Source organism: Tyto alba, unplaced genomic scaffold (assembly GCF_018691265.1).
Source record: "Tyto alba isolate M040663 unplaced genomic scaffold, T.alba_DEE_v4.0 Super-Scaffold_38, whole genome shotgun sequence".
Taxonomy (NCBI): Eukaryota; Metazoa; Chordata; class Aves; order Strigiformes; family Tytonidae; genus Tyto; species Tyto alba.
The window spans coordinates 15656707-15790784 of record NW_024881313.1 but is presented as its reverse complement, the minus strand read 5'-3'; the positions used below and the strand labels follow the sequence as shown (position 1 = coordinate 15790784).

General features: G+C 36.9%; 2 protein-coding genes across 3 annotated transcripts; one reads left to right on the top strand and one right to left on the bottom strand.

Annotated features, from left to right (window-relative positions):
• Positions 1-15370: 15370 nt before the first annotated feature.
• On the bottom strand, positions 15371-36418 carry HEPACAM2 (HEPACAM family member 2). The gene is given in 10 exon segments (XM_032991713.1): positions 15371-15487; positions 17380-17453; positions 18744-18781; positions 18907-18931; positions 19016-19141; positions 22398-22694; positions 28924-29208; positions 30337-30687; positions 36339-36367; positions 36369-36418. Coding segments are annotated over 10 exon segments (1392 nt in total).
• A 2589-nt stretch (positions 36419-39007) lies between these two features.
• VPS50 (VPS50 subunit of EARP/GARPII complex) lies at positions 39008-133262 on the top strand. Of its 2 annotated transcripts, none has more exons than XM_032991661.2 (28): positions 39008-39314; positions 41571-41639; positions 50006-50128; positions 50738-50809; positions 54839-54892; positions 58572-58642; positions 59051-59168; positions 59256-59291; positions 61822-61904; positions 66898-66940; positions 70001-70099; positions 73209-73349; positions 78002-78137; positions 84525-84622; positions 85350-85444; positions 86149-86247; positions 90765-90855; positions 92345-92521; positions 99465-99583; positions 101081-101187; positions 107393-107514; positions 111285-111365; positions 123581-123726; positions 124816-124912; positions 125060-125218; positions 127738-127859; positions 130878-131067; positions 132506-133262. In XM_032991661.2, exons 1-28 carry the CDS (start codon positions 39282-39284, stop codon positions 132623-132625), a joined length of 2901 nt encoding a protein of 966 aa, XP_032847552.1. In that variant the 5' UTR covers positions 39008-39281; the 3' UTR covers positions 132626-133262. The 2 variants fall into 2 exon arrangements, with proteins under 2 accessions (XP_032847552.1, XP_032847554.1); XM_032991663.2 differs by having other exon boundaries at positions 39011-39314; positions 123578-123726.
• Positions 133263-134078: the final 816 nt, after the last annotated feature.

Below are 134078 nucleotides of genomic sequence, written 5' to 3'. Positions count from 1 at the left end.
AGCAGGCATCTGAGGAAGATAATGATGACCATTAAAACACATTTATTTAGAAGGGTGGCAGCAAGAGTGCTTGCACTAGCAGTTGTGTGTGCAATCCTACAGATGAAGAGGTTGAAAATCCTTGTATTGGGTGTAAGGACCCACAGTGGAGCAGTTCATGAAGGACTGTAGCCTGTGGGAAGGAATTAAGCTGGAACAGGGGAAAAGTGTGAGGAGGAAGGAGCAGCAGAGAGGAAGACCTATGGGCTGAACAAACTGTTATGAACTGACCACAGCCTCTCAATCCCCATCGCCCTGCACTGCTTGGGGTGGTGGAGGGATGAGGTGGAAGGGTTGGGAAAGAAGGAGTGAAGTTGAGCCTGGGAAAATGGAGTAGGGTGGGGGGAAAGTTGTTTTAGTTTTTTTCGTTGTTTCTCACAGTCCAACTCTATTCTAATTGGCAATGAATTAAATTATTTTTTTTTCCCCAAACAGGTCTGGTTTGCCCATAATGGTAACTGGTAAGAAATCTCTCTGTCTTTTTCTTGACCCAGGAGCTTTAGCATCTTATTTTCTCCCCTATCCTACTAAGGAGGGGGAGCGAGATGGTGGCTGGGTGGCATCTGGCTGCCAACCAAGGTCAACCTACCACAGCCTGTCAGAGTGATATCTGTTCTGAGAGCAGCTGGCCGAGGTCACCAGGGAACTGCAATTTTCAGAAGGCAAACAGCATCTCCAGCCACCACAAAACCAGCTGTAGAAAGGCCAGCATCTCTTCCAGGTGTTGATGCTGTCATACTACTATTGCTTTCTATCCTTATATATTTCCCCGTGTACTTTAACTATGAGTATTTCTTAAGTGCTGGCATACACTCATCTGCTATTGCACAAATTCTTACAGGACAAATTATATTGCTACCCACTGGATCCTTAAATGCTGCACTATTCAGGAATGCATCCTTAGCAGATAGAATGGTATGGCTATATAGAATTATGGTATGGTAATGGTATATAGAATTATATACGTTAAAAACTCCCATATATTGTCATGTCAAGGCCAAGGGATACAAACTAATGTTTGATGTGATGCAATAAGAACGTCACCTTTCCAGGCTATAGTGCAGGTCTGACATTATTCTAAGCACTGTGGCATGAAAAATTATAAGAAAAAACAGTACTGTCTTTGACTCAGCACATGAGAACACAAAGTGCCATGAAGTGCAGCACCTGCTTTAGATGCTGCTGGCCCTGAGCCCTGTGGATGTGAACCCCTGCTGAACCCTTTTGCTTGAGGGAGAGTGACAGCTTTCTCTGGCAGGTGCCTTTGTTCATAGAGGCATAGCCTGTTTCCCTGGAGATCATGGAATTTTTCTCCCAATAGCTGTGTGTGCTTGTTGACGCAGTTGGTTGCTTCTCATCTGTAAAGACCAAGCAATGTCCACATTGGGCTGTTGCCCCAGAGGGGCTTTTGAGTTTCCCCAGCTTCATCCCAGTTTGTAGGATCACAGCTCTTGTTTGGTGTTCCAGGTTGCCTACCCCACATTTGGGGCTGCTGGCTGGGAGGCTGTGCAGACCGTATATCCTCATATTAACCAGATCATTGTTTGTACACCTGGCTAGCTGTGTTTTCTCATCCATCATTACCACTAGTCAGCCTTAATTCTACCAGTCCTGTGAGACAGACATCTTTAGCTGCTTTAGTTTCTGTGTTTTGACTAAGTTTTTCATCCATTGTTTTCACAAGGTTTTGGCTTGGGGTTTTCTTTGGTGTTAGCTATTTCCATTAACCATGTCTACTGTTTTGGTGTGGTATGTCTTGCCTATTTGGCAATCAGCAGCATCCCTTTTCTACAAGTTTTTTCCCATCAGATGCCATCTGCAGACATTTAAGCATGCAGTGTGTTGATGTGTTTCTCCAGTGTAAAATCAACTCTTCTAGAATGACTTCATTATTTATTAATATAAAAATTCTTATTGTACATCAGGTCTTTCATTAGTCTCACTATTTAGCAACACTGTATCAAGAATGCTATCTCATTTCTCAGTGACTAGTGTGGAAACTCACCACTGAAATCCTGTCCCCTGCTGCAACTCATAGGATTTGTTCTTTAATGTATATTAGTAATTCCTGTAATGATACCATCCCTTCTGCATTTTATTTGCCTGTTGAAATTAGAGATCGCTGTTCATATGAAGTGTGATCTGTAGATCAGACTGCCAACAGTTCTTAAGTTTGCAGTTGTAAGAGTTTCCAGAGTTATTTTGATTTCTGCTATTTCCTCTAATTTCTTTATATTTGTCAAATCATTACATGTGCAATACTATTCTACCATTTTAACCTTTATTTTTTGACATCTATATTCCATGATTATTATCTCACTGTATTTCAGTTGCCTTAATAATTCCTCCTATCACATTGTGCACCAACACTTGAAATATTCCAGCCAGCTCCTTGAGCTCTTCTCATTGATGAAAAAAACATTTGCATGATCTTTTATAAAACTTGTTTCTTCCTTTTTTTAAAAAAAAAAAAAAATCAGCTCCTTTCTTTACTCTGTTTCTTAAGTTACTACTCACCCATTTCTTACATTATTTCTCCTTGCTGTCCTACTGATACCTAACGATATTTATCTGTTCCAGCATCCGCTCTATTTTTCAGGTGTGGAGGTCTCACAGAGGCTTCCAGAGCTTTTTCTTTTCAAAGGCAAATAACTTCTGTGTCTACTCTGGCAATAGCCTCTCAAGTTTTCTTTAGAAAGATTTACTAGTCACATAGGCCTGTATTTTCCTGATGCTGATGTGAGTGTCTGGCCATCTCTATCATAATTTCCTCTTTTTGCCTATTATCTTCTCTTCATTTCTTTCTCAAAACTTCCTGCATGTCATTCTCCTTCCTTCTAGGGTTGTGCTTCCTGAGGCTTCTCTTGAAAGAATGGAAAAAAATTGACAAATGCGAATCAGAAACACCCACAAATACATATGTAGCTATGACTGCATTGTATTCTTCATGTTTGTCTGCCTGCTGCCACTGGCCTACAGGAAGATACATTCCCTGGCATTCATCCAAATTCTCAGTTGCTGAATAGGGAAAGTTGAGAGAAATGGCAGTGTTCCTTTTCTATGGGGACAAGTCTTGCAAGCACTGTAATGTTAGTGGCAACCAGTCCAGAGACCGCAGGACCTGATAGTCTTTCAGGAGCAGTAGGCAGCTCGGCATAGATCATTTCCATGTAGTTCTTGGTTTATCAGCCAGCAGAACTGATGTTCAGATTAGGACTCACACCAGCCTTGCTCAGTTGTGCACTCTGATGTGCTTACAGCCTGAGGGAATCTCCACAGGCATAAGCCTGTATCTACATAATCGTAGGGCTCATGTAAAGAGCAGGTGTATGCCTTTGATTATTGCAGACCAGTTATCTGTTGAGCCACTCTGGGTGTTAGTTTCATTTTCTTAAATTGCTGGTTGTTTCCTGATTGCATGGCATGGTACTGTGTTTCCCTGAGCTGTGTTGTATGTGCTGATGTGACAACCATCCCCTTCCTGCACCAGTGTTGAACAGAAGGCACTTAACCTGACATTCCCCAGCAGCTTGTGATCTCAGTGGGGTTTGAAGCAGTATCATCCTTCCCCCAGTTCTGGCCTCTTCTCTTCTGCTGTATGATTGTGTGGTGAGCTGATCCAAGGAACTGAAGCACCCTGTTGTATATCAGCTTAGTCTATGGACAGATCAGATTTGGTCAGTTTTCTGGGAGGTTGCTTGAGCTCCTTACTAGTGCAGGCCAGACCATACCAGTGGAAGAAGTGGAAGGTGCTGTAAAATCACATACTTCTAGGGACATGTGCATTTGCAGGTTACCAAAATCTGCACAAATGAAAGCTGAAATTGTTATGCATATTCTTTTATGTTCTGAAATGTCAGTCAGAGTATGGGAAGGTTCTAACAGATACATAATTGTGAAATGGCTTTGGTTGCTCCTAATTTGCCTTGTTCTTTGCTGTTATCTTTCATAAGGTGACTGCCAGCTTAAAAGGCTTGGGCATTGTGATCTGAAACAGTGCTGTTACCTGGTTAGCTGCCTCTCTAGGAAATACACAGCTCCTTTCCCACCCTCACAATTTCTGTATTTGTTTATGCCATTTGTTATAAAATTATATATCACAACCTTTATTCATATTCCTTGAGGTGGAGCTCCTAAGTAAATGATATTCTTGACTGATAAATTTAGAGCAAAGACATTTTTTGAGTATTCTTTTTTTTCTGGTTTCCTAAATAGACATCGTTGCCAACTGGCACTCTGTATGCCCTTCCTATGCTGGCAGACAGAGATGGGTGCTGAAGGTCACCAGTATTTCTGTGAAGATATATGCTTCTATGACCGCAGGTTGTGCAAAACCCCCAGAATTAGCTAGTTTGAGTGCTGGTAGCAGCACAGACAGGTAGAAAGGGCCCTTGAGGGCCTGGACCCCAAAATATGTTATTCAGGTACGCTGAGCTGTGTGGCCAGCACTGAACACCCATGTCCGAGGCACCTGGGGAGTCAGAGAATTGGAGGAACTTGGGCTAACAGGTGTCTCGAGTGAATGATCCTGCAGACCTCTCAGAGGATCCAAGCTATTAGATCGTGAATAGAATAGAATAGAATAGAATAGAATAGAATAGAATAGAATAGAATAGAATAGAATAGAATAGAATAGAATAGAATAGAAGTAGAATAGAAATTTCAGTTGGAAGGGACCTACAGTGATCATCTAAGCCAGCTGCCTGACCAGTTCAGGGCTGACCAGAAGCTAAAGCATGATACTAAGGGCATCGTCCAACTGCCTCTTAAACACTGACAGGCTTGGGACATTGACCACCTCTCTAGAAAGCCTGTTCCAGTGTTTGATCATCCTCTTGGTAAAGAAATACAACGTAATGACCAGTCTAAACATCCCCTGCTGCAACTTTGAACCATTCCCATGCGTCCTATCACTGGATACCAGGGAGAGGAGATCAGCACCACTCCTCAGGAAGCTGTAGAGAGCAATGAGGTCACCCCCCAGCCTCCTTTTCTTCAAACCAGACAACCCCAGAATCCTTAGCTGCTACTCATAGAACATGCCTTCCAGCCCTTTCACCAGCTTTGTTACCCTCCTATATATATTAAGTAGGTCTTTCCTTTTCCTTGTCTTATTAGAGAAAAAGTGATCACAGCCCCTTTTGTTAGAAGAACTTTTTCTACATAGTAGAAGAATTATTTCATCTTTCTTGGTACCTTTTCCCACCAAGATGAAACAACTTTTCTAAGGCATTTTCTAAACTTTTTTTTTTCTCATTTATGTTGCTTCTCAAAGGCTTTCTTCATTTGGCTGTATCATTCAGACACATTTGAAAGGAATTTCAAATGGAATCCAGTTTTCTAACTGTCCTAGCCTGCTGTTTAGAATAGTGGTCTGGAATATTTGAAAGTAATTGGAATGTTCTGTACTTTTAAATTCAACTTATGAATGGGACTAAGCATGACAGGCTTAAAGGACTTGGAAAGTGCTCAAAAGCCAGGTTTGAATTGAATATGATTTAATTAATATAAAAAATCAGCAAGATTAAGTTAAAGAGGAAAATGTAGTTCTATGGAAAACACATAAATGACATCCAACATGGCTGGTTTTCTCCTAGGTAAGCTTTTGTTTTGACTTAGCAAAACAACCTTATTCATTTACTATTAAGATGGAAAAAAGTTATATAGAAGCTACATTTTAGAACTACAGGAAATATAAAAGATGTACCTTGATGAAAATCTCAGTGTCGACATTAGACAGTACTTTTCTAAATAAGAACATGAGTTCATTTTTGGCTGGGGTATGCTATTGTGTAGAGGTTCTCTCGTTTGGAAGCCCTGCCTTAATATTTCTACATTAAATTGTATCTGAATTATGAGATCCACTGTGACCAGCAGCTTTGTACTTTGCCCTGGAACTCAGAACATAGCCTGAAGAGATACATACATATTATCTTTTTAGGTGGAGCAGGATTTCTAACATGCTGGTATTTGCATTGTATGTTTAACTGAACTGTGATGCAAATTTATACTTGAACGGACTCCTTAGATGTCTAATCTTTTATTTGCCTTCTACGTTCTTTGCCTATTGTTTATTTACCACAGATTCTAATCAAGAAATGACCCTTTGCATTTTCTTCATTATTTTAACTTTCACTTTCCATCTCAAGGCTGCATCAGTTTTGTTGCTTATAATGTGATCCCTTTATATCTGTCTGTGAAGTGCTTGGAAACTTCTGCTGCAGTTCTGTTGTTCTTATGGCATCCACAGAAGGATAGCAACGGAGCAGAGCTTCTACTCTGTAGGAGCTGGGCTCATTTCATGCACTTGGGAGTCCTTATGAAGAATTATTTGTTGAGCAAACATTTCTGTATAGACCGACATGTACTGTTAAATTGTCAGCCACTGATAAAGATTGGATCCTGCACTTTCATATATTTAAGAGATGCTTATGAAAAACATTCTGCAGTTTTTCATCTATGAGTAGAGAATATACTCAAAAATACAGCATGATGTACTGTTCAAGGGAATTCTAATATAATGGCATAAAAAAGAATAATCTTTGGTTGGCTTCAAAAATATTCTCAACACAGACATTTAGCTACCTAGAAAGTATCTGTTCTAAATCAGGAAGCCTCTTATATGAGGCAGGATTGAGGAATCAGTCCCCCTTCAAATGTACAAGTCATCTGGAACCTGCTCAATTTGCATATCTATCAGAAAAAGTTAGTGCTTGCTAGTATTAGCTCCTTTCCCTTTCTCCTCTCTGTCCCAAGCATAGTTACCCAGAACATCCTGCCATCTCCTGTGGGAAGCCATTGCCCTCTAGCTCCCAGAAAGATGTATGATACAGATGCATTGACAGCAGTGTGGTAACAGATTTTCAAAGGAATTATGCTAACACTGAAGAAAGTCCATAGAAAATATGTGAATATATTTTATCTGAGTAAGACAAAAAGAAACAAAAAAGAATTAAGCTACTTAAAAAAAAATGGTTTTTAACCTGAGTTTATAAAACAATGAGCTCTTTTCAAGGTTCAGCTTTCTACAGGTAAAGCATGAAGGTACATGCACAGTGCTGGGCTATTTTGCCATCATATCTAGTTTAGCTGGCCACACATGTTTCAAGGGGGTGGTTAATGGAAGCATACATTCTCTTGACATTAGCTTGAACTCATTGTGTTATAACTGCTAGTTTAATTTCTGCTAAGAGCTACCTACTAATCATCACCCTTTCTGTGCTCACATAATCACAGTGTGGCTGCAGATCATCTAGTCCAACTCCTGCTCAAATCAGGGTGTTAGGAAAATCTATTTCCCTAACTATTATACCAATTAATCTTTATAGTATAAAATTGTATTAACTTTCTTTAAAAAATATGTATAGTTTACATTGTATACCAAATAGCCATGCTTAAGCAAGCAAACTAAAGGACCCCAACTCATCATAAAGAGGAGGACAGCCTAGCTCCCGAGATAAGGACTTTGCTTCTCGGAATCTTAAAAGCTGTCCATGAAGGATAAAAGGTGCCCCTGGACAACCAAGATAACTCCAGCATCCTAGACCCTCTAACATGTCTTTGAAACCCTCCCATTTTCTGTCATCATAGATAAGCAACTATAGCAAGACCAACTCCAGGGCTGTCCGATCAATAGACAAGCAGGTGGATGATGACACCATAGAAATACAGCTTCTTTGCAAAGTTTTACTATGATTAATAAACAATAGTGTGTGTTTGTTAAGTAGCAATTCATCAAATTGTGTTGCACCTGAGCACTTTAAATGCTTGTAAAACTACAATCAGGGTGCCCTGATTTGAATGGGACATCTCATGCACATGAATTAAAGAATCCCTCTTGTAATTCTGTGCTTTGCATCCTCACCTCTTTCCTTATTCAGCATGGGCCAGTTGTGGATTTTCATAACAAGGGCTGGCTACAGCAGGTTGCCTGGGACTGCATCCAGTTGGGTTTACAGTATCTCCAGGTATGGAGACTCCACAGCCTATTTGGGCATCCAGTACCAATGTGTGACCAACCTGACAGTAAAAAAGATTTTACTTTTTTTCTTATATTCATACAGAATTTATTGTGTTTCTGTTCGTGCCTATCGTCTCTTGTCCTGTTGCTGGGCACCATTGAAAAGACCCTGGCACTGTCTTCTTTGCACCCCTCTTTCAGGTATGTATAAACATTGATAAGGTCCTCATGAGTCTTCTCTTCTTCAGACTGAACAGTCCCAGCTCTCTCAGCTCACCACTGTATGTCAGATGATCCTTCATCATTGTTGTGGGCATTTGCTGGATTCATTCCAGTGTGTCCATGTCTTGTACTGGGGAGCCCAGCACCAGACCCAACATTCCAGATATGTTTCACCAGTGCTGAGTAGAGGGGAATGGTCGCCTCCCTCAACCTGCTGGCAATGCTTCTCCTAATGCTGCCCAGAATACCATGGGCCTTCTTGATCTTGCTGTAGTCTTAATAGGATTATGGAATGTTAGTCTGTTGCTCTGTAAGAAGGCTTAATGTCTCAAAGCCATAACTAAGATGGAACATTCTCATATAAGCAGTGGTGAAAGCCCAAAGTGACATTCTTCAGTATTCTTTCATAAGAAATTTAAGTTATATAGTGCCTTTAAGTTATATAGTAAGAAAAGACCAAGCACAACACACCACCTTGTGATTCAGTACAAGTGTGTGGAGTTGCTCTGACTGCTGTTGCTGTTCCTACACGCTGCTTCCAGTTATGGTTTATTTTCCCTAACTTTGATCTCAAGTCCATAGCCTCACTTCATCAAAGAGCCATTCTTCACGCTCAGTGGTAGACAAATGAAAGGGCAAAAGCCTCCACCAAAAGGAATGAAAAGAAAATGTGACAGGACTTTTTCTAATATTTTCCCCCCATTTGAAGTCTTGAACACACTACATTCTCGTTATCCCCATCTCACATTTGAACAGCCTGATGTATATACACATGATCTAGTTTAATGGATAAACTCTCAGTTTTGGTAAGATTTGGAATAGATCTTACATCAACAAATACAAGGTCATCAGTTTCTTTTGAATGTGGTAATACCAATGAGAAAAGGGCAAGAATCCAATATGGAAAGGTTTCCTTTTTTAACCATTAAAATTCTTTGACATTTCAGAGCTGTTTTTTCCTCATAGTTTATTATTTTTATACCTCCACCAAAAGGATTTCTCCACCAAAAGAAGCTAAATGCACTGTGCAAATTTTGGAAGAATAGTAAAGAATAAGCACAGTTTGAATAGGAATTTAAACCACTAGTATGTTTTTGTTTAACAGACAGTAATACACAAGATGCAGTGAAATAAAAATAAATGAGAACAGTATAATATAAGCAGAAGGCAACTTGCATGTGTTTGCTCTCTGTCCCTTGCAATACTTATTGCTATCTGCAGAGCTGGTTCTGCAACCATAGATAGAAGAATTATTTAAGCCAAAAAATAAGCTTTTCTTCTTTCTATATCAAAATAAGTTTCCATACCAGTTGAGTTTTTGTCAGTAAATTTTGGTTGCAACTAGGGAGTAGGAATGTGGCTGCCACAACCTGCATACACTTTCACATTGTTACAGAGAGGTTGTGGCTAGATGCAGAGAGGGAGCCCCAGGGCAGCAGTGGGGCTAGGGGTGCAGTGGGTCTGGGGGTGCAGCAGGTTTGAGGGTGCAGCGGTGCTGAGGTGCTCGTCCTGTGCCACTGCGTGATGAGGGAAGGGAGAGGCCTTCAGGGGACATTTTACTTGACCTTCCTCAGAGCAACAGGAAAATTTTTGTTCCTTATTTATAAACCTAATGATATATGTCATTTCCAGTGAAAATGCATATCTGTTCATGTACCCACAGAACTATTCAACATTATCTGCTGCATCAACAAAATTATTTTATTAAAATATTGCACAGGTATTTTGCAGAAGTTCAAAAGACTGTTAGGGAGGGCTTGTCTTAGATTGCTGAAGGCAACTCACATCATTGATAGATGGCTTAATTTGAGATGTCTTGCTGAACTATTATCAAGACATGAGCACAGATTCTGAAACTAAATGTTTCAGGAGCCTTATAGTGCACTTAGGCACGAGCCAAATGTGCCTACAGTGAGCTTAATGAAGAATGGAACTGATATTGAACTAATTTATTTTTGTTTGTCACAAAAGTACTCAGAACAATGTATGCTACTCGCAGTTTTAAACATAGAGGTTGTAGAGGTGGAGAAACAGTTATTTCTGTAAATCCATCTGCATTTTTTGCCCTGTGACCCTGCAGTGACATCAAATGTGGCAAGATGTAAGGGTGTCGAGCACTTCAGAAGTCTGTATGCTCATAAAATTCAGTCCAGCAAGAATAGGGGGAGAAAAGAGGGCAAAAATCAGAGTTCGCACATCCCAAAGAGCTGTCCTAATTTCAAACACACAAATGAAGTCAGCTTTGAGTGCACCATGGAGGAATTTGTGGGGATGCCCCTGAACTCCTCAATCCTTCAGAACAACTTCAGTAATTCAGAGTTCTGCCCAAATTTTTATACTTACAGCCTCTGCCTGACACCTTCATATCAGAGGGTTATTTCTTAGGGAGAAAATCTGGTGACTACTTTATCTTTGAGATCAGCTCAGTACTTCTCGCAAATCTGGGCAGCACCAGCTGCCTATGTGAAGTACCAAGTATTCTTTTCCTCACACACAGCAGTGAAGTTGTCATTTTCCCTTTTTTTCAGCCTCATGAGATCAGAATATTAACTGAAAACCATATTATTTTTCCTCATTTTTGAAAGAAATAGGTGGGAAGAATATTTAGTAAACATGGATTAGGGAGGTGTTTTAAATAAACATAAATTATTTTTCATAATACAGGTTGCTTTAAATAATCCCATAGAGCCTGCTTTAAAGGGTGGACACACTGTATACTTTCTCATTACTGACCCTAATGGTTTTCCATAAAATTAGCTGTTACTGAAGTATCCTTCTTTTCTGTGGATTATTCTAATTGAATTAATAATTCCTTTTTTCCCAGGCTGCAGCTAACTGACACCATTTAACAGCTGACCCAATGGAAAAAATAGTGAATTTTCCTGCAGGATTCAGACACCTGAAGCTAACAGAAGCTTCTGGAAGAGGATTCCTCTATTTGTGAAAGAACTTCTAGCACACTGTTTGTTTAAATAGAGTAAGATTGGTTTCATTTGCACTGGAGAATTATAATTCTAATGTATAAATAGCCTGAACATTCTGCATCTTGCAGAAATTACTCGAATATTACTTCTTCTTCTAGTCAATGAGAAACAGGCTGTTCAGCAGCAAAGAGAAAAACAGTTCAAATGCAAAGGAAACAGAATGTAATGAGAACACATTCTTTTGAATAATGTACATATGTACATTTTTAAACTGTAACTGCTTGACAGATCAGTTTCTTTATTGTAAATTAAAATATGATGTTACATTAAATTAGTTAAAAGAATTACTTTATTTTAAACCCCAAATGTATTTTGCAATCTGACATATTGCATTTATTACTTTTCATGCCAATATGGAGACCTTCTCTTGTAAAAGTCAACCCCAGTGAAAAACTCCCATACACATTTTTTTTCCTATTTTTTAAATAAAACAAGCGTAGGAGGCGTCTTGGACCTGATTGCTCCCTGTGCCTCCCACCCATTATTGTAATAAAAGATACAGGTTTTATAGTGCAATTTTTAAGCTGTCCCTTTGTCTTCTGTATTCACAAATAAGGAAAAAAAAAAAAAGTTAGGAATGAAAACACCCCATATTTTTCATGAAACTCTTGATGAAAAAGAAACTATTTTTTTTTTTTTTTTTTAAATGGGCTATTTGGAGCACCCAAAGGAAGGGGATTGTCAGTCCGAAGAGAAATTGCTATTTCAAGAGAAGCTGGCATAAGCCTTTGCCATTCTTGGAGTTGTTGGAATTTCCTTTCAGTAAAGAAAAAGGAGTCACTTCTGTGTTTTCAGATGCTTTGATTTCCTATTCCCATATCTTCATATACATCTAGGAAAGAACATATATATATATATATATATATATATAAAACAGTTGTCCGCAATGCTGCCTTTCTTTTCTTTAAAAAAAACCTGTTGCAAACATATAAACAAACCAGCAAATCTAAACACAAAAGTAAAACAGTTCTTCAGCCTGAATGACAGATCTGGGGGCATATTTGTAACACACAGATACGGGACTGAATTTTGAGTATGTGTAAAATCTCTGGTTTTGAAAAGGTAAGACATGTCTGAGCCATAAATAATATAATGACTAATATAGCAACCCGCATTGCTGATTTTTCAGTACAGATATTTCATGTTGCTTACACATTATCAACAATAATGTACTGGAGCACCTGCTATGGAGTAGCAGTAACAGTAGGCTGAGTCAGCGTAGTCCACAGTACAAACCCTGTGCAGAAATGCCTGGCAAGGGTTTGCATCCTCATTGTTCTTCAGCAGTTGGCAGAGCACAGATCTGTGAAATGGTTTAAGTCTGATCTGAGAGAAACAGTGTGTATGAGAGGAGAAGAGAGGAAGATGATGTAAATTTATTTTCACTTGAAGTGAAAATGAAACCCAAGTTACAAACAGTTTCTGCTTGCAGAAGAGTTGTGAGCTGTCAGTGCTTATGTATAAAAGCTGGCTATACGTCTTCCTCATTAGCTTTTGCAGCCATTTTCAGATTTCTTTCATATGTGGAAGCACGTGTTATCCAGTTTGTCACAGGATTTATATTTAGTTTTAAAAATGTGCAAGTGTCATTAAAAAAAACACCAACATGACTTAAAAGACTGTTTAGTGAAATAGTTGAGTATGTGATAGTCACGGAACACCCTGTGACTGTGAAGCCCAGAGATGGAGCAGAACAGTTTCCTCAAAAACTGATTTCATGTTTTCCCTTTGATTCATTGGAGGAGCAGGGGAGGCAAATCTGCAAAAGCCTGTTGCGAGCAGTGACTAATATCACCATGTGAATGTAGAAGTGCAAAGCCAGCTATCAACTCAGCTCATTTTTTGACTGCAATTAGGTTATGTGTCTGTCAGTCCAAACCCAAGGGAGTTTAAGAGTTTAATTATTTTCTAGCAGTATTCTTACCTTTTAAGAGCTAGGGCACATCTAAAATTTTGTAATTATTTAGAGCGCCAGAGACATATGCGCATGTGTGGTTGAATGGATAAAAAGGCTGATAAAAGCATAAGGAAAAGTGGAAGGAAAAAGCTATTCCCAGAATGTTAGGCATCAGCTAGTCCGCAAATTTGCTGGTACTGTCACTGGGATTTCTAACAGCGAGAAAACAGCCAACACTGTAGAAGTTAGATTCAAAGAGAGGATTTGAAATATTCTCAGACAGTGTAAATCTGAGAATGAAACAGTGGTTTTGACTTATTTTTCTTTGCACTTTAATTCTAATTTATGAATTTTTATTAATTTTAATTTTATAAATGTATGAAATCACAGTAGTTACAGTCAGAACGAATAGGAATAAGAGCAAAATGATCACTTTACCAACAAACTTGTTTGAATCCCATAATATCTGTTCTTTTGTTTTGTATAAACAGAAATTTCTGCCATAAGCAGAGTTCAGGCAAGTTCTGTATCATTCTTCCCAAGAACATTGTTGATGTACAGATGGCTGCATACCAAGTCTGTGGGATCCATCCAGAAGCAATAATTTCTTAGCACTACAGGAGTTTGGAATTACTTTCCCAGCTCTGTTCCTTGTTCTGTAGTGTTCTGTTTTTTCCTCATACTGAATTCTGAAGCATCCTGCTGCAAGTACCAGTATTGACTTAGTATTTATTTACCACTCAGAGTGGTCCTCCATGGCAGGTCAGAAATTTAAAAATTCAGGAAAGTTATCTTTCTAATCCGAGTAGTTTACCTATCATCATGTTTATCAGATTTTGTTTTATTAGTGAAAATGTTGTTCCTACTGTTTCTTTTTAAAAATCTTGATATATGAAAAGAGCAGCAAAATGGGTTTATGCAAATGAGTCCTTTACAACTACAGAATATGTTTGCAAAGTTTGAGTTGAAATCTGAGCTGTCACAAATTTCAAGTTACCTTTACTTTGAATTTATTCCTTTCTTAAGGTGGTCATGTATCACTGAGAAAGTTGAGAAGGAAGACATGTAGAAGGAAGAATAAGAAAAGATGTGCTTTATGAATGCTATTTTTTACATCTGGTTTAAAAAATCATCTTAAAATTCAAAGTCAGTAACTCCAAGCAGAATAAAAATGTCATTAGTAATTCATTACTGCTTTCTCACTGATCAGTTTGCTTTTACAAGCATGGCTGCATGTAGGTATACATAATTTGGATACACAGTTGAAGATATAACCTGCACAAAATTTTTAATAGTGTAAGTACTGAATGATAATGCAGTCACATAAACATTGTGATTGCTCAGCCAATGTGTTAGTATATTGGTAAGAGTGCATATTTTCCTTTTCAACCATAAAAGAAACAAAACACATAATAAAAACATGGAAAATATGATATAATAGGCTTGTTACCAAATAAAGTCTTGTGTGCTGTTCTTAATTTGTAAGAAAGACTGACGATATTCAGAACAGATTTATGGCAGCTATACCACAATTACAGAAACTTTACAGTGTATTCACTCTTCTTATGCCAAGAAGTGCTACGAAGTAGGTGATTTGAACAAAACCAGGACTACCAGACACTAACTGCATAAGCACAACATACTGCAGTCTTTCTTTCTGGTATTTAACTCAGCAAAAGTCTTTCTGTGGAGTTCCCAGCAAGGGTACTGGAGAACAAGAATTCTTTTGCTCTAAATCATTAGTTAAGATACAAATTAAGACATTGCTTATTCAGGTAACTAAGCATTGTCCATTACTATTTCAATGACCATTTTAAGAACCACTGGTTATTGATCAGCTGACCATTTTCAACACTGCAAAAAACCCCCACCCTAACTACTTGACACATGGCTGACAGATCTGGAAGCTACGCTGCTGATTAAACTGCTTTGATTGAAGATTTAACCCGCTCAGTGGGAAGTGTTGATGGCTCAGTGCCATAAAACTATAGCCACCCTCTTAAAACATTTGTGAATTTTCATTTGAAATTGTGTTTGAAGATATTAGCTTTCATTTTTCACACTTAGACAAAACTGTCATGATGAAACAACAGACGGAAGTCTTGAGGAAAAGTGAGGGATTGGATAGGAAACAGTGGAGGAACTGATACAGCTTCTACCTGTTTTCCTTCCTCACTCCTCTCACTGGAATGAAACATCAGCTACCAAAATGCAAGTTGTTCTGGATGCAGCCTTTGAGCTACCACATGAGTGCACACAAGCTTTAACTTACTGTTGATGATCTTGTTGTGGCTGTTCAGGAATATGCTGAATAACTTCATAAACCGTACTAAGCCTATCCTGGCCTGGGATGTAGTCAGAGGCAGGAACAGGTTGACTTGAAACCTAAAAGTAGCAGAGTATTCCTACTGTAAGTACAAATGGGAAAAGATTAAATGGAGATTAAACTGATAATGTAACTTCTAATTTTTTTAACTTTTCCCTATTAATGGTTTGTGTGTGGATTTAACAGCTCATTTCTATGAGTTTACATATAATTTTGAGTAAGTATTCATCACATTTGTAGTAAGGAAAGCAATAGTTTAAAATTCAATCAGGATCTTAGAAGATTTAGGATGCAGTTGTTGCATTTAATATAGTAAATATTTTATATTAGTGTACCACAGGTCAAGGAAGAAACATTTAACAAAGAGAAGCAGGAAAATAGATAGTAAAAAAAAGAGAAAATATTCAGGGAAAGGGTTCAGCATAAAACTCCTACCAGCACATCAAAGAGAGGGAACTGTAAGGAATTTCCATAAATGAAGTAATAATGAAATTGTTCAGTATAAGTTTACAAATCTGCTCCTATGTCAACAAAACACCTAGTCTCCCCATCCATAAAGAATTCTCACTCTTTCTGCCTACACCAACCTCCAGTTCTTCATTATCTCCACTTTCTTATTTTTCTCCTTTTCTGCTAAGTAAAATGAATCAGTGGACTAAATGCTGGCTTTATCTTCAGTGCCATAAATCTGAGTATCTGAACATAATCCACTGGAGTTTCTTCTGTTTCTTGAAATGATACTGAGAATTGGAATAGATTTCATTGCTTGTACATCCATTCCTCATGCTCTTGTCCTCAACACCTCTCTCTCCCTCTCCTGACCTACTAAGGCCCTGATTCTGTAAGAATGTAACTTTGTGATATGATCAGCCTAAAGGATATCATAGTATGCCTAAGGCTGTGATGATTTAGGGCCTGATCACGGTACTTAATAAACCTCTTATGGTCACAGACTTTCACAGATACTGTTTGGTATCTCTGTATCTTTGTTTTCTAAAAGCCTTTTATCTCTGCTGCTGTAGAAGTCTGTCCTCTCCACTAACCTTTATGATAGCACTCTAGCCCTAGAAATGTCTATTTTAATCATCTAACCCCAGCAGAGAAAAGGGTTTATTAATCTAAGACTATTTTTTGCTAATACATCATGTATTACAAGAAATAATCTAAGAGCTTTCCCTTACCTGACAATACTGATGGTCTCCAAAAGTACAAGGTTGCATTGCCAGTAATTTTCCCTAGCAAAGGGAAAATGCTTTTTCTTCTTCCTCCCAGTTTCAGTCTATTGTCCCTAAATTTTGTGTCCCTATTTCTTATTTTTTCTTTGTCCTTTTACACCACATCATAATGATCTCCAACTTCTATACAGTAATGTCAGCAAAGCCACAACGCAGAGAAGTAGCATATGTAGTAGGATTTTTTCTGCTAGCAAAATTCCCATGTGTAATTCCTCCCCTGCCATACATGAAGCTAATAAAACAATACTTGTGAAATATAGCTGAGATTTAGTTTGCATATTTTTACAATGAAAACTTTAAATGCCCCCCTGAGCCTTTTCTGCACTACCAAAGTTGTATGTTGCATGAGCAGCAATATTAGGGCCAAGGGAGAAAATGGAATCACAATAGTTAATTTGCTTGTGTGACACAAGTGGTTCAATGCTACCCATCTACCCAACACTACTAATGTTCTTTTAATATAGGGTAGTTGAGCTGAGATTGTTGTCTTTAGAGCTTGCTTAGTTCCTTACTGCACGACGTTGATACAAGTACTGAACTAATAACACAGTAGAGAAAGAATAAGTACTGGGTAAACAATAGCCATGAATATGGTGTCATACAGATGTCTGTAAAAAACAAGCGAAGCAAACTGACAGAAGGATAGTAGTACAGCTATTTAGTACACCTTAAGAAACATAAAATAAGCCATCAGTTTATGACGTAAAATCACATACCCTAGAACCACCAGCAAGATCAGGAACAGCGACAAATTCATATATCCCAAAATCATCCACAGCACTTTCATGACCTAAAGTTAGAAAAAACAAACATAAAAAAAGGTATCGAGATGTAATATGAACCTGGAAAAGAATGACTGGCAAAGTAATTTGGCATAATTTTTAAAACAACTGAATATTGGTTGTTTGATCGGCTTTATACTACTTTCCTGTCAAGCTCCACAGCTGGTGTGCACAGCGCTTGGCTATCTCCAACACCTTGGACCAAATGAGGAGCCTCTTGATAAACTCAGTTTTGGTAGAGCCATTGGAACTCTCTTTGCTGGAAGGCTAAATGGATCAATTTACTTTAATTTCCCATATAGAAAGGAGGCCCAGTCCGTAAGCTCAGCACATCTACACTGCAGTGAGGCAGTACCACCTGAATCTTTTATAATGATGAGAATAAAAAAAGGAAACAGCATACTAATAGGTGACATGTTATTAAACCAGTTAACAGATTGTATCTGGGACTTCAGATACAACTTGTAGTTAGGGTGGGAGTCTCTTTCTCTACCCTCCCACTGTTCAGGAGATCTCAGACTCTTGGTTGTCTTGGGCAACACTGTGTGGCAAATGCTGCAGCACTAGAGATGGTGCTAAGATTCTCTCCTCTAATACCAGTTGCTGGGGTGAAGGATCCTCTGTGCTAAAGTGCATTTCTTACCTTCCTAAGATGCATATACTTCTCTATCCTCTCATATGTAGCAGTTTATGGCCTGCTCTGATGCTTTGATAGAAAGTGATGGGAACAAAAGTGCTACCCTTCCAAAGGATGGCTGGTCTCCTGCCTCTCCTGTCTGGGATGATGTGGGAAGAATTGTGGATTTTAAAGAGGTAGTGACAAAAACACACTGGGTCCCGATGACACAGAGGAAGGTAGTACAGAGTGTGGTAGAGGCTAAAATATATATACTGTAATGTCATATCAACATCTCACAATTTTGGTACTGATTGCTGCCATGAACATTTAGAAGTGTGATTCTCCCATGGCATATCACCTCTCATTGCTATTCCATAATAACACTAATTTATTTTGTATTGATGAGAACAGCAGAATACAGATGATTCTAACCCAGATTAACAGCTAGTATTCAAGCCAACGGGTACATACTGCTGTGAACTCTAGGCATGAGCTAAACCCACGTTGACCTGTTGTCATTTTGGTTTTATTTTAAGTGAGGTAACAAAGAGGTAAGTGTGTAACCCAAGTTAAAAACACACTTCCCTTCCTGCCCTTCTTTCTGTTTGTATGGGGAGATGGTAGCCTTTTGCAGGAATGGATTTTGACCTTATGCTCACGTTTCTTTCATTAGCATTACCTGAAAATGCCTGTGCCTTTCTGTAGTCAGCCTCTGGCCTAGAAAACATAAACATGTTTTTTTCAGTTTGATGTTGTAAGTCAAGGAAAGAAAATTAATATAATACAAAGCAATTCTCTTGATGGGAAGGACTTCAAGATCTAAAAATTATTTATTCTTGTACCTGCTCTGCAGCTTCTGTTGTATCACTGAAAAGAAGAAAAAAAGAAAAATCATTCTTTTTGCTCTGATGATCCAAAAGAAAAGCTGGAGCATGCTTAACTTTTACATACCTTTATGTGGATGATATCTTTTCCATATGAATAAAAAGGCCATAGCAAGGATCAAAAATAATGAAATTCCTGTTATTACTGCAAGAGATGACAAAGATTTTCCTTTCTGGGCCAGCTTTTCGAATCCTGTGACAAAGAAGATGAGCACTGCATTTAGTCTTTGTTCTGTACAATGTGATACAATGACACTGAAAAATGCATCTTTTGAAATTCCTCTGAAGCTACTAAATCTGCATAGAGATACAAAATACATACAAAATTTGGGTTCTTGTGAATTGGTCATATTTATTTTCTCCCACTAATCTCCTGAGCTGGAAAAGCAATGATACGCATATCAGAAATGATTCCAGAACAGATTGGTACCTAGAGATAAATGAAGGCCAGTAAAGGTAATCCATGAATTACAGTGTTCACAAAAAGTAGATGAATGTTCTAGTCTTAGGCATAGAGACACTGAACTACCAAGAAATGATGTGACAATTAGGTGACCAGTTTGTGCTAGATGAGAGGGAAATCCTCTTAACTGTAGGAGCTGTAGAGTAGGAAGGGATAACTGAACTATTGTATTTTTTCTAAAGATCACTGACAGTCTTGTTGTTTATCAAGTCCCAACAGAAGCCAATAAATTATGTTTGTTTGTATTAATGTCTAAATATATCCAAAATATTTCTTTCTTTTGCTCAGATCTTTCGCTATGCATTAGCAGCAGTTTTCCAGCAGGATTTACCGATATAACACAAACCCAGTATGTATATAATTACATCCACAAAAGCATGTGGAAAATATTTGTATAGAATTTGCCAAGATAGGAATGTGAAAGTTAGGAAATGACAGACATAGTTGATTGTGCACCCTTAATTTCCTCTTTTTGCTCTGATTCTTGCAGAATTCATGTAATTAAAGGCCATGTCACAATTCATACAGGTAAAATAATGCTACATATTTGTCAATGCAATTTATTTGTCAATGCAATTTATTTGTCAATGCAATTTATTAATACAATTCAAATGTGTATTATTTAGCTGGATGTGTTTGCAATACTTCGATGAACTCCTGTGCAGAGAGCTAGCATTGCTTACATCTACTTACACCCCTGTGTAATTTATTGGCATTGTGCTGGCTGTGTGTGCAGCAGTTACCACAAAGATTAAATGTGTGGATTTCAAATCAGATGCATCCTGGAGATATAGGAAAATAAATCACTGCAATTTTACCAAATTTCTTTCATACTCCTTTGGTGTTCTGCTTTCCTCAGAAAATACTCCAGTGCTGGAGAACCAGCTGAGTCCTTAAAAATTTTATTTGAAATCAATTCTTTCAAATTTAGACTTAGTAAATCTTAGCTCCACAGGCATATCAGTGCAGAAAACAAAGTTGGGCTCTTTGTGGGTATTTAACACACTCACGCTGACTCAACTTGAGAACTGAGAGATGACCTGTATACATAATGAGATACCTCTTATTTTAAACTCTAACTAGTCTTGGCTAAAACTGGGTAACACCTTAGTGCAGTGATGGATATAATTGTAACTTATTCATATAACTGTTTTATTGATGATGTTTAGCATTAATTAGGCAGCTGTTCACTGCACAATATAGGTGAGTTTCAGTCCTTTAAGTGGGGAAGTTGTGTAAGGTCTTCTGAAACATCCCGTGTTCCTGTCACTGCTGAAAATGGGGTTTCTAGTGTTTTGAAAGGGACAGTCCAGGCTCTGTATCTAGAATTGTGGGGACAGGGAGAAGGGATATGAAATAAAATTCATAGTCTTTGCTTAGTATATTTAATCAGTTGCAATCAGAATTTAGCCTGAGCACAATCCTTGAGGTTTAGCCTCCTGTGTGAATTCATAATTCTTCGATTCAATCAGTGCTGCATTGCAAAGTGTAGGCTTGACATCTGGATTTAGTACTATCTGAATAAATAATCATCAAGAACATGGCTATGGGGGGAGGAAACTGATATTTTAAAATTTTTAAATACACAGGATAAAATGTTTTAAAAAGATTTATTCAGGCAAAATGTTTGTAATTAGGAAATATATGAGTTTAAGTGAAATTAAACATGAATCTGTGGAGTTTTCCCTTCTTTTCAGCCTCTGAAATGAAATCTTAGATGACTTTCTTAACACTTATTGATGAATATTCACATATATATCATGGCTTAGATGAACTTCCTGGAGAAATGTCATGTTTATTTCTGCTGACATGTAGCTCTGGTTGCATTTTCTTTCTCCACTAACCACAATGTTTAAAGTGCAGTATTCTCATTGTAAAATTACAACTCATCTTCCTTCCAGCATACTGAAAGCCATGGATTTGTGGTGAATCAGTAAGTCAGTCTGAATGTTGGATATATGCTCTCCTTGTTTACCTGACTAACAAATGGCTGAGGTCTTTGTTCTGCACAGTGAAATTACTTTGTTAAATTTTCTAAAAGGCAATCTATTCTATCTTGTTGAACATTAATAGCATACATTCCTTATCTGAAAATACTTGTATTGATCTGTATTAATAAGAGATATCAGACTTCCTCAATATCTTGTTCTTCTCTGTATGCTTCTGGAGATTTTCTGAAAATCTGCTTTGTTGCTGTTTAATGCAATCTGATACAGGAACTGAGGTTATAATATATGAGAAATAAAGGAGTGCTTTCAGCAGAACCTAGCAATCAATATATAGATTCATAAATATGACAGTGAAATAATTTTTACAAACAGGTTGTAATAAAACCATTCATCATCACAGCTTGCATTATTATCATACACTAAACTAAGGTTCTTACAATACCTAACCACACTGGAACATTATTAAAGACCTTCACTGCTGTGAGTCTGTGCCTGGTTATTTCAGGCAGTGATGTATGCATGAAACTATCCCATGTACTTGTCACTTGGTGGCCCCAGGGCTCATAGCTCCTGAAAGCCGTGGGACAGTGAGACTTGGACAAAATCTGCTGTTGGGAGGAAAGGCCCATCTTGGCATTCAGCATATTTCCGCATCATTCTCTGCATTCATCTTTATAATTTTTGAAGGTAAAACATAATAAGAAACAGAGTAAGAGACATAATTCTGCCATGTTACTTTGTCATGATGACATCTGCCTACCGAGGAAGTTCCTCTACTCAATTGATAAAGTTTCAAAAAATGAAATATGTTTTAGCGTCAAACTTCCATAAAATTTCAGAATCTTCGTGGGTCTTATCCCAAGCTGTGTCACACTGGAAGTAAAACTCAGATCCCACTGAATGGCCAAAATCCCCTTTCCTACATTGTTAGCAAGACCTCACTTCTGATACATATTCTGTCTCTAAGAATTATTTCCTTTTTCTGGGATTGACAATATGCTCAGACATTAATTACAGCAATGAATTAATGTTCTTACCTACAGAAGTAATGACGACTGTGAAGTGAGTTTCATCTCGTTTCCCAGTCACATTGTTGAAAGCACAGCACATGTAATCTATTGTCTTCTGGGCCACTTTATCAGAGACAACTTCCAGATGGGGTCCATATTTGATTACATGAGTGGTATTGTCAGCCCTTTGAATCCACAAATAAGTATTTGGTGGATTTGAATCTGCTGAGCAGTCGAACAGTATAACTTCCCCTATGTCAACTGTAAACACTGCCCCTATATTCAGACCTTTATCTGATTTAACTCTAAGTCCATAAGGTCCATCTGCATTGGAAAAAAAAAAAGAAAACACAGTGGAAAAGTTAAAATCAAAGTATATAACGAAACTTTAAATAGAAGCATATCTTAAAACTTAGAATTTTTATGTTGGACTAGCCTTTAGAACGGCTGGCATTGGATTCAATCATTTCAATTAAAAGGCTTTCAGTTCAATAACTTGACCTGTACTAGGTTTATCTCAGACTACACCTACTTAATACTGATCTAATCACTGTTTAGGGAAAACACACAGGTCTACACGTTGTTCAGTAAAATAAAAAGCATGAAATCTGAAAACAGTGGGAAAAGATGTGAAGTAAAGCAGCAGGTCTCCTTCAGGGGCATATTTGACCCTTTCTACTTAAATGCCAAACTTATTAGCATAAGTAGTTTCTACACACATTTAAAAGTGGACAAATTAGCCTTGAAATATATAAACATTCATTGTAATACTTTGCAGCAGAATACTTATTTGGGGAACTATCCTGCAGATATAATACAGTGGGGCATGCGTTCAATAACTTCAGAAAAAGTTTTCCGTGAATGACTGCTAAAATAAACTTTAACCTTCCCCCCACTTTATTAGGCTTCTACGATTTCAACATCTATGTTTCTTTCAAGACTAAGCCCTTGTGCTGATAGAAAGATGTGTTTATGAATATAATTAGAATAAGCATATATTGTCCAATAATCATGTGTTCATTACTCAGAAAATTGAGCAGCTAAGTATTTTTAGGGTAATTGTCATAGGAAAATGGGAAGGGAAACAATATATTTAAATATGATAACACTATTTCCCATGTTATTTTTAATAGATAATTTCAGATCATGGGTTCTTATATCTTTAGATGGTAAATCTATTTTTACAGGGATCTAAATATAGAAATTAATGTAGAAAATATAATCAAAATGTGCCTTTTAAAATTACTTTTTCCAGTCAAAAGAACTGATCATTTTAACATTCCTAAATCCCTAAGGGCTTACATTCATAATCAAAAATGCACAGACCTAATATTGACAGAAGCCAAAAAAAGAAAATATGCAGAACATCTTTTTGGCAGGGTCCCTGAAGTTCACTAAAGGTGCTGACAAGTGCCTCACACAGAATGGCATAGCAAAAAGACAGTCAGTATTATGCCCATTGTAGACAGTGTAATCAAGTAATATTTCTACCTTCCCATTGTTATCTGGGAGCATTAAGATAATGTAGCTGGGTTTGAATGTGAAATTCCCTGCTACATGAAGTGGCACACAGTCATGTTTCAGACTTTTTCTCATCAGGAAATTCAGGCTGATGTTAGACCTTCCTCTAACATGCACACTTCTATTTACTGTCTGTCTTTTTTTATGAGACTGATTTGTTCTTCCAGAATATATAGGAAAACAGCATGCAACACAAACCAGGCCGTTTTGTGTGTGTCTGGGTTTTTTACTCTATTTGTGAAGGCTTAGACAAGAGAATGTAGACTGTCACAACATGACCTCAGTTTAGTCCACTTTTAACCAAATGCCCATATTTCATAATGTAAACTTGTCAAGCTTTTTATTTTCTCTACTTATTTCTTAGCAGTAAGCTTTTTGCAGTTTCATTTGAAGGAAGGCCCAACATCATGCATAGTATTTACTTGGGAAATGCAATACAGACTCACTTCAGTGCTGCTCCTACATACATTACAGGGGCCACTATGAAGAATCAAGGCATTTTTTAAACTCTAGATGCTGGGCTGCTTCTTCACAGGCTTTGCAGTTCCCAAGTCATTTGCTTTACTGATTCCAAGAGCCAGCTGAGCCTGTAATGAGCAGTTCTGGGAACTGCAGACCTATCACCACTAATTTGGTTTGGCTGACCTTACTCAGGCTGCATGTTTCTGTGGATGAGGAGCCCCCCTAGAATTCCACTCTCTCACAGGGCCTCGCCTGTTATAGGTATTTACTTCCCTTTTTTCATATGGGAAAGGAGAGGGATGTATTGAACTTTGACTTTTTTGTAAATGAAAGAAACACCCCTCACACACTATTTATGGGCAGGAACACACTTTTTTACATTTTAGAGCAAATCAGTGGTTCTTCCTATCCAATTCTTCTTTCTTAGAAGAATTAGCTTTTATTTTCAGTGATAATATAACCTTTGATATATATAAACAGAGATTAATGGTAAGAAGAGATGACTGGTCTCTCTGCTCCCTCACTAGAGTGGGAGATTTGCCACAGTCTGCAGAAGAATCAGAAATGAGTTCTGCTTTTTTATCCATATCATAAGAGTGCAGCATAGATGGATAACGCCAACAATGTAACTACATTTTTGTATGAAAGCTGCAAATTGAACTTTTTATTGAATTATAAAAACACTGATGCACACTGGCTGGGGAATTATGTTTGAAAAAAACAAAGAAAGGTTTTCTTAATAGTCAGATCTTGGCTGGGTCTGAAAAGTGGCATTCCTTGATGAAGTCAACACAAACATTGGGTAACCCTTCTGCTTTACCTCGGTCAGTCTTGCCTTTCCTGGGCATTGCATACAACATTTAGATCTCTAAACATTAGGTAGCTGAGGGCTATACACAGCTTCAAGGATGGTTCTGAAAAGCAGGTAATTAACCATTTCCTCTCTAGGACTAAATATATTCTAGCTTTGGGAAGGCCGAAGGAAGGAAATCCCACTTAGTCTGTTAAATTCAACTCTGCCAGTAGAGTATAACAGTTTCTGCTCTAGCCTCCATTACAGAAGCTTCTTCTAGTCTTGAAATAATTTGTTTCTGGGTCACGTTACTGCAATAGCCATGTTCTAGGGTGTATTATCATCATATCTAATGGAGAAGCACAATAATATTAATGAGAAATGAAGAACAAAACACAGTTTTGATTCTCAGTAAAAAAACACAGTGACAGCCTTCATGGATTGCTCAGCTCTACTTGTCCTTTCCAGTATCATTCTCAACAGAAATCTGCCTCTTGTCTCAGTAAATCCAGTTAACTAAATGACTTGTAAAATAATAAATCATCTGTTCTGAGTAACAACTTACTGCTCTGTGGGAATATTTCCAATTGCTCCTATCACCATGAGACTGTTACAGTTTCCAAGCAGATGGCAGGTATTTACTGTGAGCGACCTTTTTTTTATCACCACCAGTAACTCCCCTGCAGCAATGACATATGGCACATAGAGATCCCAGGTCCTGTTCTGGATTGTTATTGACAACTGGGACCTGGGAGACAAACTACCTCTGCAGGCAGAGGTTAGACCAAATTATATGACTTTCTAGAGCTCAGGAAGTCAGACCCCAACTCCCATCACTAACTTGGGTATGGAGAGTAGCGTAAGTATTGCAGTCTCTCAGCATTGCATTGCTTTCTCTTAATATTTTTTTTTTCAAATTTTAAATTAGGCACAAAGCAAACCCTCAGTTCTGATGAAATAAAAAGTACATTCTGAAAATCCAAATACAACAATATTTCCACATGTGGAGAAAAACTGAATCTCAGAGTTTTTGATATATACAGATCTTTTGAGCTGTATATCACAATCACGCAAGCAGCAAAAGGTTCCAGAAATGTGGACACCGAACGAACTTTGCGATTTTAAAGTTCTGCTAAACAATGGGTCAAAAATAGGTTTTCAGTTTAGAACTTTGAAAGATTTTTCAGATTTCCTGGAAAATACATGCAGTTGAATGAGGGAGAAGGGAGAAAGCAGTACCAGAGCTGAGACCAAAGGGCACACACCTTCTCAGTGCAAGTGTCCCAGACACCTGTCAGCGTGATAAGTGCTCTGGAGCCAACTGTGTGTGTAGCAGGTCATAAATGCAGATGCTGAATGGACTGTGCCACAAATGAAAAAGAGCAGTCAGAGAGGTAGCAAGAGTGGCAGATATTTTTCTAGCCTGACCTGATTTTATTGCCTTGTAAGAAGGCTGTCAGGCTGTGCTGGATACAGTATCCCTAAGTGTAGGTATTCTTTGAAGAGAGAGGTTTATTAGGCCCATTCATAGCTCATTACAGTGAGAAAAGCAGTAGAAGCAGTGTATTCATGCACACACAGCTCTCATTCTTAGCACTTTAAGCACTTAAGTGAGCTGAGATTGTGACTGTACAAAAGCAGGCATTTAAAATGTGCTACTTCGAGGAAAGAATATGATGATTTTTTTTTTTTAATTACAAAACCGATAAATTAAAACTTCATCAGTGCTGGTTACTTCCTTGTAGAGCATTTTATTATGACTCCTCTGTCAAATGTGATGGAAGGTCAAGTCACATCTGCCCTGTTTAGAAATCTTTGCAGCAGCTCCTTCATCTTCATGTCTGCATTGCTGTCAGTTTTAGGCAAGACTAGTTAGATTTTAAAATAAGAGGTATCTCATTATGTATACAGGTCATCTCTCAGTTCTCAAGTTGAGTCAGCGTGAGTGTGTTCAATACCCACAAAGAGCACATCTTTGTTTTCTGCATCGATATGCCTGTGGAGCTAAGATTTACTGAGTCTAAATTTGAAATAATTCATTTCAAAGAACATTTTTAAGGCTGCACCTGAGGGATCAGCTCTCATCTAACAAAGTTGTTCTTAGTCCTTACTAATTTAGGCAGTCTTTTTCTCCTCTCCTGGTGCAGTATAGAGACACCCCCCCCCCCCCCCCCCCCCACTTTAGATTCAAGACACCCCCTCATCCATTTCTTCCAAGTTATAGTTAAAAATAAGTAGCGGAATGGTTAATCAGAGATGAAAGGAGGTGGAAAATATGACATTGTAAGAGGTGTAGTTGCTGAGTATGTTAGTAGTGTAATCATAACAAGCCTAGGTCATGGGCTGTCTACCAGCTGCCAGCTGCCAGAGCTTGGCAAAAGCAGGAGCGAGCACCAGCCCTTGGCTGGACAGGAATCCAGTTCCAGTCCCTGCACTGTGCCATCCACACTATGCCTGGGGGTAAACTGGTTATATCTGAACAGGACTGGTGGAAAAGTAGATCCTGACCTGTCTGATTTCAGCTCTCCTCTGAAAAGGGCAGTTTGATCCCTGAGGGCATGAGGATCAGAGCCTGGCAAGGTCACATAGGTAGCACGTGTTACTTGCAAATCTTGGAGGCACTGGGAGTTGAAATTACGGGAAGGATAACGAAGAAAATGAGAGTGCCCTTTCTAAGATTTAAAGTATAATAGTTGAATGTTGGTTAAACCAATCTATTGTTTCCTCCAACTCATTTCATTCATGAACTCAACTAACTCATAGTTTCTCTCTGTTATTGTTTCCAGTCAAAATACATCTAGCTTATGGTCTATGCTTATGCCAACATTGGTCTTTACACAACTCTTCTTGCTCCTTCATGTTTCCCACTTGAAGTGGAAAGCAAATGCTCCTTTCAGCTCTGATTTTGCTAAATCAGACTGGGGTCTCTTCTCCGTTCCTTTCTGTTTTGTTTCTTTCCAGTTCGAGATCATTGCTCTGGGATGTGAAGGAACTGCACGCAGTATTCTACATGTGGTCTCATCTTCTGTGTGCCGCTAGTATTCCCCTTATTTCCTTGTTGAAAATACTTTGCCAACACAGCCTAGAATTACATGTCTTTCTCATGACTAAATCACACTTCCAGTTCACAGACATCTTGTGATAGCTCAATCAGCCAGGCTCGCTGCCTCAGCTGTTTCCCAACCAATCTCTATCTTATCAGCAGAAGTTCTTGGGTTTTATTTTCTAAAAGTGCATGCCCATTTATCTTTACTAGCAAATTTCATACCAGTTCTATTACTCTGTTAAAGTCATTCAGTCCTCCCAGTTTAATGTCGCAGGTGAACTTAATTGAGATATTCCCTATTTTTATGCTGTCATTAATGAAAGTATTAAACAGGACCAGACTTGAAGTGATAATGGGGAAACCCACTAATATTTCTGTATTTAACTTTTTGATACTGTTTGCTCTTTCCATTTTTAACAATATTTTCATGTATACCCACCTGTTTATTTTTTTCTCTTCAGTCACATCTCCTACAGATCTGAAGATGTCTGTACTGTGGAATTCTTGAAGTTCCTATTTGAATTCTGTTGTTCAGACTTACCGTCACAATTATATGACACTGAGTAATTTTCTATTATACTGTTGTAATTTAGAGCTGGTACAAATAAGCCAATTTTGAATGCAAGCTCATGTATAATGTCAACTGTTTTCTGTTTGTTTCCATAGTTAGAGGCACTCTTTCCAGCCAGATCATTTATACAAAAGTAATTATGAATATTTCATATACTCACAATATATGGTTGGTGCAATTATCTCACTTTCCATTGCACTGACAGGGTTAGATACCAGACAGCTGTAATTCCCAATGTCTTCTTTTACAACAGGAACAATTAGAAGTGTAGCATTGTTTGATGAAAAGGTATAATTAGGGCTGTCATGAAGAGGCTTCCCATTTTTCATCCACTGGTAAACTACCCTTGTACCTTTACCCACAGTACATTTTAACGTAATATTCCCTACGTACTCCACTACCCCTGAAGATGGTTCAGTATATACAATTGGCTTTGTGACAGGAACTGTAAAATAAAGAGATACAAAGAGTTGTAAAACTGACAAGCCAGTATATTACTACAGTCTTCATTGTCAAGATGGAACAAATAGCAGTCTTCATCCTCTCTGAAAAATACTTGGATTTCAAATGTTATATATTAAATGAGATTAAAGGTTGAAAAAGAAGGCCATATTCTCAGCTGGTGACTGTAAGAATTGTTCTAGTACTTAAATAAAACTACACTGTTTATATTACTGGTAATAGGAGAAGGCTGCAGTGAGGTATACCATGGCCTCCAGCTCCTGCCTCGTAAGCAGATCTCTGCGGCCACAGAAATGAAAAGAGTGCGAAGCATGACACTGCCCACAGTGCTACTTCCTCAGTATGGCTGCCTGCAGCTTTGCTGACACTGGGCACTGCTAAAATACACTGCTGATCCAGTCATGAGGATGGCTGCAAACTGGGATAGGTATGGGAGTTAAGTGGCAGCTATAACTTTCTCATGTCAAGATGTCATTCACTTCATTATTCCAAACCCAACAGTTACAGGGCTCCCCCCACATATGCCATAAATTACAGTAGACTCTTGTAATTCTTTTAGATAATATTTTCTATTTACTTTCTTTTTTTTTTTTTTTTTTTTATTTATTTTTTCTATCTCCACTACAAGGAGCAGAGTACAAAGAGGGAACTTCAGTATTTTAGGACTTCAGATTTGGGCTTCTTTTACAGACACAGGGTCACTGGCAAAAGTCAATGACTCTTCTTTGATAGTTACAGAAGGTAAAGTTGTTCAGGGAAAAAGACTATTTGGAAGTTAATCCATCCTCATGATTGATAGCACAGCAGAGCCTTATGAAATCTTATTTTTTAGAAGTTTTTCTAATTTCATATTAATTATCGGTTCCTATACCTCTTCAGTTTTTTACTTGTGATCCAGAAACATTAGTCAATATATTAATTTTGTTTAAATATTATATATTTTAGAATTCATTCCAGCAGCAGTAGAAAACAACATAATTTAATTGTTAGTTTTTATTCACGTATGGTTGCATTAAATTATACACTATTGTAACTGGATACTACGAACCAGTACTTCAAAACTATTGCAATTTCATTTTCAAAATGAAGATACTATATTTTACTAACTTACCATCAACAGCTACTTGAATCTTTTGACTGGCAGCTATTGTCCCATTTCCACGGACATTGACTTTTACAATATAATTGCCTTCGTCACTGATATGCAATGGATTGATCATCAAAGATGCATTTGGTGGTATAAGGGTAAACTTGTGCTGGTATTCCAAGTCTGGAACTACTGTTTGATTTACAGAGCCAAGCAAGTATTTTGGATTACTATGAGGCCTCTCAAAAAGCCAAATTATCTGGATTTCAGAAGCTGTAGTATTGAAATTGTAGCCAACAGTAAGATGGAGTGGTTGCCCCGCAATACCATGGATGGTATGAGATGGTACTGTCAACTTTAAGGCAGAACAAATACCTGCATAAATATGAAAGAACAAACAAATAAACAAACCCAAACCACAAATGGAAACTCTGGAAAATTAAAATGATAAATTCTCACAGAGAAAAAAAGACTCAAGATTAAAGCTTTCACTTTTTTGTATGGCTATAACTCAGATTTCAAGTAAGAAAGGGGCTCATTTACCTCGGTGAAGTGGGATCTAGCTACAGAGCTCCAGATTTAAAATATATGAAAATCCAAAGGAAGGATATTTGCAATTTCTGGGCAGAGGATCTTTTATTGTTGAAAGTTTGACAAAAATAAGAAAACTTGCATTTACCTTAATGTTTAAAATATTTTAAATATTCCAAACTTCTGGGTTTTATACTGTCTAACAGTCCTGGATTGTAAACTCAATTTTTAAGATTTTTTTCTGGGTTAGCCTAGCTAGGGAGAAATTTTTTAGTGTTACTTTGCTAGTTATACTGATAAATTGACTGAAAATTTAATAAGCAGCAATCTCATGAATATGTCTGATCAAAATCATATATAGTTATTATTGCTGACTGCTCTGTACACATAAGACTAAATTCAAGAAACATTACTAAGCTTGCAAAAGTCAAGTATTCCAATTTTAGGAAAGAGCAGAATTAAGGTTTTCTGTTGATATGCAGAAAAGCAAAATTTTCAGCCACTGTTCTCCAAGAATCCTGCCTCCACTAGCATGCAAAAAGGCCACTCCTCAGTTAATCATTGGCTTTCCCGTATATTACTTTTGAATAATTTTTCATTGTGTTGGCCTGAGACAGATTTATAGAACATTATTAAAACTTTACTCTTTGGACCAGGTGATCAATTTCCACACGAACTTTTCCACAGCACTCACAAGTACAGCAATGGTGGAAAGTGTTGACATTAATGAATTGATTTCACAACAGCTTTATAATTGATATGACTTTACAGATGAGGAATTTAAGTCCAGAGAAAATTAACACCAGAAATACCCACTCATTTTGGATGATCAATTTGAAATGCTAAGGACTGGATTTTTCAAAATACATATAAACAGATTTTAGTATGTTCAAGATGCAACTCCTGTTGACTTCAGTTGCAGATTTGATTGCTCAGCTTTGAATGCTCAATATTGCTGAAAATCCACTGCAGGTGCTAAATCATATTCCTGGGAAAAAAGCGACCTCCTATTAGTGAGAACATGTTAAAACTGTGATTTAAGTAATCCATCTACCGCTGCATAAGAGCACACTGGAAACAGAGAGAGAGAATGCACTGCAATATGCAATGCTTTCACCATGCGCCATCTATTCTTTTCCTGATACCGAACATCTTTGGTTGGACCAGATGATCCTTGAGGTCCCCTCCAATCTGGTATTCTATGATTCTATGAGTCTTGACATGCTTCCCAATACCTGTGCCACAAAAGTAACTGTCCAGCTGAAGTACATATACCCTCTACCTGGAAAAGGGAGGCAGAGGAAAATATGTGTGAAAAATATGTGACTGTGCTAGTAGAGATTAATATAATACAGAAATAACTTCGTTACTTAAATTTCCTACCTTCATAGCATTTGTCTTTATGACAAAAAGAAATTGCTAAAGGTTCACTTCTAATTTCCTAGGTTATACTGTAGGAAAAGATAAAGATACCAATTCAGTAGCATAATATGATATCTGTATATATCTTTTGGGTTGGAATCTCAAATTTCACTGCACAGGTGTTTGCCATGAGCTAATCTCTACAAAAACTGTCACTGGGGATCAGGGCAGGGACACAAAGAGGGTGAGGGTAACAGATGCAGCATGGCAATATGTAATGCCAAGTAGTTAATGTTAAAGGTACTCTGGAAGGGTGTGAAAAGTAGCAGAGCAGAGATGGTGTGGGAGGGGACTGGCTTGTGGGTAGCCAGAAAGGTTGTCCATGCCACTGAAGGCGCCACAAAACTATCTGTGAGATACTAACTGTATTTCAGGAAAAAAAACCCTATTCCTAAGAAATCTCTGGTCATATTCTGTCCATTCAGGAACCAGTGAGTTTTATAGTCAATACGAAGCCAACTACAAAGTCTACCCAAAAAAATGTGATTTTATGGCTGGCTTCACTTTTCATAAAGCTGAGCAATACTACACTCAACTAGAGAAGACAGCTCACAGTGTTTCTGAGGGTATGGCAGGGAAACCAAAGGAAGATGTGGCAGAACACTTGGGGTGATGTGTATAAAGACAGTGAAATCCTTTGACAGAAATACTGGCAAACCCACCTTCTCAGGGGCTAAAGGGGAAGGGGGCAGAGGACTTCAGGTTGCATGGACACTGATGTGGGGAGGAGGGTCGGGGGGGTCAGCTGAGATGGGATGAAAATGCAACAAAAAAGGAGGAACTGTGTAGCAAACTTATGGAGAGGCTTAAGTGGAGGATACACAGGACAGAGATGTTTACATGCTTAACATTTTCTAGGTCAAAAACCTGAAGTGGCTGAAGCACATCAAATTGAAGTCTCCTCTATTCCTTTTTAATATTTGTGGCCTGTTGTTCTTGCACTGTTTTTAATGCTGCACAATTATTAGGGACTTGCTAGACTGGTTAATGGGAGATATTTGTTGGTTGTTGTAACATTTCTCAGAGGTGAATTCCCTCCTTGCAAGCCTTACAATAAAAATAAAATTTAAACTGTTGTTGTCCATTTGAAAAAGAGAATAATCCCTCAATAAAATACTTCATAAAAAATTTAATGTTGGAAATAATATTTCATATAATCCACTGAATACATTTAAATTTTTAAATCTCCTTGAATTAAGAAAAAAAAATCTGTCAAATACTGGGAGATCTGTAAATGATCAATTAAAAGGCCTGCCCATATCCTTCCTCATTCTTTAGGCCTGACATTGCTCAATTTTTGAGTTTACTTAGTTGTCAATAAGCAATGCTGTAGGACAAGAAGGCAGTAACAGCTGCAGTGTAATCATAAAATATGTATAACAAATAATACTTCTCACAGATCTGTTTGTGCAGAAAATTAGCAAAACTCAAGCAGGTCTAGTGAGCACCAGGATTACTGGGACCACCAGTGTAGAAGGTACCACTATAATACAGTAAGATAAAGATAATTGTGTCAGGAAAACTTAATTTCTTCTCAGTTAAAAAATGTGGGAATAGAAACTGTAAATTAGCTTTGTTCCACTTGATTCACAGGGGAAAGCAGCTCCATGTAATGGCTTGGAAAGACATTTTGATCTGCACTTAGGGAAATTCTTTTAGCAAAGTCGAGAGGTGGTAAGGGCAGAAACCCTGTTTTCCCCTGGAGCCTGTTCAGGAGTGACTTTGGGCGACTGCACTTTCTGCTGCTCCCTCTGACTCTGCTGGGGTGATTTTGTGGGATGCCACCAGCAAGCAGGAGCACCTCCATGGCTGGCAGGATGAAGGGCAAAGCAGGCTGTGGCTTGGAGAAGTTATTAGATAATGGTGCTCGGCCAAAGGCAAGGGTTATATAGGAGCAATGCTGGGAGATTTCTGGCTGTAACAGAGAGCAAATCTTTTGTTGTCTGGAATATTCTTCACTGAAAGGGTTATCTTCTTCACCAAAAGGGTTATTTTTTCACCAAAACATTATCAAGCACTGGAACAGGCTGCTTGGGGAAGTGGTTGAGTCACCATCTCTGAAGGTATTTAAAAGAGGGTAGATGTGGCACTGCGGGGCATAGTTTAGTGGTGGACTTGGCAGTGTTAGGTTTATGGTTGGACTTGATGATCTTAAGGGCCTTTTCCAACCTAAATGGTTCTATGATTCTGTTGCATTAGACTAATTTTGATTTTTTAAATTAAAACTGAAGACTGTTATGACCAATCCTTGAATTAATGTTAATAGTGAAATTAAGCCATTGCGCCAAACTCTTACTTCATTCTCATCAGGCACAAATTCCATATAATTAAAGTCTATCTCTATAGATTTCTAAATATAATACACATTTTTCCAAGACAATGGTGTTCCAAAACCTAGGTTTTGTATAATGACCATAAGGGTTGTAACAAAATGACCTCCATTTGGAGCTCAGTGATCTGTGCTTTGCTTCCATCTCACTTTGCTATTACCAGTATTAGCAAGCACAACAGAGTCGCTGTTGACATAAAACAAGGGCTGAAGCTTTAGTTTAAATAAAAAACTATGACATAACTTCTGAGTTTATGGCATAAACCGAAACTTGCTTAGCAAGGTTTTACCATTCTCTAAATTTAATAAGCACATCTCCTTGTCCAAGTGAGTTTGGATTCTCAACTGCTTTTCACCAGTGTTCATTTAGCTCTTCAGATCTCCAAAACCCCCCAAATTAGTGTAAACCGTCACTAGATCAGTGATAATAGCTTTTTCACTTTTTGCAAATGTGTTCAAAACCTCAGATATAATGGACTTGGGAATCTGCAATTTCTATACCCCCATTTATATCAGGAGAGACTCAGGCATACTCTTCCCCAGTTTGGGATTTTTGCCCAAGAACAAGTTCCACTGAACTTTGCTACTGGACTTAATTTTAGCTTCTGAGGTCCGTATCTTTGGTGGGTTTTATGTCATGCCCCCAATGCGCCCGATTCTTGTAATGACATAAAGTACAAGCTGCACATTTCCCATACTAAGAAACATGTATATCTGAGTAAGGGTATATGATGAGACTTCCTGGTGAACAAATGTGCACTCTAAAGCACTCTGCTTTACCAGTATCTCTTGTAGGATTTTAATAAAAAATGTCCAATAAAGTTGTAATGTAGATAAAGTGCATATTCACTGTGTTTTTTATCTAGCAGGGCTTTAATTTTTAAAGAAGAAATCCAGTAATCTTCATAAAAAACTTCAATTGGTATGAAGCCAATACACTTGACAAAGTATTTCGCTCAAAATCAAGGAAACTAGGTGACTGTATATGAAGCTCACAAAGATAAAAGTAAAATTGTCCTTATACATGAATGGAGAACGTACTATTATACATTCCTTCTGCTGATATTTGCAAAGCCAATTAAATACAGAAAAAGTGAACTACAAGAGATTGTAGAAATATCAGTTTATCTAACATTTGATCACAGGATATTCCTGTCAAAGTGCATAGAACATCTATTTATTATCAAGTGCGTGGGTAACAAATGTATACTTATGAAAACTGCACCCACAAACCCAACAAATTTACCAATAATGGGAAGACATTTTTCAGTTGACTGAAAGCTTGATTTACTTTTAATACCAAGTATTTTTAAATATTACATATAAATTTTCCCTATTAACTTTAAGGTATCATAATGAACTGAACAAAAATGCATCAGCAGTGTCTCAACATAATGCATTTTTAAAGAGATGCATAGCAGCTTCTGGTTCAGAACCTGTCCAGCCTTATTTGCTAAAAAGAATGCATAATATATATATTAATTAATAAAATGTGACAATATATATGTAATCAACACTCGTGTTTTATATACAGATTATGTATAGCACTAATTTTTGTCTGTTGATAAAAGTTTTATAACTCCACTCATAAAACAATTTTGACACTATCTGATTAAAAGCTTTTTAGCTACTTATTGAAATAAAACCATCTGACAATACATCAGAAATATTTTTAAATTTAGGAGTATAAAACCAACCCACATTTCCACAGTGACAATCAAATATAATTCGTACTGTTTCTTACCTACAAGCAGAACATATATTTTGCACTGTAAGTCCCAAAAGAAGTTGGCTAAAGGGCTCCATGAAAGCATCTTGTGCCATGCAAATCCCACCTTCTTTTCAGTGCTAAGCCAGGGCTTGGACCTGCAGCTGCTCGTTTATTTGCTAGGGAAATCAGCAATGAGTTAACAGGCCCTATCCTGTCCCCTGCCGTATGTGATTTGAATATGTGTATACAAAGAACAAAGGGAGTGGAGCACCTGTTAGATGAGCACCCATCTTCACTGCCTCTGACTTTATGATAACCCTTCCCCAGCAGTCACAGCAAATATGACACAGAAGGTAATAAATCAGGCGCAGAATACAAAGTATATTGAATTAATACAAATAAATGAATGTACTCTGTGTACAGGTTATAGAGGTATTAGCATCCTTTAGTTACAGTTTCATTAAAAATACTGTGCTGCTAGATGGTTCTCCTTATTTCAAAGTATTGTTCAGAGGATTTTTCTCTTTCAGATCTTTTTCAGTGACAGCTTCTCCTTTTCTGTTATGAAAAGTATTAAACAGCTATCAAAAAGCCTTGCTTAATGTTTTTTCTAGTAATTTCTAGATTGTAACACTTCTGTGTTTTCTTCCTTAACATAAGTGCAACTCGGCAATGATTTTGTTCCCTTTCCCTAAACACGTAATGTTAAAGTGTCTATCAGGCATCTCCTAACAAAGAATCCTGTAGCTAGAGTGGACAGCTTATTACAGTTGTTGAGTTAGCTGCTGATTACTGTTTATTCTGCATTAACTTACATTGGTTTAAATTAATATTAATGTACTATTTGGATTTTCTCCAAGGCTGTCACTCACTGTACAAATCTAATTGGCAGCAAACCATGCAACCTTCCACAGCTGCATGTGCAGTAACAGTTTGCAACTGCAAATATTTGCATTGACAGGGGTGGTTTATTCACAGAAAAACACACTAAGTTTTTGCTGTAGAGCACTTAGGCATACTATTATGGATTAACAAATATTAAACTAGACTGTATCCTGCAGGAAGGACTGACTGGTAGCAAGGAGTTGCCTCCCCCTCACTGCAAGGGTCCTGAAAGGTTCTAAGACCCCACCAGAAGGGCTGAACAGTTAGTTTTTATTTAAGTTATAGGGAGGTAAAAACCCTGTACAATCAAATATAAGAAACAGGGTTACTTCAGGTTAACAAAGATGTAAGTACAGTGGTTCTACCAGAAATGATGTTACCACCTGACATAAACCAGGAGATGAAAAGTCTATTTTGAGTATTTCCAAAGGCTTCCCAGTTCCACTCTGCTGCCCCTCCTGAATGCTGCTGTTTATAACCTGCTGAATCCACTTAACTGTAGGCTATATATATATATCAAGTTGCAACCTTTTGTAAAATCTGAATTAAAAATTATTATCTACTTGGTTTCAATATGTTATTAAATATTGGTCACAGGTTCCCATTAATTTCTAACAGAAATGATGGGAGCTTTCACACTGGGACAAAGCCTGTGTTGGCATTTCAAATGCCCGATGTGTGCAAATAAAATAAAAAGAATAGATTAGCATAGTTATATTCTTCAAGTAAGTGCATCCTCTTATTTCCAGCATTTGGATATGCTCCTGATATCATTAATATGCTGCAAGTTTTTACACTCAGTAAGTTACACAAATGAAGTGGATGCTAGAGATGTGCATTTTTTTCTATAGAACTCTAGCTTGTGCTGGTTGCTAAAGGGCATTTAAACTTAATGCAAATCAAACCTCGTTCATTTTTAATAAAAGCACCTGCATTAAAGCAACTTTAGTCACAGCACTAACATTCTGAACACTTCTGAGTATTTCTGCAAATTGTAGTGATTAATGAGAAGTAACTTTGTTATGTGATAAACTTGTTAGAGGTTTTCCACAAAAATAATTACAGACGATATTCGCAATGGTAGCTGTAAGTAATGAATTCTTGCTAAAGAATGCAGGGAAGAGTCCACTGGTCCTGACATTCATTGCCACTGTGCTGGTTCAAACAGAGCAGCACGCCTGCTTTTACCTGACATACCCTGCAACAATTTACCAGCCAGAGGAGGGGCTAAATAATAATGGGATTAGGAAAAGCATGCTGAGCTGACCCATGTGCAGACTTCAGTAACTTCAAAAAGACAGTCTTTTCTGCAGGTATTACTATGCCACAGTGGATGTGTTGGTAGCTTTATTATTCAATGTTATCTCCAGTTCAGCAAATTACAGGATAGGCGCATCATCCGTGAACAGGTCCAACATTCTTGTGTGTAACACCCAAAATAACCCCAGGCAAACAGCAAACGGTTATTATCTAAGCTTATTTTCGATCTAGTCTGTCTGTTTATCTCATCTTCAAATGCTCAATAAACATCCCCTGACCCCAGAGAAACCCTCGGCCTCATGGGCCACCAGTGACAGTCGAGGCGTTCGTGGATATAAACATGACGAAGACGGCAAAGCAGAGCACCGGGTTTGGCGACTTGCGTTTACAAACAGCAGTTTGCCCTTACAAACTGCTTTCAAACGGCAGGCTGCCGAACTGCGAGCTCCTTCCACGGCGCCGAAAGGGCTGCCTTGGCCGCCCCGGGCCTTCCCGCCTCCCTCAGCCACCGCGGCGGCTGGATCCGCGCCGCCCGGCAACGGCCGCGCCCCGCTCCCGCTCCCGGCCACCCCGGCCCGGCCCGCGCCCCGTAGAGCGGAGCCGCCTCCAGGCCGGGCGGCACCGCCGGGGCGGGAGGAGCCGCCGCAGCCCGCCGCCCTCCCAGCCGCGCTGACGGGGGTTGTAGTTGGGCGCCACCGCCCGCGGACTACCGGTCCCAGGGAGCAGCGGGCGGGCCCTGTCAGGTGGCGTCCAACATGGCTCCCGCGTCCCCGCCGGGGCCCGCGGCCGTGCGGGGCTGCTGAGCGCTTTTGGGGCGGCGGCGACACCATCATGCAGAAGATCAAGTCGCTGATGACCCGTCAGGTGAGCGGCTCGGGTCCGGGGGTGCCGTGCCGGGACCCAGGACCAGGAGGGTGCCGGGTCCGGCCATCCTGACGGGCCTGCGGGGCGCGGGCATCACTCCCGGCCCTGCTCCTGGAGAGAGGGAAGTCGTGGTGTGTCTTAGCTCCTGGTACGCATACATCCAGTTTGGGTTTTTTTTTTTTTTTTTTTTTTTTTGTTTGTTTAAATCAAGAAATGGAAGCGTGCACAGGTGCCAGCACTTAGCTTGTGCGGTAACAGACAAATCGCTGTTAAAGATGACACAGCTGGTTTGTGTCAGTTTCTTTTTTTTCACGTATAGTTTCGGAGTGATGGGCCGTGGCACTGTAACATGGCTTTGTCTGGTAGCAAACGCTTTTGATGAAAAGGGAGGCAAGGCAGTGGAGGTGCCGGGGAAATACATATATATACAGATGGGCACATATTGAATGTGTGCTGGAGTCCTTAATGTGTTCCTGTTAGCCTGTTTCTTTGTATCAGTTGTTTCTAGGATTATGTTGATCTAGTCTATATTTGAGCCAGTATTTCTAAGGTCATAAGCCTTTTTAAAGGAGGGTATTAGAAGACCATTCAAGTCATTCATATATATGAAATACCTCTAGAATGAAGCCTGTTTGCCTGTGTGTCTACATTTGAGAACTTTAAAGATCACTGGAGTCACCCACCACATCAGATATTCTAGTTAGTTATGGAAATTGATGTGAAATTGAACTTTTTTTTTTTTTTTTTTTTCCTAAACTACATCCTCAGAGTTGTGATGCTTATGTGGGAGACAGGGCTTAGAAATGGACACCAGCATAGAAGTTGAATTTTCAAAATAAATGTTCTGCTCCCCTTCAGCATAGGGGTAGACAATCAGTTTGACTAAGAGGATTTGTCTGCCAGTGTGAAAATGTTGTGGTCTGAAAATGATTCCATTTATGCAATTCTCAGCTTTTGGGAAGGATTAAGTTCCATTTAGCATTTGATAAGTGACACTTTTTACTGCTTCTGAGGGTAAGTACTGCAGATTTTTGAGAGGATGTGTGGAAGATTTCATGTGAAGTATGAGAAGCTGCAGCAGTTGCTTTGTTTGTTTGTTACCTTGAATTTTCAGTGCATAGAGGTGAGTCATCTTTGGTGGTGGTAACTGGAAAGGGGAGGATGTTTTGAAATGTTGCACAAGGAAATCTGAGACTCAAAGCCAAAATTAAGAGGTTTTGCATCTCAGGAAGATGAAACAATTGCAAAATGTAGTAGTTACCATGGAAGTGATGAACTTGTAAAACACATTATCAATATCAAAGGATAAATACAAACTGTTCTCATCATAAACTCACATAGTAATTGCATAGGCCCTGTTGTTTCAGGAAAGTGTAGGTACCCACAGCCTGAAAGGGGCTTGGAAACAGTACTGTTAGCATTGATCACAAGAGTAGGAGGGAAGTCTGCCTGAAACTCTTGGCTCACGTTGACACCCTGAAGTCTTGAGGGAAACGAGTCAGAACTGCATCTGAAACTTGAACGTTTAGATTTACCTCTGCCTCGGGAGCTGACAGAAAACGTGCTAAGCAGCATGTTCTGTGGCATTGCTTATATTCACATATTGAATGTGCTGGACATTCATCAAACACTCAGCTGGTTAACTGATACTTCCTGTACAAAGCTTCAGTCAGCAGACTGGAGCTATATGTGTTTTAAAGAGTAATAATTATATAAAACAGCTAATGTGGCTTATGCATCTTTTTCAGTTTAGTTATACATAAGGAAAACCAGTCCTAATTGTGTTACATGCTAAACAGACAAATATGCCATCAAGCAAAAATAGTATCATTTTGCTACAGGGTAAGTAGTGCTTAACTTGAATTCGGTTATTGGATTCTGTCAAACGATTTAGTTGATGGAACAAAATATGTTATGTTTTTGCATACATAGGCATTTTTAAACTTAAAATAACATATGGAAGTTGAGAGGAGAATATAAGTGAACTTAATGAAGGGAATGTTAGTGCACTGTACTGAAAAGATACATATTGCAGCACGAAGTTGGAAATGCCTACATGTTTGAGGAGCATAACTTGTACACCAGTTGTCTTGCTTAAGTGTTTATAGAATAAAGTCTCAGCCTTCCAGCCTCACATCAGTGTAATTTATTTAAGAACTTGTAAGTATATATTCAACACCAGGTAAGACTTGTGCAGTTTGATTGCAAGACACATAAAGTAATCAGTCTTAACTGACTATTAAAATTCTTTTAAAGGGTCTAAGAAGTCCTCAAGAGAGTGCTCATGACCTCAGTCCTATTGAAAGCTTTCGGATTCCTAGTAAGGTATGATACACAGTCCCTCCACTTCCTTAATTTTTAGTTTTTCATTTTATAGTTAGATTACACTTATTTGTTGTTTGTTTGTGGGTTTTTTGTTTGTTTTTTTGTTTTTAAGATCAGGTTTGCTCTTGTTCTTTGACAGCTTTATTTCATGCTGAGAATCTTTCAAAATATTTTTATGAAAGAATTAAGAGCTGTGAAGGAAAACAGCTCACTAACTCAGAATGAAGTTTCTTTCTTAGAACTTTTGAGTTGTCACTGGATGCTAATATTCTGATATTGATATTATCTAGGTTTCCTGCTGGAACAAAATAAATAAAGAAGGAAGAAGAAAAGTGCCTTTTTTTTTTTTTTTTTTTTTTTTTGCAACTTTGGAAAGTAGATGGTATATGGGCAGCCTGTATAGTCTTAATATTTAGTGTCTTCATGGTTTTTGTGCCATAAATATATTTTGTATTTTCATGGTTTTAATCATCTTCATATATAATGAACTTAATGTTCTACTTTATTATTACAAAGCTATAACATTTAAAGTTTTTTGTCTTTTTTGTGGTCTCGGTACTTAAATTATGCCAGCTTACTCTTTTCTCAGAAATCATGATGAAAAATCTGGGTGCGAGGGAGCGATTGTCACAATATTTGACTGTTCCTTATAACCTGTTGATCTGAGTGGATGATTTGCAAGACTTACTGTGGATGCTGTTTATTATTTTCCCCTAATTTGGACTTCACCTTTAACCAATGAGATATTTAAGTTACTGACTTGAATTTGGATGCCTTATTTTACAATAGTTTAGAAAGAACAAAACAAAAACCCCTTGCGTTTCTTTGTCTCTATATAAGTACTATATAATATGTTTCTTGTGCTGAGACAGACCAGAAGATCAGTGTTACTGCATGTTTAAAAAATCAAGTAATCTCTGAATTGGTACATAATACTCTGTTAAACAGTGGTCAATACACTGATTTAAAAGAGCAAAAGTATTCAGTTGCAGTGATGTTGAAAGAACAGTCTCATCTCCACAGCTTAGATTTCAAAATTGCAGATTCCTGCCACCCACTGAGCATCCAGTTTCAAACTGTCTTTTTTGCCAAGTTGACTCTCCAGGTAAAAGTAGATGTAGGGTATCTTGTCTGGGTTTCCATTCTATAATAGTTTGATGTTATGTGTCTGGTAAGCTTGCACCTTGTATCAATAACAATGGGAAATCAAATACCTCTCAATAATTTGTATTTTTTCCTTATACATTTATGTCAAACATTTATAACATGAGAACATCTGCAACTGTTCTGCAAACAGAATGTCATTGGAGTTATAAATTCTGTGCCTGAAAAGCCAAGCTTGCATCAACATTAGAACTTTTCACCTTTTTTTTTTTTTAATTTATAATATTACAGTATTATTCTCTCCTGTGCCACAGAATAAAGCTATATTTTTCAGCCTTTTAGTATGTTTGTTTCCTTTCAAAATGTTTTAGGTATTTCTCAGAATAACTACTGTATTCAGAATGTACATTGTATATTCAGAATATGCATTCAGAATATAGATTCTGAGTTGCTTACGTTAATTTTACCTTCTCAACAAGCTGTGTTGAGTGAAACTCTTATAAATTTGCCTGGTTACCTGATTATCTGGACAATGCTCTTAGTCCTATGATGGAATTTTAGGTAGCCCTGCGAGGAGCAGAGAGTTGGGCTCTATGATCCTTATATGGGTTCCTTCCAACTTGAGATAATCTATCATTCTAAGAGAATGTTGAATAAAACTACTGTGTTTTGATCAGTTTAACTCCTGGCTATGATCCCAAGCCATTTGTCATGGTAACTTTACTTCCAATCATTTCTTTTAGGGGAAGGATTTATATAGTCATGCCTCCTTAGCTTTGCTAAAACCTTTATTGTAGGATTTTACTTTTCAAATGATGAGACATTGGATGAGGCACAGTAATATGTCTTCTGTCACGGTTTCTTGAAAACAGGGATTTTGAGGGGTGGGGAGGGGGAGATGCTGTCTGTGTTTGTGGTATAAGTAACCGTCAAGGAGATTAGGTTTCAGTACTCCACAGAAGTTGAAAGTCATTGAGCTTTTGGATATTGGTGTTTGTTTTGAATGGAAGCTATATTCGATGCCATGGCAACATGCTGATGTCACAAATCACAATTGCATTGTAATTTCAGGATCAGGCAGCTTCGCTGGATATAAGATAACGCCTCTCATTAATTATCTTATTATAATTAGACAAGTTTGATAAAGAGAATTCACTTTTGAATGCAAAAGTGAAGACTAAAGAAAAGGTGCAGGTTTTTAAAAGCGGAGAGTAAAAGCCTAACTTCATACTGTTGCAGGCTGCTATTGGAACTCATATATTGTTCTCTGCTGCTATGTTTTAATAACTACTTTTGTTTATATCTTGAATAAATAAAGTGTCAAGCTCACCAGCCAGATACTGTTTTGATGATAGAATGGTTATGATGCTGCACTTTCATCATCACACTTCTAAATTCAAAGTGGTATCTCCAGATTGATTTAGTGCAAGTATTACTGAAAGTTTCAAAAGCTGATTTAAAGTCAGAGAGGTATACAGGATGAAAGGCTGCAAAACCAGCATGAATTACTGAAAAGAGCGCAGCCATTGCTAGATAATGCTAGCTCCAGGGACGAAACCATGTTTTTGAAATGGGGGACTCACACTAGTGTAGAGGTTAAATAGGAAATACGGAGCACAGGAAGAATAATATGTTGACATTGCATTCCCTGAGGGGGAAACCAGCAAAATTCTTTTGGGTCTTGATACCTGAAAGTTGTGGATTTGCTGACTGGTGGCTTGCTGGCAAGCATGTTAAAGTGACGACTGTGTTCCTCCATTTATTTGTTTTTTTTTTTTTTTTTTTTTTATTTTAAAAACAATTAATTGGTACGTGGATTGGTACCTCTGAGGGTATACACTCACATCAACCAGTACTCCAATAAATTCTGCAGCTATTTTGAAAAATTTCAATTAGCTTCCATCATATGAAGGCAAATCAGCAAACTTTCCTTGTGTTTTAATGCAGACTCATACCGCCAACTTGGTCACACAGAGAAATAAGTGTATAATAGTTTTAAGTCTGTGATATAGTCTGTAGATAAGGCAAATCTGAACTGCAAGGCCAGATTTCCAGAAGAGAAAGCTGTCTGCAGAGAGATTTAATTTTTTTTTTTGAATGAGATAACTTACTTCATCTGTGTGCCCTGATCATCCTGGGGAACTGTAATTCTTTTTGAACCATTCTGTTATTGTCAGCTTTGTTGTTTCCCAAGCTGATAACAGTTTTGTTCAGTAGATTCTGTCAGAAAAGGGTGAGATAGGTATTTTGTACACTTGAATTCAAGTGTGGGGGTAAATAATGAGTTATCTTTGAATTAGGTTATGTTTATCTTGATGATAATCAGCTCATACACTATATACAAGTATTAATTGACTCTGTGGCTTATGTTGGTAAACAACACTGAAAGTTTATTTTTTTAATGCTTTTCCTATAGATACAGAAGTGTGGCTTTCTTGATCTGTGTAGGTTTCTATTTCCCCGGCAGCAGCTGAGAGCTTTTCAGGAGTGCATTCAGTGGTGGTGTGACTAATATCTGTTCTATGGATCAGGCTTTGTTGATCTCTCCACCAGGAGAATTGTTTTCACAGCATAGTGTTTGTTTTGGGAGAGTGAGCACTTGTTAAAGAGTACTCTGTATACATACCGAAGAAGGAAAGATCAAAAGAAGGTTCTGTGCATTTCATGTGAAAGATAAGGGAATACCACAAACTTCCCTGTGGGGCTGCCTTCCCTAGCTGTGGATTAGCTGGGGGATTGGTGGGGGAAGAAAAAAATAATAGTTTTGAGGTGAGTTTATAGATATAGTTATACATATATTAGGAGACATATAATATATAAATATCTCTTTTTATATAGATAAAAGATTGTGTGTGTATATATATAAAAAATATTTTTATACTTTTTTTCTTATTTCATGGTGGTAGGATGCTACAGTGTATCTGCTGATTAAATCTGTTGAGCAGGGCCAGTATCCTGGTTTTTAGGATTAGCTTTTAACATAGGTGTTATCCACATTCAGAATGGAGGGATCTAAACTGACAGTGTGTTCACTGGTGTGTTTTTGGCTTATGACAAAGAGAGGGAGGCAGTGTCCAAACGAGTACAGTTTAGACCTGGCCCCGGGCACTCTCTGTGTAGAGGTGCATAGGTTATTGCTGACCTTCAGCTTCTAATTAGATTAGAAATGTTCTAGATTTTTTTTTTTTTTTTTCTCTGAGTAGTATCAGTTAACTTTTTTTCAGTGTCTTTCATTTCCAAGTCTTTTGACTGATAGTGACTGGAATGCAGAAGGTGTTTGCTTCAACTCTCTACCAGTAATGCTTCATTCAACAGAGCAATATTGGTTTTGGTGTTATAGGCAGTGTAGAATACAAGGAGAGTGGGAGTGTGATGCACTGGGAAATAGCTGGGCAAGTCATCTAAAACTTGCTGAACTGCATTTCAGATGAGTTTGCAATGAAATGACTCTTCTGAAATATATTTCAAGGAGGTGCCGCAGGTTCTTAGACCTGTAAAATTCTATTTCCATAGAACAGGATGACAAAATAATGTGAGAAGTGTATGGACACCAACAGTGTGCGTTATTTAGCAATGGCTTCTTCAAGAATGCAAAGCTGTCAGATAGATAGGGTTTGTTTTGGTGGGTTTTTGTTTATTTGTTTTGTTTTGTTTGTTTTTTCTTCATTTTCTTTCCCCAGAAACTGATCCATTTAGGTGGCATTGTGAGACAGACCTGCTGCTTAGGGTTGCACTAATCGTAACCTGAAAGGCAGCCTATTTGGCAGGATAAATTGTCTTTCCATGAAAGTACTGGCAAAAAAAAATTTGCACATATGGCACCACAAGTGATGCAAGTTTTATGTACGAGGTGAAGTTTCTTGCTGAAAACTTGGGAAAAATGAATTGCCCCTGAAACAACATCTTAGATGGGTATGTTGGCCCACTACTGCTTGGACAGTTCCTACTGTTGAATGTGTGTATTAACCTGGGCAGGGGGATTGAAATTAATACTGTGGAGTCCAGTTTGCCAACATGCTTCTCTTCCTAATCTCCTGTGTATCTAACTGATTCAGTTTAGCAATGGTGAAGTTCTCTGCGTGATTATCATCATATGATACCCTCCGTCCCAATTTTTTAAGTTTTTCTATTCAGAATAGCACTTGGAATTGCTGAATTTTCAGAGAATTTACATAACATTTACTGTCAATTGTGTTTTAATGTTGATTTTTTTTTTTTTTAAAGGCAGATATTTAAGTGGCAATAGTTAGAAAAATTTTGAGGTGGGAGAGGGCCTTGAGGGATTTAATAGAGGTTCTCTCTCTACCTCTGCAAAGTGTGTGAGTACTCCAAGTGCTAAACCTGGCTTTCCTTGAGGGCCCTGAAACCGTGTGCTTCATATGTATATAGTAAAACGTTTTTGTATCATTAATTGAAGGGATGATGAAAATTGAATATCAGCAAATAAACATTAGCCAAGGATGTTTGCTTCCTTCAGTGATGAGTGAATAGATTGGCCTGGAGCATGTTAGTTATTTGAAACTAGTGGAGCATGATGGACTGGAAGCTGCAGTTTATTGTGGCATAAAGTCTGGTGGCAGACAGTGTAATTTATATGGGAGCTTAAGTTTATCCTGGAGAGTTGTTCCCACAAGCCTGCTTTTCTAGAAAGAATGAACAAGATAAAGAAAAACCCTGTCCATTTAAGAAATATTTTCCTAGGTAGTGTTTTGGCATGAAAGACTGAGATGATTCATCTTTCTGAGACAGGGTAATATGGTTTCTTAGTAATTTTCCTAGCCATATCAACATCAGCTTTATTTTTGTTCTGAAAACTGTGGTCTTCTACAAAGACAAAAAGGTCATTGATTAGATTTCATCAAAATGCTAATATTAAAAACAACCCTCCCAATTTATTATCACTTGGCTCTAAATCCAGAATATGTATCCATGATGATTTTCTTAAATCATCTTCAGGGGATGTCAATCACACTGACCTATGGCATTGACATTATATCACCAATATGACAAGATATCAGTAGTCTAGAAATTAAAATGATCCTGAAGAATTCTTCTTGGCTTTATTTTTTTTTAATTTTTTCTTTTAACAAACAACCGTGCAGGAACTTGTAGCCAAACATGAGATGATAAATTAGATGATTACTTTTGCAATAGTTCAGTGGACAAATTAAGATGACCCTGTTGCCCGTCTTGGTTAATTTTTAATTTTAGTTTCATATAGCTAAAACTCAATGTACTGTAAGATATTAAGCTAATTTATAGAGAGATGTATGATATAAAGCTGCCATTCGTTAGGGAGTCCAGAGGGAAATAATTTTTTGTTTGTTTTAAAGAACAGGAATGCATATGGTTAGGTAATAGATTCATTACTTCATAAATTAAATTATTGCGAGAGCGGTATGCTATTGAATCTGTATGTGTACATCCTCTGCCAATCCATGAACCCTCATGTGATGGAAACGTCAAAACCATAGATTAAAAAGCTGCAAAAGAGCAAGGTGCTGTTGTCACCTGTGTCGTCCCAGAAGTGTGCTCGCCCGGAGCAGGCCCGTGCTCAAAACCCATTTTCAAGAGTTTGTGTAACGAATAAAGTCGTTTTGCTTTGTTATTGTTATTTATTGTTGTTACATTGTTATTTGTGGGTATTACGTCCTTGTTTCTCTCAGGCCTGTGGCGCCCTCCCTCCCACAGCCTCCCGCCGGGCGCTGGCGGGGCGGGCCGGTGGGTTGCTGCGTTGAACCCCTCGGTGCGAGGCCGGCTTCCCCCTCGCCGGGAACCGCCGGTGGCAGTGACCCGTGGTGCCGTTTTCAGGCGGTCCCTCTGCGGCGGTCCGAGGCGCACGGGGCCCCTCGGGGGAGGAGGACGGTGGCTCCTCGGTGGCTCTGCCCGGGCTCACACAGCTCGGCTCGGAGCCGCCTCCCAGCTGCGGCTGCGCCCGCGCTCCAGCGGGTGGCGCCCGAGCACCGCGGGTTCGGGGCCCGGGTTCGGGGCCCGGGTTCGGGGCCCGGGTTCGGGGCCGGCTGGGCTGGGGTTCGGGGCCAGCCCGCGCCCCTCCTCCCTCCCCCTTTTCCCTGTGGAGGCTCCTGCTGACGTTCATCCAAACTGTTCACCCGTCACCCCTCGGCTACCTAATTGAGTAGAGAAACAGCACTTTGCTCTGTATTTAAAATGTCTCTTTGCCTCATAACGTGCACACGTGGACCTTATTTCAACTGATGTACAAAGTAAGCAAGTTAGTGGTTGTTTAGCCAATTAATCTAAAATCTGATCCCTCTAGACAGTGAAATAAGCCCCCTGAGCTCTGGGCAATTAAAATACCAGCACCTTGTCTCACTGTAACAACTCAACATTGTTGGGAGGCTTGGGATCTTTATGGGACGCTTCAGTCCACTGGATTGGGTTAAATTCCAATACTGAGCATTATATCTTGATTTTTGGTGAAAGAATATCCTGGCACCACTTGTTTTTGAGTCTCTGAGAAAGGATTTTCATTCCTTTGGTGGGAACAGTCTCTGGGAGAGAGCTAGTTTTAGATGAAATATTCAGTATACGAGGGGAAGAGGAGGCTCATGCTCAGTCATGGAAGGCTGTGACAGCAAGGAGGGGGTGCTCACCTCTTGAATATTAGCTTTCAGAGAGGTGACAGCGCACCTCTGCTTAATTCATCCTGCTAGTAGGAGAAAAATCTGAAATCTCTTAATTTTGTGCAAAGGCGGCAGGTCTGTTCTGGTTTTATCCGTAAAAAATAAGTGTTTAATGGCATGACTTTTATTACAGTGACTTGTGAAGGCTGAACTGAAAAGTTATATGTTTGTAGTGACACTGCCTACCTTACGTTTACAAAGGTGGTTCTGGTTAGAAAAATACAGGTTTTGTTTGTTACTTTTTTGTGTGTTTTTTTTTTTTTTTTTTTTTTTCCTTCTGGAGAAATAGCCTGCCAATTTATTTTTAGTCTATTATGAGACTTAATAAACTTAAGGAGGAAAAAACTGTGGACTCAACATGCATTTGTGCCATAAATGTACTGATGAAAAGTGTTTAAGTTATCTGCAACGCTGAAGTCTACACTATGTTCTTTGAAAAGATTTAAATATCTTGCTCTGTAATGGAAAGAACAAGTTGCAGTATACTGGTCTTTCTGTTCTTTGCCATTGCTTCTTGTACTAATGTTGTAAATGGCTTTTGAAAAATACTTATTCTGGTAAAACGTTGTTCTTAGGATGTGATATTATATCATGGAAATCCTTTTTTGTTTTGCGAAGGAGGAGCTCAGAGAACTGCGTGAAGAACCAACTGATCCTCAAGCTCAGCAAGAAATAATTAATAGCATTGAAGAAGTTTATTTTTCCAATGATTCCTTTGATATTGTGAAGTATGAGTTAGAGGTAAGCTGTTGTCTTAAAAGAAAAGACAATAATATAACAAAAAAATGAGGGTCAAAAGTATGCTTGTTTCAATGATCTATTTTTTGTTTTGTTTCTTACATCTTGCATTAACACTGTACCCTCCTGCCTCATCTTGCCGTTGTTTGGAGCTTCTAGCATATAGTATTGGTATGGAATCTCTTTTAACATGGTAGAATTAGTATCAGTTGTGCTAACAGGCACTTCATAATTTAAACTATAGTGAAAAAGCCAAAGTAGTTGGAGGGGAGAAAAAATTCTGTTCTATATTATGGGTATTTTTTTAGCAAGCTTACCGAGACATAATGATTTCAGTGATTAGGGGGGATGTGTGTATATGTATATGGCATAAAGTAAGGTAACTTTGACATAATTACGATATTATGTGATGTAATTATGATAATGCATTGCTTATCTTAACACTGTTGTATTTCAGTATCCATAATTTGCAATAACGGATTAATTCTGCAAATTAGATTGCAGAAGCAATAAAAATATTACTTTAATGGAATGGATTGGTTAGTTAATACTACCTGTGTATTTAACATCCTTTTAATTTCTCACTGAATTTGATTTATTGTTTACATGCAGAGGCTTCCTCCAGTACTTAGTCTTCAAGAACTGGAAGAGTACAGAGAAAAATTAAAACAACAGCAAGCTGCTGTAAGTAAAGTTGTTTCCTCTGTACCCTCAGGCAATTTGTTGTATTGTCTATAAGTCTGTCCAGAAGTGTAACTGAAAAAGTTTTGATTTCTTAAACACATTAGATATTAAGCATTTTTTCTTTTAATATTGTATTGTATGCTTTTATAGTGGAAAATTGTATCAGTAAATCATATAATCATATGAAATCATGGAATGAAATCTCAGTGATAAGTATTGTAGCAAGGAGGAAATGTGTTTTTTCTTTAGAAACTTGATTTCCTGAATACTTAGCTTTTCCTATGTATGCAAGAAAAGTAAGCTGTTCAACACAGCTCTGAATAGTGCGGCTGTATCTCTTTTTTTGAGGGATTTCTGGTAATGTAAAACATAAAATGTTTTAAAAATTCTTTCTTTAGATATGCTATTTTCTCTTATTTTTAATTTGACAATTTGTTAATCAGCCACAGGGGGTTTTAGTGATTACTGTTACAAAGTTATTACAAAGTGAAACAAATTAAATATAACTATGAATTATAACTTTAATTTATGGGGGGAAGTTGGAGTTGCAGCTTCTGAAAGGTACTTGTTTTGGCTTTATTTTTTTTAAATATTCATAGGTTAATTACTGATTCATTGTTCTTTTAAAGATGAATAATATGGTATGGGAAATGAATGTATTAACTGTGACATTTGGAGAGTATCTGCAAGTAAAATAATATTAATAATTCTAATTCATGTCTTTAAATGAATGAAACGTCCAGAAGGAGAATACTGGATCATTAACAATACATGGAGAACCAGTTCCTTCTGCCTAAAACTTCTTTTCCCAGAATAAACTTATGAAATTCTGTAAAGTATTAGTGAGAAGTTGAGCAAATGAATATTCCATGTTTCTCACCAAGAAGTAGAAGGAAAGAAGTTGAAAGTGGGTGGTGGTTTTTGTGTTTGTGCTGTTTTTGGGGTTTTAAAGTTTAAGAGGACTTCTGGCGGTGACCTGGTTTTGCAAGGAAATACACTCAAGGCTGAGACACAACTTCACTGAGATATGCTGGTTAATCCTAATACCTGTTACCAATGTCTTGGCCATTCTACCTGCATGATGGGAACCAGCTGCACCTAGAGCAGAAGTTTCAGTGCACGGCTGCTGCTGAAGCATGTGAACTGGAAAGCACATGCAGCTAATGAATAATAGGGGTGAGAAATAAACACAAGGTTTCCAGTAAATATGGCCCAGATGTGTCTGTCTTTTCTAAACCAAACAAAAACTCTTAAAGCCAAAACCTTTGACAAGAAACATGTGTCCAATTCTTTCCCCACCATCCCCCCCCAGTCAGGATTGGGCGTTTCTTGTGCCTTCCTTAATCTAGTGTAAATGTCATTCTGCTATAGGATGAAATTTCCTGGGTTTATTTTCCTCCTTGGGCACGTACCAAGTTGCTAAAATTTCTTGTATGCTGTATACCATGTCCTTGTGTCATATTTCCAGCTAGGGTGTGAGAGACTGCTGCATGTTTTCTTCTCTTGTCTCAATTATTGTCCATTTATCTTGTGATATGTCATTTAGACTACTGTCTGTGTTAAAGGATGTTAGTGCCTGTCATGGGAGACAGTACTGCAGAATGTAGTACGTTGTTAGTTCAGTTCTAAAAATTTTTTAATGCCGATTGTGAATAGATTATTAGATAGAGGGCTCAAGAAATCTGTTGACAAATTACCCAATACCTCTGCTTTTGAAAAAGAGTAAATACTGCCTTTGTGATTTCAGTGTGTATCTATAACAGCTGTAGGAATTTACAATAGTGGTTTAGAGATAATTCAAACTTCTAAATTTCTGTACCACAAAGCACTCAAATGAGTGTTTATGATAGGTAATAGAGCTCTGATCTTCCACTTCTCACTGATTGTTATCATCTGCTTTCGCACAGCTGGTCTTGGCCATGCTTTTATTTTTGGGGTCACCATAGACTGTATTTTCTGTGGTTTTGCCATTACAGTTTTCTATTCCATTGGATGGATTCCAACTCACTCAAGACTTCTTTGATATGTGTATCATGACAGCTTTAATTTCTCTAATGATCTTGGTACAGACAATTTGAATTAGGCTTTTTAGCTGTGCATCTGTTTGGTTTCATTTTAATTAGTAGACTGATATCCTCAGCTATATCTTTTTTTCTTCAGGAGATGAAATATTTTTTGCTGGTGTGATTAGGAAGAGAAATTTGTTTTGGAAAAAATTGCTTGGTCCCCTCAAAGAACATAGTTGTTTGTATGCATTGATAATTTCAGTCACATTCATTGCTAGCAGTTACAATTCTGGACTCCAAAAGTCAGGAATCAGTACAATTGTGTGGAAGATGCCAAAAGGGGTGGGACAACTTGTAAATGAATGAGAGTAGCCCGGGATAATACTGCTCATCCAAAAGAAAGAAAAAATCATAGCTTGTAAGCTGATAAAGGTAGTATCACAAAGTTCAGGGGGAAAAAAAAAAAAAAGGCTGTGGCAGATGCTTGACAGTGTTGAGGTTGTTATTAGTCAAGGGTAACTGAGAAGTTGAAAAACAGAGAAAAAACAGTGTAAAAAATGAAAATGAAACACATCTTTTATTCATGTGTACTGCTTGATGAATCCCTTTAATGGTGAAGAATCAAACTGTTAGATTTTTACTAGGGCAGTGCATGACTAGCGGGTATATCTCTGTCCTAGACTTTTTACAGGTACAGGGCTAGTGGGAAGAACAGATTGGAAAAGGGAGGTGAAAATTTCACAGTATATAGACTGTGCAGTGAAAAAACTTCTTTAGAGCCCCAAGGTCATGTAGACTTGTGTAGCGTTTGGCCTGATAATATCCTTTCCTGCCCCCACCCTGCTCTGGAGTGGTTCTTTTGCTGTCCAGCAGAAGAAAGCTTTGTTATTTATAAAACAGCTAAGAGGTTTTAAAATAGTTTTGTGATTATGGCCATTTTTTAATATGGAAGGAGAAAAGCATAGCTAGATATATGCCCCTTGTCCATATTGACAGCTGATGATATTGGAGTACTTTGAAGACTGTTTTGTATGCAGGTGCTTTTCCATGAGGATAGGAACTGACCTGGTGGAGCCACTGTAAGTTTGTTACAGGATTGCTGATTGAAGATCCCAACTTTGTGCTGTGTTTGACTAAGTGGTCAAATATATAAAAACCTCCTCATCTGTCTTTCCCAGTAGTGTGTTGTGGCCTGGCTGACTCTCATAGCCAGTTTTATTTTATTTTAATTTCTGGGAGTATTGTTTTCCCAAGAAGAATATCGAGCAATACCAATAATTTCTTTGTCATCATTGAAACTGTTTCTTCTTAAATATCTGTAGTCCCTGCTGAAAAATAAACCAAAACACACTATTCTCAAGCTTGTGTTTATATGACTATATGACTGCTAATGTTGCTTTTTTTTTTTTTTTTAACCTCATGTGTTTGCACACAAGAGACTAATCAGGGTAGCAATGCCCATTTTTAAATTCAGTACAGACAGCAGCTCTCAGTGGCATTCCACTTACTGTTCATTCAGAATAATGGAGAACATTTTAAAATATGCATGTTCTGCTTGCTACAGAAAGAGTATAATGTGCACAGGTTGAATATTCATTTTGAAGTGGATTTTATTTAATACAGTATCAGTCTGAGAGGTGGGTGTCCATATGGCTTAGATCTCCATAGTAGATGGTTAACTTAAATTTGTACTCTAGCAGTAGCATATGCAGAATGTAAACACTTGCAGTGTCGTATAGTATTTCTGTTTTCTATTTTAGCCTATTCCTTAACAAGCAGAGAGGCAAGGGATTAATTTAAAAATCCCTAGATGGAACTTTAAACATTTTTCTTATATTGCTTCTAAGGAAAGCTGATTGTAATTTTTAGGATTTTTTACCTTGTTGTGGCATATTTATTAATAAATTTGAAAACTACAGAACTAAATGACAGAGAATCACAACCTTGTGGTAGAACTTTAATATAGGGATGGCCTACTTAATTGAGATTGCTGTGTATCACATGTAATGTTCTTCTTTCTAAGGTGTCTAAGAAAGTTGCAGACTTGATTCTTGAAAAACAGCCTGCATATGTTCAGGTAGGACAACTAACAGTCACTTTATGAGTAAACCTCTCCATTTTGTACTGTTATAATGGTGCAGTTGTTTTATTGGGGATTAAATCTAGTAATTTGTTAGTGGAGATGCTGGAACTAGCATGTCTGTGTATGGAACTAGCTGTCTGTGTATGCTAAACCTGTATCTGCAGAGTGAAAAGATTCAAGTGAGTTTTGAGCTGGAGTACGTTAGGGTGATAAAGGCTTCAGCATATGACCATTTTAAGAAGGCTTTCTGAAAACATGAATTCACAAGCTTGACGAATACCTGTCATGGATTTGAACAGAAGCTTCTTTAGTGCCTGTGTTTAGGAATGGTTTCAGATCTTTTCCTGTAAGAGAAAACAGCAGGGACCTTTCTTAAGAGCACTTAACCAGAAACCTGCCACTAATCTGAGGCAGTCGTGAGAAGATGGAGTTAGAAGTAGAGCCTGAACATGTCAGGGATCTCTGAAAGCAAAACAAAGCAATACTGCTTTAGCTGCTTGCTGTAGAATATTGGCACAGCTCCTCTCCTTACTCCGAAAACATAATTGCAACAGCTGTCATAATGATTCTCTAAAGAGAAGGTGGTTCTTTTCTACCCATTTAATTTTAATGATGCCCCTATACATTTGGTCAGCTCTGCCTGATTTTATCTGCTCTTTCCAGGAAGTGACTGAGAATTCTGCAAAGTAAAAACTTGGGATTGTTATCAAAGTAGTCTGAGAATTACCCTGTGGTGGATAATTCTGTGTGCGTATATCACAGTCTTCATAAGGTAGCATAGAGGGGGGCAGAAAGGGCAATTGTATGGTATCAAATCCTTCTGGTATGGTTTTGCTAAAGTGCATGTTTGGAATTGATGTTGTTGAGCGAGTGCTGCTTTTTCTGAATCCAGCAGCTTCACTTTGAAAAACCCCTCTCAAGGCATAATAGTACTGTGGAGAATGCACAGCAAAATGCAAACAGCACAATGTTAATATTCTTATCACAGTAATGTATTAGTAAGGTGCACATGTTTTATACCAGGAAGTTCTTTCAGACGTTTCAAAAGGACAGTTAAAAATCCATTGTGCCACTAAGAATCTTATAAAAACATTTCTCAAATGCATGTTTGCCTGGTTAAGTCAGTAATCCTTCAATGTTAGTTATGGGCACAGTCTTGCACAGAGTTATTCTTGTCAGTAGACTTACTTATCAGAGGTTTACTGATGACACCAAGCTGTGTGGTGCTGTTGACACACTGGAGGGCAGGGATGCCATCCAGAGGGACCTGGACAGGCTGGAGAGGTGGGCCTGTGTGAACCTCCTGAAGTTCAACAAGGGCAAGTGCAAGGTCTTGCACATGGGTTGAGGCAATCCCAAGCACAAATACAGGCTGGACAATGAGTGCATTGAGAGCAGCCCTGCAGAGAAGGACTTGGGGGTATTAGTGGATGGAAAACTGACTGTGAGCCAGCAATGTGTGCTTGCAGCCCGGAAAGCCAACTGTGTCCTGGGCTACATCAAGAGAAGTGTGGCCAGCAGGTCAAGAGAGGTGATTTTCCCCCTCTACTTGGGTCTCATGAGACCCCACCTGGAGTACTGTGTCCAGCTCTGGGGACTTCAGCATACCAAGGACATGGACCTGCTTGAGCAGGTCCAGAGGAGGGCCATGAAGATAATCAGGGGGCTGGAGCACCTCTCAGTTATGAGGACAGGCTGAGAGAGTTGGGGTTGTTCAGCCTGGAGAAGGGAAGGCTCTGGGGAGACCTTCTAGCGGCCTTCCAGTACTGAAAGGGGGCTACAGGAAAGAGGAGGAGGGACTCTTTATGAGGGAGTGTAGGGATAGGTCGAGGGGTAACAGTTTTAAACTGAAAGAGGGTAGATTTAGATTAGATGTAAGGAAGAAGTTCTTCACTGTGATGGTGATGAGGGACTGCAACAGGTTGCCCAGAGCAGCTGTGGCTGCCCCCTCCTGGGAAGTGTTCAAGGCCAGGTTGGTTGGGGCTTTGAGCAACCTGGTCTAGTGGAAGGTGTCCCTGCCTGTAGCAGGGGGGTTGGAACTAGATGATCTTTAAGGTCCCTTCCAGTCCAAAGCATTCTATAATTCTATGATTTCTCGTGGGCGTCCCAGGTCTTACTTTCCCACTGACTGATGAAATTAACCTGCTGATGTGCTGTGCATACTTTGTAATGGCAGCTCCAATTCAATGTCCGATTATAGTAACAGATCATTAAAAGAAACAAAAACGCTGTTGACTCTCTGTCTCCTGGACATGTTTCCACTGTGCAGAGTAAAGTGTGGGGAAGTCATGGTTTGCACCCCATTCCGAGTATGAAGTACCTGTCAACAGGCACTACTATGGACTGAGAGTGGCATGGCGCAGACACAAGGCAAGGGATTTATAGTTTTCCCTCTCCTTAGAAGGAAAGGCATGCTTTAGGAACAACCAATAGGTGGAAGATTGGTTTTGAGATGAGAAAAGAAGTATTCAGCCCTAAATGCTGGATGGAATACTCCTCCTCCGGGGTCCATTAGGATGCACTCTCTCCCTGTGCCTCTCTATCCAGTCACATTTAAAGGAGAGATTTTACAGAATCCTTGCAAGAGGCAAGACTGGAATGGAATTGCTCCTTGATGTATGTGTTTCCTCATGAAAAAGGGAACAATGGCCTTTTGAATAGCTCTGACATTTGCAGAGTACTTTTTTAGTGAGAAGTAGGTACTGAGGAAAGTAATCTTAATTTGGTTTCTCAAGATATTACGCATATTGGCAACTAAGCTGTCAGTAACATTGGTAATATAAAGGAGGAACTGTATTTGGTGAAAGATGCAGATCAGTGATTTGTCAGAATTACTTGTATCCTTGTAGACTGACTAGGAGCTGATCTTAAACTGAACTAAACTTTAAAGTTGTTTCTCATATCTTTAGAATTAGATTAGTTTTCAAACAGAAAGTCTCTCTTCTCCCCATGGATAGCACTCGATATGTTTTGAAATGATGAGCAGTATTTAAAAAAAAAAAAAGTTTTTTTTTTATTTAGCATGGGGAGATGGTTCACTTTTCTACAGTGCTGTTCCTACCAAAAGAAATCCTAATAGGTATATAAAAATTTTATTTTTTTAAAGTTGTTGAGATTATGCTAGGTACTTCACAAAGTCAAAATCAAGCTAAATTCAGGTCACCTTTGCTGAAGAGTGTTCAGCTGAAATTCAACAGGATACAATTAAAGTTAATTTTGAAGTGACATCTATTAAATTGGTAGAACACAAGTGCTTCTAAAGAAGAAAATGCTGTGTGAAACATGATTTTTTTGGTTTTGCTGCTCTCTGGCATATTAATGCAAATTAAACCCTGTGCTTCTGTCCCTGAAGCTTTGATCGTTCTGCTGTGGTGCATTAATGGTATAGAGATTCTTAGGCTAAATGTAGAGTATATAAAAGTAGAGGGTCCCACGGCAATGAAAGTAGATTTCAAGTATCTTTCTTCAAAAGAGAATTCTATTTTAAAAGATAGTTTATATTAGTGTTACATTCCAGTGCTTAGCATATATAAAATGATGAAACAAAAAATATATAAAGTAACTCTACAAAGTCATTATAACATCTCAAGAGAAACCTACTAATCACTAGTCTTCACTGGTGTGTAGCACAACTTTAACTTGTGTATTTATTTAACCTGTTGTCTCTCTATAGGAACTTGAACGTGTTACATCATTGCAGACTGGCCTTCAGCTAGCAGCTGTTATCTGCACGAATGGAAGAAGGTATCTTGCTTAAATAATGGCAGAGATTGAAAGGGGGATAAAATATTTAAGAAGAAATCTCTAATCCTGGGAAGTTTGCTTGCTGATGATTTTTTCTCTGTGGAATGGAATTAGCAATAGTAGTTAAAGATACTGAATCAAATACCAGCTGCCTTCCCTCTTTCAGTTGGGAGTTCCCTTTAAAACAGGCACCTTTGGTGGTACACCACTGATCCACAGGCAAGTTCTGCAGAAGAGAAAACTTAACTTCCTGGTAGTCTGTTGGTATCATTGCGGTTTCTGGGTTTCCCTAGCAACGCTGACAGTCTTATTTTCTAGCATATATTTTGATGGACATGTTAAAATTTGTTTGAAATCATTTTTATTTTATGTGTCATTGAAGATGATGTTCATTTTTAACTTTTGCAGACACCTGAATATAGCAAAGGAAGGCTTCACGCAAACTAGTTTGAGTCTCCTTGCAAATCAAAGGAAACGACAATTGCTTATTGGACTGCTAAAATCTCTGAGAACAATAAAAACATTGGTAAGTACAGTTGTTTTTGTTCAGTGGAGAAATATTCTTCATTTCTGTGTAGTTATTGATCTGTTTGTTTGTTTGTTTTATTTTTAGCAAAGAACTGATGTGCGTTTGAGTGAGATGTTGGAGGTAAGTCCCTGCCAGACTATTATAATTTGAAGCCATTCTAAGTCTACTTTTATCAGTCATCTTTCTTCCTTCATTCCTTCCTCTTTCAAACAGGCTATGTGTGTGTGCATGTGGTGAAATTATACTTTTATTCTGTTTTTATATGTTGTGAGAAATAATTCATATCAAATTAGATAGCCCCTGTGCCAGGGAGGTAGTATTTTCTGTCAATGTCCCAATCCTGTCTTTAGATCTGGGTATTAAGGCTTGAGTTAGTTCAGTAAGAGTGCTGTGGAGTTCTCACTCCCTTCCCTACCTTCAACTTACACTGTTTTTCTGGCCTTAGCTTGATGTTTGGAAGAAAAAAGAAGGTGAGATTTAGCTGATTGCTGATATGCTGGGTCTGGATAAATTACTTCTACTGGTATATTACTGTACTAATTTATATATGGGCTCCCTATTTAGTATTTTGTTTGTCAGTGTAGTAGCTTCTCCTTATTCATTGGGTTGGATTTTTAATTGTCAGTTGTAGAAAACATTGCAGCGTGCAGGCGATGACACTGAAAATTCTACTGATACAGTATATATACTGCCTAAAAACGCAGCAGATATTGCACAGAGCAAAAATAAGATCTTGTCTTAAGGTGATTAATTGTATGAAAGACAGCTTCAGGATTTTATGGACAACTGTATTTTAATCATGTAGAGTAACAATTTTGGCTTGTAAGTTTGCCAGTTATTTACGGCTAATACTGGTTGGAATGTCATTATGATACTCCCTAGTTACTGCATTTGGAAATTGAGTTTTAATAATTGTAACTTTTAAGCTTCTTTGAGATTAATACCATCTTGAATAATACACTTTGTCTCAGCACACTTTCTTATTCTTTACCAAGCAAGAACGTATTAATTTACAGTCTGCATAAATCTTGTCTTCTGCTTAGTAAGCTCTGTATGATGATTAGCGTTTCATTTCTGTGCTGTATTTTGTTGCACAGGAAATCAGTTCTTTACTGTCTACTGGTAGGAGTTGTCTTGAGACAGGGATGTGATTGTTGCATTCACACACAGACCCTAATGTCTAATTACTGTAATTTGCCAGTGATTTTTAAACATTAAGGGCTGGAACTGCCCTTTCTGGCTAAGTGCACTTTTAGAGCTGTGCTCAGTGTCTGCTTCCAATAAGGTATCCCAGATATTGGCCAATTTATTGTCTTTACTCCAAGGAGAAGTTAGTAGCTTGGAGTATGTGTGAGAGCTCTTAGTAGCCACTTGGAGGAACATTTAGATAGGGTTCCCAATTAAAAAAAGACCAGACACAAAGCTATAATAACTTACAGGGGTGAGCTGCATCTGGAATATATTAATATTATATGTTATGCAAGCAGGCTTTCTGATTTGAGCTCCGTTAGGCTTAATGGAGGAAGTACCAGTTTTCCAATGGAGAAAGAGGCAATGAGTTGTAAGTGCAGCATCATTTTAGACCAATGTACCGTTCTGTTTTCATTTAATGGATAAAGTATGTGAGGTTTTTTGTGTTTTTAGCTAAACTTGATCTGCATTAGAATGCTGCTGTTAAAACCAATTTCATTTCAGAAACTCCTTTATGATAATAGCCAAATATAAATTGCCCTTGCATTTTACTCTTCAATCAATGACTTTGAAATTCCAGTAACAGCTTTGCATTTGTGTTCTCTGAAGCATGTAATGTAACAGATGTAATTAGAACAAAAAGGGGAAGCTCTTAGCTATTAAAGAGGGTTTTCCTTCCTCCAAGAACCTTTCTGGCCTCATATCTAATAGAATACAAAAGCAGTAGTTACACCCAAGGCGCTGCCCATGTTCTGTTTGCAAGATCCTGGGGTTTTACTTTTTTGCGTGTATGTTTTTGTTTTGGTTTTGTCCTGGTATCTTATTGTACTTCCTGATTGATCTGTCTACCTATTGGATTATATTCTTATAAATTAGGACAATTTTCATAATTTTTTTTCTAAAGTATGCTCTTTCTGTCCTGGGGCCTTGTGTGAGCCAGTTGTCTTGAAATTAATTTCTAATTAGCTACAGAATGTCTCAGATTAAATAGTGGTTATTTGAGCATAATGTTAGAGTATCTCCCTTGTCTTTTTTTAGGTTTTGTAAACTTTGTCAACAGCCTGCCAGTACCTGAACTTACCTCTTTTCTTGATCATGAATAGATTATATTGTAATAACAAAGGTTTGAAAGTTAACTGGGAAGATGTTAGTTGTTTTGTATTAAAAACTTTCTGATATGATTTGTATGAATGCATAAGGAAACAAAACAGCAAGTAATTTGCATACGGTAATGTAATACATGGTGTTTTCAGATGTTGCTAGCATGTCTGTTTCTAATTCTAAACTGATTGCACATTAAGTTCGGTGATAGACCCTCACTCATTTTCTTTAACTTTACTTTATAGTCATAAGAGGCAAAATATTTTGTTCATAACGTTTATGCATAAGCATGCAAGCAAAAATGGGTGTTGCACTGTTTCAAAAGCCAAATTAGCTTTCTATTGTCTTTTATCCAAAGGAAGAGGACTATCCAGGAGCTATTCAGCTGTGCTTAGAATGCCAAAAAGCTGCAAGCACTTTCAAACACTACAGTTGTATAAGGTAAGGTGATATTACGCAGATTTCAGGTTCTGTGTGATTTTAGTTGGAAAAAGTATAAATCAGTGATCATTAATTCTCATTCTCTAAAGAAGCTTTGATTGAAATTCCGGCTTAGAAAAGTAAAATCAAGGGATTTATAAAAGCATAAGTATCCTCTGTAGTTTCCCCCCTCCCTACTAACCAGTTGTCACAATCATAGCATTATATAATCTGTGTTTGGGCTATGTCATAGTTTTGTAACTGTTGTAGTATATTGACAGGTAAAGTTTCAACTGAGACTGTTATAACTGCTGCAACCTGCAGCCTAGAGATACCTGAACTAATTTTTTAATAAGCAAGTTTATATTCTGGAATTAATTTACCTACAGCAAGATGGCTTGTGGAGGATTACTTACCCTGAGTCTTGGCAATGAAATTAGCAAGTGCAGAGCTTCATGCTGTCATGGAGAAATTGCTTTCAGAACCGGAACCAGTTCAAATATCTGCAGTTCCTAGCTTTAGAAAACCTTCATGTTTCCATTGCTGTTTAGAAAGAAGAAAAAAAAAAGGAAAAAATATTGGAAATATTGGATAAATATTAAGTTCAAAGTCATACTAGGTATGACAATAAAGGAGTAAAATGAAGTGAATTTTCATGTTTCGTTCATGAAGAAGTTCCATTAGATTTTCTTTTTGTGTTATTTTTATTTAGTTATTTTAGATCTGTGGGTAAAATTGCTTGATCTCTTGTTAGAATGCTTTCTGATTTAGAAGGGCCAGAAATCTATGAAACACATGCTTTGCCTCCCGTTGTTCTCTAAACGTATGCTTTGTTGCAACTTCAGAGTAATACTTGATTTCAGTTTAGGATCTGCTTTTTGAGGTAGAGTTGTTTCAGGATCTGAAGATGCACCAAAAAAGTGTATAAAAGTAGAAACTGTATCTGGAAATAAGTCCCTCTTTATTCTGAAGTCATATTACAAAGCTTTTTTTCCTTTCTTTTTAGTTCCATAAAACTTGTGTGTGGATATAAATTGACTGTGCAGCCAACATTTGCCTACATATATTAAAATTTTGAATCCCTTCCTTATACAGTAGTGAATGAAAACTATTCTTTATTCATTTGAATGAGGAAAAATGGCTGATCTCCTTCAGTCCTTGACAATTTAGTTGTTGAGAAGCAAGATGACTCCTGAACAACTTTTGCTTTGCTTGGCTCTATCTTACATAGAGAGATGAGTCTTGCAGTCTTCCATACCTGTTCAGTAAGCTCTCCTTAGTATTTATTGCTCTTTCAGGTGCTATCTAGCTCCAAACATTAATCTAATTTATTCTGCATATCTCCTGCATTTTTTTCTTTTGGAGAAATTAGCAACATTTATTCAACTTGAAAAGGCAGCTTGATTTCTCAGAATCCTACGGTGCTCCTCTGGAAAACCTTGCTCTTCCGACATTTAGGTTAAATTGCACAGTTTCCTTGATTTCTGTTTTATGTAAATGATGTGAAAGTTTCTGTTTAATGCTGAATCACTTCAAGCTTTTATTGCAGCTTCAGAGTTTATCTCCACTACACTATGTGTGGTATAACAAAATTTGGATCTTAAACTATCAGTTCACGTTTTTGCCATTTGGAATATTTATCTGCCAAAGTCATACTATTTTAAATTTGATATCATACAAACAAGATATGTGACAAATAGCTGTGAGGGTTTACTTTGTTGTTGCACTTAAAAGGATATCCTTGATTCCAAGAAAACAGTTTCTTGAAAGAAAGCATGATGCCAGAAAAAATCAGCACTGCTTCTTTATTCTGAGAGAGTTTTTGAGCTTGTTTTTGTTTTCATTGTGAGAGCAGAAGGACATTAGCTGCATTTGCATTTAGCTTCAGATCTCGGCCAGGGTGCATATGTTTCAGTCGCTGTGTACTGTTTTACTTGCAGAAGTCTGAGAGAATATATAGTGTATGGAATAATGTCTCACTAGCAGGGATCCATCTAAATGAATAAATAGATCTTTTGCATTTCTATTTAGGACTGCAGTAAAAAACAGCTAGTCAAGAAAACAGACACATGCTAGCATTTATAACATGCTTATATGAGGCATCACCTCTGTATTTTCACAGTATCCCTTTGATTGTCTGCTGTCCGCATGACAAGAATCAGTGCCTTCCTTTGTACAGTCATTCTTCACATTTTTCTTGCTAGATGACAGTAGGAATTTGGTATAGCCTTTAAACAGCAGGGGTTTTAAACTGTTCTATAAAGCATATAGATTTTTTATTTTGGTGTACACATAATCTGAGGAGGCAAGCACTTCAGTTTCCCTGATAAGACTTCTTTGTTTTTAAGAGTGGCTGCTCATCCTCCTCCAAAATAATAGGCTGGATGTCTATTTTTATTTTCCATTGTCGTCGTCCTAGGGAATGCTTGCATAATGTGATTAACTTTTGTTTAAAAATATAAATCAAAGTCTTTTGCCTTCTTCTTGATGATCAATTCTGATGTGAGTAGACTGCCTTGAAAAATCTGTAGGAAAATGTAGTGTCAGATAATGGGATGACTCTGTCTGTTGCATCTGAGTCAAAATGTTACTTCTGTTGTATTGCATTAATATGTCTTCTAAAAATACGCTGATTTAGATTTCTATGGATAGGGATGCAAATAGAAGACTTCTAATACGTTTGTTATGAATGAAATGAGTATCGACTGTGGTAAATGGGCTTTCTTAATAAGCATGTAGCTATTATGTCCAAGCACTACTTTTATAGTTCTGACTTAGAAAATACATACAGACTTAGCTGGACACTGCATTTCTACATTTTCACTTCAGTACTTAATCACAGTTACTTTTCTTATGAAATTTTGTGATTGCACCTTCTTTTCCTGAATTAGTCAGCATAAACGTGGCTGTGTTCTTGCAAACACTTGTGTGTATGCATGTACTTAAAATTGGTGCTTAAGCCCTTGCCTGAATGGGAAGACAGCACTGTCACAGGAGTTGCACTAAATGGTAGGGGTAAGAAACATGTAACAGTTTTGCCTTGGTTGTGTTTCATATGGAACAAGATCATTTTAATTCATCCCCGTCCTCTTTTCCCAAAAGAAAAGAAACATGCACTGTTCCAGAATGGCCCTGATCTTGAGGCATTTGCTGGGAATTGTGACATGAAGCCTCAGGTCCCTGAGCTGCCCAAGCCTCTTATGTCACCAGGTTATTGCAAGCTGAGGCTTGCCTGGCATTAAGAATAGTGGAAGCAAGGAACTAATTTTCATGAGTATCTATGCAGGTATACAGATGAAATTAGTCAAATGTGATCACTTGCAGTAATCAAGAAATAGTTTCTGGAGCCCAGGAAGTTTTTCAGCCCTACATTGCAATAGTTGAGCAAGTTCTTCATGTATGTGAGCATGTAAGTTGCCTGGTTGAGGTGAAAAATCCCTGTGTACTTTTAATTTATTAAGAAAAGGTAAAGAAATGCTAGATTAGCAGCAGCATGTTCATGGCATTTGTTGGAAAGGAATCATAGTCTCATGTTTAAGTTGTACCTGCTACCATTAGGGACTCTGTGAATTTTCATAGGACTTAGAACAGTTAATTTGTTCAGTCTGTGCAGAGACTACCTGTGCATTGCATCATTTTTTGCTAACGTCAGCAGCTTTTCTATTTTAAACCAGTTAATTTCAACATGTATAAACATATAGTTGGTTTACACAGAGGGTGATGGTCTACGCTGTACCTAGTTCTAAAGAGGGAAAGGAGTCATACTGTGCACAGAGCAAGGTTCTTACTCTTGTTCTAACATCTTATTGCTAGCTTAAAAGAACTGGAGTAACAGAAATGTTCATAAACTCTGACAGTAGATGCAGTAACATGCAATTGTTATGGAGGCTTTTCTGTTTAAAGGCTTGTTGCTTGTGGAGGAACAACAAAGGAATATTGGCTACTCGATTTAGTGTTTAATGCCAGCTGTTTCTGATGCAGTTTTTTTCTGTTTAAACCTTTCTTTGAAGGGTGTTGTATCCAGGTTAACTAATAGAATCAAAAGAGAAGGGGCGATGGGCGTATCATCTAAGTGGAGAGAACTCAGTGGCGAACCTAGTATCTATCTTTTGATAGTTAACATATGCCCCTTAGGAGAAGATTCAGAGCATAGAAGTTGACTAAAATCAGATATGGTGATTATCCCATGAAAACTTTGTGCTTTCCATGCTTGAAGATAATGTCCTGCCTACTTCTGGGTTGCTTTGACCCTTCCAAACAGAAGCATAGTAGTCGTATTTTGTGTTTTATTTTTCTGGCAGGTGTTCTGAAATTTTTAAAGCTGATTGTTGGAAAGTAGCAGTTGTGCCTTTCTTTGTCCTAAATAGTTTCTCTTATGGTATCTATTTTTGTTAATCTTTCTATACGAAATACAGCTCAGAGAAGTGAAATGGTGGTCTTAAAAAGATTTCCTGAGAGTTGTGTAAGCTTAAGTTCTCTTTTTTTTTTTTTTTTTTTTTTTTTTTTTTTTTTGTGTAGTGTTTCTATAAGGGTTTCCAGAGCAAGAAATAGAAGTTACTATACCCTAGTTTGTAAAGACTTGACAGCCCTGACCTTTCTGGGTACATTCTGCTGTAGACCACAGTGCCAAATCAAAGCATTTAGAGAACGAATTTCTTGGGAGTTAGGAATGTCTTTGATTGCTTAGCTAAATCCTAGCAGGATGGGGTCTTGTCTGGGCCCTGTTAACACTGCTGAGTTATAAACAGAGGCTAATGTGCTGCTGCAACAGTTATTTTAATGTGAAGTGTTAGGAGTACAGCAAATGCCTGCAGTAAGTGCCTTTCAGTAATAAAAATAGTGTGGTGATGTTAGTCTGACACAGTAACAGCAGGTTAATGATTTATGATAAATTACTGTATTATGGCTTGGTAGCAAGCAAATGTTTATTTTTTTCTGAAACAAGAAACTTGGTGTGAAATGTTAATATGATCAGTAGTTTTATTTTAAACACTTTTTTTTATTTCATTCACAGTGAGTTGAATTCAAAACTGCAAGACACCTTGGAACAAATAGAGGTAAGAATTACTATATTAATGTTTAGTATATGTTAGTATTTAACCTCTAGATACTAGAGTTTTCCAATACAGTGTTATTAGCAATTACAGAACATTCACATTTCTTTCAAATACTGTTTGGAATGCTACAGTCATTGCTATTCATGTAGCTTTTTGTGCTGCGATCAACTTAGATGCTCTATAATATGTTATCAAACTTACAAGTCCAGCTCACTAACTGTGCCCACTTTAACTGGTAGAGCAGTCAAATGAAATAGGCACATAACATTTGAAGTACTGGAGCAAAGGAATGTTCCCTCTATGACGAAGAGGTATGGTGGTGTTCAGTCCATGAGCTGCTGTGAATTCTTTAGACTACTCCTGAATAGTTGTAAAAAGTAAATTAGCATCTTGCCAATAGGCTTGCATAAGCTACACAACAGATCAGTTTCACTGGAAATTTTAGAGGTCAGCAAACTGGAAACTGCTGGACAGGGCCAGTGCTAAGCCATAGGAAGTAAGACTTGAATAGCTGGGAAAGATGTGACTAACATAGATCTGTTTAAGTTGGTAGATAGTATCACAAAAGGAAATGAATATGAAATGGTAAGTGTCTTGCTGGAAATTGGTGGCAAAAAGGCTCATGAACAGTAAGAATTCTTTTAACTCCATTACGAGGTAATTTTGAGCTGGAACTTGGCAAGCTTTTTGTAAAAAGTCTACTAATGTAAATATGTATAATGGATATGTGGGCATGTAATGCTTACACATGTAATGCATAGCAGGAAACTGAATTAGCTATCCCAGCAGCTCTCTACGCCTCTGCTCTTGTGATCTTTCTAAAGTCAGATTAGCGCATGTATTATTGTATCGCATTATTTAATTCCCTAACAATTAGAACTTTGTTAAATTTCCTTTATTTATGCCTTTATACTTTTTATTGCAAATCTCTTTTTGTTCTTTTACTTTTTCACTGATATATTCCTAAATTCAGACCATGGCTGATTCAAAAGAGCTAATGAATTGACTTTTTTCTTCTCACTCTCACATAGGCCAGTCATTAAGCTCATCTTTTTTTTTTTTTTTTTTTTTAAGATCACTCAGCTTGCATTCCTATTGCTTTCATCTACTTGCCATTTATTCCTTGTGAGCAAACATTAATATTGCTTAAAAGGAGACATGCATCTTTACTTCCAGTAACAACTTTGCAGAGCAAATTCTGCTCATACTAAAATCTGGTAAAATGTGCCATATTGATTGATGAAAGCAATTCACAGCTAGCTAAATAATCATATTCAAAATTTTCATTTATTACTTGGGAATTTATAGAATTATCTTATTTTTCTCCTGTGAAAGTATCTTATTTTCTACTGGAATTATGTCTGTGCATATGGAAGAAATGTCAATCATCCTGGGGTTCACAGAGTGTTCCTGTGAAATACATGCTCTAATTAATATAAAATCATATTCTGCTAATTAATATTTTTATAACAAGTCTTCTCACTAATTGAGTGCCTCTGCTTATGTCCATTCCTTTTTTCTGTTTTGTTTTGGTTTTTTTAATTATTGTCATTTAGGTTTTAACATTAACCTTACTTTTATACTATGTTACAGATAAAATGCAAGGGGGCTATAGCAGAAGAAACCATTGAAAAATGTAGCCGAAAAGATTAATGTGCTCTGTGTTTAAGAGCTCTGTTCATGTGCAGTTTGATATGCCTGTTTCTCTCTTTGTACAGCTGTTTTGTATGAAATAAGAGAAGGAAAAACATTTTTTAAAAATTGGTTTATGTCTGAAATTCAAATTGCTGAGTAATCTTTAAAGAAGTTCTGAATCTGTAAGTTACTTGTCCTTTCAGCATTTTGCTTAGGAAAAAAATGCAGGTTTTGATTGTATTCTAGTCGCCTTTTTTGTGCTTAAAGAAAATACTGTTCTGCTTAAAGAACACCAACAAAATAAAACACACCAGCCCCCCAAACCCAACAGCAACATTACCACCACCGCATCCCCTGCCCAAATCTCGAGGATTAAAATCATAAATATTTTATAGCTAAAGAAGTAATTAATGAAAATTTTCCAATGGAGTAAGAAAAAGTACATGGGAACTAAACAGCTATCGCTTGTTGTTTCTGTTTGCAAGAAAAAGACTATTTTGCAGAATCCTTAAATAATAAGCATTGAAATGTCTTTAATGACTACGAGGAAGAGAAAATATCTGCTGGCTGTGTATATCGTTACTGATTGGTGTTTTCTTTTCTGCATTGTTGACTGAAAATAACTAGACTTAGGCTGTGTATCTCTGAATAAATTATAGCATCTAAGTGAGAATTATGTTATTAAGCTACACGGTCAAATTCTTGGAAGCTTTCATAGTTAGTCGTTAAGTATATGATCTTATTTTAGTGTTTTTTCATTCAGTCCGCATAATAGATTAATTTAATTTATTACAAAGCTGTTCACTAGGCTCAGACACAGTTCTGATGGCAGAACTAGTAATTGTGTGTGTGTATGTGTGCGTGCTTTATTTTTTTTTTCTCCTATGGTACTGATCATTGTGCTGGTACAGTACTCCATAAATGACTTCACAATGAACTTCTAAATCAGATAGTGTTAATTTCATTTAATAGATGGCAGTCAGAAGGTTAAGAAGTCTATAATTGAATTGCCTAAGCTGAAACACCTGCAGAGCACTTTAATTTTTTTCCCCAAATCTGGATTTTTCTTAGGAATGGGAGTAGACCAGGTTAGAAATCCCAGCTCTCCCATATTGGGGTGCTAGACTTTCTCAAAGTAAACATCACTTTCAATTTGATTTCAGTGAGTTAGTGTACTTTTTACTGTGCTTGTTCTTGGAAATGAAGAAACTGTTTGGCTGATAGAAATTTCAGGCTGAAGTACTTTAGGCTGCAAGAAGTAGCATTTGAGCCCCTCAGAATAGTCTGGTAACGTACAGTCCTGGCTATTTCACAAACATATTTATCAGATAGTTTAAATATTTTTTCCTCACTTGCTATTCTTTAATGTATTACTTCACCTGTTCTTATTTAGAGTTTAACACATTTTTTCCTTCCTTTATATAGGAACAGTTGGACGTAGCGCTCTCCAAAATATGCAAGAACTTTGATATCAGTCATTATACAAAGGTTCAGCAGGCTTACAGGCTGCTTGGAAAAACACAGGTTAGTACTCATCTTCTCAGTATGTCACAAAATGTGAAACTTTGAGTACTGTGATGAAAATATATTTTCCTAATTGTCATGATTTAACCCCAGCCAGCAACTAAGAACCACACAGCTGCTTGCTCACTCCCCCCTGGTGGGATGGGGGAGAGAATCGGAAGGGTAAAAGTGAGAAAACTCATGGGTTGTGATAAAGACAGTTTAATAGGTAAAGCAAAAGCCACACACACAAGCAAAGCAAAACAAGGAATTAGTTCCTGACTCCCCATTGGCAGGCAGGGGCTCAGCCATCCCCAGGACAGCCAGGCTCCATCATGCGTAACGGTGACTTGGGAAGGGAAATGCCATAACTCCTAATGCCTCCCCCTTCCTTCTTCTCCCAGTTTTATATGCTGAACATGATGTCATACAGTGTGGGAGTATCCCTGGGGTCAGTTGGGGTCAGCTCTCCCAGCTGTGTCCCCTCCCAATTCCTTGTGCCCCCCCCCCAGCCTGCTCGTGGGTGGAGTGAGGTGAGGGGCAGAAAAGGCCTTGGCGCTGTGTAAGCACTGCTCAGCAATAGCTAAAACACCCCTGTGTTATCAACACTGTTTTCAGCACAGATCCAAGACACAGCCCCATACCAGCTACTATGGAAAAAATTAACTCTGTCCCAGCCAAAACCAGTACACCAATGTTGATGAATCATGCTGAGTATACAAAGGCTAATAGTACTTGCTAAAGGTAAACTGTGTATTACTGTAACGTATAGCTTTTTGGACATGGTATAACTCTAACAGTTCCATATTTCAGCTCTATTTATAATGCTGAATCCGTTTGCATTACTGATTGTATTTGGGCATGTAAGTACTACATTTATAGCTAGGTCCATGTTACCGAGCTGTGCACAACCTGTACCTCGTACGTGTGCATTCCCCTTTTATATTGTACTCAAATGCAACAGGAATGAAGACGTGAGGACATATTTTTTTGGCAACAAAAAAATGACACAAGGCATGTCAAACCTATATTGTGGACACATCCTAAAAGTTGCATCTCTGTGTGCTTAGAGCCTTTTTTTACATAAATAGGAGCAGGTCTAAACTCTTCAATAGGATGTAGTTCTCTCTTGCTGGTGCACTGCCTTGAAGTTTAGGATGGTTTCTCTGGGAAGGTGGTGAACCTGTTTGCTTCTGAAGCAGATACCAAGTATGGGAGCTAGTACCACGCTCCTGTGAAGTAAAGGGTGGTAGGGAGATGAGAAAGTCCTGGAGGCACCTTTTGTCAGTGATCAGTGTTCATAACATAATGAGGTTAAACATGGTGGTGCCAGTGTAGCAATGATGTTTTGTTTAGTGAAGAGATTCCTCCAGAAAGCTTCAGTTGCTAAAGAACATGTCAAAGTGCCTGTCCCTGATGAAGACAGGACAAGAACCCCATACATTTTTTATTATGATTGGATTTTTTTTGATCTTGTTTCCCAGTATTCACAAGCATGTCTGACATTAGAATGCCTCTTTTGGGTTCATTTTTAAATTTTTGTTTGGTCTTTGTAATTAGAAACTTTGTAGCAAAGTTGTGTTCTTTTTCCATGGCTTGACTGTGATACAGTGTAGCTCTGCAATAGGCTGAAAATTGATTTCTCTTCCCATACTTTGATGATGTGCAGGATTATTGGAGTGCCTAAAGACTGCAATTTAAAATCAGGGGAGAAGATTAATTAGACTTTTCCTTTGTTAGTACATTGTATGCAGTTTAATTGTTTATTGAACAAGAGTAGCTATAATGCATTCAGTGCTCTTAAGTCCAGTGAATGATATGTTGAGACAGGCAGATTTTTTGCTGGAGAAGAACGGTTTCTGAACAAAACAAAGGTGGTGTTTGTTACTGCATGGTTTTGCTGACTCTGTTCTCATGATAGTGACTTGTTTTTACATTCCTTTTATTACTATTAAAATATATATTTTGAACTTGTCCTGAAAAGTATTTTGATGCATCATTATTGAAATATCTCCCATTTTGACCCCTTCTCATTAAACAAAATGACAAGAACCTTTAGTGCCTTCAATACTTTTCACGTTTTCATTTGTCATTCTGTTTTCTTTGGCTAATTGAAGTTAAGACTATTGGTTATTTGTGATAGGATTGAAGCAGAATTACTTGTCCATTTCATACAGGGGTGATTGAGTTCTCAGCTGTTGTCAGTAGCTAACAATGTCAAATAGTAGTGAAACTGAACATTTTCAAATCTGCAGGATGATAGATTCATTCTGGCATATCAAATAATTTTTAATCAATTCTTATATACCATATATACCAATTACTAGCATATCTTGAAACAATGAAAAAATTCAGTTTCTGAAATGGACTAATGTTATATACAGTTTATTAATTAAGAATCAATAGGATAACTCAGGAAACAGCCTGACCTGAAACTCAGGCATGATTGTGGCAAAATTTATATAGTCATTAGTGTTTAGTACATGTACTGATACTTGTTTTTCTGGGAAAAGTAAGTTTTGTTAAACAAATGTGTCTTTGTTCTTTTTTTTTTTTTATTGCAAAGAGAGTTTTTGTAAGAAATATACTGATATGATGTGCATGCATTTCTGTAACTTTTAATCCTTACTCATATTATTCAAGGAAGAACTCAGTTTGGCAAGTGGATGTATTGAAGACTTTGTAATTGTGGTTTTATTTTTATTAATTGCAAAGAAAATATTTTCATTTTAATTGGAAGTGTTTCCCGTGGGAAAAACAGCAGTGACTTAAGCTAATTTTTTTTGACACATTCATCAATGATTGGGAGAGTAAATGAATGAGTAAATTCTATAATTAAATATATTATATGCATGTAAAATTAATATTTACTAGTGACAATGTCAAAAAAACCTGTTGGGTTTTAGAGGGAGGATGGCAGAGCAAGTTGCTTTTACTGGTAATACCTGAACTCTTTTATGTTATCATATTGTAATATTTCCAAGTCCTATGTTAGATATTTTTGAGACGAAGATTGGAGGCCATGCTTATAATCTCCTATGTTCAGTACTGAAAAAGACTTACATTAAAAGATAATGGCATATGACAAATTGAATTTTACTATTTGATTTTGTTATTCCTTTTCTTTCAGACAGCAATGGACCAGTTACATATGCACTTCACTCAAGCCATTCACAACACTGTGTTTCAAGTAGTCCTTGGATATGTGGAGCTGTGTGCAGGAAACACAGACACCAAGTTTCAGAAGTTACAGTACAAAGACCTCTGTACAGTATGTAATTCTTTTATATATGTATGTTTTTTAATCTGAATTTGTAAGTGTATCTTATGTAAATAGGGGATTCAGTTATTAAAATAACCCTGCAACTACAATAGTTTCTTAATACAACTCATAGGCTAGTTGAGTTATTGGTTATTCACAACTTAATGCCAATTTTGATTGTACTAAATCTTAGCATTTTGGAGTTAGTGTACACACCATCTAACTAAATGTAAAGAAGTAAATTGTAGGATACAAACAGGAGACCAACATTTCAAAACTCCCACGTCGTCAGTATAATATACTCGTTACTGGAATCGCTATTAGCTTTGAACTTTACTCCAGTTCTTTTAGGCAATATTCACAATTTCTATAATACTGTATTTCAGTAAGGATTCTTGTAAAGATACTAATTTAATTTCAGTCTTCTCTTTAGTCATGACTTTATATCAGATTCATTGGGCTTTTGGTATCAAGGTAAGGGACAGTGGTAGTTATGAGATGCAAAAGCCTGATGACAGGAAAATCGACTGGGAATAACCATGCATTTTCTTCTAGTATAGATTTTAGATGCAGTTTCTTGCATATGCATTTTTTTTTTAAAGATATTGTTAGAATGAATTACTGTATTTTGAGTAGTATTTTTAGTTCACTCTAATTCTTTCAATTGTGATTTTACGATTACACCCCGAGAAATTTTCTTCATTGGTGGGGGGAAGAGTGTGATATTTTAGATGGTTTTAACATTGATATAAGATTTAAAATTATGTTTCTATCTTGAATGTTCTTTAGGACATTTGTTTCAGTCACAGGCTAAGCCCTCATTGTATTTCATCACCTCAAGGACCCACCCCATCAATTGCAATTTATTAAATTGAAGTTCAGTCACAAGAAGATTAAAGTTCATATTCTGATTAATTTTCTGCTCTTTCGCTTCTTAAATCTCCTGGGATCATGTAGCTTCAACTAGTAAACAACATATCTGCATTGAAAACCATTTGATTTTAAAGAGATATCTGTTTGAATTAAAAGGTTTACATAATCTAAGAGCCTTCATATGAGTGAAAGTGGGCAGTGCACAATTAAATTATTGGGAGTAATTAACATAAATATTAATGAATAGAATGAGTAAGGTTCCAGATGGGTGGTATTCACACTTCACCAAGATGAATTCTAGTTCAGGAAAGCCAGAAAACCATGAGCTCTGTTCTCTGGACTGCAGCCCTTCCATATTTCTGCTTTAAGTTTTCAGAGGGTGGTTTTGTTTAATTTCTTAGTTTCTAACGCACTTTTTCTTCTGAGCTTTTTTGCTTTAAATTTCTATATGCCCTTCAGTTTATTTTTCATTCTTTGCTAATGCACATTTATTTATACTTACAAACAGTACTACTGAGCTCCTCCTGATATCATCTAAAATATGGATTGTGTGCTGTGTTGATTCGTACCCTTTACAGTGCAGAAGGATCTTTCAGATCACTGGAAATACCACATTTTGTAAAACACAGAAAGAGAGTGGCTTTAACTGCATGGTTACAAAATTATTACCTCATTACGTCTATTTGATTTTCTTCTGCAAAATCCTGATGAGAATCTTGTTAGTTATGTGAGGCTGCAATAGCTGGAATCTGGCAGTCTATATAAAGGAAAGTACTGAAACTTTGGGATCATAATGTACTATGAATACTGCTGTAATTTCCTTGAAATTTACTGATTATTCAAGAAGCTTCTCACAGGGGGCCGCCCCGATAGCCCCTCCCCTGCCACCAAAAAACTCTACCACTCACTCAACCCAGGACACTGTCTTAATAAGAATTATGTAGATGGGAAATTTTGGTCTCTTACAAACCCTGTTGTTCAGTGTTGGTTGTTACCTGTTGCAGTGTCTTTGTGAAATCAGAGCACTGAATAAGCTGCGCTATCATAGCGATGACATTTCTAACTTCCCATAGAAAGAACACCAACAGATTATCATCTCTTGCATTCAGTTGTTGGGGAATAAATTGTTTAATACTAAAATATGGGCCTTCTTTGTCTCTGTCTAGTTCCAGTGAGAACCCTCTTCAATCTGTCTACACTGTTAAGCCAGAATGCTCTTAACATATAAGTGGTTATGGAGTACTTACTCTAATTAATTAAACAATGGAAGTCATAAAAAATTAGTCTTCCTTTTTGGACAGATCTCCTGTTGTGTGTTTATGAAAATCTTTCTAAATGAACTAATTTAGCTCATTTCCATTTTACATAGGCAGTGGGGGACTATAGAGGGTTTTTTCCTTTGTTTTAAATTTTTGTTTGTTTGTTTCTTTTCTGAAAGTCAAATACTGGATTTTATAATGTGTGATTTTTTTTGTGTGTGTTTTTTTTTTGTGGTTTTGTTTGGTTTTTTTGTTTGTTTGTTTTTTTTTTTTTTAAGGATGATGTTTTCAGTAATTCATAGGCATTTATGTAAGTTATGTGCCTGTGTGCTCTGAATCACTGTTTCCTTGTTGAGCATTTCTTTTCCTAGCGATATGCCATGCTCTAACTCTATTGTCCTTTCTCCCTTTCGAGTACTGCTGGAGCAGGGGAGAATTCAGTTGATTCATCTTCAAGTTTTGATTTTCTTTATTCTAGCATAAATTCAAAGAAATTTAGTTGTTTATTTCCTTAGTTTAAGTGGAATTGGTTTGGTATTTAGTAAGTGATCCTTCCTTCCTGGCTACCTGGAAGACAGCGCATCTTCAGGTATAGTGAACTGCACAACAAAGATTTAGATTTTTATAGCTACAAAAAGCCCTGAAATACAGTAAGAGTAACATTGCCTTATGAGTTGGCAAATTTCTGAAACAGCTGTTGAAATGGCAGGTCAACTTATTGTTTAAATGATAAACTTATTATGCTGTTTTGTTCCATTGCTAGCAAGGGTCTATAATATCCGAGATTAAAGTGTCTCAATAATGCAGTCACTAAGGTATATTAGCTCTCAAATTAAAGGGTGTTTTAGAAAAAAACCCAGTAGTGTTCACAATTGTTACTTTTTTTATGTACCACGAACTTGGTTTTTGCTTTTTTGGTTGATGTGTACAGGATGCCTAATTTATATCCTTGAGGCAGCTCTGGTTTGATGCGGAACAGAACCAGAATAATCATTCATTTAATAAAACCCAAGTAAACTGAAAAGACACAATGATTAATATGAGGCCTCCAGATACTTTTGCTTGTGACATCTATTAATGCTGAAGAACATTTTTTGTCAGTCCTTAGTCATAAGCAGAGTGTAGGAGAATATGGCTTGAGCATTATGTGCTACTGCCAGGATCATTATTTAAGCTTAGGAAGCAAGAGAATGTGAATAAATAGAAAATAAAGACATGCAGTTGTAATTTTTTTTTACCTGAAAGCCAAATAATAGGAGGTGTATAAGTGATGCATCTGTATTTGGGAAGAAATCTGTCCAGTCCAATGTTTATTCTCCCCACAAACATAACATTCAGGCTTACCAAAGCTTTGTTGCAATCCGTTGCTCTGAATGATCACGCAGTATTTAGAAAGCCATGGTTACATCAGTGAATGAGGATGCAGTACAGAGGGAATTGATTGCTTTGATTAAGGGTTTGCTCTCTATAGATTCCATGGTTGATTATTTTGGTGGTTATGCTGACATCACTGTTGCAGAAGCTGTTACTATTTTTGAAGAGTTTTGTTGTAACTGTAATGCCAAAGCTTTTATATCATCCTGGATGTACATGTTTGGGCTAGCATGCAAGTACCCACATGGTAAGAGCTAACTAGCCTTGTGGAAGTCAACTGTGGATGCTGAAGTAGCAGCGGGAAAGTATGAACTGTTTTCTACAACAGTGTTAGTTTGAAGTGCTAATTTCCAGGCTTCTCTGAGAACCTTTAAATAATAATAATGTAATTGTAATTGCATTTGTGCAGCTGAACTTTGCCCTTGTTTATAAGCTTGGGACTGTGCTTCTTCACAGCAAGTGAGATGAGGGTGATTTACCATTGCTGCTCAGATAAGCAACGTATTTTAGTCTTTTCTTTACCCAGCAAGACCCCTTCTCAAATACATCCCTTTACCTGACAGTCTCATTTTAGATATTTCCACTGCATATATGTCTCTGATAAAATTGATACTCTTTACCTAATGAATATCTTAAATCACAGTTGGCCCTTTGGAGCAGGGTGGATCAGGGAGACAGGACAGCTGCCACCTAAGTTGGTTTGTTTTTAAACTACTACTTTATACAGCATTCAGTCCAATGGACACTAGCCAGGATGGCTTCTATGTACTACTGAAGTATAAGTATCTGTATCATTTAACTGACACAGTGTCTGCATGTCACAGCTGCATCCCTCTTTGATAGTGAGATGTGCTGTACGGCTTTATTTCTGCATCTACTTTGCTGTTCCATAAATATAAGGGGTGGTTAATACATTGGCTAATTGAAAAACAAACAGAAGAGGGTGTTAACAAAGAAACTCTGCACTTTAAGACAGCATTTGATAGTTGACTAAAATTGGGCATTCATCGGCTCTCAAAAACTTCTGAAAAGGAAATGGATATACGTCAAGCACTTCAGCTGTATGAATATGGCGGGTTTTGTATAGTTTGTTTTTCTTCTGCAAAAAATGAACACAGTTGTTAAGTTTCACAATATTATTTTATTTTTCTGTAGCATATTACATCAGACAGCTACATTCCATGCCTTGCTGATCTCTGCAAAGCCCTCTGGGAAGTAATGCTCAGTTACTACCGAACGATGCAGTGGCATGAGGATCATGACCAAGATAAGGCAGCAGCTGTGTCTTCTGGTAAGAAACTCTTTTGGAAACAAACTTACAATATTTGGAAATAAGTTTTCTTGTGCTGAAGTTGTTAACTTGTGTGTTGGTACGTTTGTGGTCTTGACTAAGTGCCTTCAACATTATTGCTTGTAGTGATAGTGTGCATTAAGGACTTATACTTACTCATAGGAAATTTGTTGTCTTCAATATAAGGTTGATTTTTTAATGAGTATGTGTAATTAATAAAAATGTTTTCATTATTATTTTAAAGAATATGTGTAATGAATAAAATATTTAAAAATGAATACGTGTAATGATTATGTGCTGTTATTACAGATATAAACAATTTTGTTTTAAACAGTGCTTATTGTTGAGTTGGTTTTCAGCTGTGGTAGATGACTACAAAATCTGATGGTTTTTCCTTTTGATGTAGGACCAGTATGAAATTTCAGATTTTTTGATCAGCATTGAAATTTTCACTGCATATTAAGCTTCGTAGATTGGCATACTTGATTGTGTACTAGGAAAGGTGACTGAAACAATAGGGAATGAATCTGTTGCAAATCTGTTGCTGTGATTTTCAGGAAATCAAATTTCCTGAATGTTGTTTGTCATCTCTACTAGTGAATCCATCATGAGATATGTTCACAATTTCCTTGATACACTCACAGGAAACGGAAAACATTTACTCTTAAAGTATAATTTTTATTTTCTTTTATTGTTGGTCCAGTTTGTGTTTTTAGGACAGAAGCACGAAAGCTTCATCTGTTGTCTAAGACCTTCTAAATACATTTTGCTAGACATAATCTAAATTAATAGAAAATGTATGAAGACAGACTGTTTCCCCACTAACCCAAGATGCTTGTGTTTGGCAGAGGGCAGAGTGTGAAATGTACAATATTAAGATTTATGCAAAACTCCTATTTATTTGAATCAGATAGGTTTGCTGTTTTCTTACTGAAAAGGAGGCTTCACTCAAAGGATAAGGACTATAGAGTTACTGCTCAGTTATTCCTCCTTGCCTGATTTGCATAAAACTTGTATCCTTTAGGTTAGATGATAAGAAAGGGAAAAAAGATGGAAATAGAAGTAAAGAACAGATCTTGGAACACTGTTCTTCCTACAGTGTATTTGAAATCAAGCATTTCTTTCAAAAATCAGAATTATTACAGATTTTAAGTCTTAAAAAGAATAAAATTTATGCTATTAACATTGTCTTCCTAATTTGTCCTAGAATTGAATTCAGAATTTGCAGTTCTTTCAGTTATAGTGTGGGCTGGTCTTTGGGGGTTACTTTTTTTAAGATCAATAAAAAAACCCTTACTTGAAATAAACTAAATGGAAACTGATAATTATCTCTAGATAAATGTAATCCTAAAAATTTTTAAAGCATGAGACATATTTTAGTACTTTTTATGAAACAGGAAATACTAATGAGATTTATTTTGCTGAATTTTTATAACAAAGTAGCAGTAAATCATAGTGAAATGTATGGTATTGATAGTTCTATGAATCATTGATAGTAGCACTTAACTGATTGCTTTAATATACTCTTGAAAAGGTAGAATTAAGTGTTCATCTGCAGGACTTGTTTAATCACTGAAGATAAAATTAGTGAACTAAAAGTATCAATCCCATAGCATGAAAGAAGTTCTATGTCACATTTAATGAACTGCTACTTAATCTGTGATTTTGTTGTTCAGATAGAAAACAGTGAATTGCTCTGATAGGGGTTTTCATTCCTGAAAATAAACTGCTTACTAGAAAGTTTCCCACTGCACTGTTGGTCATGGTCAAAGCATTTTGTTTGTAGTGTAGAGTCAAAGAAAAAATGAGTTTTAAAGGGACCCGTGTAGTTCATTTTGTCTTCCCTGCTCAAAGCAAAGTGAACTTCCAAGTTACATTGCTTTGTGCAGAGCTGTGATGTTGATGTAATTCACATGTATTCCTGAGACACTAATGTAACAGAAGAACTGAAACTGAGCAGTAAAATGATCACTATAGAATTTAAACTTTTGGTTTCACGAGTGTAATCCTAGTGGTCAAAGTTAGTAACAACTGTAATAGCTGTAATAGATTCAATGAAAAGCAAGAAGAAAATTGTGAGATGTAAATTTAATTTCAACTATTTTAATTTTCAAAACATTCCATTTATAATGCTCCAAAAATTCTGTGCAAGACCTGCATGGTATTCAAAGAATGAAGCTGGAGAACAGCGATTTGGTTGATTGCTTCTTTTTTTTTTTCCCTTCTGCCTAGCAAAGATTAAACAAAAACATTTTGCTATGACTGAAGGCTGTCTTTACGAATTTTTGAGAAATACTGAGAAACCTGAAAAAATACTGTATTTAAATCAGGGATCTAGAATAATAACTCCTGAATGCTTCTGATTCTTATTTATATGTGAAATTATGAATATTTATCCATTCTGCTACCTGTTCCAAATTTTTCAAGGCAAAAAGTGTAAGTTCTTGTGGACATTTGTCCAATCCTTGATTTTCAAGGAAATTATCCTGAATTCATATGTTTGCATGTGTGAAACTAGCTGCAGCACAGTTCATTAAAAGACTGGAAACAAGAACTCTTAGCGTGACTGGCCATAAATGAGGAGCACTGCGAGATTGCCAGAGAGTATACTGCATGCATTTTTATTGAACAATAGCGTACATGTGGCTCTGTCCAACCATTCCTTCATAAATGGCAGTTCGTGAGGACAACTACTATGGTCTTAATCTTGAGAACAGGTCAAAGATACTGACTGCTTTAGGCTTGACTTCACTATGTAGAAGTATAGAAGAGAGGGGGTTGCAGAATTGTCTAAAGAGCATGCTGTGACTAAGATAGCTGGTTTTGTTTACTCATATGGTCAGAGAAAGGATAAATCTGCTTAGTGTTTCTCTAGTTGGATTATTCTTTCTGTTTATATTTTGTTTAATCTTCCATGATAAATCACTTTTGAAAATACATTTGTCAGAATTATTGCTTTCAGGAGAAGAGGAGCTATTTAGGTACAGTTACTAAATTATAATTCACGTATACAGAGGCTAAGATTTGTTTTATGATTTTTCTTTCATAAGGGAAATTTTCTTTCAGTGCCCTGCAACAGTAGATGTAGTATGGAATTATGTTTGAGTCTTGTTTTCACATCAAGCAGCCTTTTATCTTCTCATTTTGAGTAATTAGGGCAAATTCTCAGCCAACCTGCAAAAGCAGTCTCAATGACTTTAAACAGGAAAGGATTGAACGCAGCTTTGCAGCCTTGGAAGAAATGAGTATCTATCCCTAATATAAGCCTAAATTCTAGAATGTATTTTATTATGTTTTTAATTGTGAGGAGTTATTCAATTGAAAGTACCAGAGCTTTTACATTCTGCCTGCATACAGTATTGTACTGATTCTGTATTCTTGAGGTTTAGCCTCATGGGCAGACTAATTTTAACTTAACTGCATTAAAGATTTTTCTTGGTAGTGTTCATATGTTCACAGTCATAATCCCTAGCTTGCAGATGAAGCTCTTTCAGTGTTTGATAAAGTCCAGACACACCAAATAGCTCTACTTGAAATAAGTTAAGCAAGGCCAGCATCCTTCTCAGTAACCATATTCCTCACATTTGCTTAATTTAAATGGAGCTACAGGTGTTGAAGGTTTCATATTTTCATTGTTCCTATTATGCTTACACATTATATAAGCATTCATATAATAGGTAATATATATATTTAGGATATTTTTTATTATTTTACATGGAAAATGCAATTAGTTCGTGTTCTGAGAAACATACTCTGAAAAAGTTCAAAGCAGAAAACAGATGGTTGATGGGGAGAAGGAAGATGCGTGTCATGCTCTTCTACTTACAGTCTGGCCTAGGATTACAAATATGATACACCGCTAAGTGCCATTTAGAAGGAATGGCTACAGAAGGAAACTCTGCTCGACTGACAGTGAGCACTGGATGATCAGAAGACAATACAGTCAGAACATGGTCAGACTGCTGTGCTCTTTTGTATTTTGGTTTAATTGAATTGTCAGTGTCTGATACCAGTCATAAACATTCTCGTTCAGTGGATAGCTTCCTTCTCTTCAATATGCAGTAGGCCAGACAATGCTGCAGAGGTCTGTTTTGCACACATCTGAAAAGGTTGATTAAAGGCTTATATCCAGCCTCCCATTCCTCACTGGGCTCATTAGTAAGGTGCTCACGGTATTTACACAAATGCATCTAGACCATATGGTCTGGATTCAGGGCAAGGCTTGACACGGAAAGAGCACTTTTGTTGTTGACAATAAATTTCTTGGTGCTGGCAAATGGAGAGCAGATGTGGGTTCTTTATGGTTCTAGACTCTTCTTCAGTAGATAGCAAAATTAGACATCAAAAACTGTTACTTTCTCTCAGGAAGGTGAAGATAGGGCAGGAGGCTTTCTGGAAAAAACTATGAAACCCAGTAATAAAGAACTGCAAAGGTCAGTCAGGATTAGCTCTCGCTGTGATCCTGGTAGCATGTTACCATCTAAGGAACACTGCTGTGATAACAGAGATTCAGTATGCAGGTGGCATTTTTGTCCTTAATAGTTTTGAATGACCACATAAAATCCTGTCCCTCCATTAACGAGAATCTCATGAGTGAAATTTCCCCCACCTTCCAAATAACATGTTTCACAAATTAGGGCTGTCCAAGACACTATTGTCAGTTGCTGAGGAGCTGCTAAGTGTTCTACTGTTTCCTTTACCTTCCTGTTTGCATTATAGCAGTGATGTGTCTACCTGGTCATAAAGTCCAACACGTTAAAAAAAAAAAAAAAAAAAAGTCCATCTTTCAAGAACGCAATATAAGTCAAGGACCTTAGACACACCCCAGTCTGTTACACGTGTCCTATTACTCTCCAGGCAGGCCCAAATTTTAGATAGGGACTGTCTTTCCCACTAGATCATAAGGAACATTGTTTTGTTTGGTTTTTTTTTTTTTTTTTTAATTTTGTTTGTTTGTTTTGTGTGGGGGTTTTTTTGTTTGTTTGTTTGTTTTTTTTTTTTTTTTTTTTTTTTCCCCAGTTTCCTCTCTGGGTTTCTGTAGGCTCTGGGCTTTGTGCTGCCTGTTCCTGTGAAGCCTAGGCGGCAGGGATGAGATTGCCTGATGTGTGTACGAAATGATAGCTTGGGGCTGGGTAGAGGATTTTGAGAGGAAATGCTGGAACCAGGGAAAGAAATTGCTTTGTGTTGGGAGCCTGTGTGTGGAGGTAGAGAAATGAGACCAGCTGGGCCAGGAACAAGGGAGTGAATAGTCTTCTCAAGTACTGAAAACTAGCTGGAGGTTTCAGAAAAGATGGAAAACCAGGTCTGAACTGCATGGCAATGCTGGATTTGCAGACAATCTTAATCCTTCTGCGTTTGCAACCTCTTGAATGATGGGGTTGTAGGAGGGCTATACACTTTGTAATATTCCAGTGTAATATTTAATGTGAATTTTTATCTTTCATGTCAAATAACTAAATAGTTTGGGCTTTAAAGGACATGCATAGTTTTTCTCCTTGTCAAGAATAGCAGAGCTTTATTATGGGGAAACTTTGTATGTATAGTCTGGCTAAGACAGAGCTTTCCTGTGGTCAGTAATAGGCTGTGAAGCAAACTGCATGACACTGTACCATCACAGGCTGCAAGTGTAACCACAACTGTATGCTCACAAACTGTGTATAAAATATTGCCTTCTCTTCTTTAAAATGGAAATAAAATATATTTCCTCAATGAGGAGAGGGAGGACCACATACAGAAGTCTACCATGCATTACGGTGCTTTTTTGGAAAGCGATCCACTGCTGTGGGAATGAAGAATTAGATTAATTTGGAAGAAGTTAAAGACAATTGATTATATGATTGACATTATTTCATGCATAAGCATAGATTAGTATGAGATGGGGAAAAAAAGAAAAGAGCATACTATATTGTTTGCGTAGTTCATGGGAGAAGTTTTGGTATTTTTCCTCAGAGTTGCAGACAGAATTTATTGTGGCAAAAAGTTTAAAAATCTTGCTTCTGAAATTCTTAAGCTCGTGGTTCTTGTTTACAAAGCTTGAATAGAGAATCTGGTTGTAGAGGGTAAGCAGGGCTTACTTCAGCATTCAACTTGATCTTTTGTATTTGAAATACCAGTCTTTGTTACTTTCATCTTTTTTTTTTTTTATTTTTATTGAATGAGTTATCTTGCTTACATAGTGGCAATCGGAAGCTTTCCTGGTCTGCATCAGCATACAATATTGACATGTGCCTTTTTAGTTTCCTTTCAAAAGCTTGGAGCAATGGAGCTCTCCTGGAGTTTGCATAATGGATAATATGATAATGACTAAGGCAGAAGTCTCACTATGGGTAGAAAACTAGGATACATTTCAAGGCTTTTGGAAATATCTACAGTACCTTTCACTTTCAGTTTCAGATGTCAGCAGTGTGATTGGAACTGAAGAGAACAGTTTTGACCGCAGCTATGTAAAAAAGAAATTAGAACATGGGCTTTCACGAATATGGCAGGTATGGTTTTTGATATTTTTGTTTTCCTAAGTATTTATCTCCTCCCCCACCTGGTATTAATTACAGTTATATTTTTACTGATCTCCTTAAAAAAATCCTTGGAGAAATTCTTTTAAGCTATTTGTTTTGAGCTAAATATATGAAAACCATGGAAATAAAATTTCCTTGACTCAGTTACTACTTGGTCGCTATGCTCACAAACTCAGTCAAGATACTAAAGCATAATAACATGACTTACAGCCTGATTCCACTTCTCCCAAACCGTGTGCTGCCTCACAATCTGTTTTCTTGTCATGTGCTTTTCTCTGTTAGCACAGTCATACTACTTTATGTTTCTGGTTTAACCATAGCTATGGAGAACCTGAAGTTTTGTGAACCTGCCTGGTTCACAATATTCCTGGTCTGACTGCTGGATCAATTTGATGTGCAGTGAGACCCCAAACGTGTGATGAAAAAACTGTGGCTGAACTGTAATTCAGAGCTCTGTTTTTGCAGAAACAATAAAGCATACAGGATTGACTTTGTGTTATAATCAGTTTCTTTAACACTCTATAATATTATTTTAGGAAGTCAGTGAGAAATCATTCATGTTACATAAAATAGAGTTCTACTCTAAATCTCAAAAAAGTGCAAACAAACCAAAAAGTGCTAATAAACAAGACATTGGAGCCTTCACCTTTTTGTCTTTAATGTATTAAGAATACAAAAACTTGTTTGTGTTTTGTAGGATGTTCAACTGAAAGTGAAAACATACCTTCTGGGAACAGATCTGTCTAACTTCAAATATGATGACTTCATATTTGTACTTGATGTTATCAGCAGGTATACTGATGTGGCCATAAGACCACTTAATAATGTGCACAAACACTAAACTCTGATAAGACAGCACAGTTAATTATGGCTGATATTTACATTCTGATGTCAACTTTGTCCCTATCTACTGATAGTTTGAAGAGCATTTCTTCTTTATGTGGGAGTCTATGAGTGAGTGCCAATCTCTCTTTCTCACTACCTGCTCCAAGGATGTACTTGGGAGAGGTAGCATAAATTGCTTTGCTGCTCAAGAAATGCTTAAGTGTGATATGATTTCAGTATTGTCCACCTTTAAGATTTCAAATGTGCAGATCTGACAATTTTGATGTTTCTAAAAGTTTTTAAAGGGACTCTCAGTCAAGAGCAGTAAAATATTGCAGAACTGCTAACTGATATAGTATTATATCCTTCTGTTTTGATAATGAAGTGATGGATTCAGACTGTGAGCTGTACAGCTTGCCCTGCATGATGGGATTTAAAAAAGACATATGTCTCTTTGTCTCTGTGTGTATGGGACATTATGCTAGGATTTGGAGGGAAATGAGATATGGACTTCTGTGGAATGAGTGAGGTGTTTGCAACTTAACTTTGGTGCTGTGCTTTTATGGAGTTACATGTACGCTGATGGTAATGATTGAGACTTGCAATGCAGGTTGGAACAGCAGTATTAATAAATCAAAAAAATATTTCTGAACTTTGTTTTATTGTTATAGGCTGATGCAAGTCGGAGAGGAATTTTGTGGCAGTAAGTCTGAAGTTTTACAAGAATCCATCAGAAAACAAAGCGTTAACTATTTCAAAACGTACCACAGGTGAGACTACTGTACATGCAGTGGATGAATCTAATGGCAGTTATTTTTGCTGTGTTAAACTTTACATGCTTTCCAAAGGAATTCTACTGTATAATGTTCCTGCAACGAGGTTGACAGATGGTGGAATATATTTCATAATGAGAATAGAGTTTTGAACCCTGGAGAAGGGGGAGAGGGTGGAGAAGCCTTTACTTCTGCTGTAGTTGTGGAAAACTAGTTCTGCTGCAGGCAAGCCAGATAAAGATGAAAAAATTTTCATGTAGAATTGCAGTTAGTTTTCAGTCTGCCTCTTAACCTATGTCATGGGATCCTGAGGATGAATGTCTCCAAAATCCAAATTTCCTAGCAAAATTGTTACTTCTTTTTCTATGCCAGTACATAAAAAGAGCTGATCATAGAATCATAGTGTTTTGGGTTGGAAGGGATCTTGAAGATCATCTGGTTTCAACCCCCCTGCTACAGGCAGGGACACCTTCCACTAGACCAGGTTGCTCAAAGCCCCAACCAACCTGGCCTTGAACACTTCCCAGGAGGGGGCAGCCACAGCTGCTCTGGGCAACCTGTTGCAGTCCCTCATCACCATCACAGTGAAGAACTTCTTCCTTACATCTAATCTAAATCTACCCTCTTTCAGTTTAAAACTGTTACCCCTCGACCTATCCCTACACTCCCTCATAAAGAGTCCCTCCTCCTCTTTCCTGTAGCCCCCTTTCAGTACTGGAAGGCCGCTAGAAGGTCTCCCCAGAGCCTTCCCTTCTCCAGGCTGAACAACCCCAACTCTCTCAGCCTGTCCTCATAACTGAGAGGTGCTCCAGCCCCCTGATTATCTTCATGGCCCTCCTCTGGACCTGCTCAAGCAGGTCCATGTCCTTGGTATGCTGAAGTCCCCAGAGCTGGACACAGTACTCCAGGTGGGGTCTCATGAGACCCAAGTAGAGGGGGAAAATCACCTCTCTTGACCTGCTGGCCACACTTCTCTTGATGTAGCCCAGGACACAGTTGGCTTTCCGGGCTGCAAGCACACATTGCTGGCTCACAGTCAGTTTTCCATCCACTAATACCCCCAAGTCCTTCTCTGCAGGGCTGCTCTCAATGCACTCATTGTCCAGCCTGTATTTGTGCTTGGGATTGCCTCAACCCATGTGCAGGACCTTGCACTTGCCCTTGTTGAACTTCGGGAGGTTCACACAGGCCCACCTCCCAGCCTGTCCAGGTCCCTCTGGATGGCATCCCTGCCCTCCAGCATTTTGACCGCACCACACAGCTTGGTGTCATCGGCAAACTTGCTGAGGGTGCACTCAATCCCACTGTCCATGTCAGTGACAAAGATATTAAAGAGCGTTGGTCTCAATACCTCAGACCTGTGGATGCATCTCATCAGGTCCCATGGACTTGTGTACCTTCAGGTTCCTTAGATGGTCTCGAACCTGATCTCCTGCAGTGGGTGGTTCTTCATTCTCCCAGTCCCTGCCTTTGCCTTCTGTGTCTTGGGGGGTGTGGCAAAAAAGTCATTGAGTACCTCAACCTTCTTCGTATCCTGGGTAACCAGGTCATCATGTGTGACTATGACATGTTTCTTTCAATATGCAATTTTGTCTTGTATAAAATGAGATGTGTAGGACTGAGTCCATCCTTTTGAGTCATGTTTTCATAGTTTTTTCACTGGCAGTATATAATTATGTTTCAGTCAACTCTGCTATCATATCTGAGGCCAGTCATATGTGCTTGTCATGTGCAGGCAGTCTCTGACCTCAGATACGATATGAGGCTATGACAGCTTTAAGACTTGTCTGTCTGTTTGTTTGAATTGTCTTGATTTCCCGAATGTTTTTATTTGGATTATTGACAACTTTTTCATTCTAGTTATCTAGCATTTATTGTCTTCTGCATGTAAATAGCTAGGAAGATATGAGAAGAAATACAGCTTCTTGCTTTAAGAAACTCTTACTTTCCCAGTCTTGTTCAGTTGTCCTCTGTTGTCTGGGAGCTGTCATACAACTAATACCTTCAAACACATTTGGTCTGAGACTTTACGTCTAAAATCCATGAAGTGTGAAAGTTATGACAGGAGAACATGAGGCACTGTATAAATTCAGAAGCTGAGAATGTGGCTTGGAATTTCTCCCAGCTTTGGTAGTCTGTAGCTAGGATTCTTTTCCAGACATTTGATGAAGACCTCTGTTCCAGTTGTCTGAAGAACTTAGCCTTAATCAGATTCACATTATGTCTTGTCAGGAGATGAGTTAATTAAGATGCCATGCCACCTATCTTTATTTCTTGAAAGCATTTCTGAACCCTGAACTGAATTGCATGAACTGATTTGGAAACTGAGCTTGCAGCTGTAGGTTCAGAAGAGCTGTTTTGGTCTCCCTAACTGTCTTTTACTACACTGAGTTACCACAGAATTCCTTACTTGTTTAAGTAAATATTGTTTTGACCATTATGGTTTTGCTTATGTTTAAAGGACCTATTTAACAGCTTAGGGAATCAAAGACAAATTTTCTGAGTTACCTTTGAGTAAATAAAGGTTGAGGAACATTGATGAAAATTGTATAGAAATAAGAATTTTTTGAAATAACTTGTGTTTTTTATTAAGGTGATGTTTCTTATAATTCTTGTGAAAATAAAAGGAAATACTTATTGATATGACTCAAATTATGTGAACCTTTTAATACTTTTAATGTGTTTTATGCTGTCTGGGTATTGTGAAGGTTAACTGGCTGATATTTGTATCCTCAGAAGGAAAAATATAAAACCCCCTCTCTCCCAGCTATATTTCTCTGATTTATATAAAAGCTTTAAACATCTTTCCTTCTCAGATCAAGCTAATATGGCTTTCACTCCCTCTATGTATTTAATCTGAGGAGGGAGGGGAAAGCTAGTGCTTGTAAGGATTCATTAGTACATAAAAGCTACATAGAGCTTAAGTGCTCAGAGTCCAGGAGTAATCAGTTCTTTGTTTGTGTAATTTAACATATGTGGCCTCCTGGGTGGCATCGTGTTTTAGAGAATTGCCAACATAGAGAAAGAATTCAAAGGAACTGGTCATGTAATTGAAAAAGTGTAGAAGAGCAGGATAATACTTAAGCATACATGAAATCTTCTTTTGGGTAAATTTGATTATTTGAAAAATTAGAATCAGCTTGTAGTAAAGTTCATCAGTAAGAAGATTTTTAGAAGGCAGTTTACTTTTTGTTCTGATACATTTGTGAAAAGTTGTGTCTGATCACCAAATTTTTTCAGAGAATGGATGCATCAGACCTTCCGCTTGTGCCTCTTTCCAGACTTGTATGCTGGCGAAAATGAAGAACATTTCTTGAACTACTTCTAGTGCCTTGATTTCATCTTTGAAATGATACAAAAGCTGGTGCTTCATGGCTCTTAAATGTTTCCTTTTCTACGGCTCTTTCTCCTTAGTCTTCCCCTCAAAAAATTTTAATCTGTAACGCTCATTTTCATGACATCTCTGTCTGTTGTTTCTGTCAGTCTTAGTGCAAGATCTGCAAGCTACTGGTACTCAGTGCCTTGAAAATAGCACTTGAATCCTATTTGCATTTAACTGGTGAATTTAAATAGACACAGAAAACTGTAGTCATAATTCAACACATTACTCATCTTGTTGAGGCAAGAAAATTTTCATTGTAGTGGTGATTGTAGTTTGTTATTGAAATAATGATATTTCTGGAATATTTTACTGCCTAATTAGAAACCCAATGCATAATTTACCAACTGCTACTTGTTAAGCAAAACAATATACGGTAAATTGAGAGGAAAAGATGCAGCAATATGACTTCATTAAGTACTTATTGCTGTCTTTTCCTCTACAAGTTCCTGCTTATGTGGCAAAAAGATTTTACTTATGAAAGGTATTTCTCCTTATGTCTGAATGGTGGCTTTTCTAATGATTAAAAACATAACAGAAACAATGCAGACATATAATGGCTTGATTATGTTTCCCTAATACATTAAGCTAAAGTTAAGCTATGAAACAAAATATAGTTTAGGAGGCTAATAGCCATTTAACTTCTTCTTCTCTGAAAAGTTGAGATGTCTGTAGAACATTAGCTCTTTCCACTTTCTTTAGCTACCTGTTGGCTTCAGTGTGTTCGAAAGAAGCACCTATCTTATGCAGGCTCACAGAAGCTGTTGTACTGCTAATAGAGTGTTTGGAGATATTGTATTGCTTTCTAAAGTTTATATAGAGGAAAAAAAAAATCCAGTATTACTCCATAATTATAGATGTTCCTGTATGTTTTCTAATGCTTTTGACAAAAGATTTGTTTCTAAATTTTGGAGATTGACATTCTTTGAGAATATTTCCAGAGGTATCATAAAACATACACTGTGTTAGTAGCCACATCTTTTAGGTGGTCTGCTAGTTGAAGAAGTTAAGTATCTGTTTTCAAGTGTGACTTTTTATGCAGTTTTGGAAAGTGTTTTTCACTGCATGAGTTAAATAATTGTCTACTTCCTGATTTACTCTTGCTGTCATTTAAGAGTATTCACTTGTATTTCAGAACCCGTCTTGAAGAATTAAGAATGTTTTTGGAGAATGAGACGTGGGAACTTTGTCCTGTTAAATCGAGCTTTAGTATTCTGCAGCTTCATGTATGTTCTATGAATAACACGTACAAATGTATTAATACACTTTAATAGATAAGAGTCCAGGTGTTCTGAATAGTGAGATCCATGAACTACTGTGCAAATGTTTTTATTGGCTGCTGAAAACTCATAAATTTCACTTCATGATATCGGAAACTTAAGATTCAAATGCTTTTAAAACAGTAGTGTTCCTATTTCAAGCAGGTTGAGGTTTACAGATGATGCTAAAGTTGTAAGCATAATGTTAGCCTTTATTTTTCATGTTTTAATGTGCTGTTGATATGTCAGTTTTTAATTTCTAAATTATTTATCTGAGAGTAAGATGATAAAATATGAGTCCCTAGAAGTAGTTACATGAGCGCTCACTAGCTTGTACCAGTTTTGGCATCTGTTTCTGGAAACATAGGTTGTACTGACTCATTTGGAAAGGGGAAAAAAATAAAAGGTAATTCTTCTGTGGTGAAGTCCAATTGAAAGCAAATAATTAGTGTGCTCACCTTCTGTTCTAAAGTGATTTTTGTGATGTTTAGCATGTGGTGGGTGAATTTCGCCTGTTTTACCAAATGAAATATGAGTGCCTATGGTTAAAACTATCACTAGAGTGCAAAAATGGATGGAGCTGAGCAATCTCAAGCAGAAGATAATTTTGTGGCTTCTGCAGAGTTAACTGTAAAAGTAATCAGGAGGCTACTGGGGCATTAATAGCATGGAGGGAAGAGGAAAGAGGACCCTCAGTAGCATAAGAAATAGTATTTTTAATAGAGAAATGGGATTATAAATCCATACATACTGCTTAAGGGACTGGAGCAGCAGAAAATCGCAGAAAGTAACTGATTGATTTAAACAGACAGAAGTCCATCATTGCAGTCCTTCTAGCTGCATACCTTTTGATCTTTAAACCCTTATCTAAGTGGCATGATAGGTCAGCTGAGATAAGTCAAGTTTTTTAGGCAAAAACTATCTAAAATCATACCTTATGTGCCCTACTCAGTCCCTATGTTTGCCAAAGTCTGTCTACTCACCCAGTCATTAGAAACTTCATGTGCAATGTGTTTGAAAAGTAATAAATTTGAAAAGAACTTTTAAAAATAAAAAGAAAAAATTTTCAGCTTTATACAAGTTATCTAGTAGTCTAATAAAGAGAACTACATTTTCCAATAGAATTTAGGTCGTCTTTTACCTCCTAATATCTGTGAAATAAAAAAATCCACATAGTTTTAGACAGTGAATACTTTCAGAGTGCAGAAGATGTATTGTGTGCTATAGCTAAAAACTGCTAAAATTAGAAGGACGAGCAGCATAAGATTGCTAATTTCAAGGTTAACTTGAGCTAGCATGAAAAGCATTTTTAAATAAGCAGGAAGCTTTGGCTAAAAGTTTTCATATCAGGTTAATTGTTGACAAGTTTGTTGTTATCATCTGTTTTTATGGAACTGGAGTCAATACTGAAACTGTCTTGTTGGTGATTAAAACTGTACTTTATTTCTATTAATAGGAATTTAAGTTCATGGAGCAGTCACGTTCCCCATCTGTGTCACCTAGTAAGCAGCCTGCTTCAGCAATTTCAACAACAGTAACATTATTTGAGCAGTACTGTAATGGAGGAAACCCATTTGAAATCCAGGCCGACAGCAAAGATGATGAGACAGAAGACGTGTTAGCTTCCAATGGGGTATGGAGTGTTCAGGAAACCAAAACAAAAAAAAAAGCAAAGAAAATCTTGCTCTCAGGAAATGATGATTTATTTTGTGTATCAATGACAATGATGGCAAAATGTCTTTGTGTGAGAATCAATTAACTGCAGTACTGTGTAAAATCTCAATCCACCTTAGTCCTTTAATTGGGTAGGTTGCTTTGCTTTTAACAGTGCCAGAAAGCCAGGCATCCTGTTTAAAGTTCAGTTTGTTTTGCACTGGATCAATGTTTTTTTTTTTCCACTGAAGTCAAGTATTCCTGAAGGCTAGCAAGACATGTTGCACTTAAATTAGTATTTTTCTGGGGGTTTATTAGCTTTCTTTTTTGCAAGTTATTGTGTCATTTTTAGGACTGGATTTCTGGCCTCTTAAGAAAAAAACATTGTGGGTTGCTCCTTCTCTTGTATTTGTTCACACCTATGTGATTTGCCATGGATTATCTGATATTTGTTAGGCAGTTTTTAATTGTAATTTAAATGCTCAGGACACTCGCTTGATGGTGGGATCTAGTATAAAGCTGAAGAATAACTTTGTGTATTTTTTTTTCAGAATTCTGTAAAAATCTAGCAGTAGTCAAATGTGTTTTACTTTAAAACTTTGTACCATTCTCTTAAATGCTATATTAATACAGTTTTCTTAAAACTTTTGCTCTTGTTTATCCCTTTGAATAATACTTTCTTTGGTGGTTTTTTTTTTTTTGTTTTGTTTTTTTTTTTTTTTTTTTCTGGTGATAAGGTTGGCTTTTGTGTCTTTTGTTTAAGGTTAGTTAATCCAGCTTGTCACACTAATGGATTTCTGATTTTCAGCTTCACCTTTCTTGCTTTCCCTGAGGAATTTCAGTTGCAATGCAGCTTGATCAGTATCTCACACACCCGAGTGTGATGCTGCAGTGTCTTCCCTTCTGTGAGCAATGCTGCAGTCTCTTCTACTGTGTTGCCTGAAGAGAAAATACAGTTGATTGGCATAAAATATTGCTGCCTTGTGCTTAAAGGAAGCTACTGGTGAGCCAGCTTCCTGGTGGTACTTATTCCCTGTCAAGTAATACAACAGAATGTACGTCCTGCTTTTCCATATCAGTAAACTGAGAGGAGTTGCATGATTATCACTGTTAGACTTACAGGTAGACTCCAAATGAGCATGATAAGCAAAGATGCGTGCGTGGCAGGGCATTCTGAAAACTGCAGAATTCCACAGTACTTTGTAGAAACCCACACTGAAACAAAGATTTTGGGGAATCTGGGCAGTCATTTGGCTAAATCATATTTTCTACAATGATCCTTAGTAAAATAAGGATTAATGATGATACCAATAGTACTTCTGAGATTTTTCAAAATGAAAGCTCCCTCTACTGAAGAATTAATTTCAGACTTTTGTATATGTTTGTGAGTAGTCTTGCTTTTTAAAAGATTTTTCTGAAGAAAATGGACTATAAAATTAAATTAACTTTGGGGTGTTGTGTTTTTGTTCCTCCCCCCTTTCTGTATAAATATAGTGTTTCAAGTACAAACTCTGCATGCAGTCATAATTACGCAGGAATTGTCATATAGTGTGAGACCAGTGGTGCTTCTCTTACAGCATCCTGCTTTTGGTACTGGTTTGCACAGACACTGCAGGCTTGTGAGAGGTAATTGGTGCAGCAAATCTTACTGGGACACTTTGTAACCTGTATGAGTTACAAATTGTAAATGTGTGGGATGGTTTTCCTCTATTTGTTCCAGAATTCTCTTGAGGAAAATGGCAAAGAAGCCACTCCCACCCCAGAATCACATTCATTATTGTAACAGAGTAATATTGTTATTCAGGAAGTTATCTGTTACCATTGTTGCCTTATTACCACAGGGAGTCAATGAATTCGACCATATAATCACCCTGGGTAAAAATGTGTTTTGATTCTGAATTTGTCCCTAGCCATTGGAAAAAGTCTCTGGGTGTAAAAGTTACTGTTTTCATACAGGTTGATCACTGCTGTCTTACTTTTTTGAAGGATTACAAGGCTCAATCCCAGCCAGGGCTGAAACTACTTAAGACAGTAAGCGTTACTTCATTAGTAAAGGATTGCTTCATGCTTTTCATGTAGATTCTGCTATCTCTGCAAAGCATTGTGGCAGAGATGGGATTCTAGTAACTCACTATCAGGACACCGTGGGGCTGAGAGCGGCTGCCTCCGTGGTTCAGCAGTGGTTTTCTCAGGCTGTGGTTTTGGTGAAACTGGCTAGAGGGAGTTGTGATCCCATTAATTAGAAGTAGACTGATGTGTCACATGTGTAGCGAACCATGTTGTGGTTTCCCTGTCTTTAATTTTGAACAGTGTCCCATTTGGTAGGCTTGCACATTGTCAGGGACTTTAAAGGCTGGCTGAACTGTCCTCTTTTTCAAAGCGGCATGCCAATTTAGTGTTCTTTGTTAGTGAAACCTTTAATATATTTTAAATTGATAAAATCTGATTTTGGGCCTGGTGAAGAACTATAATGAATTTTGGCTTTCCTTTGACACCAGAGGGACAGAATGTTCTGTGTGGAAGAAGTGAAATGCCAGTGACACAATTTAGTATTCATTTTTCTTGTGAAATATAGGGTAGATTTACAGTCATTCATATTATAAGATAGGTTTTCTTAACCTTAAATGTAGTGGTATTTGGAGAATACTTAGGAATAGTATATGGAACTAACTCTCTTTTTAAAAACACAAACAAACCAAACCAAAAAAAAAACAACAAAACCAAACTAAAATGTAAAGTTATGTTTCAGTTTGCTCAGTGTAAGTTCAAATTGATTATGGAGGATGATGCTTTTCAATTTTCTTCCCCCTTTGTGGAAATTAGTTGTGGTGAATATTTCCTTTGTTTGGCATGTTTCTAGCTTCACTGTATGTAAACAGGTTTATTCCATGTGATAACTTGAGTTTAATGCATTGGAAAATGGGAACTAACTAACTGCTTTTAGTATTGAAATATGTTAAGTAAATCTGAAGAATCATACTGAGAGTGTGGACGATAGTGTTCAACAATACTAAGGAGGTACTTACCTGGTTTTCATCAGTCTATTTGGCTGTTAACTCACTCGCTGGAAGGGTAGAATCTTTTCCACAGTCTTTGAGCCAGGGAAGTATTATGCACATTTACGTAGAGAATTGAGGCACAGGATAGGTTAACTTGTCAGTAGTTGTGCAGGACATCTCACCTGGATCATATTAGAACCAAAGTTTCTTGTGACTCAGGTGGGTATACTTTCCAGGTGACCATTCTACCTTCTCTTTGCACATTTTTCATCTCCTCTCTCCATTACCAGCTGTTCCAAAGTGCTGACGCATAGAAAAAACACTTACTTTTTTTTTTTTTTAAAAAAAAAAAAGGACCCACACACATACACACCCACCCACCCCCCCACCCCCCACCCCCCCCATTTGGTTATCCTTTACATAGAAACAGAAATAACTTGCTTAGGTAATGTCTGATAAAATTGTTACAAACTTTTTATGTTTCAGTTTCTTGACTGACCAGTTAAGGTAGAGACACATTTTAGCACATAAAATTGAAGTTGAAAAATTTTGTTTCCAGAGAATGCAGGCATGTTTTGAGATATTTCAAGAAATGGCACAACAAGGATGTAAGCAATTGATTTACTTGTCAAATGATCTGTAGGATGGCAAGAACGGTCAGGATTTCTTTTCTGAATTTTAATGTCTTTTTAACTGCTTAGTTGTTGCAATTATGGACAACTGCAAAAGGGCCTCTGGATCCAGTGACCTCAGCTGTGTATCTTGAGGTTCAGTGAGATGATTTCCATCTCTCTTCTGTAGCTCCCTAAATATTTTTGTTGTGATACAGTTAACATATAGCTTTGTAACACTCCTCAACTTTGAATTTCACTACTGTCCTAGGTGTTTGTTTAGGCTGATTGCCTAAATACTTGTGAACTATAAGATATCTGACTTCTTTTTAGCACTTTAAAATTCTACTGCAGACTGTGCATATTGAAAATAGATTTATAAGGTCCCTTCAGGTTGAAATCACTATTTAATAGTTGTGAGTGAGTTACTGCATACTTTAAAATACAGATATTTTTATCTTGTTAAGTAACTTTTCCAGTTCATTAATGGCATTAGGTTGAGGAGACTTAATTGAAGCATTTTTCCATGTAAAAAAAAATTCTCAAAATTCTCTTAATCTACAGTGTTAAGACAGTTCATATGTCAACTGTCACATTCATATATCAATATGAATTGTAATTGACAACTTGTAGTCAATTAATCATTTTACTATCACCGGATTTTAATTGAATTGGCATGTCATTTATTATATGTTAATGTATAATAGGTAATGGTAATTCTCCATGATAATGTTCCAGCCAAGTTAGTTAAACTATGACAGTCTTTGTCCTTAATCAAGCCTGAACTCAGCTAATTTTTGAAATAAACTCAGTTGCTTTCATTAGAGCTTTCCTGTGCCTGAAATGTTTATAAGGCGAGAACTTTGCCTGTGAATACTAATAATTAGAACATTTCTTTTTAGTTTGTGTCTCATACCAAGTTTTTTTTCTCATCGGAGATGAATTTGTTTGTATTGTGGACTTCATGCCTTTATAACCTAGTGTTTTCATAGTGCTAGGCTTTAAAGGCCTCCATAGCTTAGGGCTGGGGCTAGGAGTTGCCAAGCATGGCTGAAAAAAATGTATTTCCTGATATATTTTGGATGATTGAGAGAATAGGTGTTCCCCTCTGGAGAGTTGTTGTATTCTTTAAAACCCTGCCATTTCTTAAGGATCCTGGAACCAGACTGTCTTTGTCATATGTGTCATTATTGACTCCTTAGATAAAATGGCTTCAGAGCAGTGTACACATTAAGGAAAAGTTAAAAAGCAGAGGATTGTGGTCTCTCTTCAAGTCCAAGTACATTCTGAAGCCTGATGGATATGCTTAATGTTGTGATAGCTGTGTAGCTGTTCAGGAAAAAGAGTTATATGACAGAGCATCAAGTATTTGTTTTCCTTTAATCTTTTCTGGGTTAAGAAATTAACTCTGTGGAAAAAATTTATTTCATTATTTATGAAGTCTCTAAAGCACCTATACTGCAGAGCAACCTAGAACACTTGAAAAAGGGATTGACATTAAATATTGTTTTTAATTGGAGTGAAAAAAGATTGCAAATTTCAGGTGTCTTAAAAATGAATCCAAATTGTACACTTTTAATGTGTATGTGTGGCTCCTTAATTACAAAAAGCATTTATTACCTGTATTTGTGAATAGTATTTCTCCTCCTAACTCATACTCTAGCAATAACAATACATGTCTACCACAAAAATCCTATATTGTATTATATATGCTCTAGCCTGTGTTGCTCAGTTTTTTCCAGACATCACTTGTTAGGCTCAAACCTTCCATCCTTGATTTGAAAGTAACTATTTTGCGATCTATGAAATGCAATTCAACAATTGGACAGAGTGAAACAGTTTAAAAAAATTAAAAATGCAGCTGAGTGTTTGGAGGCAGTAGTTGTCTGTAACTACTTAAGCTTCTTATTTTTCAAACAACACAATTAACATCTAATGTTCCTCAGTGTAAGGCACGTCTAAAGGCATTAATAAGTGGTTAACTTATCTACGCATTCACATTTTTCATAGGGTTGTTCTGAAATAATTTGTGGCATTTGTGACAAATGAAGAAAATGGTGCCTGAGGCTTTCTCCCATCAAGGAGGAATTGTTTAGCTGATAATTAGATAAATATTTCAAATATCAGTATCTTGTACATTTAGGTAGATAAAGGATGGTTTATGTTTCAAAACAAACCCAAGAACCAGCACACACAAATAAATACAAGCGTGCCTCAAACACCTAATCAAGTTTTCTGAGAAAGCAATGGAAAAAAAAAAGAAAATACTTTAGCCCCCATTGATTTATTCCATTGATACAGTTGAGTTATATCATTAGAGACTTTCTTAGAATAATATAGCGTGCTATATTTTTGTGTTTGGTTGTAGTTTTTATTTTCCCCTATGACGAGAGGTATATCAATTTGGGTTGCAGAATCCTGTTCCTTGCTTGCTATGCAATTTTTTTGTTTGTTCCGTATACAGTGCAAAGTTTATATGTATAGAACATACAGATATATACAAAGTTACTCTTCTTGCTGTTGAGGTAGATAGAACAGCATACAGTTGAGGAAATTAAGTGTAGAAAAAATATTGAGAAGCAAATTATATGGTAATAGCAACCATGAGAAATACTTTCATTTTTGTAGTAGCTTTTGACTGCTTATTGTTTTCTTGAGGTGTTTTTGCTTAGTCAAAATCACATTGGTCTCTGACAGGTTAAGTGGTTGAAAGATTCTTTAGTAGAAATGTCTTTGGACTGTATTAAAATAAATTTTACAAACAACTGTAAGTTGTTTTTTTGTTTTTTGTTTTTTTTTTTCTTTTAAATAAGTGTATACAATGTATGTATTTTTGTGAAACAATAGTTTAGTCCTCCTTAATAAATAAGGATTGTGTGGTGTCAGGGTTTTTTGGTTTATTGCCACTGTATGGATAAACTTTGAGGTTTTTATTACTATTTTTTCAGATTGTAAAGCAAATAATAAAAGCTCAGATACATGGGTACTTGATACAGCAACAAAAAAAAAAAAAATTATCAGTAGCTGGGAGAAATAGGATGATGCAAATATTTCGTCTTAATCAACATTTGAGAATAGAATTTTGTTTAGAAATGCATTTACAAGTGGCTTTGTATAATTTGCCTGCTGCTTTTTTTAATAAACTTTGTCATCAGACTTTCAAGCAGCAAAGCTATTTTTATTCTGATTGAGGTAAAAGCCAGGAAGTGACCAAAATACTATGGTAAATGAGTGACAATATTATAAGGAAAATAATGGCAGTCAATTTATCCCTTTTTTGGGTGTTTTTTTTTTGTTTTTATTTTTTTAACAGTATGAATCAGATGAACAAGAAAAAAGTGCGTATCAAGAGTATGATAGCGACAGTGATGTGCCTGAAGAGTTGAAAAGAGATTATGTAGATGAGCAGACAGGAGATGCCCCCGTGAAAAGGTAAGTAGACTGTGTGAGTCCTTGGTCTCATTTACATGCTTTTCATCTCAGTACTCTAGTTCATTTTCTGATTAATCTGTACCCTATGACAATGGAATAATAATCAAATAATCTTTATGCTACCTGCACAGTTATAAAGGCTCAGCACTTGTTCCTCTTCATTCCAGAGATGTATTAAACTGCTCATCATTATTGCAGAAAGAAACTTTGAGAAGCAAAATTTTGAATGCAGAAAAAGGCTTTCTGAAGCAGGTAGTGGAAAACTGATTGGCAAGTATTAGATGTTAACTGAAGGTTCTTCTACAACTGCTGTTGTGCATAGGCACGATTTCTGTTGTGTTAAAAGCAGTTGTTTGCAGACAAATGGTTTAAGGCTTAGGCTTCTGCTTTTGCAGAACAACAGTAAATTTTTACAGACTTTAAAAAAAAAAATTCTTCAGTAGCTTGAAGGCAGTCATTTCAAATTTTAAATTCTCTTTATTTAAGAAAAAAATATATATACACACATGCATATATACATGAATATACATATTTTGTTTTGCTGAATATATATAGAGATATTTTATTTATATACATAAAAACAAAAGCCAACTCTTTCAAAAGGATCAGAATTACAAATTTCTGTCTAGAACACTGTACTACTTAAATGTCCATTCAGACTTTGTGAAGCAGGCTAACATTATTTGTATGCAGAGGATTGCAGGAGTGCTAGAAAGCCATCACTTGGGTCAAAGCAGAGGAATGCTTTTTTACAAAATAACACTTTGGGATAAAATATTTTTAGAATGATTTCATAAGATACATCACATAAATTATTTCAAAGAAGTGATGGAGATATTGATAAAAATTACTTAATTGGTACAAACCATAGTCACCATCCATCGCTTTGTGCTGTGAAATTGAAGCATTCAGAATTTTTGTAAGAATATCGTTTTGAGGTATGGCAGCTGGCAAAAGGTTTCCCTTATAGAATCATAGAATATCTTGAATTGGAAGGGATCCACAAGGATCATCGAGTCCAACTCCTTGCTTCTCACAAGACTACAGTTTACGAAAAATGTAATATCTTTTTAATTTCATCTTTCTCAAAATTGTTTCTATTTCCAGATAGTAATTTTCAACTGTAGCACTTACTAGTCTGCCCCTGTTTTCTTGTGACTTGTGTTGTTTTAATTTTCTTTACTTCATAAACTATGAACTTGAGTCAGAGTGGTTAAAAATGATTGCTGAGGCCAGACAGAGGCCTGCAGAACTCAAGCCTTGGACTACAACTCAAACTCCTTTATCTAGCACAGTTTTATGTAAATTAGGCCAGGCTTCTCTCTTTAAATGTTAGCTGCATAAGCCAGTTATGCTTTGGCATAAATAAAATACTGCACTGGAAGACATCCTATCACATTGATAGAAAGGGGGAGGAAGGATTTCTTTTCTACTGAATTTTATTTGTATGTCCTTGAATATAATAGGCAGTTACATTTTGGTTTGTCTTCTTTAAAGTGTTTCTCGAGAAACTCTGAGGAGCAAAAAGAGATCAGATTATAACCTCAATAAAGTGAATGCACCTATCCTAACAAACACTACGCTGAATGTAATAAGGCTTGTTGGTAAGTAGGACAACTGTAGTTTTTTTATATATGTTTCTTATTTTAACGCAAATATATTGGTTTATATATATGTTTCTATATATGTTTATAGCAAATATGTTAAATCAATTTTAAGGCTTTTAAAAATATACCTAGTTGGGCTCTATTTCCACTCTTTGAAAATGTTAATAAAATAGGAATAAAGCACTAGACCAAAATATTTTTCAATTAAATAGACAAATTTTGTTATATCTTGTGAGTTATTTTTACTTTGAAAATAAATCTGCATGCGTATATTGATTTTAAACAATAATGTTGGATTATTTCTTTAAAATACTGAATGTTTAAAACCAGTGCAGATAGGGAACAGATTATTGGTTTATATTGCTAATGAGTCTTTGTGGGTTGAATGCTTCATTTTAACGTAGTGTAGTTATAAAAGTGTAAGAACTTAGGTTCAGGGTTTTTTGCCCTTTCATTGCTCAAGTTCTCATACCTGGAATAACTATTTTTACTACCTGGTAGACAGCTAGAAGAAAAGTGCACTCCCATACTGGTAATTTCAGTAATTGGAATGCATCATAGTAATCCCTGGGGAGTTTAAGGACTCTGTCCTTGGAGGTGATCAAGACACAACTGGACAAGCCCCTGAACAACCTCATCTCCTTAGACCTGCTCAGAGCAGGAGGTTGCACTAGATGACCTCTGGAAGTCCTTTCTAGCCCAAAGTTTTCACTGAAAATGCTCCTCTCCAATTCTATGTGTAGTGGGATTGATTTTTTGTGAGTGTGACTTCCATTTGATTATTTAGATAATTGTATGATAGCAATTTTCTGCTACTGACTTTCATTTTATTTATAGAGAAGGGGAAGTGACTACCTAAATTTATCATGTTAGGCAGAAGAGAGGGGAATTCTGTACGCCTTATATTAATGAAGTTTGTCTTCAATGTTTATGTTGTAGTACTTCAGAGTAAGCTGTTTTTAAAAGATACCACTCCGACACGTGGTTAGTACCTTTTGCTGTCTTAGAGGGTAGTGTATAAATCAGAAATTAATTTTCTAAACTTTTTTTGCAGTATTTTTTTCTCTTGGAACATCTACAATATAGACCTGAAAATAAGAATTGAGATTGTTCTGTCATAACTTCTCTGGTATTGGTCTGTGTGTTAGGTTGGAGAGATTTGTTTGTTACCTTCTGTATAAGGTTTTGCTCTAAGAAGATTCAGGATTGAATCTAGAAATCATATGTGACACTTTCATGCAAACCACTTGGTCTTCTCCCAGCCTCTGCCCCTGCCCTAACACAGTGTACGAGTAGGTGGAGCTGTAGTTCTAGTTTTCTGACTTTTACATAAGGAGTCTTTATATTTCTGGATTCTGGCAATAACCCCAAATTTAAACATTATTTTCAAAGCTCACATATATGCTTTTTTGCCCTTCTGGAATTAATGTTTAGTTTCCAGTTTTTGTGCTATTGAGGATGTTTTATATTGTTTCTGTAATGACTAATATAGCGTTATTTGAAACATGGAATTGGAAAGGGACCTCCTGCAGCCTCTGTTACAGGATGATGTCATTTAGTACTGCCTGTAAATATACTGGTTTTGAGATCCGGCTTAAAAATACTTCTGTTTTTTGTCCACACCACTCTATCTGATAAGAATTCTATTCCAGAAGCCTTATCAAACTAATGGTTATTTAAAAAAAAAAAAAAAAAATCCACCTATTTTCTGCCCACTTGTTCTCATGCTGAAATAAACTTCTGGGTTTAACAGATTATCTTGTTCGTTGATGGATACTGCCCTGCTGTTTTGACAGAAAGCAATCCTATTTCTTCTCAGTCCTTGATTTGCTAAACTAAATGTGCCAGGATTTTTCATATCCTCTGTATTTATCCACCAGAAGCTTAAGTCCCCTACTTTTCTGACAAGCTTGTTTTCCGCTCTTGTTATGGACTTTTCAAAATCATGTGCAATACTTCGGGTGAGATCTCACTGTATCGTGTCACTGTTGTATTGCAGCATCCTGGTTACAAGTTGCCTCCCTTTTGCACCTCTTTGGATTTCTCATAACTTCCTAGTACTGGCAGTTCAGTCCATCTGTAGTGAGCTTGTACAGCCAGCAGGTCCTTCACTTTCCTAGTTTTTACCAAGGGATGAGTTGCTACTTTATAGTAGAAAGATGCATGTTTTTAATTAATTGGTCCCCAAATGCATGGCTTTACATTTTGTACTATTGAATTTCATCCACAGCAGTCATCAAGGTCCTTCAGTTCGTCCTGTATGTTATGCCAAGACTTTTCTGTTTTTTGGTGCCTCCTTAGTTTTTTCCATTATCACACTCTTATTTTTATGCCAGAGTCATTCATGAAAATACTAAAGAGGTGGCCAGTTGTTGGGAACTCCACTAGTAGCTTTTACAGATACCTCCCTTTTCAGCATGCTCCATTCTGTCTTCTCTTTTATTAAGCCCTTACTCGTTTAAAAAACTCTAGCTTCACTTTTTTACTGTGCAAAATTTAAATGTACTGTGTCCTTTGTCTAGAAAATTATGTAGGTTCCCTAAGAAGAATATATATCATAGTCTGGTACAGTTCACTTCTGGTAGATCTATGATTTGTTTATTTTAATTTTGCCTCTGTATTTCTGCTTCTGTCACTTCTATACTTTCTTCAAAACTTGATCTGAAGCCCAACAACCTACAAATGAAAGCAGTTGATCAATAGTTACTCGGATGACTATTTTCCCTCTTCTTGAATATGTTTTTGTTTACAATTTTACAATCATAGCTTGACTGCTTATAGCACATACAGGTTGTTACACTGATTGTGATTTAATAGCCATTTTTTATTATGCCCTGCTTCCTTCACTCCTGTAGCTTGACTGTTTTAAGGTCTTTTCCAGCTCATTCTCAGTGTGATTGAAAGTGGCCAGTTCAGTTCTATTAGTCACTATGCTATGAATAACTAAAGGTGGGAGCTGCTGTAACTTGGTTTAATTTGAATTTCAAGTGAACACTTAAATTTATCTGGTTTTCCCTCAAGTTAATAAACCAGGTAATTATTTCTCCATTTCTAGTATAAAGTAACCATTAGATTAATTTATAAGATTAATTTTTTCCTATCAAACATGTTAACTTAAAATGTGAAGGAAGAATGAACCTATGTTTAAATTTGTATGGAATATTTTGACCTAGGTCCTATACATCAACAAGAATAATTAATTACTGTGCCATTGTATATATTGATTAGGTGACTTCTTATTTTAATTAATATCTTTCTGACTTAAGAAATAGTTCAATGGATATTTCTTAGGTTGGGAGTTTGAATGCCTTTTTTCAGCCTCATTTTTGCTTTTGTTGTGAATGTTTTTTGGGGAGAGAAACCCTTAGGTTTTGCTTGCTTTAAAACCCGTTAACTTTTAATAAAATAATGCTGATGACAAATCTCACAGCAGAAATCTTGTAGCTGAAGTAAATGATTGGTCACATAGCATAGGGTTTTGTAAGTCCCATGGGGGTTCTAAATCATTCAGTCTTTCAAAATTATATAACTACAATGGACTTTTCACTTTTCCTTCAAAGTGACGTTTTAGTTCCCAGTGTATGTCATAGGAAGCTGCATGTTTGGAATTCTGAGGCTCCCTAGGAAATTATTTTACTAATGACCACAGATATACTAAAACTCAAATATATATTATTTGGGAGGTTGTGTATTTATTTACCTTTTTGGTATTAGTGATCAGTTATATATAGATTAGTCTGACAGAGAGTACTTTCTACTTACTGTCTTTAAGGACAAAAGAAATAATACTTCAAAAGAAACCTGGCAAATGTTCAGCAGTTTTAGCTATTAAGAGAGCCTCTAGAAAGTCAAGCAACTTTGAGTTGCTGAAAAATCTAAGTGGTGTTTCCAGGTATTTCTGGAAGTTTCTAGCACAGTGTGGATTTGGGCTGTTAGTGCTGTTCAGAAATGTACTCATGGACTCCTTTTTCATTCAATATAGGAACTTCAGTGGAACTAGGTGACAGTGTATAGAAGTTAAAAGTTGGCATCCTGTTAGAGAGAGCAACTAGGAGGAAATGTTCTTGGAACACTTGTTGTGTCAAGATGCTGAGTGATGTAGTAATAGAGAAATGTTCTTGGCATCAGAAGATTTTTGTAGGGACAATATTTGGGCAATGTACAGTGTATAGCTCTTTGGAAAAGCATAAGATACTGCCTGAGGAATTACCTTGAATATTCATGCCAGCTTCATGGATATTTGGAAATCTTACTGCCCAGAAAGTGACACATCACCCTTGTATCGTGTATGGGTTGTAAGCATGTCTAAAAATGTGTTTATCACAGACTAAGTGGGAAAAATAAGTCTGTGGCAATACAGAATATTCAGATAGCACATACAAAGGTGATAGCTGCTTTGATTAGGGCACCATCCTTTCACAAACATATGAAAATTTCCACATTGGGCTGTGCTGGGATTGTGTGCATTTGGTTTTCCGTTTTGGAAGACAAACAGAATTTTTAAATTCTGCTTTTCAGTTTGTTTGTAATGCTTTGTGTCAAAGCATTAACTATTGGGCTAATCTGCCAAATATTAATTATTACAACCAGTGTCAAATCTTCAAAAACAACAAAACCCATGCTTGCATGTGTTAGCAAACTGGGGCACAGATGCATAGTATTCAAGCAGGGAGTCTAAGATAGGTAGAAATCTGGAAAGTAGCGATGCCAGGTTATTGCTTGATTCTTGCCATAATGCTATATCATCTTATCAGGTGTACAGCTCTATCATTTATTTGTCAAATTAATGTTATCTTTACTGACCTACACAAGAGACTGCTTAAAAAAAAAATTCCCCTGATACTAAAAGCTAATTTTGTTTCTTTGTTATTCAGTTTCTCTGCTTAAAACATTTTCTGTATCGATTAGTAAATTACTTTGCTGGGTACAGCATTAACTTAAAAAACAGTGTTGTTGACTACATGAAAAATAAATTATTTTAGCACCCTCATGTAATTTTTTCCAACCTGTCACATCAAAACACATCTGGAATATGACAATTTGGTAAATGATCTGCCAAATCCTGCATGTTGGATGGATTGCATTTATGTTTTGGTTCAAAAATTGCTGTCAGTTACTATAATAACCCAAAGTTTATTACATATTCTTTATGTTTTTAAGACGCTAATAGGGTAAGCAATATGTCACTTTTGAGCTAGCCACCAGGAAATGTAGGGTCTCTGCAATATCAGAGTTTTCATTAAGTATGCTTCTCATATGACGTTATGAAAAAAGCCATTCCCTATGCTGGAAAAAAAAAAAAAAAACAAAACCAAAAAAAAACAACCTAAAAACTATAGGCCCCGTGAACTTGACCTTTAGGGGAAAAATTTCTTTTCAAGTCCAAATCCTATGATTAGTTTGACCCACCTAATCTATAGATGAAGGTCCTGAAGTTGTTGTTTGGTGTTTTTTTTGGTTTTTTTTTTTTTTTATTTTGTTAATTTTTATTTTCCCAAGTCAAATGCATATCAAAAGAAAACAGGAAGGGAGAGAAGGAATTATTCTTCTCCCTGGATGTGCCAGGTTCCCAACATCCTCCTTTTCTGTCAATCTGTCCCTTTAGAAACATTTCAAACATACATTTTATAACTATTTGGGTTTCCTACCCCAGGATAAAAAGGAAGGAGAGCAGGAAATGCTATGTCACTGATGTGAAACATGTTATTCCTAGAGTTGTTGGGTGAAATCCAGTCTTGGGCATGTCATTTTTATACTGTGCTTTTCCGTTTCTTGAAAAGCATCCATATGTGCATATATAATCACACACTAATGCATAAAATCTTCAGTGGCTCTATATAACATTTGCCAGATACTATTTTAGGGGATTATTATTTTTTGGCTAAATGAAACTGAAACTTGTAGAGAATCCAGGAAGTTGTATATTTTGAATTTGGTACCAGAAGACCAAGAATGGTTTAAGATATTTTGATATGGATTACATCCACATTTGGAGAAGTCTTGAGGCATTTGTGGTGTCTTAGTCATCATATTTAGTTTTTTTTTAAACCTCACAATCTCTAATATATTACTAAGTTGTTATTAATCAATATTCAAGGCTAAATGATAAACTTTGTAAAGCTGGTTTTGAGTTTGTCAAACTCAGCACTGCCTTTGTAACACTTGAGCTGAGGAAATTGATCTTTTGTATTTAATTTTTAAGGGAAATACATGCAGATGATGAATATTCTGAAACCAATTGCATTTGATGTGATCCACTTCATGTCCCAGCTCTTCGATTACTATCTGTATGCAGTCTATACGTTTTTTGGCCGAAATGACACGGTAGGTAAAAACGTTATTAATTTCCAAGTACCACTGTACACACAGAATGGCAATACAGACATCTCTTTACTTAAAATACTACCTAGTGTGTAATCCCCAGAAAAATTAGTGGCAACAGAATGGAATTGAATGTAGGAGTAAGAAAAGGCTGATTAGATCAGCAATAAGGGGAGTAACTACTGGGAGCATCGTTATCGCTGGGACATGAATCCTATTATGTTTTGAATAGATTCTGTGCTTTTTTCCAGCAGTATTTTGAAAGGGAGGAAAGACAGCGTGAAATAACTAAAAGTAGTTGCAGAAAGAGGGGAATAAAGGAGCAGTCTGAAGAAGGAAGGTGGTGGTTTGGAGCCTAGAGAATATGAGATGATTTCATTTTCCTGTATGTGTTTCTCTAAGAGTGGCAAAAGGAGGAGGAGGAGGGGACCGTGAAAGTTAAGTAGTAACTCAAGTCTGAGAGGTTTGAAATACACTTTTTCAGATCTAGTGTTCTTCTGTCAAACTAATCGTATTGATGAAAACAAGGTTTTTTTCAGTAATATTGCAGTTGAAATAAATACTTGTTGGCAATATCTGTACATAACATAGATCAACTTTCGACAGAATTGTCTTAAAGCATTCATGAAAAGCTGCGTGTCAAAATAATTTTCTCCTCTCTTGGCCCCTAAGTGACTCCACAAGTAATGATATTGTGGGGTTCCAAATTCATCATCATCTGTTGGCAAATTGTAATGGATTTTCAGACTCAACATATGGTTCTAAACGGTTTTGAGCTTTTCTCTTTGGCAGGACAAATGTATTTGCAATTTGTTTGTGTTTAGAAGATGGATGGGTTTGGGTTTTTTGTTTGTTTGGTTTTGGTTTTTGTTAAAATGATTTCTATTGGTTTGGTCAGCTGCTCTGGCATTCACATTGTGTTGCATTTATTTTTATTTTTTTGCACGTCCCTTTTTGTGTTTTTAAAGCCCATACCAAGTTCCTCACTCTCTACTTCTAACAGAGAACAGCATGGTGCTAGGCAGGTAAACATTATAGCAGATGGGTGGTAAAATTGTGATGTTTTTGTAGTGTGCCTTATTTCTGTTTTGACAGGTGATTTTCCATGGGAAACACAATGATTACAAAGAGTCTATGAATATAATAAACCCTCTTGTAATGATGCTTAAATGTCCTCACGCCCCATAGTGTTTACAAATCTTTAGGAAGTAGAGATGGGTGATGGTATGTGATTTATACCACTGAGAGTGTTTGTTTTATTTTTATTTACAAAATAGCATCAAATGGGATTTTTAAAAGTATGCTGGTAATACAGATTTCTTGAGTTCTATGTCCGGTCATGATGTTAAGTCATTGCTTTTTCCAGACCTCTTTAGAATGATTATCCTATGTAGTCAGTATTTGGCTTTCTTTACTGCCAAAAGTTGCACACTGCTATAACCAGAATTGCTTGTTCAAAACTTTTTTTAATTTGTGGGATGATAGTTAAGGCTGCCTTTCTTCCTTATCTCAACTGATGGAGCAACCTAACAGAAAATTAAAAGTAATTGACTATATTTAGTATGTACTCACTAAAGTGTAAGACATCCATGAATATACCACAGAATAGCCTTCCTTAGCAGAATAAATTTGAGGTGAGTTTTAATTATTTTTGACGAGACATAATAATTTATAAACCAATGGCCATTCTTATGGAAAACACTTCATTTTACTTTTTAATTCTAAGAGGTTATGTAGAATTGGTGATGAGTAAAATTATTTTGTAAGTTGTCTAATGCTCTGCTTATTAGCCTTCCTAGGTCATCAGTTTGTGGAATTTAAATATCTACCATTTTGCATATAGGAATAGAAAAAACTTCCATGAAACAAAGCAGTTATACTGATGCGTAACATGTTCTATATGAAGTCATGAGGTTCTGTCCTTGTCGAAGAATACTGAGCAACAATATTTTCGTGGGGGTTGGTTTGTTTGTTTGTTATGGGTTTCTTCCAGCCCTCGTACATATGGATACACAATTCAGACTTCAGGCTGTAACTGGTTGCCTGATAAATCTGTCGCTCTTGATATGTAATCTTTTATGGAAATTTGAGTTTATTTTTACATTCCTTTTCATTCAGATATGTTTCAAATGTGAAATTGCCATTTTGTAGAAAGAAATATGTCATTATAGTATAAGTAAGTGAAAGTTACTGATAGCTGTTGAAAGTTAGTAATTGAAAGGCAGAAGGAGAAAGAATTAGTGGTAGATTTTGTGATGTGTAGTTTTGATGGTGCAGGTGCTAATTTCTTAAAATGAAATTTAAGGGCTGAAACAAACTTTTAAAATCTGTATATTTTTTTCATTTAAGCAGGGTATTTTTTCCTGTTTGTTCTTACCTTAACAGGGAAAATAGCCAGTCTTGGATTGACAGTCCTTATGGCCATGTCTTGAAAAACTGCTATATGACATTAAGGAGGGAAAAAAGAGAATGAAGGGTGTGTTTCTTAAAGGGAAAAAAGTTATTTTCTTTCTCACTCATATACTTGCAAAACCAAAGGCAGTTCAGAACTGGTACTTCTGCAGTAAAAATGTGAAGAAAAACAAATTATTTTTGTAAAAAAACCTTACTTCACCTGCAGAGAAACAAAGGCGTGAACACTTATTTTTGTCAAACACGGACACTAGGATAGTAATTTATGTCTCCTAGATCAGGTTCTAGATTTCAGCAGAATGTACTTCCAGTGGGAATTCAGGTCAGGTGTAAGTTTTCATTGAATATATAGGAGGATTGGGGCAGATGGGCATCTTAAGTCGGGAATGTTAGATGCAGTAAATGGGGACCTGAATTCTACCTTTTTGTATTTAAAAGGAGTGGATGGGATGACCTGCACTTGAACATTTCCTTCCCTGATTTAGTGCATTGAAAGGAAGTCTAATAATACAGTCTACAACAGCGCTCTAACTATTGTTCAGTTAATTGTCTTTTGGTGCGAATCACATACCAGAACTGTATCCAAACACTTCCAGATTCCTGATGTAAATGTGTGTCGCTTAACTGTCCAGTTCCCTCTTCCTTTGTTATGTTAGTTCTTTGGTTTTTTATTTGGAAGTAGAAGGTAAGGAGCTACATTAATTATGCGTGTTGAGTCAGACCCTCAGGTGGTATAATTCATTGCATTTACCAGGAAATCAGTGTAGCTATATTGGTTTATCCCAGCTGAATATCTGCCCCATAATACTTCTGAGCCGTGAACATGAAGACGGCACGTTTCTCAAGTAGATCTTTACAAGCATTAATAATGACTATTTTATAAGGATCAATGGATATAATTTTACATATGAAAGTTAGATGTTTAATAAGGAGTTATAACGAATTTTATAGCTGGAGAGAGAAGTTAAGACTGTTTAGCTTGGGTGTGGTGTGCGCACACAAGCCTTAGTGGGGGCATTGTGGTGCACCGTTACGGGCTCATCGCCCAAATGAGAAAAATCTACAGTCCTGCACCTAAATACAGTGTTATGACAATAAAGGATACTAGTTGTTTATAGATATGAGTGATAAGCTGTCATCTTCATGAGAGGTACTTGGGTCATTCTTCACACCAGTACAGTGTCAAGTGCTATGACCTCTGTTGATTTTCTTTTCATTTTGTATGGTTATGATTATGTGTTAAAACTTTAATGTAAGTAAATTGTAGCTAGTGTTTGCAAACTGAAGTTTTACTGTATCACTGTAAAGTTTAAACCAATGGGTTTTCCTTTCCTGGCTTAAATATAATGTATTTCTTCCAGTTTGAATCAACAGGACTGGGCCTCAGTAGCAGCAGATTACGCACCACACTGAACAGAATCCAGGAGAGTCTGATTGATCTAGTAAGTACCTGCATTTTGTTAATGCTCAGTGGAATAGAGGTCTGTGTAGGAAATTTAGGAATTGTATTTCATTGTGGCTTTCTGATTTTTATCTCCATATTCAGGGTCTGTAATGACAAAGGCTTGCTTTCATGGCGTATCATGATTTAGATATTATTGTATGAACTAACTTGTTTCTAATATACAACAAAACTAGTTTAATAGCTTTTGCCAGATATAACAACAAAATGATTTATTTAAATCTTATAATGTATTACAGCTCATGTAATAGAGAGACATTCCAATAGTATCCTTATTAAATGAGACGTTTTATAAAAATTAATCCCAAAACAACACAATAGATGACTCAATTTTCTTCAGTAAAAGAATAGCAAACCAGTAAACTGTTCTGAAGATCATTCACCTAATAATAGAAGTAGTATATTAAGTTTTTTGTTTAGTCATTTCTGAATTGTGGGGAATTTTCCCTGATATATTTTATACTTTATATCTCATTGGCCACTTCATAAGTTTTTTTCAAATTGAGACAGGTAAATATGGTGCTTGTGTCACACTAGTAGTAGATTACTGTCCTTCACATCACATTACAAAGGATAAACAGGAGACTTCAGGTAGATTTTGTGGATTCAAACAAGCAGCAGAGTTTATGAAGAAATATTGTTAAGAACTATGCAAAAATTGAAATATATAGTTATTTTTTTCCACTTAAATATAAAATCCTTGAAATATTATGAAGAAATTTACTAAGAGTATCATAAATGGCTTCTATAGTATTTAATACCATGGATGCTGCAGGAAGGTTTTATTTTCTAAGGCTTCTGCCTTAGAAAGAAGTAGATGTGCTACTCTGACTTTCACAAGAATTTGGCACTCCACAGAATTATACTTTATGCCTTTTTAATTCCTTGAAATATTATATCAAATCCTAAACTGTTCTTTCAGAGAACCTTCTTAAAAGGTTTTGGGGCCATTTTTTATAGAGTCACTAGAGGGAGCATAAGATAACTAATAACCCCAGGCCTCTATAACACAGAAAAAGGCTAGTCGTATTGCTATTTATCTCAAGGGCAGTGTATTCAGAAAGAAACATTAATTCTAGGAAGATCTTGCAAAGGAATCAGTTAAATATTATGGAAAAATGACAAGTTGTGGAATTAATTTTTTAAATTTACTCTGTAGTCACAGTTCCTGACAGTGCTTTACAGTGTTGAAATTTTTTTATCAGTCAAAATAATTTCTAGGTGTAAATTGGAAAAATACAGGACTTCTTTTTCTTCTTCAGTCACTTAACAATTCTGTTACAGATAATGTTAGTGTCAGTTGAAATTAATAGCTATGTTCCAGGTAAGTTTTGAAGGGAGAAAGAAATCTTAGCTAACTACTATTAACTTAAAGGGGGTCCATGAAGTTTGTTAAAATCTTCTGGACTTATGCTGGTCTTTTGCTATAAATAGAAACTTTTCACTTTTTGATTCATAAGAGAGAAAAAAAGTCTTCTGGGTATTTTTATTGTTCACTTATTTCTAAGAGTTTATGAAAGTCAGGATTAATTTTTACTGTGTCATAAAATGAGTATTTCTCATGATTGTATGGAGTGTCCTAGACTGCTCTCAGAATTCTTCTCTCTTATCTTAGGTTACTGTAAATTGCTTTCTGAAAATATTCCTGTTTCTGCAGTGGGGTTTTGTCTCATGGCCTGTTGGGAATTTTGGGGTTTTTGCATTGTCTTCTATTCATGGTAGCTTCATTAAGGACTATCGTTTCTGTTGCATTTCAGTTCTTGATGGCAGCATCTTTCAATACTTTATTTTCATAAAGATAGTCTGAATCTGACAGTTCTGAATCTGTGACTAAGGCTCTGCCAGAATTGCATGTAGATCAGAACAGTTGCTCTAACCTGTCAGTACCTGTGAAGGTTGACCTCTGATCAGTGTCAAGATTCTTTACTAATTTAGACTGGTTCATTCCTAGCTTTCCTCTTGGACATTGTCCATTCCTTTTTTTGAGATACCAAGTAGATGAAGGCCTATTGATTCTGTATTTATTGTTAGGAGAAAGAGGAATATTTGGAGGGTTTAGAGGCCATCTCCTGCAGCTTTTTCTAGACTGTAGTTCCTGTTTGCAACTGAATTAGTGATATCTAATTTATATCAGATACCTTTTAGGACACTACTTTTATTGTTCAGCTGGATTTTAAGCTTCCTTTGTGAGGGGAAAAAGCAAAGTGCAAGGGAGGTTCCAATTCTGGCAAAGTAAAGCCAAATTGCTTGAATGTTCTTTCTCGCATCTTTGTAGCATCTTCTGCATGAAGAATATGGAGGTCGTTTGGAGGCATTCACAATAGGACCTTATGGAGCTGCTCTATTCTAATTTTATACTTCCTTATTATTACAATGCAAGAAGTGCATGCTGTTTTAGTACTTAGAGTACATTCACTGTACATGAGAGAGAGGTACATCCTGGTTTTCAGTTGGACCACTGAGAGACAGAGAGTTCGTTTTCTGATTCAGGACCACTGAGTAAAAAAGCTGCAGCAATTTAAAGTACCTACTCTCCTCTTCCCTGCATCCCTCCTTATGCATTACATACTTGCTGCTTCTACTGGAGGTTCCTTGTACTCAGCTATAGCTGAATCACTTCTCCTCTGTTTTGCTAATACTTCATAGCAAAGCCAACTGCACTTTATAAACTGCAGCAAGGCCACCTGTACTTTAGATTAATGTTTTAGACTGTGAACAGGAAATAGCTGAGCTATAAATGTGTGCTCAGTCGTGTTGTCACATTATTGCCCTGTAGGAAAAGTTACCTCAGCTGTGATACATATTATTCAATGACCATATGCTGCTCCTACACTGATATAATAATAAACATTATAGTAAACAAAAACCCCCAAACAGTAAACACCAAACCTCACCACTTCAGTTGGAAGTAAAAGTGGCCCCCCTCCTTGTATTTATGATACAAAAACATGTTTGTAATTTGGGTATTTTGTATGATGTAATCAAAATTACGATGCTGAAGGGGCTTTATGGTGACAATGATGAAGGGACTTAACTCTTCACAAGATTGAGCAAACATGTTCTTTAGGTGGTACTGCTTTAAATGTTTCCTATTTGAAACTGTTATACCAATAATGAGATTTTGCCCAGCTATGGCTTGTGTTAAACTCTGCACTGCTAATATTGATACTGGTTTAAGTATGGTCTGAACTTTCTTTTGATGTATAAGTGAAATATGTTTAGTTAAAAAAAAATAAACAAAAGGGGCTTACAGAGTAGTTTTCTTACTGTAAGTTATGTGGAAGTCTACTGGGAGCTTACAGTGATTGAGTGACCAGTTTTCTGTGTTTAACCTATTTGTCTTTGCCTTAAGGAAATACTTGTAGGCTAACTTGAAAGTATAAAAAAATACAAGCAGTTTGAGTATTTGTTTTAAAGTAGGTTAGGGTACAGTTTCATTTCAGAGAGGTAAGAGAACAATATGACTTTCAAAAATTTGTTTGGCTACGTTGCACTGAACTTCATATTTGTATCTGAAGTTTCTATTCATGCCTTTCCACAGCTAGTACAAAATAACTTCAGTACAGATTTCTGCTCTGCAGCAGCTTCAGAGCTAATAATTTGGATCCTCCAGAAATAGCACTCTGCAAGCTGTGTTTCATTCATACCAGCAGGATGTATTAAAAGGAAAACACAGAAAGAGTGAAAAGGTGAGGAAGAAGTGCTACTGTTTCAGCCTCACAATGCTGAGGTGCGGTGTTAATTAGGCCAAGCACATCAAAACAAGTGCCTGTTTCTAAGCTACCTAATGTCTCCTCACTGACAGTTCCCCTGAGTGGGATATGTAGAAATATCTACACACATTCGGTCCTTGTGTTTGTCATTTCTAACAGGCATGAGTTTTTGCAACAGTAATGATGTTCATATTAGTCCACTGGGACCAGTAAGCCCTCAAGTAGGTACAAGGCATCAATCAGATTGATGTGATCTATGACTACTGGTGATTCGGAAGGGAATTTTCTATTCCTCACTCCTTGCTTTATCTATCTCTAAGCAGCTTCCTTATCTTCACAAAATGTAACTTCATCTAGGTAATGGTAGTACCATGGCTTTGTTTGTGAATGTCCTGTGTATGCAAATAGCTGCCTTAGGTGATATTGTTGCTTTCAAAAGTGAGCTTTTTGGGACAAACAGCTATGGAACACTCATAGATATTTAATTGCAAACTGGCTTGCTCAAGTAAAACCGAGATTTAGATAGAGGTTTATTGAGTTACCGTGCCTTACAGCAGTAGAAAAGAAATCACTGTGGTAAAGTATATAAGCATTGCAATACAATGTAGAGTAGATGGAAGGAATCACTGGTATAAATAAATATTGGTTAATGTATTTTAGATTCTGTCTTTAGCTTTTGGGCTTTTCCCCCATAAAGTGTATATCTTTTGGCAGAAACGGTAGGTTAGAGATTGCTGGTGCAGAGATGGAAAATGTAGATTTTTTTTCAGCTGTACAAATAAGGTAAGGAATAAAGAGAGAAACAATTTTTTTCTTCATGTCTGACTTTCCAGCACATTTTGGCTTTGACCTTTTGATGCTGTGGAGCAGTATGGTTCAGTTACGCTAGCACCAGTTCTGGCAACAAACAGTTCAGTTTTACTTAAAATGTCACAGCACTGTCCTGTGTTACTTGGTGTGGACATGTACCATGTTACATCCTGGTTTGGCATACCAATGGCAAGCTCTGGAACTCTAGGCTTTGGAATTTGTTTACCTGACATTGCAGTGCCTCGCACAGGATGCTGTACCTAAAAGCCATAGCTGAGCTCCTCACTGAAATGGTAGCTGTGATTTTTGGTGAGCTTTTGTTTGACTGAAGAGAATTTCTAGAATTTTTACAATCCTTGCTTGGTCTCCTGCTCCTTTAAAGAGGAAAAAAAAGCCTGAGGAAAAAATAAAAGACAATTTGTGGGATTTTTTTCTTCCTCTCTTTGAAAAGATTTGTACAACATACATAATGACAGTGTTTAAGGTGGTGTGTGAATTGCTTGTCAAGGGAAGAGAACTCTGTGTATACAAAAGAAAGTGCTGACATGACAAGCACTTTGAAAATATGCTAGGACTTCTGCAGCTGTTCTGCTTCCTCACATTATTCATTTAGAGCTCTTCATACAACTTTTTTTTTTGTTTAATTGTATTACCCAAGAAGTCTGGAATGATTTACTGAAGTTTTCTAGCTTATTTCTTTGAATAAATCTTCTGGGTTTTGGCAATTGCTTTGTCTCTCTTTGGGCAGTCACTGAGCCATCTCATTTTAGTCACTTCAGACTCTTCTTACTGGGCACCCAAAACCTGGGCTGATTCCTAGTCCCAGAAGAGAGCAGGTGTCCGCAGAATTGCAGCTGAGCACCTGAGAACTGGAAGCAGCTTCTCCTGAAAATCTTTCTTTGGATAGGAAAAATGCTGCAGTAAAAATGTGTGTGACTGGACCAGATTGGCTTACATGTTTTTGTAAGGTAGTGGTTTAGGTTCCCAAGGGTGTGGCAGTGGGCGTGCTTTTCTGCAGACACTCGTTTGATATTTATTTTTTTAAAGCATAGCTAATGACTAATTTTCTCAGTTGTCTATAAGCACGCAGTGATTCCTGATAGAGGCCTTGTTGCATTAGCATAGACAAGATAGTAAATAAACTTGCTAACTTGATATTTTTTTTTATGCAAGAAGTCTGTCATTTGAACACTAAGAAATAAATGGAACGCAAATATCCCAGAAGTTTCTATGCACATTTTATTGAAGTCTATTGCTGAAGTTAGTGGGACTGGCCCAATTGAAGTTTGGGTCTTGCTTGTTTTATGACAGATAGCACGGAGCACGGAGGTTCTACACTCTTGAAATCAGAAACCTCATGCTTACTGCAAGACAGTGCTGATAAACTCAGCCCTGGGGCCAGTGCGAAGTGTGTGCATTGTAAGCATTGGCAAACTTGGGGATCACTTGCATGGCACTTCAAAATGCTGTAAAAGCATCACTTGCCTGCAAAGGATTGAAAATAAATTGAAAATTAATGGCATGGTTTCTCAAAATGGTTTGTTGTTTGGTTTTTTTTAATGATCTGCTCTCAGAAAGTGCGTTGAGTGGTGAGCATTGTAGTAGCTTGCGTTGTTTACGTTTGCTTTAGTTTCCTAAGGGCTGAGTCAAGATTACCTGCTTTGTAAGCTTTGTGCCCCTCAGCAAGAAAATACTAATTTTTCAACTTAAAATGTAGTAGGAGTTTTGAAAAGTACCATTTTTAAACCTCAACACATTTACGTCGTATTCAGAAAGCATTGTTACCCTTGTATGCAGTGTACTTTTAGAATTGGCTTTACCTGTCATTTTCAGCATCAAGTTTCAAGGACTATTAGGGATGTGTAAGTTTAAGGAGGAGGGGGGAAAAACCTGACTTGTTGCTTTTAGTACATATCTTCTAATAAAAAATTATTGTATATTATGCAACTACTTGGAGTTAGTTGAGCTATTTTCAGACAGACTTTGAATACAATAAGGGGTTATGCTTTCTTTGATCAGTGTTTATTTTCTTTCTTGTACTCTATGCTCGTGATATTATAGAAAATATCAACTAGAGTTTCATAAACAGAGGTGATAGACCTATCCTGTCTTAGGTAAACATCCGGGGTCAATCTGCTTTCCCTCCTCCACCAGTGCACATCAAATTCTTGGTAACAGTGTTGGTATGTCAGAGCTGTTGTAGACTGTTCGACTGCCGTACCTTTTTCAGATAATATGATTTTTTTCTGTGCCTTTCAAACACCATTTATTTATTTTAGATCAGTATTTCTTCAGTAGCATTTTGAGGTATTGCTATTTGCTCGTAGCAGAATCAAAATTAAAATTGTTCCTATTGCCTATATATATTAAATCAAAACAATTCTAAAGCTAAAGTCTTATACAAAAAGTATTAGGTAAGTTGAAGCTCAATTTTCAAAGATTATTCATTATTAGTGTGATCTGCAGAGCTTTGTATGCTGAGGACAAGTTGTGGGGTTTACTGGTTTTTGTTTAAAGTTAGTGAAAGTAGATGATTATAATTGTCATCTATCTCCACCACAAATGGCAGATACTCAGTTATTTTGGTCAGAAGTTCTGTTGGATAACTGAAAAAAAATACATGTTTTTGAGCTCACAGTGAGATCAGGCCCCTTAAAAACATCTCTCTTGCAAATTGCATGTCAAACTTTCGACTTAAATAATTCTCTTAGATAATTCGTACTTCTGATTTAGGTAATTAGTTTATAGTTTCTTCTTCCCACCAAAATGGAAGGCTTAACAGAGGTTTGCCACTGGGTTCAGCCAAACTACTGAAATGAACATTCTTGTTACACAAGATATTTTTTGGAGGAAGAGATTGAATGAGAGACTTGTTCCTTACAAAGATAGATTTATTTATTTTTTTATTCCTATTCGTTAAAGAATTTATTCTTGGGAGTAAACAGTTAAGTGCTAAAGTAAGATACCCAACAAGTAATCAAACAATATCACACTCAAACTTATTTAATACCTGTTATTTGTTAATATATGCCTTTCTGTTGTAAAAATGCATTCCAGATGAAGTTTAACTTGAAGATATTTCATAAAGATACTTTCTGAAACGCGCACTATAGCTCATACTACCGTTATTAGCAACCCTGAAGCAGATAAGGCAGTCATAAGCCTGGTTTAATGCTTCTGTGTCCTGATATTTTCAGACCTTTATAGTAAAGCAGGTTTTATAAATAGTTGTTAATTGGGTATGCCAATCGTGTAGCATTAGAAAACTCAGTTCTTTCCCAATGTCAGTATGAGGGAGTTAGACTAAGAGTAGAGAGAACTGATCAGATAAGACCTGCTGTGAGGTGTCTGCATGGAATGCTGGTTAAGCTGTACTGCTGTACCTGCTACAGTTGATTTGGTTATGGTTCAGATATGTTTGGTGCTTTTGATAAAATGTTTTTTGTTTGGTGGTTTGTTTGTTTTTTAATCACTGTGTTTTTTTCACCTGTTTGGCAAGGAAGGAGAGAAGTATCTTGTAGATTAAAACAGTTCCATGTGTACCTTAAAATTATTTTATCAAATCTGTAATTTGCCCAGTTTGCTTACAAGGTTGTTATGTGGGCTGTAATCTCTCAGATCTATCACAATTCTGCTCTATCAGCAAGACCTGCTAATCTGACATGGAAATAAGCTAAGCAAGTTCACTCTGCTTTGCTATTGCTCTCTGCACACTTGATGCTGGGTGCTACAATATGTTCTCAGTGTAACTTGACATTTCTTGAAATTGAAGTTGGCCTGGCTGCTATGTCATTTCCTGGCTTCTACTCCTCTCCTCCTCCTTCTCCCCCTCCCCTTCTTGAGATTGGCATCATTTTTCTTACTTTCAGTTTTATAGGACTTTACCTGTTCTCCATGGGTACTCAAAGGGAATCTCTGACAACAGAAATTGTCTTGCAGATTTTCTTAAATTACTGGAAGGGTTAACTTTAACAAGTTCAGTCCATTGCAAAACATCTGATTTCTTTAAATAGTCTGTAGCCTTTTTTCCTGTTTCAGCCTCTATATTTTGCCCCTTTATTGCTGCTTTTAGTCATTTGATGATTTCTGTTAATGAAGTCTGGAGGAAAAACCACACACATCACTGAAGCCCTTTCAGAATGATCTTGTACTTTTCTTGGGGGTTGGCACACTCTGTTTCCCTGGGCTTCATTTTTGCTATCAACATGCTTTGGCAGTGCCTGCTTTTTAGAACAAGTTAGGGGAATTAAATGCTCATACTGTGTTTGGCCAGTATATTTGAACTAGGGTTTGACTCCCTGATTGAACCCTAGCGTATCTTTGACTTAGCCAGTTGTCTCATGTACATTTTGTGTCTTCAGGTGCAATAAAATTTCTGCATTTAAAAGGTGCACAAGGTATTTACTTTCATGGGAAGCAGGCAGGTAGAAAAAAAAGTTGTTTAAAATGTATCTCGATACTGAAGAGACAGTCAACTTCGAAGTCTTTATAGTATTTGTTTTTTACATAATTTGTAATTAGTCTTTGTCTTTGAAAGAAACAAAGATTTAACTTTACCACTGATACTCTTCCCCCAGCTCTGTGGCTCACAGTCCCTCCTAAGAAACAGAGAATTGATTGGTGGGCTGTGGATTTGGTTTTCTATCATGTGTAAACATTTTAAAGGTTCTCATTTATTTTGTTTTGATTTGGGTTTTCTGAGAATAACATGAAGTGAAAAGGAAAAAGAGAAGGCAGATAGAGTAGATTCTGATAGTTAATCAATGGCTCAGTTAATATTTTTAGAGAATTGACTGTTATGCCTAGATGATTAGATGTTATTGCCTATGTGCACTATACTTGTGGATGTGCTAGGTAGATATCTTCAGAGCTGCCTCAAAGAGGTTACATGAATTTTAGCAAATATCCAGGCCTTTTGGCTTGCTTATCCATTCTGATAGACTTGGCAGAATGCAAACTTCATGGTATTGTGAAATGCCTCACTAGTTTAATTGAAAATTTATCTGACTGAATGTGAACACAGATCAGAGCAAAGAAAATTCATTTTTCAAATAACATAGTGATGTGGCTAGCCTTTATAGTTGTTCCCATGCATGGTACAACTGTATCTGATACCATTTAAAATATACTTCTTTTGTAAGGTTTATCTTCTGCTCATTGATCTAATTCTGTGAGATCTTTTAGTGTTACGAATGATGTGTTGATGGTATTGCTCAGTCAGCAGTCTTTGTTTTTAATGTCAGAATTTCTGTGGGGATCCTTCAAGGATTCCTGCTTTATCTGCTTTATGCTTCTGTGAACTATTATAAATTTTTTTTTTAGAAATCTGAAGATACTTTCCTCACCCTTGGTAGTGAGAACTCTACTTTCCCAGTCTGCGCTTTGTTCCATCTGCTATAGCCCATTTTTATATTTGTGTTTGACATCTTCAGGGGACACAGAACTGAAAGAGCCTTTCTGATTTAGCAAATCCACCTCCATATTGCCTTGGGCTGTCACATCACAGGAGACAACTGTCAACTAAAACCCAAGATAGTTAAATTGGAACTTGTGATTTTTTTTTTTTTTTTTTCCTCCATACCTCAAACCATTTTTAACAGCTTGGACACTCTTATCTTCCCCGTTGTCTTATATTCTTAATGTCACTTTTGGCTTGGCTTTCATCCAAGCAGTAAACACATTCTGGTGCTGCTTTGTCTATAGCAGCAAAGTTTTGATCTTTCTGCTCATTCTGTATCACTTAAATTCTCACCAAGTCCTTACACGTTTTGACATAATCAATTTTCGCCTGCCCTGCCTTTAATTGCTGCAGTGTAACTACAATGGGTCTGTCAAATATTTCGCTATCAGAATAACCTCCCTGTTGTTTTTCCCCTTTTCACCTGATCATCTGTGCAGTACTTTTTCTCTTGGCTTTTGAAGATCTGCAATATTATTCCTTGTCTCAGTCCTGATATTTAGAATGAGTTAGACCACCACTTAGTTCCATCAGTGTTTCTAATTATCACTGCTCTCCTTTTCTTCTTAGGCAAAACTGTCTGAAAAACATGTGAATAGCAATTACTCTATTTCATGTCACTGCTCACAGTTTTTCTCTGCCGTGAAGCCTCAAAGAAACTCCTGGTGATTGTTGTGGTCAGCCTGAGTCAATTTTTCTTCCTCCTACTCCTGATTCTTTAGTTACTTCACTGCAATTTCCTCTCAGTTTATTTCTAACTCCAATTGGAAAAACAAAACAAACCACAAACTGCAAAGCTGCTTTATTTATTATCATGTTTGTGGCTTCATCTTTGTCCAGTTTTACAGCATCCTGAGAATTATGCTGATTTGTTTTTTGAGTCCAACCATAAATGTCATATTTAATCATTATTGTGGTCATATTGGTTCTGTGTTTGTACATTGCTTTACAGCACACATGTTGTGAGGCTGATCTTGCTTTTGAAGAAAATATTTTTACCACTACTTTGTCACTATGTTATTGCCCAAATTTGTTTTCCTTCCATAGAATCAGTTTGATTTGTTCTAGCACCTGTCTGGTCACAGAGTTTCTATTCCCAGGGTCATGTAAGGCTCTTACTTAAGAATTCAGTGCCATATCATGCCTACCTTCTTCATATGTTCTGGGTTCTGTGTCACCTTTGCTTTGTAACATTTCTTATATGTTTATAGCCTGTGTGTAAGCAGTAAGCATGGTATGAGTAATTAATCTAAAGCCAGAAGTACGTTTATGTTTTCATGCCCTGTTACAGTTTTGGCAAACAGCTAAACTTCAGAGGGTGTCTGTTTATATACCTGCTTACGCCAATATGATAGCTCTGGGAATTTCTTCCTTCTGTGATTCCTCTTCTAGCTGTAACATGTACTTACATTCTTCAAATGTAGAGGTGGGATTTTACTCTCTTCTTTCCCTTTTTCGTTTGTGTTTTTTTTTTTTTTTGTCCAAGTTTCTTTTCACCCCACGCCCCATTCCCCCCTTCCATTTTCTTTTACTTCTGTTTTGTTTGGTTTGGTTGGTTTTTTTTTTGTGTTTTTTTGTTTGTTTGTTTGTTTGTTTTGTGTTTGGGTTTTTTTGTTGTTGGTTGTTTTTTCTTTTTTTTACCTATGCAACAGGGCACTGGTATAACCTGTTTCTTATTACAGATTCTTTTTCTGTGCTGTGAATATTTCCTTGCTCTCTGCAATCAAGATGTCTACAGAATGGAATTTTTCATGGAACGATAACTTGTTTAAAAACATAATTTGTATTTTACTTAAGTTAGCCACAGCTCACATAAGCAGTAAAGCCCATGCATAAGTAATATTCCTTTGATTTGTCTCCTTGGTTGCTGTCAGATTGAAGATACTAACTCCAAGGGTGAGAAGTCAGTCTCTTGGTAGGCAGTTGGGCTAAAGCCTGTATGGGCATTAAGGTGCAGGAAGAAGTTTGTTTCCTGCCTTTTTTTGTCCCTGAGATAGATACTGATCTGCATGATGTAATTTTTTTCACCTGTTTGAACACAACACTATTCAAATAGAAAACTCTACGGTTGTCTTTTGATTTAGGCCTGATTCAAATTGTATCTTAAAATTACAAGCATTCCTTCATCTTATCTGTTTCATCTGAAGCTGCTCAGCTGGAGCCATCCTTACTGTTTTTGTGGGGTTTCAGTTGTTTAATTCTTTGTTTTAGGAGGTCTCTGCTGATCCCACAGGAACTCTCACAGCTGCTGAAGAGAGAAAGGAGAAGGTGCCAAGCCCACATCTCAGTCATCTTGTAGTTTTGACTTCTGGCAATTCGCTGTATGGTTTGGCAGAGAGAGTGGTGGCCACGGAATCCTTGTAGGTTATTTACTGTACACTACATTTTGTGGTCACTGAAAGCTATGGAATGTTTAAGAGACTGTGATTACAAGCCAAAACCTTCTTGAGAGGTCAAAAATTTCTACCTCCCAGTGTGATTTTTAAATATGAGTGACAGGGGTAATTTCTTAATTAAAGGTAGTGGAGCCTAAACATCTGGTCTAACCACCTGTAAGCACAAGCAATGAAATTTTACTTCAGCTGGTCCAGTAATTCATGACAGTACAAGGCCAGATCTAACAGGAAAAAAGTTTAATTTTAAAGAGGCTGATGGGAACATTTAATCTTTATGGTTCATTTAAACGTTATATTAAGTGCTCAAGTAATGATGTCTGAGACTCAAAACTGTTTAGTTCATATTGGTTTGGCTTGGATTGCAGTGTTCTTTGCCATGGGTGAAAGTGTACCTGTGAAGAAGAGATATAATGAGCAAGTAATGCAAAACTTACAAAGTAGTTTTCATTTGGTCAGAATAATAGTAAGAGTTGGATAGGAATTTTTTTCCCAACACAAGATGACACATTTTAAAAATGCATTTTCAAAGGAGGATATTTTCTTTTACATTCATTTATGCTTAGTTAGAAATGTATTTCTTTATGTTGTTAGTAACCAATCCTACCTCTGACAAAGAATTTGATCTTGTATTCTATCTTCACTAGTATGTAAGTAATAAGGAATGTTATTTTGAAATTCTGACATGGATTCATTAATATTGATGTTGACTACCTTGCGCTATGGAAGTTACGGGACATTTGTCCACTGACTTTACTAGACTTTGGATCAGTATTTTGCAGTGTATCCTGAGTAGAATAGAAATATGCATTGTTGATATTCAAGCCTTAGTCTCTTTATTCAAGCATTTTCTTGTTTGCAATCACATTTTAAATTTGTCAGAATTGAAAATACTTGTTGATATGCTGGCATGAAACTGATACGATTCTTCTCATGACTAGATTTTCCAAGGTTACATATCATTATTGCCAAATATGTCAACTGTAGAGTAAAAGTTAAACAGAAATATGCCAAATGTTGCATTTAGTTCACAGTAAATTTTCTTTGCTTTCAAAGGGTGTTTCTGGCTGAGCAGTTTGAGTTTCTTCAGCCTCATCTTGATGCGGTGATGCCAGCTGCCAAGAAGCCTTTTCTTCAGCAGTTCTATTCTCAGGTCAGAACTGTGTAATTCGCAGCTGATTTTTAAACAGAAGATTTGAAACTTGTACAATATGGTGCAAATACTTGAACATCACAGTTATGTATTGCTCTTATTAGCCAGAAATTTACTGTACTGAATTTTATTTATATTCTGTTTCAGACAGTGTCAACTGCCAGTGAACTACGTAAACCAGTTTATTGGATTGTTGCTGCTAAAGCCATTGATTATGAACAAATGCTGCTTCTCATGGCTAATGTGAAATGGGATGTGAAGGAAATCATGTCACAACACAATATATATGTAGATGCTCTTTTAAAGGTGAATACTTTCTGGAAAATGGTGTGCTAGAGTTTATATAAACATTAAATTACTGTAATACTTCACTTAAACTGTTAAAGTAGCATAGTTAGAGCCATACAGCATCTGACAAATGGTAAGTTGTTATAACAAGGTCTGTCCAGAAATTTAATTATTCTTGCTGCTAGCAGATTATTTTCAGCGATAATTTTTGACTACGTGATGGGTGAAAGTGACCACAAAAGTTTAATGAGTTTCATGTCTGGGTCTTGAATGGTAGATAAATGTGTAGTAAACGGAGTAACACTGAGGAAAATCCAGTGGCCTGAGATACTGTTTTTTTTTAACAAAGATTATTTGCTGTTCTGCATAATTTTAGCGGTTGTCTTTGAGATGTATCATAGGGGCTATAAGTCAAGCCAACACTAATAATGATTGTGCATTATGTAATTGAAGTTTCTATATTTAGAAGTTAGCATTTGAAAAGGAAGGTAAAAGGGAAGTTATTCACCCAACTTCTCAATTACATTCAGTAGAAGTAGTTATATAGTTGCTGTGTTTTATGGCATACAGAACCGGTTCTTGGCAGAATCCCCCTCTCATCCTTTTATATACACCTAAATGATGTTTCTAAAGGTCTTTAGAAGGAATTTCTGGAAATGATAGAATTACACAAATTCTTACAGAGAAACTGAAAACTTTATTTTAAAGATACATGAAGTATGTATTGCAGAAAGGTTATGCATCTGTGTTAAATAACAGTTTTGATTACATCTTTGTACTTTGTAGCTATTCTCAGCTTTAGAAAAAAAAAACAATGCAAAGAAGGGAGAATCTCATAGAGGATATATTATTGCACTGGATTTGACTGAATCTTTGTGATTACCCTTCTTTACTCTGCCATGGATTTTTTGAAATCAGTTTGTACTTAGAACATTTGGTCTGTGCAGTAGAACTTTTGTGAGTGTGAAACTGCTGATGAATTTGCTTCAGGACAATCAGGGCTAATACCATTTAAACCCATTTCTGGCCTTTATGTAGCTAATAATAGTTGCCACAGAAGCTTTTAGATTACTGCTAAGCAGTTAGTGATTTGCTGTGTACCCTGAGACTCCAGGAGTGTCAGATGTAAGCACCATATTTAATGTAATAACCAACTACTTTATCCATGTGCACATATATGCAAAATTCTATACTCGGTCTTAGTATGTGGGGAAAGAGGATTGATCAAGAAATTAATTAACATGGAGTGTTAGGCATCTTCAACTTCATAAGAGTGAGTTATATGTTGGTTAAAGCATGATACTGTAGTACCCTGCTTCCTCTTGCCAAATTCCTCATTCAGAAAATGTGTGTTAAAGACCAATTATTTGGTCAGATAGTAGGTTAAATTGGTTACTGAGATTCCATTCTAATTTTCTTCACTTACTGAATTTTTGATGAAGGGAAAAAAAAAAAAAAAAAGAGGAAAAAATCACCTAGATTAACAGCCTTGAAAGGAAAGCACTTTGTTGGACTAGTATGGTCTTAATAGGTTGCAGTACAAACTGCTTTTGCTGGTTACACAGAGCAGTTCATTATCAGTCTGCTTGATATGTAAGTCATTTGGTACTTTTTTTTTTTAAATGATAGAGGGGTTAGTCACTGGCAGCAGACTTTTATTTCACTTTATGTAAGACAGAAAATCATTGTACTGCTAGTTACATTCAGTTATGACTAGTTTGTCATTCATAGTAAGAGCTCAAATCCATCCAGGCCATTGATGTTTCAGGTGTAAACAGATGCTTTCCCTCAACCTGAATTGTTATCTAGTGTTGCAGCATGCTTCTAAACTGTTAGGTTTGGAGTCTTTTCAGTAGGTGCTCTCAGCTCCTTTTGAAGCACCAAGGAACTATTTAATATGAAAGGTTGAAGAAAGGAAAGTGGTTACAGTATTTCTGAGCTTCTCTTTGAAAGCTGATGGGTCAGGCATTCAGAGGGATAATGAGAGGTTGTGGCTTCCCCCTCCCTGGAAGTGTTCAAGGCCAGGTTGGTTGGGGCTTTGAGCAACCTGGTCTTATTGGAAGGTGTCCCTGCCCATGGCGGAAGACTTGGAACTAGGTGATCTTTAAGGTCCCTTCCAACCCAAACCATTCCATGGTCATCACTGGATTTTCTTCAGTGGCTTTACACTGCCTTTAAAAAAGTTAAAGATGAGTTCAGGGAGTGAGCCAATGAAAATGGCATTTGAAGGATTAGCTACTTGGTTAATTTTCAGAGATGTCAGTTTCACAGAGAACTGCACCTCTGGGCAACAGAGCAGTATTTCCTTTTTTTTAAAAAAAAAATTACTGAGGTAATTTTGTGAAGGATATACTAGAAAGTGGTATGCTATCTACACATTAACCTTGTCACCAGAGTCTGTGCCTATTAAGCTTCTCTTATTTTTCAGTATTCTTTTTCATGTGCTTTTCTAATTCTTTGGTGGTGGTGGTGGTGGGGATGGATAGCATATGATCCCTTTTATGCTAAAGGAATAATGAACTTTCATGTTTCATCAGGAATTTGAAGAATTTAACAGAAGGTTGAATGAGGTGTCTAAGAGAGTTCGGATTCCACTGCCAGTCTCCAACATCCTTTGGGAGCACTGCATACGCTTGGCCAATAGAACTCTTGTGGAAGGGTAAGGAGTTGATTGAAGTCTTGCTTTTGAGTAAATATGTCTATAGTGATAACTTCTATTTCATGGAATTAAAAGATGTAATTTTGTAGTGCACTGGTAAGCTTTTATGCTTTTGGGGAGCCTAAAAAATACCAAGGCTTAACATTGTCCTTAGCAGTTGTTTCATGGAGTCCAGTACAGTGTTAAGCCTAAAGGGGATGGTCTTGTACCTAGATACCTCTGAAGAATGACATTAAGTATTTTATTGAAGCATTCAAAACAACATAGTTTTATTTGAAAGAAACTTCTATCTGAAAATTATAATTTCCCGACAAAGCAAAGAAAAAAGTTCACGTGGAATTGTCAGCATCTCTATGGTGATACCATTTGTCTTTACCAGGAAGAAAGATGGAGTTGTCAACCCTAACTGTTGTCTTAGAGTAGCCACGGAACAGGATTTTTCTGAATTCATCAGGAACAGAGAGGTGTCTTAGTTGGCTTGGTCAACAGGGGCTCAAGTACCTTAGTCAGGAACAGCTACACCTTCCTCATCCTTCCCTTTTAATTGGTGTCCCAGTCTTTTCAGAGTCAATACTGTAGCCTGAGTATTGTAGTCTTTTCATCCACTGTGTTTATTTTTGTGTTCTTGTACCCTTGCTGCATTTATTTTCATATTCTTGTCCCCTTGCTACATATGTCTGGGCTCTCATCACAACTTTTGCATCATAGAATATGTGCTGTCTTCCATTTCGTCTATGTATGTTTCCATATTTCTTTTCTGGTTATCTTTACCCTATGCACTCCCTACTACTTATTTTACTTCTTCCCATCCCACTCTCCTGCTGTCTGCTCTAATTTAGGACCTCAGCAAAATCCTTCTTCTCTAAGTGTTAGCTGTCTATTGAGGATCATCGGCTTCCACTACTTCCACCAAGCCATCATTTTTAAACTCATGCCCATTTCTTTTCATGCCATCATCCTTTTTCAGTCTCTTGAGAGATCAGTTTCATCTTCAGGGAAACTAAATCCAGCCATGACCTCCCTCTGGCTTTTAGATTCCTTCATATGACATATGACCTATACAATTGTATTTTCTTTTTGAAATTTTATTTCCCACTCATCATACCTCAAATCAAAAGAGGTGAAACAAAAGCAACTTCTCCTTCCTATGTCCCCCCTTTCCCTACAAGTGGGTAACACCATCAACCACTATCAACCTCCTCTGCCTCAGCCCTTGTGTCTGTTTTGGACTTTTTTTCTTACTTCACAATCTTACTCATCTTTTGTGACTTGAGTGTTCACAAACCACTTGATTCTTAGCTCTGAAGATCATCACTCATATGTCTTGCTCCACGCTGCAGTTTTGGTTCATGCTTGTGACTTGCCATGAAACTGTCACCTTTACTTTCACCTAAGGATTTCACTAACTGGTCCGAGTGGACTGGGAATACTTTGCTGATACGACTTGTCCTGTGCCCTTTCTTAGAGTGTAAAAAATAGTAAAGTCTAAAAAAATACCTGCCTGTAACTTCTCATTCTTGCCTGGTTATTTTTTTCTCACCTATTTTGTAGTTTCTTTTGCCACTTGGGAAAGGGAAAGTAGGTATTCTGAACAGCTGCCTCTCTGAATACCTTCATAACTTTTTTCATCTCTGAATTCCACAAGGTATGGAATTAAAAACCGTGAAGGAGTTTTTTCTCCTCCAGTCAGCCAGTCAACTGAAATTGCTCTCATCAAGCTCTTCACTGAGTGAAGAATCATCTCCAGAACAGTCAGCTACATCTTTCTTTAAATTTTGTCCTGCCCTATCTCCTAGTTCTGTGTTCTCTCCTGTTTCCCATCTGGCTTCTTGAAGTGCTTCAGTATGTCCTATGGAGAATCATCATCCAATCTCCCTATGGGCCTCTAGGGGGCTCGTGCCTTGTTCCTCTCGGTTCTTTGCCTCTGTTATGTCTGCATTCTGAAAATTCTGTGTACTAACTGTAAGGTGCAATTTCTTCTTATGCTTAAGCTGACCTTGCTGTGTATCTGGTTTCCAGCTGTGTGTTTCTGCTGCCTCCTGACCTAATAATCCTGATCTAATAATCTAGGTACTGTATAATAATTTAGATCAACTTCATGAACTAATGGAAGACTGACTTGCTTTAAATTTGGTACAAGGGAAGAGTGGAAACAGTGGGACAGGATTGTTGCTTGTGGCAGCAGCCTGTGGGTGGGCTGGATTAAGTCTATCAAGACACTGTGCCCCAGACCGAAGCTTTTTTATTCCCTGTACACAACTGAAATTGGCACTGTTAAGGGCATTGCAGTGTCATTTCCTTTGATCTTGCCAAATGGTATTTCTTATCCATTTGAAAAACTGCAAAGATTGTTTTCCTCATTTGTTGCCTATCACACCCCATTGTAATCCTTCCTGGTATTACGCTGCCCTAACCTCATCTACTGTCTCCTGTTCTTTGAGCTCACACCTGCCACCAGTTTTCTGTCAATTTACTCTCATTAAAACATTAACCTCTCACAGAGATTAGCCAGTGCTGCCACCCTTTATCCTCTGGTGACTGTGGGTGTTTTTGTATAAACAGCTTTGTGCCTTTCTCTGATGCTGCCACTGTTGATTCAGCAAGCTCCTGGTGACCGTTCTGAAAGCTGCCACGTTACCTTTCAGACTTTAGTGGTCATGATCACTTGACTAAAGCCACTGTCTAGTGTGCTGGTCAGCACTGATTTAATTTCCTTAAACCCGCTTCTAGTAAGTTGTTCAATTTATGATTTTTAGTGGCTTTTGGCAGACGGGTCGTGGTGGGTTTTTTAAATATTACTGGGTGCAGTGGGATTCTGTTCTATGAGTGGGGCTAAACCATATACTTATGCAAATAAAACTGTGCATCAGACATCCTAAGAGGAGTTCTTGTCTGCTTTTAACTTAAAACTATAATTATGTTCCTCCTCAAGGTTCAAATGACTAAGTGAAACAACTTTGAGAAGATTCATTTTTATTTACTTCTAAGTTTCACTTTCCACTGCATTTCTTTTTTCAGTTATGCCAATGTAAAGAAGTGCAGCAATGAAGGACGTGCCTTGATGCAACTGGACTTTCAACAGTTCTTAATGAAACTAGAAAAGTTAACAGACATTAGGCCTATTCCAGATAAAGAATTTGTGGAGACCTACATTAAAGCATACTACCTAACAGAAAATGACATGGAACGCTGGATAAAGGAACATAGGGTAAGAGCTAAATTTGCATTCTTTTATTGTCTATTAGAAGAATTCACCATGATGATAGAATCATGCTAACAGCTATAAATGCTCAATGCTTCTATATGTTAAAAAATAATATATGCATAGATATGTGTATATTAATTTATTATAAGAAAATCTGTATGGGACACAGTATAAGTATAAATGTGTGTGTGTGCATGTATATGCTCATTATATTTATTATCATATGAAGTTAGTATGTGTTTGTACTAATTCAACATCTGGTGACTGGGAAGGATGAATAAGCCAGTCACATCTACCTACTGTATCAAAAAATGTAGAGAACTAGAGCAAAGTGAAGCTGAAAAAGATAGGAATGCTGTTTGGAATATGCCAAAGCGCACAGCTTGACCATCAAGAAGTACAGTTTGAAATCACACCATGAAGTTTTACTTTGCCTTTAGAAGTAGATTGCTTAAATTAAGTTGTAATGCACAATGGATAAGAGTAATTGCTTTTTCTTTCTTCATTTAATAATGCCAACTCAAGATCAGCATTGCTCTCTGAGAGAAGTCTTCATTTGTGTTTTGAAATCATTTAGCATGCTTTCATGATAGCATAACCTAACAATTATAACAAGACTGCGTGAGTAGTAGTCACATGCTGTTGGAGCTGCCCATTGTTGAAAGGAAAAATCTTTTAAAATGGAGCACTTTAAAATCTGTATTTTGGGATTGCTTTAAATCCCACTAGAAATGGATGAAAGAAATAGGACTTTAATATAATTTTTTCTTGTTTTACCTGGAGCCACAAGAGAGATTGTGAGCTACATGGAAAAATTCTTGTTTGAACCTACTGGTGGAAGCTCGATTTGGATAGTGTTAGGTATAAAGGTAGTACTGGCAAATGTGGTGTTTTGACAGGTGTTAAGAATTCTTGTCTTAAATTTTTGCAATTTTTTCCTGCTCTATCATGTACTGAAATAAACACTGTTTGGAGTCCCTGTAGACAGAATTATTTAGAAGCTAATTGGAAATGAGAAGTCAAAATAAAAAAGTTCATCAACTTTTGTCACAGTTTGTTTAGAAAAATGTTTTTGTGTTAAAAGCTTATTCCATTTGCATAAATGTTCCCCACCACACCTCCCAAAGAATGGAAAATACATAAAAAAATGATTTATATACATATGTATTCACAGAATTACTTTCTGTGAATGCAATCCAACACTACTAAAGTTGTAAGCAATTTTCCTTTATAATCTGCCATGTAGCAAAATACAGTTTTGTCCTCTGCCTCAACTATGAAAACTATCCAGACCTGACTTAACTACCACTTTAAATCTTCCACGTGTACTGACTACTTCTATCCATTGAGGAGTCCGCAGTGTGTATGTCTGTGTTTTATAGTTTTCTATCTTTGTCTGATATTTTATTCTGCCATAACATGATCTGCTTTTATTTGCCAGGAATATTCCACTAAGCAGTTGACCAATCTGGTGAATGTTTGTCTGGGCTCCCACATCAACAAAAAGGCAAGACAGAAGCTGCTAGCTGCTATTGACGACATAGACAGGCCTAAAAGATAACTGGAGAAAGCTACTTTACTTGTGACTTGTACCTTTTTCTGTGTTCAAATGAAGCATGCAGACAAGTCTCTTATGGACTAATGACAACATTCTCTTAAAAAACATTGTGCATGACCTTTCTTACCAGCATTGGAAACATTCTGAAGTGGCATAGTGTTCTAAAATACGACTTTTCTAATCTGTGGAATTATTTTCTGTTGTATTTCTTCTTGTTTTGTTTTGTTACTTGCCCTTAGTAAAGGGCCAATGTTGTGTATCATTGGTAAGCTGTATATTTTGCAAACCTGTACACTGTAAGTAAAATCAAAATCAGAGAGAAACACATTGGCTTAATATATAGTTGGTGCTCTTTTTAATAAAAGGGCTACTTGAAAATATGATTTCTTTCGTCCCTGCTTTCACCCTTGGAAATTGTGCTTTATTATGGACCAGTGTAAACTGAAAGGAAATGTACAGTATTTGATTGATGTATCTTGCATGTGGATTAAGAGTGCAGATCAACTAAATACTCTCATGTTAAAGCCACTCATCTTCATATGTATTTAAAAATGTCTGTTTATTTCAGAATTAAGTTAGTCATATCAAAATTATTAACTTCAGCTTAATAGAAGGTAATAAATACTGTACACTAATACGATTTCTTTGTGAGACTTTATTTTCCTAATTCAACAATGCAAAATTTAATTTACAATAGAAATTAGTACTGTTCCTTTCATATCACTTCCCTTTTGTCCCTCTGCCAGTCTTCCCTGTTCCAAAGCGATAATGCCAGGGAATAACAATAATGTTTGTTTGACTGAAGTTTTGGATTGATACTAAGGTAATCTTACTATTTCCTGCTTTGTTGTAGACACCCTGAGTGATCCCTGAGCAAAGCAAAATTGCTTGGCTGTGTATTTGTTCTAGAAATCGATTTGCCAGAGCACCACTGACTCCACTGAATTTTTCAGGTTTGCCTTTAGTTTTCAGTATGTAAACTTTTAGATTTTTTTTTTTTTTAGTATTACATAATAAACATTTTGCAGTGCTCTCAGATCCTTTAAAAGGAAATATGCTAGCATTGAGCTAATAGGTAAAATAATTTACGTGAGCTACAATGCACTAATGTATACATGGTAAATTCTCAGTTTTGGATTCATACTTACCATTGTGCTTTTATTTCAAACATGGGAGAATCAGGATTTACTGAATGACAGCAATACCTAGTGACAGAAAATTGCCCTCTGGAGTCATTATAATTACTCCTTTAATTAGAAGAATGATAGAATTTACGTTTTAAATATTGACTGTGTAGTATTCCGCTCTCTTGTTCATCTGTATTTTAAAGGAAATAAGACTTAAAACAAAATTTAACCCCATTCTTTATTGACCATGCTGTCATGCTGAGTTCCATTTAAAACTTGTTTAGTGGACTGTCAATGTGTATGTTGAAGCTGAATCACATTTACCCTCA

Bases quoted from the DNA above. Each gene is read 5' to 3' on its own strand.
- VPS50 (XM_032991663.2), top strand. From the start codon at position 39,282: ATGCAGAAGATCAAGTCGCTGATGACCCGTCAG. The intron at 50,810-54,838 runs GTAAGTAAAGTT...CTTCTTTCTAAG, and splicing joins TAAAACAACAGCAAGCTGCT to GTGTCTAAGAAAGTTGCAGA. The intron at 125,219-127,737 runs GTGAATACTTTC...ATGTTTCATCAG, and splicing joins ATGTAGATGCTCTTTTAAAG to GAATTTGAAGAATTTAACAG.